At 48.3% G+C, this 126,400-nt stretch overlaps 30 protein-coding genes and 2 long non-coding RNA genes across 42 annotated transcripts in view; 18 read left to right on the top strand and 14 right to left on the bottom strand.

The window, feature by feature from the left end:
• The first annotated feature begins 4,184 nt into the window (after nt 1-4,184).
• Nucleotides 4,185-4,958, top strand: LOC9629556 (cytochrome c). The gene is made up of 3 exons (XM_002989872.2): nt 4,185-4,318; nt 4,398-4,531; nt 4,598-4,958. Exons 1-3 carry the CDS (start codon nt 4,198-4,200, stop codon nt 4,685-4,687), a joined length of 345 nt encoding a protein of 114 aa, XP_002989918.1. The 5' UTR covers nt 4,185-4,197; the 3' UTR covers nt 4,688-4,958.
• Nucleotides 4,959-6,647: 1,689 nt separating this feature from the next.
• On the bottom strand, nt 6,648-8,721 carry LOC9629558 (purple acid phosphatase 23). Its single transcript, XM_024663732.1, has 7 exons — nt 8,469-8,721; nt 8,202-8,393; nt 7,830-8,151; nt 7,568-7,776; nt 7,325-7,515; nt 6,968-7,249; nt 6,648-6,912 (listed from the first exon to the last, which is right to left on the bottom strand). Exons 1-7 carry the CDS (start codon nt 8,719-8,721, stop codon nt 6,709-6,711), a joined length of 1,653 nt encoding a protein of 550 aa, XP_024519500.1. The 3' UTR covers nt 6,648-6,708.
• Nucleotides 8,722-8,886: 165 nt separating this feature from the next.
• Nucleotides 8,887-9,539, top strand: LOC112342245 (cinnamyl alcohol dehydrogenase 8-like). The gene is made up of 3 exons (XM_024663783.1): nt 8,887-9,101; nt 9,172-9,255; nt 9,309-9,539. The coding sequence occupies exons 1-3, from the start codon at nt 8,950-8,952 to the stop codon at nt 9,424-9,426; spliced, it is 354 nt and encodes a 117-aa protein (XP_024519551.1). The 5' UTR covers nt 8,887-8,949; the 3' UTR covers nt 9,427-9,539.
• On the top strand, nt 9,532-10,607 carry LOC9629992 (probable mannitol dehydrogenase; the record flags this gene model as incomplete). The annotated part of the gene is made up of 4 exons (XM_024663733.1): nt 9,532-9,755; nt 9,815-10,100; nt 10,151-10,304; nt 10,361-10,607. Coding segments are annotated over 4 exons (861 nt in total), but the record flags the coding sequence as incomplete, so codon positions are not given.
• Nucleotides 10,593-12,425, top strand: LOC9629559 (uncharacterized CDP-alcohol phosphatidyltransferase class-I family protein C22A12.08c). 2 transcript variants are annotated; one of them, XM_002989875.2, is made up of 12 exons: nt 10,640-10,714; nt 10,787-10,906; nt 10,965-11,000; nt 11,054-11,127; nt 11,197-11,237; nt 11,325-11,396; nt 11,455-11,626; nt 11,679-11,774; nt 11,845-11,912; nt 11,962-12,127; nt 12,172-12,255; nt 12,306-12,425. In XM_002989875.2, the coding sequence occupies exons 2-12, from the start codon at nt 10,819-10,821 to the stop codon at nt 12,363-12,365; spliced, it is 957 nt and encodes a 318-aa protein (XP_002989921.1). In that variant the 5' UTR covers nt 10,640-10,714; nt 10,787-10,818; the 3' UTR covers nt 12,366-12,425. The 2 variants fall into 2 exon arrangements, with proteins under 2 accessions (XP_024519550.1, XP_002989921.1); XM_024663782.1 differs by having other exon boundaries at nt 10,593-10,714; nt 10,787-11,004.
• Nucleotides 12,426-12,609: 184 nt separating this feature from the next.
• LOC112342248 lies at nt 12,610-14,205 on the top strand. Of its 4 annotated transcripts, XM_024663800.1 has the most exons (3): nt 12,610-12,663; nt 12,843-12,920; nt 12,982-14,205. In XM_024663800.1, the coding sequence occupies exon 3, from the start codon at nt 13,358-13,360 to the stop codon at nt 13,976-13,978; it is 621 nt and encodes a 206-aa protein (XP_024519568.1). In that variant the 5' UTR covers nt 12,610-12,663; nt 12,843-12,920; nt 12,982-13,357; the 3' UTR covers nt 13,979-14,205. The 4 variants fall into 4 exon arrangements, with proteins under 4 accessions (XP_024519568.1, XP_024519567.1, XP_024519570.1 ...); XM_024663799.1 differs by lacking the exon at nt 12,610-12,663 and having other exon boundaries at nt 12,807-12,920; XM_024663802.1 differs by lacking the exon at nt 12,610-12,663 and having other exon boundaries at nt 12,807-12,920; nt 12,996-14,205.
• Nucleotides 14,206-14,296: 91 nt separating this feature from the next.
• LOC112342249 lies at nt 14,297-14,885 on the bottom strand. Its single transcript, XR_002990895.1, has 2 exons — nt 14,774-14,885; nt 14,297-14,590 (listed from the first exon to the last, which is right to left on the bottom strand). It is a non-coding gene; the product is annotated as an uncharacterized LOC112342249 (long non-coding RNA).
• A 1,959-nt stretch (nt 14,886-16,844) lies between these two features.
• On the bottom strand, nt 16,845-20,605 carry LOC9629993 (DNA-binding protein SMUBP-2). Of its 2 annotated transcripts, none has more exons than XM_002989947.2 (7): nt 19,909-20,605; nt 19,484-19,807; nt 19,088-19,368; nt 17,994-19,031; nt 17,718-17,886; nt 17,440-17,597; nt 16,845-17,322 (listed from the first exon to the last, which is right to left on the bottom strand). In XM_002989947.2, the coding sequence occupies exons 1-7, from the start codon at nt 20,585-20,587 to the stop codon at nt 17,104-17,106; spliced, it is 2,868 nt and encodes a 955-aa protein (XP_002989993.2). In that variant the 5' UTR covers nt 20,588-20,605; the 3' UTR covers nt 16,845-17,103. The 2 variants fall into 2 exon arrangements, with proteins under 2 accessions (XP_002989993.2, XP_024519480.1); XM_024663712.1 differs by having other exon boundaries at nt 19,484-19,802; nt 19,909-20,149.
• Nucleotides 20,546-22,562, bottom strand: LOC9629994 (pre-mRNA-splicing factor CWC22 homolog). Its single transcript, XM_002989948.2, has one exon. The coding sequence runs from the start codon at nt 22,533-22,535 to the stop codon at nt 20,733-20,735; it is 1,803 nt and encodes a 600-aa protein (XP_002989994.2). The 5' UTR covers nt 22,536-22,562; the 3' UTR covers nt 20,546-20,732.
• A 67-nt stretch (nt 22,563-22,629) lies between these two features.
• On the top strand, nt 22,630-25,907 carry LOC9630337 (putative elongation factor TypA-like SVR3, chloroplastic). Its single transcript, XM_002989877.2, has 14 exons — nt 22,630-23,013; nt 23,078-23,193; nt 23,253-23,456; nt 23,531-23,707; nt 23,758-23,910; nt 23,975-24,061; nt 24,123-24,257; nt 24,316-24,432; nt 24,499-24,650; nt 24,697-24,781; nt 24,846-24,940; nt 25,002-25,164; nt 25,285-25,480; nt 25,568-25,907. The coding sequence occupies exons 1-14, from the start codon at nt 22,776-22,778 to the stop codon at nt 25,702-25,704; spliced, it is 2,055 nt and encodes a 684-aa protein (XP_002989923.2). The 5' UTR covers nt 22,630-22,775; the 3' UTR covers nt 25,705-25,907.
• A 494-nt stretch (nt 25,908-26,401) lies between these two features.
• On the top strand, nt 26,402-27,558 carry LOC9629562 (auxin-responsive protein SAUR72). The gene has a single exon (XM_024663713.1). It carries the CDS (start codon nt 26,815-26,817, stop codon nt 27,214-27,216), a length of 402 nt encoding a protein of 133 aa, XP_024519481.1. The 5' UTR covers nt 26,402-26,814; the 3' UTR covers nt 27,217-27,558.
• Nucleotides 27,559-28,268: 710 nt separating this feature from the next.
• LOC9629563 (auxin-responsive protein SAUR50) lies at nt 28,269-29,432 on the bottom strand. The gene has a single exon (XM_024663796.1). The coding sequence runs from the start codon at nt 29,004-29,006 to the stop codon at nt 28,578-28,580; it is 429 nt and encodes a 142-aa protein (XP_024519564.1). The 5' UTR covers nt 29,007-29,432; the 3' UTR covers nt 28,269-28,577.
• A 441-nt stretch (nt 29,433-29,873) lies between these two features.
• On the bottom strand, nt 29,874-31,937 carry LOC9630338 (dihydrofolate synthetase). Its single transcript, XM_024663795.1, has 10 exons — nt 31,773-31,937; nt 31,625-31,722; nt 31,437-31,578; nt 31,289-31,351; nt 31,074-31,235; nt 30,841-31,023; nt 30,663-30,762; nt 30,482-30,613; nt 30,297-30,428; nt 29,874-30,246 (listed from the first exon to the last, which is right to left on the bottom strand). Exons 1-10 carry the CDS (start codon nt 31,929-31,931, stop codon nt 29,996-29,998), a joined length of 1,422 nt encoding a protein of 473 aa, XP_024519563.1. The 5' UTR covers nt 31,932-31,937; the 3' UTR covers nt 29,874-29,995.
• A 1,380-nt stretch (nt 31,938-33,317) lies between these two features.
• Nucleotides 33,318-34,778, top strand: LOC9630339 (auxin-responsive protein SAUR50). Its single transcript, XM_024663811.1, has one exon. The coding sequence runs from the start codon at nt 33,928-33,930 to the stop codon at nt 34,396-34,398; it is 471 nt and encodes a 156-aa protein (XP_024519579.1). The 5' UTR covers nt 33,318-33,927; the 3' UTR covers nt 34,399-34,778.
• A 968-nt stretch (nt 34,779-35,746) lies between these two features.
• On the top strand, nt 35,747-36,398 carry LOC112342243. The gene has a single exon (XM_024663769.1). The coding sequence runs from the start codon at nt 35,787-35,789 to the stop codon at nt 36,261-36,263; it is 477 nt and encodes a 158-aa protein (XP_024519537.1). The 5' UTR covers nt 35,747-35,786; the 3' UTR covers nt 36,264-36,398.
• Nucleotides 36,399-37,593: 1,195 nt separating this feature from the next.
• On the top strand, nt 37,594-38,815 carry LOC9629564. Its single transcript, XM_024663798.1, has one exon. The coding sequence runs from the start codon at nt 38,000-38,002 to the stop codon at nt 38,516-38,518; it is 519 nt and encodes a 172-aa protein (XP_024519566.1). The 5' UTR covers nt 37,594-37,999; the 3' UTR covers nt 38,519-38,815.
• Nucleotides 38,816-39,214: 399 nt separating this feature from the next.
• LOC9629565 (auxin-responsive protein SAUR50) lies at nt 39,215-40,490 on the bottom strand. The gene is made up of 3 exons (XM_024663797.1): nt 40,380-40,490; nt 40,135-40,329; nt 39,215-40,005 (listed from the first exon to the last, which is right to left on the bottom strand). The coding sequence occupies exon 3, from the start codon at nt 39,848-39,850 to the stop codon at nt 39,428-39,430; it is 423 nt and encodes a 140-aa protein (XP_024519565.1). The 5' UTR covers nt 39,851-40,005; nt 40,135-40,329; nt 40,380-40,490; the 3' UTR covers nt 39,215-39,427.
• A 5-nt stretch (nt 40,491-40,495) lies between these two features.
• LOC9630340 (sm-like protein LSM5) lies at nt 40,496-41,233 on the bottom strand. The gene is made up of 4 exons (XM_002989952.2): nt 41,141-41,233; nt 40,948-41,071; nt 40,763-40,835; nt 40,496-40,681 (listed from the first exon to the last, which is right to left on the bottom strand). The coding sequence occupies exons 1-4, from the start codon at nt 41,172-41,174 to the stop codon at nt 40,655-40,657; spliced, it is 258 nt and encodes an 85-aa protein (XP_002989998.1). The 5' UTR covers nt 41,175-41,233; the 3' UTR covers nt 40,496-40,654.
• An 826-nt stretch (nt 41,234-42,059) lies between these two features.
• On the top strand, nt 42,060-50,138 carry LOC9630341 (pentatricopeptide repeat-containing protein At3g57430, chloroplastic). The gene is made up of 11 exons (XM_024663734.1): nt 42,060-42,147; nt 42,223-42,309; nt 42,384-42,511; nt 42,575-42,620; nt 42,684-42,781; nt 42,839-42,886; nt 42,946-46,365; nt 46,765-46,955; nt 47,210-47,374; nt 47,474-47,553; nt 48,710-50,138. Exons 7-11 carry the CDS (start codon nt 43,268-43,270, stop codon nt 49,904-49,906), a joined length of 4,731 nt encoding a protein of 1,576 aa, XP_024519502.1. The 5' UTR covers nt 42,060-42,147; nt 42,223-42,309; nt 42,384-42,511; nt 42,575-42,620; nt 42,684-42,781; nt 42,839-42,886; nt 42,946-43,267; the 3' UTR covers nt 49,907-50,138.
• A 91-nt stretch (nt 50,139-50,229) lies between these two features.
• On the bottom strand, nt 50,230-51,231 carry LOC9629568 (cyclin-dependent kinase 1-B). Its single transcript, XM_002989954.1, has one exon. The coding sequence runs from the start codon at nt 51,229-51,231 to the stop codon at nt 50,230-50,232; it is 1,002 nt and encodes a 333-aa protein (XP_002990000.1).
• A 7,159-nt stretch (nt 51,232-58,390) lies between these two features.
• Nucleotides 58,391-60,776, top strand: LOC9630344. Its single transcript, XM_002989884.2, has 5 exons — nt 58,391-59,386; nt 59,543-59,600; nt 59,744-59,827; nt 59,981-60,122; nt 60,215-60,776. The coding sequence occupies exons 1-5, from the start codon at nt 58,774-58,776 to the stop codon at nt 60,578-60,580; spliced, it is 1,263 nt and encodes a 420-aa protein (XP_002989930.2). The 5' UTR covers nt 58,391-58,773; the 3' UTR covers nt 60,581-60,776.
• A 9-nt stretch (nt 60,777-60,785) lies between these two features.
• Nucleotides 60,786-64,577, bottom strand: LOC9629856. 2 transcript variants are annotated; one of them, XM_024663743.1, is made up of 10 exons: nt 64,175-64,577; nt 63,908-64,008; nt 63,743-63,835; nt 63,558-63,668; nt 62,459-63,484; nt 61,967-62,401; nt 61,777-61,881; nt 61,330-61,671; nt 61,134-61,265; nt 60,786-61,069 (listed from the first exon to the last, which is right to left on the bottom strand). In XM_024663743.1, the coding sequence occupies exons 1-10, from the start codon at nt 64,326-64,328 to the stop codon at nt 60,920-60,922; spliced, it is 2,649 nt and encodes an 882-aa protein (XP_024519511.1). In that variant the 5' UTR covers nt 64,329-64,577; the 3' UTR covers nt 60,786-60,919. The 2 variants fall into 2 exon arrangements, with proteins under 2 accessions (XP_024519511.1, XP_002990002.2); XM_002989956.2 differs by having other exon boundaries at nt 61,330-61,674.
• A 113-nt stretch (nt 64,578-64,690) lies between these two features.
• LOC112342237 (phosphoglycolate phosphatase-like) lies at nt 64,691-65,930 on the bottom strand. Its single transcript, XM_024663756.1, has 6 exons — nt 65,740-65,930; nt 65,616-65,681; nt 65,400-65,552; nt 65,241-65,326; nt 65,066-65,174; nt 64,691-64,976 (listed from the first exon to the last, which is right to left on the bottom strand). Exons 1-6 carry the CDS (start codon nt 65,914-65,916, stop codon nt 64,812-64,814), a joined length of 756 nt encoding a protein of 251 aa, XP_024519524.1. The 5' UTR covers nt 65,917-65,930; the 3' UTR covers nt 64,691-64,811.
• A 3,605-nt stretch (nt 65,931-69,535) lies between these two features.
• LOC9630345 lies at nt 69,536-70,483 on the top strand. Its single transcript, XM_024663735.1, has 3 exons — nt 69,536-69,679; nt 69,769-69,998; nt 70,099-70,483. The coding sequence occupies exons 1-3, from the start codon at nt 69,536-69,538 to the stop codon at nt 70,481-70,483; spliced, it is 759 nt and encodes a 252-aa protein (XP_024519503.1).
• A 29,522-nt stretch (nt 70,484-100,005) lies between these two features.
• Nucleotides 100,006-104,370, top strand: LOC9629858 (ATPase family AAA domain-containing protein At1g05910). The gene is made up of 10 exons (XM_002989887.2): nt 100,006-100,353; nt 100,413-100,517; nt 100,590-102,419; nt 102,478-102,666; nt 102,719-102,858; nt 102,918-103,163; nt 103,217-103,403; nt 103,458-103,532; nt 103,599-103,839; nt 103,902-104,370. Exons 1-10 carry the CDS (start codon nt 100,012-100,014, stop codon nt 104,327-104,329), a joined length of 3,783 nt encoding a protein of 1,260 aa, XP_002989933.1. The 5' UTR covers nt 100,006-100,011; the 3' UTR covers nt 104,330-104,370.
• Nucleotides 104,371-104,393: 23 nt separating this feature from the next.
• LOC9629859 (protein TIME FOR COFFEE) lies at nt 104,394-111,305 on the bottom strand. 2 transcript variants are annotated; one of them, XM_024663702.1, is made up of 16 exons: nt 110,448-111,305; nt 109,938-110,197; nt 109,821-109,872; nt 109,620-109,756; nt 109,496-109,537; nt 109,199-109,430; nt 108,814-109,135; nt 108,709-108,760; nt 108,579-108,653; nt 108,284-108,530; nt 108,136-108,229; nt 107,984-108,083; nt 107,599-107,925; nt 107,278-107,544; nt 105,226-107,227; nt 104,394-105,179 (listed from the first exon to the last, which is right to left on the bottom strand). In XM_024663702.1, exons 1-16 carry the CDS (start codon nt 110,542-110,544, stop codon nt 104,638-104,640), a joined length of 4,848 nt encoding a protein of 1,615 aa, XP_024519470.1. In that variant the 5' UTR covers nt 110,545-111,305; the 3' UTR covers nt 104,394-104,637. The 2 variants fall into 2 exon arrangements, with proteins under 2 accessions (XP_024519470.1, XP_024519469.1); XM_024663701.1 differs by having other exon boundaries at nt 108,814-109,150.
• Nucleotides 111,306-112,954: 1,649 nt separating this feature from the next.
• LOC9630346 (heterogeneous nuclear ribonucleoprotein 1) lies at nt 112,955-115,201 on the bottom strand. The gene is made up of 6 exons (XM_002989958.2): nt 114,694-115,201; nt 114,485-114,534; nt 114,247-114,410; nt 114,084-114,186; nt 113,852-114,021; nt 112,955-113,647 (listed from the first exon to the last, which is right to left on the bottom strand). Exons 1-6 carry the CDS (start codon nt 114,906-114,908, stop codon nt 113,153-113,155), a joined length of 1,197 nt encoding a protein of 398 aa, XP_002990004.2. The 5' UTR covers nt 114,909-115,201; the 3' UTR covers nt 112,955-113,152.
• A 71-nt stretch (nt 115,202-115,272) lies between these two features.
• On the top strand, nt 115,273-116,830 carry LOC112342220 (GPI mannosyltransferase 1-like). Its single transcript, XM_024663676.1, has 4 exons — nt 115,273-115,543; nt 115,623-115,805; nt 115,965-116,449; nt 116,526-116,830. The coding sequence occupies exons 1-4, from the start codon at nt 115,279-115,281 to the stop codon at nt 116,811-116,813; spliced, it is 1,221 nt and encodes a 406-aa protein (XP_024519444.1). The 5' UTR covers nt 115,273-115,278; the 3' UTR covers nt 116,814-116,830.
• Nucleotides 116,831-116,861: 31 nt separating this feature from the next.
• On the top strand, nt 116,862-120,098 carry LOC112342219 (GBF-interacting protein 1-like). The gene is made up of 9 exons (XM_024663675.1): nt 116,862-117,142; nt 117,210-117,253; nt 117,318-117,408; nt 117,462-117,585; nt 117,646-118,049; nt 118,105-118,411; nt 118,464-118,899; nt 118,951-119,433; nt 119,518-120,098. Exons 1-9 carry the CDS (start codon nt 116,914-116,916, stop codon nt 119,773-119,775), a joined length of 2,376 nt encoding a protein of 791 aa, XP_024519443.1. The 5' UTR covers nt 116,862-116,913; the 3' UTR covers nt 119,776-120,098.
• A 16-nt stretch (nt 120,099-120,114) lies between these two features.
• Nucleotides 120,115-122,112, bottom strand: LOC9630347 (homeobox-leucine zipper protein HOX22). 2 transcript variants are annotated; one of them, XM_002989959.2, is made up of 3 exons: nt 121,785-122,112; nt 121,109-121,557; nt 120,115-120,934 (listed from the first exon to the last, which is right to left on the bottom strand). In XM_002989959.2, the coding sequence occupies exons 1-3, from the start codon at nt 121,906-121,908 to the stop codon at nt 120,350-120,352; spliced, it is 1,158 nt and encodes a 385-aa protein (XP_002990005.2). In that variant the 5' UTR covers nt 121,909-122,112; the 3' UTR covers nt 120,115-120,349. The 2 variants fall into 2 exon arrangements, with proteins under 2 accessions (XP_002990005.2, XP_024519445.1); XM_024663677.1 differs by having other exon boundaries at nt 121,109-121,560.
• A 687-nt stretch (nt 122,113-122,799) lies between these two features.
• LOC112342221 lies at nt 122,800-125,688 on the top strand. 2 transcript variants are annotated; one of them, XR_002990877.1, is made up of 8 exons: nt 122,800-122,896; nt 123,243-123,595; nt 123,647-124,290; nt 124,441-124,584; nt 124,660-124,801; nt 124,860-124,917; nt 125,075-125,222; nt 125,291-125,688. It is a non-coding gene; the product is annotated as an uncharacterized LOC112342221 (long non-coding RNA). The 2 variants fall into 2 exon arrangements; XR_002990878.1 differs by having other exon boundaries at nt 122,801-122,896; nt 125,091-125,222.
• Nucleotides 125,689-125,873: 185 nt separating this feature from the next.
• The window catches only part of LOC9630348 (uncharacterized protein slr1919), a 3,817-nt gene continuing 3,290 nt past the window's right edge, over nt 125,874-126,400 (top strand). The window contains exons 1-3 of one of the 2 annotated variants that reach the window (XM_024663791.1): nt 125,874-126,071; nt 126,129-126,253; nt 126,331-126,400. The exon at nt 126,331-126,400 is cut by the window's right edge and continues 296 nt beyond it. In XM_024663791.1, coding sequence (XP_024519559.1) covers nt 125,896-126,071; nt 126,129-126,253; nt 126,331-126,400 — 371 coding nt within the window. In that variant the 5' untranslated portion in view covers nt 125,874-125,895. The remainder of the gene's footprint in view (nt 126,072-126,128; nt 126,254-126,330) is intronic. The other variant, XM_024663792.1, reaches the window with a different exon arrangement.

Here is a 126,400-nt window from a genome sequence, read left to right on the forward strand (position 1 = left end):
TTTTCCATTAGAATCAACCACTTGAGGACCTTGCATACACCCCAACTATGAATCTCTCCAAAAGTAAGCACTAGAGTTGGCATTCCTCTGAGGCAGGGAAAGGGAAGATAAGTCTATACAAAGCTTGTCTATCATATTTGATATGCGCTATAAGGCAATCTTCAAAAGTGCTAGCATTCGAGGAAGGAAAATATGTGAGAACAAGGCCTTCCTCTGAGATGTTATATGATAGGATGAAGAGAAAATTAACTCCACCTGCCTGAACAATAGCAATTGCAGTTAAGGTAGTGGTCTGTGGCACAGCTATGAAATACACTCCCTAGGCTTCTATTGGTGATATGAAGACTATCTACTCAAAATGTCACTTTTCCTTTATTGGTGAAGATGTTGCCACAGACTTTGGTGTAAAAATCTCTCACAGGCCTGATGTTGAGTACCATTCTACTCTAAGACACCACTTTTGGACCGAGCCATTTCAAGTGATATCATAACAAGTTGAAATTACTTACCGTAGCATAGAGCTGAAACAATGGTCAATCCAACACGTGCAAGCAAAATCGAATATAAGGTGTGTGGGGATGCTTTTAAAGAGCAATTGTTAGGTTTGGATTTGTGGTGACAAATTAGCTTCTATTCCAACCCCATGTTTCTATGGGGAATAAAAGCAAGCAGGATTTTCAAGATGATACTGGTTATATTGTTGCAACACTGATGCCAACCATATGAAATAGCTTGAAGACATTATAGTGACTAAATCTGATGTAGTACCTAAAGAATGGCCAGTTGCTAATGGGGTCGTGTTCACCTCGGATGAGATTGAAAACTTTAAGAAATCTAGTTTCAATCTTAAAAGGAGAGTTGGAGACATGAGTGACAAAACCAAAACTATTCCTAGAGATGCATAGGAGGCCACCAAGAAGAGGTAAAGCAGTTAAATTTATTGGTACCATCTCCAAGCAAAAGTAAGGTAAAATAAATTTGGCTCAAACACTTAAGTGTGAGATTCTATCCATGAAGTACATCATTGCACTTGCAAAGGAATACATAGTCAAAATAGAAGATGGAAAGTACACAATTGCCATTCAAGACTTTCCTTTTTGCATATGTCTAAACTTTACGAAGCGCGAAGAATATAAGAAGGTATATGCTCCTTGCAAGCATATGTATTACATCTTCATCAACATCTTGCATCGGGATCCTAAAGTGGATATTCATATACACCAAGCAAGCCTTATTATTGCTGAGTTACAAAAAACTTTTGAAGCTAACTAGATTTCTCCAACACTATTGATGTTTATTCTCTATCAATAATATAAACTTATTATACTTTATATAATTAATAAAAAAGTGTTTTTTCATTTCACTTTTCATTTTATATACTTTCGAGTATTCTTTTCACAATACTATCCATAGTACTCATGTGTCTCCATTTCTGTCTTTACCATCTCAAAAAAGATTTAATAATAGTCTTTCGGGTGCATGATGTTGTAGTGTGTCACGAAAACATATATATCTCATCATTATTGTTTCTCCCAGCCACTAAAAACATATAGAGTATTTCTTGAAAGTGGCAGAATTGTAATTTCCTAAAATAAGTAAAAGAGCATTCTTTTTCACTTAATTTGTTGCGCCCTTTGTCATTGCATCTATCTCTAACTCATGATTATTATCTTCTCTTTCATTCTCTTGTGTGGTTTGGTTATGCTATGCAATGAGATAATTATTACATCTTCTAGCCCTTGAACCTTGGGAAGAAAAATTGTGAAAGTTAAAATTACTAACATTAAAACCCACAGATATTTATGTGTATTTCCCTCTTTTTGAATAATAGAGTGAATAAAAATCCATAAATTCTAAATAGTATGCTATGACAAACCCCTTAAGAATGTATTCTAAAAAAGATCTAAGTCTTTATTTTATATGTAATAAGCTTACATCAACAGTTTTTTTTTTTTCCTTTCAAACACTTATATGGCTTTACATAGAATCTTATTTCAAATTTAATAATTTTTTAATTTTGACAAACCTGATATTTAGTAGCCAGAAAGCACACAATACAGATTTAAGGAAGTGACAAGAATATTTTTTCTGCAAACATAACAAACATCCTTATTATGGCATGTAGTAAATATTTAAATTGTTAGAATAAGAAGTGTTCTTTAGAACATTTTTATCTATATAATATGTAGAGGGTTATGAAATTATTAAGTTCACCATAACCTTAATATTTTAAAGTTTTTAATGTTTGTATTAAACTACAATTGAAACTTCAACTCAACTCACGAGCTCAACTTTTCAACTCGTGAGCTCTAAGTATGGTCCATGCTCATAGCTAATAAAGTTCTATCCTCTTGATATTGGGCTTGGACCTTAAGTGTATAGTAAGAGAGGTTTTACTTGTGCAAGGATGGACAACAGGAGATCACTCAACTTGGTGAGTGCTTTCACATTTGCCTATTCCTTTCCTAATTGTTTAATCCATAGCACATGTTCAAGGAGCTACAAATCAGTGGAGAATCCTTGTCATTGATTGTATCCAATGGATGGCAGCATATGAGGCATCCATATGAGTGTTTTTAAGTATTTATGGAATGCATTCTGATCTCTTCTTTTTCTTAGTGGCCTATGATATAGTGATTGATAGGCTGGAGTATTTCAATCTAGAAGCGCTTAGTTGTTTAACAAATATATATGTACATTCCCCATGTCCCAATGGGACTAATACAAAAATTAGGCATGCCACCCTCTCAATGAGCTACTCTATATGATCCTCTTGTGTCGCAACTAGACCTAGTCCCGGAGTAAAAGTGAACATAGTCGTCTCTTTCGGATCATGTTGATATCCAAGTCTCCCCTCGAATCAGACATAGAACAACATTTGGGGGGCACCACTGCTAGCAAATCTCGCCACCTACTATTCTGCCGAAACATGGGAGCCACTTGATCCTCCACTCCTCTAGCTGTCTTGGTTTCACCCGTTCTTTCAGGATGGCATAATGAAGACACACCACTATAAGAGTGAGTCTCCACCATGATGCCATTACCATAGATATCCTTGCTTGTTGCCCATCGATGTGACAATGATTCCATGCTTCCCAAAGTGTTTGCACTCATGTCACTCTCCAAATGAACTAGCACTCATGGCTCATTGCCTGCATTTAGCTATTCCAGCACAGCCTTTGGTGATGGTATCCAAAACTCTTCAACAGGTACTATTGAGAGGTTGTACCAATCATCAAAGTAACTTACAATGTCGAGAGTTTGACAAGGGCAAGGATTCCCCAGATTAAATCAGTATAGCACATTTATCTCAAGGACTGCATCCCAGGAAAGGAGATCAAGAGCATCAATACAATCAAGGTAAGAAACGTTTGTTCTTGGCACTAGGCTTTGAAGTTAACTAATCACTCACAGGAAGATGAGTGGCTGGCAAAGTTCCACTTGAATGTAATTGTCATGAGGAAGAACGTTATCTTCATTGGTGCCTTCAATGTTGCCTTAGTTGGACCCCAGCAAGCAATGGTAACTTTTTTTTCCTTTATGTGTGAAACACATCACCTTGTCAACTTTTACAGTGGCTGACTCCAAAGGGTCCTCGAGTAACCGTGTTGAACCAGTCAATGCGTCCAAATGAGATTTTGGTTGACCTCCTTCGATGAAAGATATTTCAGTCATCACAAGAAGTGCCGCCCGGAACTACTACAACGTGGTAGGAATTTGTGAGGAACTCTCCAACTTGGATCCAGCAGAGGAGAGTGTAGTTGCTGTGAAGATCTATGACGGAGAATCGCTCACGTGCATTGACGATCTCGATCAGCTCGGTGGTGGCATGGGGGCCAAGGTGAGGTGCGACAGAGTTATAGAGAAAGTGGTCAGGCAACATCGATTAAGAAGATCCACGGATATTCCTTGTTGTGTAAGGGTCGTCTCGAAAGTGCGAGAGGAAATCACTCAAACGTGCCTCTACAAATGAGGCGGACGGTTTGGACGGTGGCGATGCGAGCAATAGCTATAAACTTGCTTGCTTACCGGAGACAACTCTTCCCTTTTCTAGGGTATTAGGGTTTATTATATAGTGAGCCGGGGCGAATATACTTTTGTGCAGAATTGGGTTTTCTCCTCTTTTTTTATTGCATCTTATGCTGACATGCAAATACTCTTTGCAACAAGATTCAAGAATTATCCCCAGGGATTATCATGGCGACAAGCTTCCAGGACGCGCCAGTCATTGTCCGCAATGCCGCCAATGGGCGCAAGATTTTCATGGCCAAATGCTCAGACTGTCACGCAGTGGAGAGCGATGGCGGCCACAAGCTTGGTAAGGCCCAGCTGATCGATCGATTTTTGTCCTTGTAGTTTCGGAATTTACTGTGGCCCTTGATCTCGATCGGTTCCAGGCCCCAATCTCCACGGCTTGTTTGGAAGGCAAGCAGGGACCGCGCCAGGCTACGCATTCTCGCCGGCGAACAAGAACACGAAAGTAATCTGGGACGAGAGAGCGCTTTTCGACTACATTTTTGATCCGAACAAGGTACCACAGCCATTTTCTCTTGACGATAGCGCAATACTGGTCTGTTTCTCCTCCACTCCATCACAGTTCTTTCCAGGAACGAAAAAGCCCTATGATGGCCTCGCTTCCCCGCAGGAGAGAGTCGACCTGATCGCGTTTTTGAAAAGAGCGTGCTGACCGGCCGTAAATTTTCTGACTGCCTGTAGCCAGTTGCTGGAAGTTCTGAGAAGGGCTTGGCAATTCTGGCGGAATTTTCTTGACGATCCTCGTGTCCAAACGGGACATACCTATTTTGAGAGCGCTTTATCTCTTGAGGAACTTCATCGGTTTGCTTTTCGATTTTACTACTTCTTTTGTAGACTTTTACGACCTTTCGCACACACTGGATAATCTTATCTATGGTTTCGATTCCATTTATAATTAAAATGAAACACGCAAACTACTATAAATGTCACCATGTATGATCAACATATAGCTGGCTGGAACGTTGAAAAATCATAAACTGAGCTAAATTTCAATATTTACGTGTATAGTAATGTAGTCGACGTAGAAATTTTGCATTCTAGCCGCAATGTGGAGTCATGTACTAGCTGAGTCGTCAAGATAAGCGTAGGACTATATAAACAACGCCTTTCCAGAGCTCAACTCATCTCTAGTTAAAGTTGTTTACTCATTTTCTTCTTGGTCATTTCTTGTTCTATCTCATTATGGCATTTCGCGGGGTTTTCTTCCTGTGTATGCTGGTCTCGGCCCTTTCCATCATCCTGGTAAGAAAATATCATTCGATTGTCCGGCAAGAAGCTCACAATTTGGATATCTTACTATTACACAGGCTTGCCAGTTTTCTCGATCCTGCACTGATATCACCTTCGACAGGAATTCGACCGTGATGAGAGCCATTTGCAGCAGATCCAATTTGGAAACGAGGAACGCCTCCATCGATGTGAACAACTGCGTGGGCAGCAGCAATGGCATCCTCGATTGCTCATCCAACTTTGCCTCGCGATGCATCGACATCAGCTTCAATGGGCTCACCGTGGCTGCCCGTTGCAACCGCGGGGATGGCGTTCTCGTCTTCTCCAATCGCGACCTCAATGATTGCATCCAGAACGTCGAGGGAGTTCTCCAGTGCTGCTAGATCCTTTTGGATGATCAAACTATATCCATATGATGAAAGATGAATAACTGAGTGGTCTCCCATATGATCTCTCTCCTTGTGATGTTAATAAAAAATGTTTGGCACGTATGAACAGCGCCCAATGTCGCTGTTCTGATCAAATAAAATTTACTCACGGAAGTTGTGGGGCTTTAAGACAGACTGGAAAATTTTACTTGTACAACTTTTTCTCAATTTGTATAATTAGAATACGACAAAGACAAATCGATTTATATTAAATAAAGGTATATTATTTCTAATAAATGAGAATTTCTTTCACTTTAAAGTCTACGATCACTCCTTATTAATGTCCCGTTTCATCAAGGTTTAAAATCATAAATGTAGTCGACATGGGCTTGCTGTTCCTGATCACCAGAGATAGTTGACTGACAACACACGATCATGCATGTCAAGAATATTGTCTCAAATACAGGATTATTTTACCTCCGGTTCGGCAATTTTTCCGGTGGAATTGGAATCCAGCTGATTAGCAATCGTAGCCATCACTGTAAAAAGACAAAAAGATTCAATCACGTAAGAACCAGGTTACACGCTTGCATGCAAGCGAATGCAGGCATGGACCATGATGTTTCAAAAGAAACACAGAGATCATCAAATCCAATCGAGTTAGAGATCGGCATATTCAATCGAGATTGGAGAACAGGGATTGTAAGAAACGGTACATACCTGTTTCATTCTTCACTGGCCGAGAGGTCACAGCAGCAGCCACCAAGAGGACGAAGAAGAAAAAACTTAGTGCGCGAGACATGATCTAGAGTTTCTCTTGCAAAGAAAATCTATCAAAGAGAGACAAAGAGCCAATCAATGATATGATCAGCGTTTGTGTTGATATCGTATATATGCTACCGAGAAAAGGTCAACCACTGCAGAACGGCCACGTCGACATGCAAAGTGGCAGTTTTGACTGGATGGCTGGAAACCAGACTTCCAGTTAGCTTTCCCTCTCCGAAATTACTGGAATTCACTCGCGAGAATTCTTTTCATCCTGCTCATTTTTATTAACTTTTGCACATTGAAATTTCTAGAGTAAAAGCAAAATGGCTAGAGCTCCCAAGATCCTGGAGGGACTTCCACTGTTTCCACCCGATCTTTCGTCAGCTTGGAAAGCGGGATAGTTCTGGCACTGCGGTGATTTCACAATGTAGATCTGGTCTCCAAGGTGACTATCACCATACACGTCTTGGTTGCGGTACCACGTCCACAGGGCATGGGTATTGTTCTTCACCTAAAGAGAAAAAGAGCAAACTTCGATCGATCAAGAGGCTCAACTCTCGGGTTACCTCCAAGACGCCGTGACCAAAGCTTCCATCTCGCAGCGCGCTCCAATCCGGCTGCCTGCCCCAGCAGAATTGATTCGCCGCTGGTCCAGTGCTGAAGTTTTGAGCACAAACTCCACCGAATTGGGGGACGTTGTCCTCAGGCTTGGGGCACCTCCCCGGATCGTCGGCGTGCTCCGTGTCCACTCTCTCTACATTCCCGCCATCGCCCACCACGATGTAGAGCGGAGCGCACGGGTCCAGCTCGTAATTGTAAACTCTGTTCGTCCTCTCATAGGCATGGACCTGGAAGAACACCCAAAGGAAGTGGAACTCAAATGTGAGGATTCCTGTCGAGATCGAGAAGAGAGAGGGATTTACATGGCCATTGATGACAATGTCGACGCCGGCATTGTAGAGAAGCTCCTCCATTTCGAGACGCATGCACTCGACCTCGCGGTAGTGGGAGCTGTAGCTATTGTACCACGGCGGATGCCACGCCGCCACGATCCAGGGCGTGAGGAGCCTGTTGACGCGCTGCAAATCATCCTTGAGCCACGCGAACTGAGCCCCTAGTGCCAAGAACCCTAAAAACAGAGCCCAAGAACCCTAAAAGGTGGGTACCTGTTCTGTTGTAGTCAATGTATCCTCCCAGCATCAGGAAGTGGATGCCGCCGACATCGAACGAGTAATAAAGGCTGGAATTCGATCCAGGAGGCACCGAGAATCTGGCCTTGTATGATTCGAATGTTTTGCCCAATGCCTGGGGCTCGATCTCGTGGTTGCCCTCGATCACCATCATGGGCACCTTGGCCGTGAGCGGTTCCATGAATCTGGGAGCAAGGAAATCAGGGATTGGGTCGCGAATCTATAGTCTTGCTCTCACCTCCCCCAGTGATCCCAGTGAGGCTGATAAGTCTCCCGGATTGGCGCGTCTGGAAATGCGCAGCTAAAGCAGGGCGATCCAGTGCCATTGGTGATGTATTGATCCGAGTATGTGAGATCGCCCACCATGAGGAGAAGCGAGGGATCGTTCCGGATGACATGATCGACCGTGGCGCTCGAGTTGTAAGTGAGTCCCAGATCGCCCACGACGGCGATCCTCGCGGGATAGCCGCGATCGTCCAGCGTCGTGAATGAGAGCTCCTCGCTCAATCGCTCCAGCGAGCTGCCGCATCGGTAGTAGTACGTCGTCGACGCCTTCAATCCTGCGCAGAGACTTCCCGAAAATTCCACGAATTTGCGCTCTAGATCTTACCATCGAGGAGGACGTGGTGATTGAATCCCGAGGTGTAATTGAGAAGGCCCACGAATGGATAGAGCTGGCTGTAGACCACCACCGATCCCTCCGCCAGGAAATTGTAGTTGTGAGTGGAAGTCCCATACAGGACAAAGCTCTTAGTGGTGGAAGGATCGAGGGGGACGACGTTGTCCCCGATTTGATAGTCCCCTGTTACATCAAATAGCACACAAATCTCACGATCGATCGATCAATTCACACCCCCAATCTCATGGATTTGATTACCGGAGACCCACGACACCCACATCGATCCATGATGCGAGAGCGCGAGCTTGATCTGCTCGGGAAATCCGTGGGGCCTCGTCCGCTGGAGCCGCGGATCATCGGTGGGCAAATCCTGGCTTCCTCGCCGCAGGGAGCTGTCGAATGGGATCGTGACTGGCTTGAACGGGCCCTCCAGCGTCGTCGGGATCGATCGCGAAAGCCCCGCGAGAAGAAAAATCTCCACCAAAAGGAAGGTCCTCCTTCTCCAATCCATTTATTCGCGGGAGAGAAAACACCGCAAAGCTCCAAGGACAATAAATACGTTTGGCGCCCCACCGTACGGACTGGAGAGCGTACTGTTTCACGCGCCATACGTTGCTGATGTGGCAAGCCCTAGCATTTCAAATTTTAGGGCTAGAGCTCTTCGTCTTCTCGGGGCTCTGCGAGGCGAGGCGATGGCGTGCAGCAGGTGCATAGGGTCGGGATTTGAGTCTCAGTGTAGATGGCAGTAGCGGCGCGGCTCCCGAGTGGATTTTTATGGGACAGGCGCGCGTTTCTTGCTGGGGATCGTTCTAGGGTTTCGTCGGTCCAGCGCGTCGATCTGCGAGTGCAATGCTTTCATTCGCGTCATCATCCCTCGGTGAAGAGAGATTCGTGAGTCTTCCTTTCTGCTTGCAGACGGATTGACATTGCTCGATGTTTTTGTTTTGTTTCGGCCGAGCAGCAACACGGGGAAGGAATCGGAGTGCCTTGGCTGGGCCGCCAAGGATTCCTCGGGTGTCTTAGCTCCATGGAAATTTCCCAGAAGGTATGAATCGTTCTCATTCCATCTCCATCACTACATTCTTTTTGGAATGGCAGACCCTTGCGTTCTACCGATGTGAAATTCAAGATCTCCTATTGTGGAATTTGCCACACAGACTTACACTTGATCCACAACGAGTGGGGTTCGTCCAAATACCCCATGGTTCCTGGGTAAGAAAGGCAGTCCGTCTGTCTGGGTTATAAACTGGAAGATCCAAAACAAGAACACTGGAAGGAAACATCCGGGTGACTAAACGTTTGGGTGAGATGATCGACCAGGCATGAAGTTGTGGGAGTGGTCACCGAGGTTGGTCCCGGTGCCAAGAAGTTTAAGGTTGGCGATCACGTTGGTGTGGGATGCATGGTGTTTTCCTGCCTAAAGTGCGACCACTGCAAGCACGGAGACGAGCAGTACTGCGATCAACTTATCTGGACGTATAACAGTCTGGAAGACGGGAAGATCACTTTCGGAGGCTACTCGGGATTCATGGTGACAGACGAGAAGTAAGTGAGGATCTTTAGCAGCTCGTTTCTGAGACAAGTCTAACTCTTTTCTTCTCCAGATTTGTGTGCCGTGTTCCAAACAATCTTCCTTTGGACGCTTCGGCACCCTTGCTGTGTGCTGGGATCACCGTCTACAGTCCCATGAAGCACTTTGGCATGACGCAGCCTGGGAAGAACTTTGGCGTCGTCGGCCTCGGTGGTCTGGGTCATATGGCCGTCAAGTTTGGCAAGGCCTTTGGGATGAAAGTCACAGTTATCAGCACCTCTCCAAACAAGGAGAAGGAAGCCCGGGAAGTTCTGGGTGCTCATAACTTCATTGTCAGCCGGGACGCAGCTCAAATGAAGGTAACGAGCAATCCTTCCTGGGGACTAACTTCTTAAGTTTTTGATTCCAGAAAGCTGCGGAGACAATGGACTACATCCTCGATACGGTGTCTGCGCCGCATCCCCTGGATGCCTTGCTCGAGCTTCTAAAGATCGATGGAAAGCTCGTCATGGTGGGATTACCAGACAAGCCCCTTGATCTTCCGGCAGGAGTCATTATCTTTGGTACGCGAACTCTTTTGATCTCCTCGAGTTCTAAAAGGTTTCCATGGATCAACCAGGTCGTCGAACGCTTGCCGGTAGCTTCATCGGATCAATCAAAGAGACGCAGGACATGCTGGATTTCTGCGGCAAGAACAATGTCACGTCCATGATCGAGCTCGTCCCCATGGACTACGTCAACAAAGCTATGGAACGCCTCCGCAAATCGGATGTGAAGTATCGTTTCGTGTTGGACGTGGAAAAGACTTTGAAATAGAGAGAGAGGGAAAGAAGAAATTCCATTCAGTATAAACAAACATATGCCAAGAATTTTGATTAGGGTTTATCGAAGAGCAAGGGCGGGAGGGAGTGATGGCGCTCGCTCGTCGCGTCTCTAGAAAGGCTTGTGCCACGCTCCTCCTGTCGATTCGAAGGTATGGAAAAATGTGGATCGCGATTGAAGGAGTGAGCTGAGATGCTTGTGTCACTTTGCGTGCCCCATCCAGGCATAGTACTTTCGGCATTGCCTTTGACATTGATGGCGTCCTTGTTCGCGCAAACAAGCCGCTGTGTGGGTCATCGCAGGCCCTTGCTCGTCTCTATCAAGAGCCCTCTTCAAAAAGCACGTATGTTGCTCTTTCTTCTTCTCTTATTGATTTTTTTTCCCTTTGCTGTGCCTTGCAGCCACGCTTCGTGTCCCTTTTATACTTTTCACAAACGGTCGGTAAGATGGTCTTTCTTCCTCTCGTACTGATCGTTTCGCATTTTTCTAGGTGGCGGGTACACGGAAGAGAAGAAATCCTTGGAGCTGAGCGAATTGCTGAAGATCAAGTTGTCAAGTGATCAGGCAAGCGGGATTGTACTTCATGTTTGTTTTTCTTCACCATTTTCTCTAAGCTCCTGCGCGTTTGTACAGGTGTTCTTGAGCCACACTTCCTTCAAGGAACTTGCAAGCTGGTCAGTGGTTTAAACTGCGACTTTCACGTATGTTTGTGCGTGTGCCCGGATAGACAAGTGGACGTAAACGCTGATTGCGTGATGCAGCTACCGGGACAAGAGGACGCTGGCTGTTGGCAAGGGCGAGCCGGCTCAAGTGCTGCGGCACTACGGGTTCATGTAAGCGTGTTTCTTCGCTAGAGCTTCGACGCTGACAAGCATTATTGTACTGCACCAGGAACGTGGTTGCGATGGACGATTACGTTTGTGAGTTTGAAAGCATTGATCCATTGGAACAGTACAAGCCGTGGTCGAGAGCTGGCTCGGCAACATTGGCAGGGAGGGAATCGCAGGACGTTCAAGCTGTTTTTATCGTAAGCGACCCTGTTGATTGGGGCCGTGATATACAGGTCGTGTTTCTGGATTTTCATTGCGGTGACAATATGGAGTGCTGGCTTGCAGGTGGTTTCTGATGTTCTAAATGGTGGAGGCAATCCTTTAAAAGTTGGTGGAAAGGCTCCGCCTTTATATTTTGCGGCGGATGATCTTATCTATCAGGTGAAGAATCCACCTGGCATTCCTCGAGCTTTTGGAAGAACAAAAAAATTCATCTTTGTTTCATGTGCAGTCAGCATTTCCCGTCGTGAGATATGGGATGGGAGCATTTCGAATCGCGCTGGAAAGCGTTTATACCAGGTAAAACGTGATGAAGCTTCTGCATTCTTTACACATTCCTTGTGTTCAGATTAACCGGCATGCCAATGGTGTACACGTCTTTCGGGAAACCAAAACCAGCGACGTACAAACTCGTTAGAAAAGAATTGGAGAAACTTGCTGGCTCTGTGGATCCATTGCAAACGATCTACATGGTTGGTGACAACCCGGCGACTGACATCCGCGGTGCAAAGGAGGTGGTGTGATTGTGCATAATTCAACACCTTAACGTTGTCTTTAGGCAGGAAAGCCATGGTTTTCAATCCTCGTGAGGACTGGATGCTTCAGGGGAATCAACAACGACGAAGAGTTTCCAGCCGATGAGGTAGAATTTGTGAGTGATTTCTTTGCTTAACTCCGATATTTGTTCCTCAGGTCGTCGATAACATCGTCGAGGCAGTAGATTTTATATTGAAAAGAGAGGGACTAGATTGAGACATCAACGTCGGTGTAGCTTGTAAGGACGTCTGGAATTTTTAATCTTTTTTTCCTTCTCATCGCTGGTTACCATCGGCGTTGAAAATTCGTCGTACGGAGGCAAGAGATCTTTCTTTTGCCCTACTAACATTGCTTGATGGAACGAAAACACGAGTTTTTCCATGCAGATCAAGCGGGCCTGTTCATAGTAAGCCAAATGTATCAATCGCGGATCGACAGAGGCATTTACAAGCCCTGTGGCGCTGGTGGTTGGTTGCAAGGGACAAAAGGATGCACGGAACAAGGCCACGGAGAGGTACGGTTTGGTGGATAGGGTGTCTCAATTGGAGTGAATGCTGCAAAAAAAGAAAAAAGAAAAAAAACCGCAACAGTATCCCCGTGTGGAATGCTTGTTGCCTTGCGCCCCTCTCCTTGTTGCTCTCTTCTCTTTTTTTTCTCTCTCTTTTCTCACACTTTTTCTTTTCGTTTTTCCAGTTCTGCGAGGATTCCAGCAGTAGGAGCCAGTTCTCTGGTTTTGATGGAGCTGGACGTTAGCGGCCTGCGAGCAACCAGGTAAGTTAAGTCGCCAGTTCCATTCATTGTTGGAACGACTTCTTCCAGCGCTGCAGTGCAGTGCTTCTCTCACAGTGGCGTCGGTTATCTTTGCAGGAGGGGGAGCTCTCCATCGCCTCGGTGTAGCGCGATGCGACGAGAGCTTTGGTTCATCTCTTCCCGATCCAAAAGGTCGTAGCAGCATTTGTTGGAGATTCGGTGGGGCTTCCCTGTCTTTTGTCCGCTCGCTTGTTATTGGGACTAGCGAACCAAGCTTCCCGAGAAGACGAAGACGAAGGTGAGAAAGAAGAGCTCGCCGAGAATTTGTCTACGCATGTATGATCGTTATCCTCATTTGCTTTTCTCTTTTGCTGAGAGGCCATCTTTTCTCTCTTCCTTGTTGTCTCGCAACCGCTAGCTAGGCGAGAAAAGAGACGAAGTTTTGACCGACGGGTAGGATGGGGTTCCGCGAAAATCGCGACACGTGGACGGTCACGATGCTCGGCTCTCCGCGTTGCTTATATTCCCTTCTCTCCTCTTTAAAGGCGGGTTATATATTTTATTTTTCACTCGCGGGGTTTGAGCGTTTTCGCGGGGCAATGAGCAAGAAAATGTGTGGCATTGCATCGCTCTTCCAGCAGAGAAATTCCTCCTCGTCGTCGCCCCGGAGCCGGAGCTCCTATTCCTGCGGCTCCAATTCGGCTCTGGGATCCGACTGGCTGCAGCGCGTCTCCAGCTCCTCGTGGGACGATCTCAGCAGCCGCTCCTCCTCTGCCATCTCCTCGCCCAATTGCGGGGAGGCGGCGCCGCCGGATGTGCCCGAGGGATCGCTGGCGCTCTACGTGGGGCGGAGCGAGCAGCAGCGCCGGCGATTCGTGGTGGGCACTGCCCATCTCAACAATCCCCTGTTTCGCCCGCTGCTCGACAAGGCCGCCGAGGAGTATGGCTACCACTACGAATCCGGGGCGCTCACCATTCCCTGCGACGCGCACCTCTTCCAGCACGTAGTCTGGCTGCTCGACCACAGCGATGATCCGGCCGCCCAAATCGGCCAGCTCCTCAGCTGCGGCTCGTCGTGAATTTGGGCCTCGATCGCCCAGGTGATCGATCCTCTTGCCCCTCTTATCTGCGAGGATTTCTCTTCCAGAGCGCGACGACGTACGACCCAATGAATCTTCCCGCAGGGAAACAAAAAGCCTCTCGGGGTGAATTTTCGTTCGCGATCTCATACTCTCGCGCGCTGCTCGAGAAGAGATTTGTAACATCATCTCCTAGATAAATCAATCGATCGATCATGGCATAGAAACCACATTCGAGCAGCAGTGATGTACAGCGCTCCTCCTCTTGATGCTGAAAGAGAGAAGAACAAATAGACTTATCGGGCGAGTATCGTCATGGAGATAGCAACACGCCAAAGTTTGTGTATAGGATCAATCGATCAATTCCATGTATCCAATCAATCACACGTTCACTCACTGGATGGAGCAGTACGATCGATCCCGCCGATGATCGCTGTTCGTCTTACTCATCCCGTGAGCGCGAATGCTCTGGAGTGGAGGAATGGACTGGAGCCGACTGTGGAGCTGTGACACGCAAACGCAACGTGCTTGGGCGACCTCATCACACAGCCACATTGATCTTCCATTTGTCGGCCAGGAATCCGACCACTCTCCCAGCTCGTTCGAGCTCACCTGGAGAAACAGAGGAGGGAAAGAAAAGAGGAGGAATTTTTTAGAGGAAAAGGTGATCCTCATTTAAAGATCTGGCTGGAGATTCTAGCTAATGCAATCACGCAGGAACCATGCTTCTGCTTTGGCACCAAGAATAAATAAAAGAGAGCGAGGTCCAAAAGCAAAACCGGAGAGAGGTCTTACAGCTTGGAAGCGTCGGCCTCTCGTTCCTGAAGTTCAAACGATGGACTTGTGCATTGATTGCACCGCAATAGAACTCGCGGGAACTTCTGCATGGAAAGAGCGAGGAACTTATCAAAACCATCTTTTGCGATGAATAGTCGATCCAGTGCAATCGATCCATCCGAAAACAAAAGGAGTAGAGAGAGAGCGACGCCAACCTGCGTCCAGGATGAGAACTTTGACATGCAATGTCGGCTTCCAAAACGATCCAGTTCCCAAGTGGTCCATGCACTCCTCGCATCCCATTGCCAGGCTTTCAAACGCTTGTCTTGTATCCAGCAACAGTATGGCTCTATGTTTTTTTTTTTCTTTGTCTCTATGGCTTAGATCTCGATTTCCTACACTTCGACAACACTTTTAATTGCTTGCTTGTGTACAGAGGATTTTATCTCTCAGATTCTTTGAATATATGGTGTTGGTGAAAAAAACCTGCTCGACTGCATTGCGCTTATCACCGTCTTATATGTTGACGCTCCATGAGCGAAGTTGCGAACACGCAAGCTGCAAACAATTCCTCCAGCACGACGCCTCCATTGCCTCCCCCGCCTCGTCCACCACCGCTAGCTGTTTTGTGAAAACCCGCTCAATTTAACACTCGTCTTGAGCCGCCGCACTTACGTCTTGATGTTACCATCCTACCGCACGACTTTGGTGATGAAAAAAGGCCAGGCTACAAAGGCGCATGCGACCGCTTGCATGCAACCGCTCGCTTATAATTAGGACTCTTGCAATGGAACCAAAAATTCAGAGTGTCTTTTCGACAAGTCCCAGAGTTCGGGGTGGAAAGGATGCCGTGATCAAGCAAAAGAAAAAAGAAGCCCCCAAAGCAAGTAAAGAAAACGTCACGCAACATAACCATCCTTAAAAGAAGATCCAAGAGACAAGAGAAAATTAGAAATTGCTTTAGGTGGAATTCTAAATATCATTTTTCTTGTGCATGACTGTCATCTTCAAGAGGTAATTCTAGACTCCGTCGTCGAGGGTTCACTTCCTCGGGTTTGAGGTCTGTGAACCTGTTGAGGACCTGCCTGGACGTGACGCCGGGTGTGCTGTTGTGCTCCTCAATCTCCTTGTACGCCTGCTTGAACAACCCAAAGCGATACGCCTCCTCCTCTGCACTGGAGTAACTCTTGTGCCACTTCTCTTTCCACTCTTCAAACAAGCGCAACAACGCCGGATCCTCCTCCTCCTCCTCTATTGGTCTTCCCATACCCCTAGTAATGACCCGCTGCCTTTATTCTCATCTAGAAACATCATCCAGACCGTCGATATCAATGACATTCCTTTGACGATAAATGACCAGGATCATAGCAAACAAAGAAGAGAGAACCGTCGTATCCCATTGCCACGCTGCTGCTCACCGCAACCTCTTTTGAGTTGCTTCACAGGTTCGCTGGGAAGAAACAAGAAAAGCTGAGCGTTGGAAGCATAATCCTTTGATGAAACAAACAGACCTCGTAAGTTGTTGCCTTGGCGGGATCAAAGATCTTGTTTTGCTAGGTTCGATCGAAAAGACACCGCTGCAGTGCCTACCAAGCCTGGGAAGAAGAGACCATGACAAAGTTAGAAACCATGAAACAAAGAATGCGATTGACACTAAGGAGAAAATGATGAGAACTGATAGCAACCAGATCCCCGCTCTTCATGCATTCGAGGAACTTTTTTCGTCCTCATGCTTTTCACCGCAGCGGGAGCTAAGATTTTTCTTGCCTAGGCCAGCATCGATCTACGAAAGCGTCTATGTTGCTGGATCCCCGCCACCATCTGCACGCTCAATCCCTTGAAACTTTTTTTTGCCATCTAGAATAAGAACGCTCACCGGCGCTTCTGACACTTAATTTATTGATCATATAACAAAAGGAGAGTGATCTCGATTTTCTTTAACAAAACTCTTCATTTCGCCCATTTGATCGTTCCAAAGTATCAAAATCGTCTAGTGTACTTGGAAAAAACTACATTTTCCTCCTCTTTCTACTTCATCCAGCACATTCCAGCTTAGACGACGTCCAATATTGAATGACCAACAGTGAAGTAAGCAAAGGTTCGTCTTGTTCTCAAGCACTGAAGCATAGTTTTCCTACAGTGGAAACTGTAACTGTGAAAGAGATGAGGAATCTACTTGCTTTAACTCTTTCTCTGCCGAGGGGTTCACTTCCTCAGGTTTGAGGTCTGTGAACCTGTTGAGGAAGCCTGGACGTGACGCCGGGTGTGCTGTTGTGCTCCTGTACGCCTGCATCAACAAGCTAAAGCGATACGATTCTCTTATATTGAATCAATCACTCGATCAATCACTAGGTGGAGGAGGAGTACGATCGCTGTTCCTCCTGCTCGCGTACCACGACGATCCCGTAAGCGCGAATGTGCTGGAGGAGACGGCGGAGGAATGAATTGGAGCCAACCGTGGAGCTGTCACACACAATCGCGACGTGCTTGCGCGACCTCGTCACCGCCACATTGATCCTCCGCTTGTCGGCCAGGAATCCGACCACTCCCAGCTCGTTCGATCTCACCTGGACAAACAGAGGAGTTGATCCTGAGATATAGACTATCTGGCTGGAATGCAATCACGCAAGATCAAAAAGAAAGATTTTTACAAGATCCAAAAGCAAAAAAGAGGGAGATTTTACCATGGAAATCACGACAGCATCGGCCTCTCGTCCCTGAAAGCTGTCGATGCTCTCGGTCTGTACGATATTTCCCAGGCTTTCCTCGTCGAGCCTGGCTCTCAAGAGATGGACTTGTGCCAGGTACGGCGATTGTACGGCAATAGAACTTGCGGGAACTCCTGCATGTCAAAAGCGAAGAACTCAGCAATGAAAAAACCATCTTTTGCCGATCCATTAAGCAGCTAGAACGATACGATTGATCAATAAAATCGTAGTAAAAAGAGGAGAACGAAGGCAACCTGAGTGGATGAGAGCTTTGACATGCTCCACAACAATGTCGGCTTCCCCATCGTTGTAAAACGATCCCGTTCCCAAGTAGTCCATGCACTCCTCGCATCCCATCGCCAGGCTTCCAAACGCTTTTCTTGTATCCAGCAACAGCATGGCTGCTCGTGTCCTCCACGTCTCCTATGAAAGCACGCAATCAAAGTGTAAGAAATCGAAAAACAAAATCTCTCTTTTTCCTGCCATGGAAGAAGAAGAAGAAAGTCGAAGAAGAAAGAAAGTCCAAGTACCTTGACTTGTGGTGAATCCGATAGAACTTGCTTGGCCACCAATGGAGCGGTCTTCACCAATCCTCCATACATCTCGCTCGACGCCCAGCTCGCGATGGCTTCGTTCATCCGGTACTGGACCTGGAGCATCGTGGTCATCACCGCGGAGTGGCCCAGCGACGTTGACGCTCGCTCCATCAGCGAAGTTGCGAGGCCTCCATCCACGGCTTCAGCTGAAAATACCGTTGGTGCCAGCTGACAGGCATCCCCGGCCAAAACCACGCGCGAGCTGCGAAGAATTCCAATCCAGCACGACGGTTCCATCGCCTGCCCGGCCTCGTCCACCACCGCCAGGTCGAATAACCCGGTTTTGCGAAGCGAAGGATCGCCAGCTCCAATGCTCGTGCACAGGACAACTTGGGCTGCCGCCAGGACCGCGGCTGGGATCTCCTCTTCCTTTTTTCTCATGGATTTGTCTAGCCTCCGCAAGTTCTTGTCTACCTCCGCCTTGATCTTGCCATCCTGGGACCGCATCGAAGTTCTCCTCAAGGCGGCTTTGTCGCTGGCAATGCTCCGCTTGAAGTCGACGAGCTCGGAGCTGACGATGTGAGTGAGCGATTTGGAGACGACCGAGGGCGACATTCTCACAGGATTCCCGACGCGAACAACCCGCAAGCTCGTGTCGCTGAGCCGGTCGACGAGATTATCCACCGCTGCGTTCGTAGGGGCTGTCGCAAGAACTTTGTCACCGCGAGCCACGGCCTGGATGATGATCTCCGTCACTACGTTCGTTTTTCCTGTCCCCGGAGGCCCCTGGATCACGGCCACTGGCCTCGACTTGTCCAGCCCGAGCTGGATCGCTCGCCTCTGGGACTCGTCAAAGGATGCTCCAGACAAAGTTGACGCAAGCAGCGAGTGAGTATCTTCAAGTTGGTCTTTGCCGCGAGCAAGTTTTTCGATCTCTTCTCCTTGTCCAAAGAGAACCGCGACGATGGCAGCTGCTGGATTGTCCTTGCTCACCGCAACTTTCTTGAGTTGCTTGAGTGCTTCACAGTTTCGCTGGGAAGAAACAAGCAAAGTTGAGCGTCCGAAATCCTTGACTGAAAGAAACACACCTCGTAAGTTGTTGCGTTGGCGAGATCAAAGATCTTGTCGATCCGTATTGAGCGACCCGATAGCTTCATCAGCGCCCGGCCTCCACCGGGAAGAGCTACTTCGATAAACTGGCCATCTTCACAAAGCTTGTAAACGGAGCCTCGCAGACACTCAGTCGCAGGGATTCCTTGCCTGTTCGAAACTCTCACACAGACCATATCCCCGGGAGAGAGGCTTGTCGGAGGAAGCCGGTTTTGCGAGTTTTTGGATCGAAAGGACACCACTTCAGTGCCTCCCAAGCCTGAGAAGAAGAGACAGTCACAAAGTTAGAAGAAACCATGAAAGGAAGGAATGCGATCGACATATGCTCTCAAGCATCGATCATGCTCAACCTCACAGGGAGAAAATGATGAGACCTTTGAAGGAACTGACAGCAACCAGGTCGCACAATGCACCACACTCTTCATGCAAGATGGAAGAACTCGAAGAGCTCGAGGAACTCTTTTCCTCCTCCTCGTGATCCTCTTCGTCACCGCAGCCGGAGCTCAGCTTTTTCTTGCTGCTTCCATCGAGTGCTTGCTGTGTGGCAGCCAACTCGGCCTGTCTCTCTACGCTCAAGAGCTCGAGGTATCGATCTACGAAAGCGTCTACCTTGCTCTGGATCCCCGCCACCACCTCCTCGCTCAACCCGTTAAAACTCTTCTTCGCCACCTTGATCCTCGCGGAGCTTCGATGCTGGCCTAGATTTCAATCCAAATCACGTTAGCTCCACCGAGAATGATCGGTCGGTATGATCGATCCCTGATCAAAGAGAATGACAAGGAAGAAGAAGAACGCTCACCGGATTTTGATCTCTTCTTGAACAACTTCCACGAATCCGTCTCCTGCCACTCCTCGACACTCCCTTGCTCCTGGAGATCCACCAGAGAGTTCTTGAGCTCTCGCTGGAAGTGATCATAGAGAGTGGGATAGTGATTCCTGGCTCGCTGGCACTCATCTTCCAGGCCCTCTGGAAGCTCCACCCTGTCGAGAAATGGCTGGACGAGCCTCACGAGCTCCTCCCCGACTCCCACTCTCTCCTCCACTCCAGCCAAATCACGCGCCCTCTCCGCCTCGGCGATCTCGGCCGCCATAGCCTGGATTCCTCGCCCCACCCAGCTCACCACCTTCTTCCCCAGCTCCCTGTGGCCCAATGGATTGCAGTCCTCGCGGCTCAAGGCCGCCACGATCGCGTTGCCGCTGTGAGCAAGATCCGAGCTAGGATTCATTCTCACCTTGATCCTCCTGCCCAGGAAGCCATGCATCAAGAGCTCGGGATTGCAAACCGCGGCCATAGTGGTCAATCTCGAGCTCTTGGGGACGTGGGCTACAGCATCGCGAGCTCTCGTCGCCCACGAGCTCCAAACACGACCGCGCCACAAGAATTCGAGAGAACTTCCATGGCCCAGATCAAAGCGAAGTAATATCCAAGCGATTGGTTTTTGAGAAAAAAGAAGATTTTTACTCCATCCTTCTAGCATTCTTGCGAGATTGCGCGATAGTCACAAGGTTGTGAGGTTTCTCATGGAAAATCGAGATCGCTCTCCTTTGCCAACCAAGTGTTACATGGTTGATGATCGCTCTAGAGTTTCAAGTATCAAAATCGTCGAGTCTACCTGGAAAACTCTACGTTTTCCTCCTCTTTCTACTTACCTCATCCTCATCAGACTCGGATTCGCTAGAAGAAGAAGACGATGATTCCGACGAGCAATGGCTCTCCAAGCTCTTGAGGAACTCCCGCAAGCCATCCGTGAGACCACCTAGGCCGATGGAGGTTAAAAAGTTGATGGCGAAGCGTGTGCTCTTCGGGTTATCTCGCGGGAAGATGCCGGCCACACTTCCTCGCATCTGCTCGTCGTCTAGGCGCGCCTTCAGCTTGAGCAATCCCAGGTGATCCGCGAGCTCCTGGAAGAGGATCTTGATGAAGATGCGAGACGACGACGTCGTCGCCTCCTCGCTCAAGCTGATGTACCCGAGACTCGTCCACGGGAGAGCGTCCGTTGCTAGCAAATGCGCGAAGAACCTCGCCACGTTCCTGAGCTTGTTGGTCTCGAGCCTGTGGATTGCTGCGTACTGGCCGAGGAAGCACTCGCCAAATTGCTGCTGGAACGTCTGGTTGATCATGCAAAGCCTCTGTCCCAAAAGCCCGTAGTATCTCTGGTACGTCCGCTCTTGGCAGCAGCATTCCAGAAGCATGATACATACCTCTTTCTCCTGGCCTGGTTCCATCTCCATCTTTAACAGCTTGTGCCCAGCCTCTTCAAACCCGACGCTGGACATGATCGTCAGATAGATGGTCCGCCTGAGATTCACCAGATCTGTTTCAGTGACGTCTTGAATGCCCTGCGAAGGATCTTCTTCCTCTTCTTCGTCTTCGCCATCGTCGGGATCATTCGGCTCCGAGCCATTCTTTTCCTGCTTTCCAAGAATGCTACTTTTGATGGCCTCGTATTTCTTTTCGTTCTCCAAGTAATCCGGATCCTCAGAAAATATGTCAAGGCCGCTCTCTGGATCCAGGTCCTTGTCCAGGAGCGAGATCTGGTGCGTCTCCTGGTCACCTTCCACGACAAGATCCACCTCTCGCATGATCGCTGGATGCCCCTGGAAGTTGGACTTGCGCAGAGCAAAGACGTCCTCGATCATAAACTGGACACGCTTGTCGATCTCTCCCTCGTGAAGCACAGCTCGGAGCCGATCGAAGACCATCTGGAAGCACTTGGGCGATATCCCCAGCAGATACGCTCCACATTCCTTAAGGAATCCCACAGCCACCTCCACACTATCATCCGTTGGAGTCTCCAGCAGCAGCATGAGCAGCTCCAACGCAATCACCTCGTGCGCGACGCGTTGATTCACCAGGTGCGCCAGGAGCTTCGTCAAAGAGAGCAAAACAGGCTTGTCATTCCTCTTGAAGACCCTGCGGAACTGGAGGATGATTCTCGTCAGCAGTAGCCCTCCGAGAGCTGGAAACCTGGAGTTGATCACCGCGACTAGCCCGGCAAAGACGTGCGTCAAGGCCGGAGATGCCATCTGCGACTTCATGCACGACCTCGCGAACAATCCCCTGCCCCGGACCAAGTTCTCAGCGATCAGCTCCCTGGCGATGTCTTCCACGTTGGAAGCGCTCACCTTGTTCATGAGACCATTGATGCTCTTGCGCAGAGCCTCCCAGGCCATCCTCTGGTACGCAACGCTCGCCTTGTCTTTCACGTCGCCCATCATCTGGGCGAGCTTGGAGGGAGGAATGTAAGTCCCTCCACACCGTCCCAAATCCTTGTCTTCTGTATAGTCGCCTTGCCTAGCCTCATTCTCTCGGGCTCTGGAAGCTCTACCTGTGCGGCCCTCATCTGCGGCGATGGCGCCGTAGCTTAAATGGCTGCCATACCTGTATGCTGGAGACGATGGCGGCATCGCCACCGCCGCGGCCATAGCCCTTAATCCTTCTCGTGTAAACCCTAAAACCCCCTAAACCCTAAAACCCTTTCTACAAAGGAGAATATTTTAGGGCTGACGGTAATGGCGATAGCAAGCGTGTGGTATGAAGCAGAGAATCGTCGCCCAAGGGTTTAAGCGACTGGTGGACAAAAACCCTCCTTCCTTTCTACCGCGGAAAAGAGAGGGCATTTTTCTCCTCCTTGTTCCTCCCATTCTTTGCTCCGGTGCTCCACGATGGCGATGGAGATTGCCGCCACCGCCTCAAGAGGGCTACTCCAGTCCACCACCACAAGCAGCACCGGCAGCATTAGCGGTAGCAGTAGAGTTTTGGCTAGATTCTCCGAGGAGAAGCGGCTGATTGTCGACAAGCTCGAGCTTGGAGCGCTCCGGAAGCGATCGCTGCAGCTCAATTTGCGTAGGATTGCTCCGGCGCCGCGATGCCGAGTTGCCACAACCGAGGAATCAGTCCAAGGTGAGGAAGAACTTCTATTCTCTAGAGGATTTTCATCTCATAGTCTTTTCTTGTTTCCATCTAGTCAAGGACGCTCCAAAGAAGCTGGACTTGAGGACTGATATAAGGAACCTCGCCATCATCGCTCATGTCGATCACGGCAAGACCACGCTGGTGGATGGAATGCTTCGACAATCCAAGGTAGAGCAGTTCGTTTTCTTTTCTTTCTTTTGCATATGGTTCTCCTTGCACGAGTGAAGGTTTTCCGGGACAACCAAACAGTCCAAGAGCGAATCATGGATTCCAATGATTTGGAAAGAGAGCGAGGGATTACAATTCTCAGCAAGAACACGGCCATCACGTACAAGGGGACGAAGATCAATATCATCGACACACCGGGTCACTCGGACTTTGGAGGAGAAGTGGAGCGTGTTCTTAACATGGTTGACGGTGTTCTTCTCCTCGTAAGAACTCTCTCTTCCATGCCAACTTGGAAGCAATCTAGAAACTTTGTCTCAAAGTTCTTTGTTTCTTTTAGGTGGACGCTGTGGAAGGTCCCATGCCACAAACGAGATTTGTTCTCAAGAAAGCTCTGGCGCTCGGCCATAGAGTTATTGTTGTTGTCAACAAGGTGGACAGGCCAGCAGCTCGGCCGGACTACGTTATCAACATGACTTTCGAGCTGTTCTTGGAGCTCGAGGCTTCTGACGAGCAAGTAAGCTCTCGGAGTGCAATGCTGTTTCCAATGGTTTCTTTGCTTTACAGTGTGACTTTCAAGTAATCTATGCGAGTGGCCTCAAAGGACAAGCTGGCCTGGAACCAGATGCTCTTGGGAACGACCTGGAGCCTCTTTTCGAGGCCGTTCTTCGTTGCATTCCTGAGCCCCGCGTGCAAATAGACGCCCCTCTCCAAATGCTTGTAAGTTCCTTGCCAAATGTTCTGTCGATATGGTTTGATTGTTTGATCGTTTCATGCTCCTCAGATAACCAACTTGGATTATGATGAGCACAAGGGACGCATTGGCATTGGAAGAGTGAACGCTGGCACATTAACCAAGGGCGAAGTCAAGGTATGTGATAGCTTTGGTGCTGTGCTTCTCTTTTGGAAGAAATCCCTCACTTCTTTCTCAGATTTGTAAGCCGGATGAAGCTGACAGGGTTGGCAAAGTGAGCGAGATCTTTGTTTTTGAGAACTTTGCGAAAGTTCCAGCCGTTAAAGTCGTGGCTGGTGATATATGCGCTTTTGCTGGGATCAACGATGTTATGGCAAGTAGCTTCACCGACTTAGAGTGCGAGAGATTCACGTTTCTTTCTTACTCCACAGATTGGAGAAACGGTGGCAGACAAGGCAAATGGCGTACCACTTCCTTCCATTAAAGTAGAGGAGCCCACGGTGAAGATGTCTTTTTCTGTGAACACTTCACCATTTTCCGGGCAAGAGGTTGTAAACTACTTTCACTTGCTTTCGTGTTTGTGAGGTGATTTATTTTTCTTGTCTTGGTTGCAGGGAAAGTTCGTTACCAGTAGGAATTTACGTGATCGGCTCTATCGCGAGCTTGAGAGAAACCTTGCGATGAAAGTAGAAGACGGCGAGACTGCTGAGACATTCATTGTCAGTGGAAGAGGCACACTTCACATAACAATTTTGATCGAAAACATGTAAGTTCTTGCTTTGTTTTTCATATTTCTCATTCTTGTCGTGCAGGAGGAGAGAGGGGTACGAGTTCATGGTTGGTCCTCCCAGAGTAATCCATAAAGTGCTGAACGGAAAGAAACTCGAGCCTTACGAGGTACTTTGTTCTTCGCAAAAAATTCTTTCTGCTACTTACGAGCAAAGCACAAAAACTTGGATAGGATGCTATTGTTGAAGTTCCCGAGCAGTACGTTGGAGCCGCAGTTGATCTTCTCGGCAAACGCCGTGGACAAATGCTCGACATGCAAGCCTCGGAGTAAGTGAAGTAGTTTAAAGCTTAAGTTTAAAGCTTACTAGTTCTCTGGTTGGTTCTCCAGACTTGGAAACACCATCTTAAAGTATAGGCTCCCGACCAGAGGCCTCTTGGGGATCCGAAACTCCCTCCTCTCCGCGAGCCGAGGCACGGCCATCCTCAACACTGTTTTCCACGGCTACGAAGAATTCGTTGGTGATATTAGCACCAGGGAACAAGGATCGCTGGTAAGCACCAGAATGCATGTTCCAAAGAAAAGTAGGAGGAACAATTCAACATCTTTTGCTAGCTAGTTCTTCCAGGCTTTTGTCAGCGAAGTCACCTCACTCTCACTGTGTTTCTTGCAGGTGGCCTTTGAGACTGGGCAAACAACATCCTACGCTCTTTGCAGCTGTCAAGAGCGAGGACAACTCTTTCTGGATCCTGGTGTGGAAGTCTACAAAGGACAGATTGTTGGCATCCACCAGAGGCCAGGCGACCTTTCCATCAATGTCTGCAAGAAGAAAGCAGCCACCAATATCCGGTCCAACAAGGAGCAAACTGGTATTGTCCGATGTCCTCTTTGTATCCCTTTGTACTTCATCATCTTTTTGACTCGTTCTTCTTTCCCAACTTTTTTCTTTCTCGCAGTTGTGCTGGATGCACCACAAGACTTTAGCCTGGACGACTGCGTCGAGTACATTGAAGAGGACGAGCTGGTTGAAGTAACTCCAGTGAGCGTGAGGATGTGCAAAAATCCCCGGATGGCCAGGCGAGGTGGCCGATGATTTCCAGATAGGATTGATCGATTGCTAGAGTTGCGAGGGAGGTACGACTCGTGCTAAGTTTCAAGTGTATAGCATTCATTCCAGGCCCAGGGTAGGACCTCCGGAAAGAACACTTGTAAGCTATATCTGTAAAGACGAGAAAGATCGATCGTAAAGATTCATGACGAGAAATTTAATGGGCTTATCGAGCGAGTGTTGGATCAGGTCTGTCTTTCATAGAAAAACGAGCTCTTTTTTTTTTTCTCTGCGAATCAAATTGACAGGCAAGAGTTTTCAGTCTTGATTGATGGTGTTTCCCTTTAAATTTTCTTCTTTCTCTCCTTGCCAGTCCTGGTTTGTTTCTTGCCTGCCAGTGGATGATGGATTGAATTTATGGTAGTCATGAATTATCCATGGTTTTTGGCTATGGTTTCTTCTCCTCGCAGCTTTCATCCAATCTTCGCAACTTGCATGGCTTGCTCCCCAGCGACGCTGCCACCTCCAGTTCTCTCACAAGTTCGCATTTAAAGTCTCCCATATGTGGAGCGGCCTGGGAAAAGCAGCGATCCAAAGGACCAATTCCATCGTTTCACTCGCAATCACAGCCTCGGGGAGGGAGAGCCGCAAATTCGATGGCGACTTCTTGTTAGTCACTCCATCCATGGTCTCCATTAATCAAAGCGCTCTCGCGAGGATTCATGAACTGGCGACCCGTGAAAACCATGGGAAGTCCATCGCCATTCTTTCTCACGCCACACACTTGGAGGGATAGATATATTATCAATCGACTGGAGAGGGGAATTGCGAGATCTCGGCGATCACGGGGTCGCGATTTTGGGTGTGTGGTCGCTGCCGCCAGCGATCGCTTTTACTAGTGTGGAGGCGGAGAGTGACTCCCACGTGATGGTGGTGGCCCGGCGCTCTTCCTCTCTGGGCGGGCATTCCCTTTCCCTTCACTATAAAAACCCAGCTGGGCACTGCCAATTCCACTCCATCATTTGCTACGGCCACAATCTCTTCGCATTCCATCCGTAGAGTCGATCAATCGATCCATTCCATCGATAGCAGCAGATTTAGGGTTCTTCCAAGATTTTAAATTTCGCGGGATCTTGGCAGAGAGCGAAGAGAGAAATGCCGATTTTGGGAGCCAAGATGCAGCGTCTCGTCTCCAAGATCAAGCCCCACAACCTGGATTTCACCGCCCATCACCATGATCTCGATCTGGACGACGATGGCGACCTGGATCAGCCGCCGCGGGACGTTCCAAAGGGATGCTTGGCTGTCTACGTGGGCTCGAGCGCCAGCGGCGGCGACAGGCAGCGCTTCGTTGTATCCACTCAGCTCCTCAGCAATCGATTGTTCCGGGCGCTGCTGGATCGCGCGGCCGAGGAGTATGGATTCGAATCGCCGGGGGCTCTCACCATCCCTTGCGAGGCCGTGCTCTTTGAGCACTTCATCTGGTTGCTGGGAAGGAACGATCCCGCCGCTGCCAGGATCGAGGTGGACGAGCTTCTCAATTTCTACAGCTCGTGATAGATCATCAAGGAATTCGTTCTCATCGTTTTGGCGGTCGCGAGGCGAGGATAGAATGCTTTCGAAGGAATTCAAGAGCTCTTGTGAGGCGTGCTTCCATGGTCGCCCTCTTTGTCACTTGACCGTTATCTATCATCTCCAAAAATCGCCTATTTTCCAGGCTTGTCTTTCAAGAACAAGATCAAGAATCGGTTTGTCACACTAGTGTTTGATTCAATCGCAAATAACAATCACTGTACTTTCATGTTCACAAAAATTTGGGAAGAATGATAATGATCAATCACCCTCTCATGATCGATCGCTTGCAACTTTAAGAAATTCGAAGATCTTTTGTTTGGAGCTGAGATTGGTGTTGGATCAGCTCTTTTCTATTCCGTTGTGCACATGATCACGATCTTGCCAGAGATCCATCCCATTTTCTCCCAAGAATTTTCTATCGTAGTGTCAGCTTCTCATGCCAACTTCACGCGCAATCTAGCTTGGCTAGTAGCTAGCTCCACGTTTCGATCCAAAAAAAATAAACAACGATCCAAAGAACTAGAAACTATCGTTATTCCCCGAGAGAATGGATCCAAAAATTCAACACGCCGCTATAACTAGATCACACGCTGCCAACTGCGAAGAACACATTGAAATCCCAAAACCGGGATCTAAACAATTCAATGAAGTTGGCACACGCCAACGCAAGTTGGATTGGATCTTTTCCCTCCGCCGCAAGATAGAAAAATCCCCAAATTTTCTAATGGAAGAACATCACTGTTCTCGACATAGTTTTCAGTTTTCTATGGTTTTCTATGGTTTTCTGCAAGCTCCAGAGCATGGCAGTTAGGTTGGTGCCAAAGGTTGACGCTGGAAAGCAAAGTTTCCACATGGGAAGCGTACGAATCCATGTCGTTTGCTCGTAATTTATAAGCCTGGTTTGGAAGTTCCTTCTTTTTCTGGTGGTGCCATTGCTCATGGATGGTGGATCGTTCGTTTGCGCATTAAATTCGCTACTGCCATGGAAGAAAAAGCTTGCTAACTTCCACACAGCCAAAGCGATTCCACCAGTATGCTTTAAATGCCTTTGCTTGATTGAGAAATTTTATATACATTTGCTTTAGATCCAGGCTCTTGTTTGTGATCAAAATGATCAAAACTAGAGAGGAAATTGGTCGATCGAGATCCAGCCACGCATGATGGGTGGCTTTTCGTTTTCCCCTCTTCCAGCACTTGGGGCGCCGCAATTTCTTCGACCGGCTCAATCACCCCAGTGGAGGATCGATCGCCCTTGGAGCCCCCAAGAGAAAAGATGAAAATTTGAGGAACCTCGAGCTAGATCTTGGATCCACTGTTATAAACCACCTCTTCCGTGGATCCCTTCACGAGTAGAAGGCCATGAGATCGTTCACCTCGAGCATCGCAGCGGCGGGATCGTCGTTGCTGAGAAGCCATAGAAAGTGCTCAAACAGGACTGGATCGCATGGGATCTCGAGAGCTCCGGAGTTCCTGTATCCATACTCCTCCGCCGCCCTCTGGAGAAGAACTCCAAACACTGGATTCGTGAGGAGGTGCGTGCCAACCACGAATCTCCTCCTCTTCTTCTCGGAGCTCCCGACAATCACCGCCATACACCCCTTTGGAACATCGGCCGGGATGGAGAAATCGGCATCTTCGTCGCTGTCGTAGCAGCATGACCCATGGCTGCTCATGCTGCTCGCGCTGCTGCTAGACGAGCTAGATCTCTCGAGACTGAGCCCCTTCTTGGAGGCCGATCGAAAGAAGCTGCCAATCTTCGCAAGAACCGCCATTCTATACGATTGAATTGCAGAGAATTTGGAGAGAGCGACTTATAGATGAGAAGCTCTTGGCTTAAAGTGAGCTCTGGAGACGATGGAAAAGATGGATGGTGTTTTGGGGCAGCGAGGAGGCGGCCCTATATACTCCCGCGACTATTACCACAGTTAAACCCAATCCAGATAAAGAAAGAAAGAAGAGACTATCTTATAATTTCCTCTCTGTCTATCTATCCCACGCGATGGATCACTCAAGAACACACCGAAATGCCAATCAATCAATCACAGCGCGACCAGCGAATTGTAACAGTGGTTGGGGCGCAGCTCCAAAGCACAAGGACTGGCGCTGCCTCGAATGCTTGAGTGCTCCTGCCCGGGGCCTGGAGCTTATGTATGCCAGCGGCGGAACAGAGCACAGTGGGAGCTTTCAATTTTGCTAGTGGGCGATCGGGATTTCTTGGTGGGCAGGCGCGTTTGACCCCCGCAAAGCGACCCATTTCGGCCGATTGCGCAATTCCGGTTCGCGCCGGTGTGTCTTTCAGGTTCTTCCCACCCAAGAGACAATGTGGAAAGAGACGCAGCGTACGGTGAGAAGTTCCACATGACGTGAAAGAATTGTTTATAGGAATGCCCCGCGGTGGAAAACAGCTTCTCGGGAAGAAGGAAAGGAAGCCAAATTTCCAGCTATGCAAAGTTTATGATCATCACATGAGCTTTTGTCAACTCCTCTCACATTCACAGGGAAGTTTTACCAGCGCGGTCGTTCTTGGCACACCCAAATCTAGCACCTTTGCGGGGCCTTTTTGATCTTGGCACACCCAAATGTCACGCTTTTGCGGGGCCTTTTTGATCTGCGAGAATATTTTGTTATTAGGACCAGTGTCACCTTCAAACAAAGACTTATGTTATATCGAATCAAACAAGACTTTGGAGAGAACATATGATATCTAATCCGGATGATATACTTATCCTTTCACAGCTCCAACCTTTCCGAGGAGCGAATGTCACGCACTGACCAAGTTGAGCACGGCCGAAACCAGATGCAGTGAGCCAGTGACGCAGACAACGCTTCCAGGATCCAAATCCGCAGCTTTCCTGGCAGTCGCTAGAGCATCTACGACTGACTTGGAGATTTCCACGGCGATCTCAGGCTTGACTTTACTCCATGCTTCCGCAAGAGCTTCTGTAGTGGCAGACCTCACACTGCTTCCAGCCACGTCCGCAGTAGTGACGACTACCAGGGTTGGTCTTGCATCTGGACAAAAGTCTTAGATAAAGAAGAGAATAACTAGAAACTTGGCTGACCATCGGAGAACGCAGACGCGAATTTCAAGTGATCTTTGTCCAAAGCCATTGCGGTCACCAGTATGAGAGGTCGCGAGGGAAATGCAGTTTTCAAGGTGGTTCCTAGTGCTGCTGCTGATCCGGGAGTATGTGCTGCATGGAAGAAATACCATCTCAAGTTCGGATTTGCGAGGAGTTTTTCTTACCTCCATCTAATATGACCCTCGTTGAAGTAAACCCGAGGCTCTTTACTTGTTCATGGGTGAGAATCTGGAACCTCCCCAATATATTTGTTTGCTCCAGGCCCGTTTGAAACGCCGCGTCTGGGATACGCCAGCCTACACATTCAACAAGTAAGCAAATGAAAATGTCGTGAATAAACACCACCTTCCACTCGAAGGGACAGTGCAGCACAGATTGCTGTTAACGCGTTGTCCACTTGATGAGAACCAAACATACGCATTCTACAATTGTCTAAGAATAAATCCTGCAGATGCCAGAGTTAAAGCTGCTGAGGACACTCGAACAAAAATAAAAGAAGAAAGAAAGCATGAAAGAGGTTTACCTCGCCTGCACATCGTATACGCATATTGCAAACTTGAAAGCAATCACTTTCATCCGTTCGAATGCTTTTGATAAATCCATGTACGTCCTTCCCAAAGGCACTAAAGACGGGAGCATTCCTTGCCGATGCCTGTGTCCTTATGATACTCTCGGCAACAGGGCTCACCTGACGACTAAGAACAACCTGATAGCAAAATCTTAGCGTTTAAGATACGTGCAAAAAAAAAAACATACCGGACGTCTTTCCTTGATAATACCGGCTTTCGCTAAAGCGACGGTTTCTAGACTTCCGCCCAACGCTTCCAGATGTTCTTCGCCAATTGAAACAATGACGGACGCTGCAAGGCCTTCCGAATCAATCACATTCGTAGCGTCCCTTGCGCCACCAAGACCTGCCTAAGAACTTAAGAAAGAACAGCTTAAGAAAAAAAAAAGAAACTGTGACTAACCTCAACAACGGCAATGTCTACACTCTCTTGTGCAAAGTACTTGAATGCCAAGGCGGTAAAAACCTGCAAATGGACGATGGAACCAACAGTGAATCACTTGAGAAAAAAAGAGAGAAAAAGCCATGCCTCACCTTAGCACGCATCTCACCTCGAAATGAGTAAGCGTATGGTTTTCAGCTTCAATTACTTTCAGCAATGATTCACGAACACCCCAAAACAAATCATCCAATCCATTTGTCGAGATTGGTTTTCCCACGCAGATTCTCTCGTGAATGCTCCTCAAATGCGGGCTGCGAAAATCGCATGAGCTTGATCGTTTTACATCGAAAAACTTACCTCGTATAAGTTCCCACGGAGAACCCAGCAGCACGCAAAATGCTGCTGAGAAACGCAACAGTCGATCCCTTTCCTTTGGTGCCAGCGACGTGCACTACCTGAAACATGCCCCGTATTGGATCGAGAGACGCCAATCCATCGCACTTACTGGAAATTTCGAGAGAGGATTCCCGAGGCTAGAAACCAGGCGGCGCATTCTCCCAAGATCAAACCCCTTGCTCGTGTCTGTGCCTGCGTCCTTCGGCACGCCCAGCCGCTCGAGATCCCTCAGCTGCTGGAGGAATCGCAGCGCCCCTCCCTCCGCCATCGCTGGAGCGCTCTAAAACCCTAAAAGATATTCCGGGATTGTTTTCAAAAAGCTAGGGCTGACAAGGACGCTGACTCCGCATTAAAGCTTACGTGGGCGAATGGAATTTGAGCTCTCGGGTTTGAATGCGGCGAACAGGGGTGTTGGGAGGCAGGCTCTGGAGGCCGGCCTGGATCATTTGGGCGATGATTGGGTACTCGCATAGTACGGTTCCGTCGATTTAATGCGAAAGCTCTTGATTGATTCATTCATCGCTGTCGCTGGCGCTGGGCAACTGCGGTGCTCGTGATATCGGTTGAAAATTTTCAATGAGGACCAAAACGACAAGCGCTGGACTGGACGATCCAATCGCGTGCCGCTGCCACTGACGGGATCAATCAATTCGGCTGCTGCGAGCGAGCTACAACGATCAAAGGATTCATTGCGATCCAGAGCAGGCCTCACAAGACAAATGTGCGCAGAGAAAAGGGATTGATTGATTGAATACAACGATCATCAATCAATCGGCTAGAGGGCTTCGCAGTGACCACTTGGTGGGAGAGAGACAAGGAGAGGTTTTTATGATCTTCACATGGCAATCGAAGCGCTGGTTGTCTAGTGGACCAGGATGAAACGACACAAACTTACAACTCACACACAACGAACAACTGGAAAATTTTCTAGAAAAGGAAGAAAAGGTTGGAGCGGGAGAAAACCGATTAAACCGTCACAAACAAAGTTACCTTCCTCGATTCATCGCAATCGATCGTGACAAACTGATCATCACTGCTGCTTGGGAATTGGATCGATTCTGGTGAAACTTTGCTGTTTCGCAACGGCGAGGAATGCGAAGCTTTGGATTCCGTTTTCTTTCTTTATCTCTCTTTTCTCTCGCATCCATCACTGCCATGTTTGCTCGTCAGTGATCTCACAGCTCACTTGCTAAAGATCAAGTGTCATGTGTGTGTGTGTGTTGGTGGCGGTCTCAAGTTTGCGTAGTGGACACTATACTGTATAGACTTGTGTGTGTGCTGTTCGAGGACTTTGTCCGTGGAAGACAAAGCACAGCACAAACCAACATGTAAATTTGCCCAGGCCTGGCATTCGCAAGAACCGAGATTGCCCATAAGTCGTCACGTTGGTGATGACACCACCATATACCGTAGAAACAGTGCCCGAAACACTAAACAATGGCCTAGGAAACGAGTTCCCGAGTAGAAAACTCTAGTTTCTTTGGCACCTTGCTCATTAAAATCGACTTCTCAAGTAGAGAAACCATATTCTATCAAGCAAATGTTGGCTTGACTGGTATCCAACAAGCCCGATTCAATGCCCGGCAGTGGCAGGGCCAAAGATTAGGCCACTCCAAATGCGGCGAGACAAAGCTCTTTCACTCCATCCATCCATTTGAGCTGGGCCAGAGTGTAGTGTACTGCGCCAGTCCGTCCGAGCTGGAGGAAGAACACACAGCGATCACGCCGCCCAGTTGGGTGGTGTGATGGATCCATCGCATCAATCCATCCATCAAAAGGATCTCCCCCAACCTCTTGCAAGGATTATAAAAAAGTAGAGCGCGCGAAAAAAAAAAGCATGGAGAGGCCTTTCGTTGGATTTTTGGGGGAGAGCGATGGATCGAACAGGTGAGTTCGATTAGAAAACTAGGGCGGAGGTCTGACCGGTACGAAACGACCACGGCCTGGCGCCCGGAAGCATGTGGGCGCCCATGTGAGGCCCGGCTTGTCCGATTCCACTGCTCGCAACTGCTGGTCTTTAATTTTTTCCCTGACACTGCCACTCCAATTTGGATCCATCGTATATAAAATCCCCAGCCCTCCCCCGGAATCCCCAAATCCAAGCAAAGCGAGCAAGCAAGGCAAGGAGAAGCAAGCAGCATTGTGTTCTATAGATCTATCTATCTCTCTATCTTCCTCTCTCAATCGAGAGCGAAGATATATCAATCACACTAGCAAAGCCCAACAGCAAGAAGAACTCTCCATCCATCTCTAGCTCTACATCCATGGCTTTTCTGGCAAGGATTGGAAGTCTGCTCAAGTCCGCCTCGATCAAGAAGAGATCTGGGCGCAGCCTGGATCGCTCCTCCAGCAACAGCAGCTGCTCCTCGCTCGGCTCCTCCACTTCCGCGGCCTGGGACTGCTGCTACGACAGCGATCTCGACGTGGACCAGGCCCCCGATTCGTGCTCCTGCTCCATCCCCGCCGACGTTCCAAAGGGATGCATGGCGGTCATTGTCGGGAGCTGCGAGAAGAAGAGGAGGAGGTTCGTGGTTGGCACGCATCTCCTCTCGAATCCGGTGTTTGGGGTCCTGCTCCAGCGCGCGGCCGAGGAGTACGGGTACGAGAACTCGGGCGCTCTCGCGATTCCGTGTGATCCCGTCCTGTTTGAGCACTTTCTATGGCTGCTCAACAACAACGATCCCGCTGCCGCGATGCTTGAGGTGAACGAGCTCCTGGCTTTCTACGCGTCATGACCGAGCATCTTCATCCAAGAGAGCACTACTGGGATTCATCACGATCGATCCATCCAGATCCAGAGCAAAGAGTGCCCAGCTCGGCTCGGCAAGGAAGAAGAGACTGAAAGAGGAGCACGAGCACGGGCTTCATTTGAAGAGTCTACAGCTTGTTCGAGAGCACATTTTGGGCTCTAGATCTGGTGCTGCTCCACCGAAATTGCGCATTGCAATTCGTGACGGCGGCGTGACTGTGATCGATCGTATCAATTGTTTTCTAGCTCACACACACACAAGAATACTACTAGTATTACAATACATTTCCTTGTCATTCAGTCAAAGATTTACTGAGGTCCATGTTGAAGAGCTAAAATGACATTTGAACATGCTCACTGTTGTTTTGAAGTGGTAGATTTTAGAGGAGTTTGAAGTGCCCAAGATTTCAGTGCCTCAAAGCTGGGGTCCGGGCAGTTGGGCTCACTGACCACCCAAAAAATCCGCCCCTGAAATGTGCGCTCCTCCCTCCACAAGTTCATCTTGTGGTTCACCTTCTGATTTCAGTTTCTGCCTTCTGCCGCTGCATGCAACAGCAGCTGCTGCCTTATCAACCAGCATCTCCCATCAATTCTCGTCCCAGGCCTGGCTTCAATTCCCACTTTCTGTGTGTACTCGTACTTGGGATATAGAATGGAATAGATCGAAAATCCATATAGCGAAATATGACCCGCTGTTCTTCCTCCAGCCCCATGTTGCCTTATTCTCCAAGGACGACGGGACGGACGGAGTAAGGTACTCTGGACTTCTTCTTTTCTCTCTGGTGGCTACGTCTCCACAGATATAATGCGCTCCACTCCACCTCGAGCTAGCTCGATCTATGCCACAGAAACAGAAGCGATGAAATTGCAGCCACGAAAAATTACTGCACACGGATCAAACCTGTCGCCGCCAACAGTAACCGAACCAAACCGCTGCACAAGCCAACAAAAGGTACGACGGAAAAAGTTGGCCTAGATGGAAACACTTTGTAGACATTGCATGGCCAACCCCACATATATTAGCTGGCCACACTCCTTGTTATTAAATTTCTCCTTTACTTTGCCTTTTTCTGGCTATTTGTCTTTGGTTCTTTCGGTTGTGCCGGCTTCGAGCAATGTGGCGTGAGATCATCATTCCAATTCCGTGCTGAGATCACCTCCATTTTGATCTATGATTCTGCTTTGGCCCGGGCAACTTTTTTGTTAATATGGTGTCATCAAAAAGCGAGAAAAAGAGAATCCATCCAGGTGTGCTTCACATCGCGGTCACTGATTTTCACTCCAGTCGAGCAGTATATCGGGTCCTTGGTATCCATCCCTAGGACACACGCATTTCTTGTATAGAGATCGTAGAAGATCAGTCAGTCGCTAGCAATGACGATCCTTTCCACCAAGTTGAGAAGATTGCTACTCAGCGCCGCCGGCAAAGCCCGCGCTCTCTCCCCCTCCTCGATTCGCATCGCCTCCTTCTTCAGCTCCTCCAGATCAGACTCCTCCCGATCAAACAGCTCCAGGTGCGACGAATCCGATGGCTTCTCCGATCGAGACGACGGCGACGGCGACGCGGAGATCCAAGAGAAGTATCTCGCGGATGTCCCGCAGGGCTGCTTTGCTGTATACGTGGGCCGCGACCGGCAGCGCTTCGTGGTCGGGACGTGCTTGCTGCGCGATCCCCTGTTTAGGGTTCTTCTGGACAAGGCCGCGGACGAGTATGGCTTGGATCGCCAGGGCGCGCTGCTCATCCCCTGCGAGGCTGTGCTCTTCGATCACATTTGCTGGCTGCTGGGCAACAATGATCCGGCGGCGGCGAGCCTGGAGATGGAGGAGCTCCTCGATTTCTACTCCAGCTGATTTGGATCAAAGCTTCCTTTCGTCCTTTGATTTGCTGACACTAGCTCTCCCCATTCTTTTGTATCAACTGGTATATAATCTAAGATTGTGAGCGTGGTTGACGCACCACCAGATGGATCATGGATTCCACCACACGTCGCGATCCAGCGCGAAGCAGTGCGAGCTTGTGGAAGATTCTGGGACGAAATCCACCGTTTCAAACAAGACATTTCCAGGGAACCTTTTAGATTCTTCCCTTGCAGAGTGATTGATTGCGCCAGCACAAAACAAAACTTGTGCTTCTATCACGATCAATCAATCAATCAGTCGTCGTGAGATGGAGGAGAGCCGCCTTAAACAACGTTGTATTCTACAATTTCCCCTTGTGGGGCATTTTTTCTATGGTTAACCGCTCCTATATATCGTTGAAAAATGGCACCGAAACCCATAGTGCCCCGCACATGATCAAGTTTGACATTTATTTTGTCATGCGTTGTTTTTCCAGAGAGCCAAGCAAACCTAGCGTGCAAAACTTCTTAGATCCCGCAAAGCGGCATTTGCACTCGGCTTGTTTCATCCCCGATTTGGTCATTCAAAGTAAAAACATCCACGAAACACTGAACCCTCTGGTCTGGCTCACTTGTCCCCCTGTGATATCTCCCATCAACTTTAGTTATTTCTACATTGTCTTGTTCTTCTCTCCTTTACGTTGCGTTTTGCCCCAAAAAGATTCCCCACGGCGCGGCCACGCGGCGGATCGAACCCCCGACCCCTTGACCCCGGTCAAAGCCCCGGTCAATCATTCAATCCCTTTTTATTTGTCCAACAAAACCGTGCACACGGCAGGTACCCCCGGCGTACCGTACGGCGGGTGGGCAGTTTCAGTTTCCCAGAGACAGCCACACGTGGCAGCACCAGATTTGCATCAGTAAATGCGGTGCCGTACCCGGCCGTAGCACGGAATCACGGGGAAACGCTTAGCGTCGCCCCGTACAAACGGCCGGCTCTGAGGCCGTCGCGGCCCGGCAAAGCAATCGTGATCGTCCGATGGCATTCATTGGTCCGGTTAACGAACGGCCCAACCGACTGACCGTCCGTACGCACCGCGGCAGCGTACGGTCGAGCGCGCAGTTTGGTTTACCTACCTTTGCGTGAAAACAGTCAAGTGGTGTCTGGAAGTAAAAAAAAAAAAACCATGGCAGCGAAAGTCACAAGTGGAAGTAGTCACATGATGAAAGGATATTCGCTGCATTAGAAACTAGAGAGAGGAGGATCTTCTCTGTGCTTGGAACTAGTTAAAGTGTAAGTGATGTTTTTGCTTAGATGTTGTTAGGTTTTTATATAACTGCTGAGTAGTTGGGGAAGAGTTCCTTCATCCCCTTGGTGTGGTGCCACTAGGTAGGGCAGAAAGAAAAAGGAAAAAAAATTGGGCATTGTTTTTGGGTTGTAGACTGGATCACTACTCCACATTGTGAGAGGAGAGAGTCTCAGCTCCAAAACTCCATTCTAATCGCGAGCTAGTTTAAATACCCGCGGCGGCTTTCTTCTTTCCCTAACCGCCAACGCGTTCCTTGTGTTTGAGAAGATCATCAATCGAGTGTCTGTGTGTTCTCCTTTTTTTTCTCTCTTTTCTGGCTGTGTGGTCGATCGAAGTGAATGTGAGGAAATGGGCTGGATCTAGGCCGCATTGGGTCTCTTGGGTTCCAATCCGATCCTCCTGGGTCGCGCTCCATCGCCAGATCTCCTCGCGCGCGGCAATGCACGTCCATGGCTGCAGTGGCGGTGCCACTCGCGGCAGCATCGCGCGCGGCCTCAAGAGGCTCAAGCTCCTCCAGCGCTTGAGATCCTCGCGGGTGTCGAGGGATCACTATTCCTCCAGCTCCGGGAGCAGTAGCCTCGGCTCGGATTGGCTCCAGCGCACGTCCAGCTCCTCCTGGGAGCTCTTCAGCGAGGAGGAGGGCAGCCACAACGATGGCTACGATCACCATAGCGACGACGAGGAGCTCTATCTCCCAAAGGACGTCCCCGAGGGGTTCCTCGCCGTCTACGTTGGCGAGGAGAGGAAGCGCTTCGTGGTGGATGCCCGGCATTTGAATCACCCCTGGTTTAAGATCTTGCTGGAGCGATCGGCGGAGGAGTTTGGCTTCGATCACAAGGGCGGCCTCACGCTCCCTTGCCGAGTCGTGGTGTTTGAGAGCCTCCTTGGTGTTCTTGAGCGTGGCGATACTCCCAGCTTGAAGCAGCTCGCCCAGATCGAAGAGCTCCTCGCGGTATAGGAGGGTGAGGTTCGTGCAAACCACCATTGATTGATCTCCTTCTCTTATTTCCTTTCTAGAATCTAGTGAGAAAGAAAAAAGAAAAAGCTGAGGAAGTGGTGCCATTGTCACTAAGAATGCGTGCGCGCCCTCCTCGCTCTCTCTCTTTCGCACAAAGTGTATGTAAAAGGGAGCAGAGTTTGAAGCTGGAATTTTCTTTCGTTCTTTTTGTTCCCTTCCAGTGATCAATTCGATCACCTCAATTCAATCAAGCTTAGATCATGGGTCGCTTGTCACTTTCGATTCCATAGATGATCACCTCATGGTTTCTAGACGAGGACGAGTATATTCGGCTAATTTGAGCGATTGTTGTGGGCCTAGGAGATTCCCCCGGAATTTGTTTTTGTTTCGTATGCTTGCGGCTCGAATCCTGGCCGGCTCCTGTCGTACACAGACAATTTGGTACGTAAATTAATTTATCCAGATGGAAATAAAATGCTATCACCGAAACTTAACTGTAATGATAAGCTATATACATTTTATTATTTAAAAATAAAAACACACTTCTCTTTTTCCTCTGATGTCATTGTTTTGAAAACTACTTCGATTACTCGACTTCCATTTTGTGTCAAACTCTTAAAAATGTGATATTGTGATATCTTTAAAACGAGGGAATTGATACGATACGTGCAAAGACGTTATCTCACATATAGTTTTACGCAATAGTGAAACACCTCGTCGTATTGGAGCGATGGCATCTTAATTTTTACAAGCAATCCACTCACACTCAACAGCTTCTGGTGTTACAAACACCTCTCTTGATTTTGATTCTTCTCCCTGCAAAAACTCGGTATCAAAAATGCCTCTGTTTGAGCCGAATTCCAGAGAAGTTGCCGGGAGATTTGATTGCTTCGCATCGATCTTCTTCCTCTAGCCGCTTTGGACGCTGAGGAGTGTCAAGCTGTGAGGCGGTGAAGGAGGACGAGGACCAGGAGGAGCAGCTGTTTCGCCGCTTGCAACTCTCCACAAGAGATCCTCAAACACCTCGACTTCGCAGTGGATAGTGAGCCCCCCATTGTGATGGTGTCCAAACTCCTCCTCCGCCTTCTCTAGCAGCTCACGGAAGAGTCGGTGATTCAAGTACTGCGTCTTGAGGAGGAACCGGAGGCGCTCCGGGCCAACGTAGACAGCCAGGTAGCCTTGCTGAACGTCCCTGGAGCGGCAATCCTCGGAGTCGGAGTCGTCATAAATTCTGGAGCTCGGAAAGCAGCGGCCGGGAAAGGAATGCGCCCTCTCCAGGGAGGCTAGCTTCTGGTATCTCTTGAAGCTGCTCCACACCTTTTGCACCTTCATCTTGGCGAGAAAAAGCGAGCTAAAAACCAGACCTTCGGAGGAGAAAAGGAGAGAACCGACACAGCTCGATCGAAGAGGAACCGTTCGTTTGATCCACTCTTTTCTCTCCTCTCCTCTCTTCTCCCAGAGAGCCGAGACGCGAGGAACAAACAGGCCTGATAAGCACGAAACGGCAGTGAGAAGAATAAAAAATATATATAGCGGAGACGAGCGTGGTGGGATCACCCAGCGTGGTGCCGGCTGCCTACACCACGCGAGCAGCTCCAAGAAAATATACACGCTACCTTATCTCGCGCAAAGTCAATGGCTCCTGCTCCAGAGAAAGCCGGCTCTTTTCAGCACTGTGTAGAGGCATTTCACCTCCGCAGAATCACCAGCGGTGTCATCCGAGAGCTCCGGACTCTTGCCTCAACGCAGATGGATAACGCTCACTTGTCCTCTTGCAGAGCTTTGATTCATTCTCTCCACCGCCCTTGCCGCTGTAGAGAGTAAGTCAGCCGCGAATAATATCCAAAAGAGCGGAGGTCACCGTAAATACGTTGTTCATTGTGACTTGTCCAGATGAGCTCGGATATTTCTGATATTTGTTTCCCCCCGTCGGGCGCCGGAACGAAAGCGAACGGGGATTACTCTGCGACGAGCGGGTGGCGAAATGGAAATTCTCTTGCATTGACAGGCCGGTCACTGAGTCCAACTATAGCTGAAAGAACCAAAACGAAGAAGAAAAGTGGACAAAGAAAACTATTAAGTCTTGGCTTGTGTCTGTTTTATGCAGTGACTTTAGCGGGGTGGGAATCTCCGGGTCTATTCAGGTGCTCCACCTGGTACTAGCTGCGCAAGAATTTGCCAATGTGAGAAAGAATATAAAAGAGAAAACCTCTCTATAATGAGGAAAGACAAACTAAAGCTTACGATTGCAATGTTGTTCCCGTTGAGAAGAATTTGGTCCAGCTTGGTGATTCGTTTGCCATCGGGCGTGATCTCACTGCAAGAAGCCTGTTTAGATGAATGGAAACAATCCAAAGAAAAACAACTTTGAGTCACAAATCTTGCCCAAGCAAAGCCGGCAAAAGAACTAAAAAAGAAGAGAAACTTACTACTCGGTCACGTCTTCTAGAACCATATTGACGTAAACATCAAAGCCACGCAGCGTTCCAACGAGCTCCTTGTCGCCCTTCATGATTACCCAGATTTTGGAGCCAATGCATCGATCGATGAGCTCTACGGCAAGCGATGCGTCAAGCAATCGCGTCACTGGAATCTAAAGAGAATGCGAATGCGAGCGCTTACCCGATGGAAGGAGCTGCGATGGATTGTGCGCCATTGTGCCACGCGAAGAGGAAGCCCTAAACCTCGCGATGCCGAGGAATATCCGTGTTTGAGATAACCTAGATCGGGCGGGAAAACTCGAGGACAAGTGGCGGATCCAACGGCTACCCTAGAAAAGCTTCAAAGAGGGCATCGCGTCCTTTCTCAAGCTCGTCGACTCGCCAGGGACAAGAAGAGGAAAACCATTCGATCGATCGATTGTCCCATTCCAGCACCGATGCGGCCAATCCCTCCTCCACCGCGCAGCTCCAGCGCGAGATCGAGATGGACTTGCGCAAGAACATAGACAGGATCTCGTCGTCGCAACACAGGGTCAAGATCCTCACGCTCCTGGCGGTGTCCGGGACCGTGGCATTGATCATCATCGTGAGGAGGAACAACCAGGGGTCGCGGGGGCGCGTCAATAGCCCCGGATTTGGGAGCTCGTCGCCGAGCAGGAACAACCAGGTCTATTCCTCACCGGATCCGCCCAGGAAGCAAAACATCTCGGCGCCGCGAGGGCACTCGGATCAATCATGGAGCTTGCAATCGCTCTACCAGCGCAGCCGGCCAAGCCGCGGGCAACGCGCAAAGGATTTCGCGCGCCGGGTCCGGCATCGATGCTACGTCCATCGCCTGGATTTCCTCTTCCTGGCGGCATTGATCGGTTTGGGCATTTACGCTTATGGATTTTCGGAGAGGAGGTACCAATCCCAATACAGTAGCTACAATCCACTCTACTACTACCAGCAGGACCCGGATGGCTGGTTTTCCTAGCGAGGCCGAAGAGGTTTTTAGGGCTCCTCCTCTGGACTAATGTACACAATAAGCTAATTAAAATTATGAATTTAATTAAGGGAAAACGTAGAATATTCCTTATCCCCCTAGGGGTTTTGGCAATAGCGTTTTTCTTCTTTCTGGGAGAAAGGGCAATGGCCGCGGCACTTCCCGTCTTCGAAGGGCTTCGATGCGCCACGACGAGCAGCTCGGTGAGTTTTCAATCGGTCGATCGGCGTGCTTGCGGCTGAAAATCTCATTGTCTGGCGCTCTATTTGGCCGAGTAGGCAAGGCTTGATGGCGTTTCGCTGGGAATTTCGCAGCCCCGGAGGCTGCGAGTGATGGCGAACAAGAGATCTGTAAAGACTAGGCAGGTAATGCGACTCGCATCCGAAAATGTGGCTCGATTGTGGACATTTTTCTATCTTTTTTTTTTTTGCTTTCACAGATTATTTTGTCTGAGGATGTCGAGTTTCTCGGCAAGACGGGCGATCTCGTGAGCGTCAGGGCTGGGTATTTCCGGAATTTCTTGTTTCCGAAGGGCAAAGCAAAGATGGCAACACCGGAATATCTAAAGTGAGTCCGTGTGCTTCTTTCTCACGGTGTATCGACTACTTTGGTGAATTCTTGTGTGTATAGGGAGCTCAAGCTTGAGGCCGAAAGAAAAGAGAACGAGAAGAGGAAAGTAAGTTGTAGTTTTCTGCCTCCCTCTTTGTGTTGAATATGAATCTGATGGTGCTATCTGCAGTTGAGAGAGGATGCTGAAGCTCTGGCACGGGAACTGCAAAGACTAGGACCTCTCAGCGTGAAGCGTAAGCGTGGAATGGCCAGGCTGATTTTCGGAACGTAAGTTTCTCGATTTGTTGGGACTTCATAATACCGAAGTTGTCTTGCTCCATGCAGTGTGACTACCCAGGATTTGGCCGACATTATTGAATACCGGACGAAGAAGTAAGCACATCTGTGATTGTCTTCTAATTCTCTATAGCACTCATTTCTTCTCATTGCAGGAAAATCGACAAAAGGAACATGACCGTCCCCGAAATCCGAGAGATTGGAACGTACACAGCCGAGGTCAAGTTGCATCCCGAAGTAACAACTCAAGTAAAGATCACCGTGGTGGGAAGCTGAGGCAAAGTTGTGAACTTCTACATGTAAGTAGAAGCGACTTTGCAAGCGTTCTGACTGTGAGCCTGCAGCAAGGCAAAAGTGGGAGGCTCGAGCTGCGAGACACAGCTCGCCTGTTTCTTCGTTTATCTTGACGAAAAAGTCGGCTTTTCCTTACGACCCGACTTATAGGGCTGTGAAATTCCGAGTTGTGATGAACCAGCTATGGTGCTTCATCCGGGTTTGAATTGTTCGTGCTTTCCTACTACTTCATCGTCTTTCAGTGACTCAACTCAAGCTCCTGGCAGGTTCTCGCCGGCTCCGTCTTGTGTGTACGTGAATTCTCGTCCAGCAGTGAAGCAAGACAACCATAGCTCGAGTAGCTCGAGATTGGAAGCTGGCTTGGAGAGATATCCTCCTCTTCTGAGGCAATGCGGAGCAGCAAGAGATCTCTCGCAAGCCAGGCGGCTGCACGTAGAGATCATAGAGAACGGGCTAGACAGGGAGAGGTTTCTGGGAAATCTCTTGGTACAGGCTTATGGAAAGTGTGGAAGTCTCCAAGACGCTCGGACAGTCTTCGATGGCATGGTGGACAGGAATCTCTACTCGTGGACACTGCTGATAGGAGCCTATGCCCAGAATGGGTTTCACAGGGAAGCACTGGACTTGTTCTGGGCGATGGACAGGCAGCCAGACAACGTTACGTTCTTGACAGTACTGTGCTCTTGCTCGAGCTGCGGAGATGTTGCAGAAGGCCGAGCTCTTCACGAGAGGATACGATGCAGCAGATTTGAGCGAGACACGATGGTGGGAAACGCACTCATCAGCATGTATGGCAAGTGCGACAGCTTGGTCGACGCCAGAAGCGTTTTCGAGTCGATGGACTGGCGGCAGAGAAATGTGGTGTCGTGGAATGCAATGATCGCAGCGTATGCCCAGAACGGGCATAGCACTGAAGCTCTGGTTTTGTACTGGAGGATGAACTTACAGGGGCTGGGGACGGACCACGTTACGTTCGTCAGCGTTCTGGGTGCATGTTCTTCCTTGGCACAGGGCCGAGAGATTCACAACAGGGTGTTCTACTCTGGGCTGGATTCGTTTCAGTCGCTGGCCAATGCACTGGTGACGATGTACGCGAGGTTTGGGAGCGTTGGTGACGCGAAGAGGATGTTCCAGAGCTTACAGACGCGGGACGAGACATCGTGGAACGCAGTGATTCTAGCTCACTCTCAAAGCGGGGACTGGAGTGGTGCTCTTCGTATCTTCAAAGAGATGAAGTGTGACATGAAGCCAAACTCCACCACTTACATCAACGTGATCTCTGGGTTCTCTACTCCAGAAGTGCTACCGGAAGGCAGGAAGATTCATGCTGAGATCGTCGCAAATGGTTTCGACTCGGACTTGGTGGTGGCCACGGCACTTATCAACATGTATGGGAAGTGTGGAAGTTCGCATGAGGCGAGGGAAGTGTTTGACAAGATGAAGAAGCGAGACATGGTCTCGTGGAACGTGATGATCGGGTGTTACGTCCAGAACGGGGACTTTCATGAGGCACTGGAACTTTATCAGAAGCTGGACATGGAAGGATTCAAGCGGACCAAAGCAACGTTCGTGAGCATTCTCGGCGCGTGCTCTAGCGTGAAAGCTCTAGCTCAAGGCAGGCTCGTTCATTCCCACATACTGGAGAGAGGCTTGGATTCGGAGGTTGCTGTGGCTACTGCTCTGGTAAACATGTACGCGAAGTGTGGGAGTCTGGAGGAGGCGCGGAAAGTTTTCAACGCCATGAAGAACAGGGACGCGGTTGCCTGGAGCACGCTGATAGGGGCATATGCAAGCAATGGATATGGGAAGGATGCACGCAGTCTCTACGAGGGAATGGTCAGGGAGGAACTCAAGCCGGACAATGTCACCTTTATGAGCTTGCTTGGAGCTTGCTCGAGCTTCGAGGAGTGCTCCTGGGTGGACTCGGAGATTGTGAAGAACGGGTTTGGGAAAGACGCGGTGGTTGGAACTACGATGCTCAACACTTACGGGAAGCACGGGAGAGTCGAAGAGGCGAGGAAAGTATTCGACAGGCTGGGATCGCGCGACACCATCTGCTGGAACGCCATGATCACGACTTACGTCCAAAACGGCTGTGCGGTGGCGGCCATGAAGATCTTCAGGGAGATGACCGGCGCCGCTGGCTTGAAGCCCGACGCCGTGACTTTCATCGCCGTGTTAGAGGCCTGCGCGAGCCTGGGCCGCCTCTCGGAAGTCAAGGCCCTCCACGCGCAGATATCCGAGAGCGAGCTGGAATCCAACGTGGTGGTGACGAACACGCTGATCAACATGTACGCGCGCTGCGGGAGCCTGGAGGAGGCCGAGCGGCTGTTCGCGGCGGCCAAGGAGAAGACGGTGGTGTCCTGGACGGCGATGGTGGCGGCCTTCTCCCAGTATGGCCGCTACGCGGAGGCGCTGGACCTCTTCCAGGAGATGGACCTCGAGGGAGTGAAGCCGGACGACGTGACTTACACGAGCATCCTGTTTGTGTGCACGCACGGCGGCAGCCTGGAGCAGGGGTGGCGCTACTTCACGGACATGGCGGAGCTCCACGGCCTGGCTCCAACGGCGGACCACTTCGCGGCGATGGTGGACCTGCTGGGACGATCCGGGCGGCTCTTCGACGCAAAGGAGCTGCTGGAGAGCATGCCGTTTGAGCCGGACCCGGTGGCGTGGATGACGTTCCTGACGGCGTGCCGGATCCACGGGAAGCTGGAGCTGGGCGAAGCCGCGGCAGAGAGAGTCTACGAGCTGGATCCGTCGAGCACTGCTCCTTACATCGCCATGTCCAACATCTACGCGGCTCACGGGATGTGGGAAAAGGTGGCGAGCGTGAGGAAGAAGATGGAGGAGAGGGGGCTCAAGAAGCTGCCGGGGCTGAGCTTCATCGAGGTGGACGGGAAGCTCCACGAGTTTAGCTCCGGCGGGAAGTACCATCCCAGGACGGACGAGATCTGCGAGGAGCTCACGCGGCTCCACGGGCTGATGCGCGCGGCGGGCTACGTCCCGGACACCAAGGCGGTGCTTCACGACGTGAGCGAGGGGGAGAAGGAGACGATGCTGTTGTATCACAGCGAGAAGATGGCCATCGCGTTTGGGCTGGTGAGCTCGCGGGGGAGCGGCGAGCCCATCCGGGTGGTGAAGAACTTGCGGGTGTGCTCCGACTGCCACACCGCCACCAAGTTTATCGCCAGGATCGCTGGTCGGGATATCATCCTCCGGGATTGCAATCGATTCCACCGGTTTAGCAGCGATGGGAAGTGCTCGTGTGGGGATTACTGGTAGAGAGAGAGAGAGTTCCAGCAGCAGCGGCGCCGCCCGCCCCGCCGCCATGGTGTGGAAGATATAGTACTTAATGCTGGTCGTGCTCGTGTTGTGAATCTCCCGTGGTGGCGATCGTTACCACCACCACCACCACCACCACCAACAGTAACACAAATTCATTTACAAAGAATTTTCTCTTTTTTTCTTGAATATTCTTTTAGCCAAGAAAAAGGAATACAAAAACTTTGAATGAATTTAGCATGATTGAGTTTTTACTTCGAGAAAAAGATAAAATGTCTTGCAAAAACTTTGAATGTCTCCACAAGCATTATTTACATTGTCGCTATTGATGGGGCTGCGTTGTTGATTTTAATCCAAGCTGGCCTCAAATTTCCACTCGCAGTCGTCATTGTCAGGAGCACTCGCCTGGCTGTGTCCTCAGCCTTCTCTTGGAAATATGGCATCTTCAAGGCGTCTTGCGCCGAGATCCTCCTCGCCGGATCAATCGCTAGCATCCTCTTGAGCAGCTCCACCGCATCGGGGTCTTTAATTCCGCTCCTCGCGTCCTCGGCTTTCCACCGCGCCATCTTCTCCAAGATCCTCTTGCGTGCTCGCTCTCGGCGCCTGTCTTGATAGCCCATGCCACAGCCATCGATGTCCAGCTTCTTGGCGAAATCAGCCACAAAGTAGTCGAGCGAGTCCCAGTCCTCCTCGTCGGTCACGTCAAAGGGATTGCTACCCAGGAGCATCTCCGCGAATATACACCCGGCGCCCCACACGTCGATTGCGGTGCCAAAGCTGGTGGCACCCTTGAGAAGCTCCGGAGCGTTGAACGTTAGGGTGCCGACCTTGTTCGACCAGGGGCGTGTCCGCAGCCTCCTCGCGGCAGCGAAGTCCGCCAGCTTCACCACAAGCTTATTCTTCTCTCCATCCCTTTTGACGAGAACGTTGCTCGTCTTGACGTCTTGGTGAACGATTCTGTGCGCGTGAATCCACGCCAGGCCCTCGAGGATCTGGCGCATCACGGCCCTGATGTCGTGCTCCCCAAGCTTGCGTGACAAGATCACATCGCTCAAACTCCCGTCCATGAGCTCCATCACCATGAATGTCCCCTGGTTGTTGCAGGTCAACCCAAGAAGATTGACAACGTTGTCGTGCGCTACCTCTTCCAGGATCTCCGACTCGTTGATGATGGCATCGTAAAGGTACTCGTGCTCGTACATCTTCTTCATGGCTACTTTGTCTCCAGTCTCTCGGTGGAACCCAACCCTCACCTCTCCGTCGCCTCCAGCGCCTAGCAACCTCGCGTCACTCGCCCACACATAGTCTGCCATCGCTCGAAAAAATGAATGGTTAGGAAAACCTAAAGGATTTGTTTTGCAGAAAAAGGCACCTAGCTTCAAGAAAAAGATGAGAAAAGGGAGTTTATTTTAATTACAAATGTAAAAAGAAAGGAAAAAAACTCTTTAAATCTTGCTGCGGGCAGCATATTCTCCTTGAGCTTCCTTGATCATGTCCAGCCCTACGTTGGGTGCGGTTGCAGAGGACCTGTCTGGGATCGTCAAGAGAGCACCATAACTACACACACACACACAAAAAAGTAAAGAAAAAAAGGATCAGAAAGCATATAAAAAGAAAATGTGCCAAGCTTTTTTGTTTCGGTTTTGGCTATTGAGGGCCGAGATGTAAAACGCCAACGTTTATCTCAAAGAACCATGAGATCGCCCGGGTGCAAAAGGTTGAGGCGTGGTACTCCTGCAAAATCACAGCATATCTCTCACTTACACACACACACACACACAAAGGAGAGATTTTAAGCTTGGTGATAAAAAGTGGTAGAAAAAAATGACCAAACAACTTAAAAGGTGCAAAGAGAAGAAAATGGCCAAAAGGTTTTTAGAATCTGACCATTTTTTTCTCTCATACTTTTACCCATCTTACCTTTTTCTATAATATAAAAAAGGTGGTGACAGAGATTTTTAAAAAAACATTGGAGTTCTTGATGAGTGTGAGAGTATTGAAGCTAAAAAAAGGTGGTGAAAATCGTGCAATGAGAAAAAAATCTGACTGGGGTAAAACTAATGTGGATTAAAAAAAGCTGGGTGTTTGGTTTTTTAGGGCTCTTGACGATGACGTGAGAGAGAGCGAGAGAACGGGCGATCGACGATCGGCGCGGCGGCTGCGCGCGCGCGAGGAGAATCCATCCATGTCATCAGAGCAGCAGCAGCAGCGGCTGGAGCGGGAGCGGCGACAAGGCAAGTAAGAAGAAGATGAGCAGCGGTGGCGCCATGGCGGCGGAAATGGGGATCCCCAGCGGCGCCCTGGAGCGCATCTTCGTCCGCCTGGACCGCGACGACGTAGCGCGCTCGTGCGCGGTGTGCCGTGAAGATCTTCAGGGAGATGACCGGCGCCGCTGGCTTGAAGCCCGACGCCGTGACTTTCATCGCCGTGTTGGAGGCCTGCGCGAGCCTGGGCCGCCTCTTGGAAGTCAAGGCCCTCCACGCGCAGATATCCGAGAGCGAGCTGGAATCCAACGTGGTGGTGACGAACACGCTGATCAACATGTACGCGCGCTGCGGGAGCCTGGAGGAGGCCGAGCGGCTGTTCGCGGCGGCCAAGGAGAAGACGGTGGTGTCCTGGACGGCGATGGTGGCGGCCTTCTCCCAGTATGGCCGCTACGCGGAGGCGCTGGACCTCTTCCAGGAGATGGACCTCGAGGGAGTGAAGCCGGACGACGTGACTTACACGAGCATCCTGTTTGTGTGCACGCACGGCGGCAGCCTGGAGCAGGGGTGGCGCTACTTCACGGACATGGCGGAGCTCCACGGCCTGGCTCCAACGGCGGACCACTTCGCGGCGATGGTGGACCTGCTGGGACGATCCGGGCGGCTCTTCGACGCAAAGGAGCTGCTGGAGAGCATGCCGTTTGAGCCGGACCCGGTGGCGTGGATGACGTTCCTGACGGCGTGCCGGATCCACGGGAAGCTGGAGCTGGGCGAAGCCGCGGCAGAGAGAGTCTACGAGCTGGATCCGTCGAGCACTGCTTCTTACATCGCCATGTCCAACATCTACGCGGCTCACGGGATGTGGGAAAAGGTGGCGAGCGTGAGGAAGAAGATGGAGGAGAGGGGGCTCAAGAAGCTGCCGGGGCTGAGCTTCATCGAGGTGGACGGGAAGCTCCACGAGTTTAGCTCCGGCGGGAAGTACCATCCCAGGACCGACGAGATCTGCGAGGAGCTCACGCGGCTCCACGGGCTGATGCGCGCGGCGGGCTACGTCCCGGACACCAAGGCGGTGCTTCACGACGTGAGCGAGGGGGAGAAGGAGACGATGCTGTTGTATCACAGCGAGAAGATGGCCATCGCGTTTGGGCTGGTGAGCTCGCGGGGGAGCGGCGAGCCCATCCGGGTGGTGAAGAACTTGCGGGTGTGCTCCGACTGCCACACCGCCACCAAGTTTATCGCCAGGATCGCTGGTCGGGATATCATCGTGCGGGATTGCAATCGATTCCACCTGTTTAGCAGCGATGGGAAGTGCTCGTGTGGGGATTACTGGTAGAGAGAGAGAGAGAGAAAGAGAGAGAGAGAGAGTTCCAGCAGCAGCGGCGCCGCCCGCCCCGCCGCCATGGTTTGGAAGATATAGTACTTAATGTTGGTCGTGCTCGTGTTGTGAATCTCCCGTGGTGGCGATCGTTACCACCACCACCACCACAGTAACACAAGTGGTTCATCGTTTACAGAGGATTTTCTCTTTTTTCTTGGGAATACAAAAACTTTAAATGAATTTAGCATGATTGAGCTTTTATATGATTTACTTAGAGAAAGATAAAATGTTTTGCAAAAACTTTGAATGTATACACTCACAGTCTCCACAAACATTGTTTACATTGTCGCTATTGATGGGGCTGCGTTGTTGATCTTAATCCAAGCTGGCCTCAAATTTCCACTCGCAGTCATCATTGTCGGGAGCACTCGCCTGGCTGTGTCCTCAGCCTTCTCTTGGAAATATGGCATCTTCAAGGCGTCTTGCGCCGAGATCCTCCTCGCTGGATCAATCGCCAGCATCCTCTTGAGCAGCTCCACCGCATCGGGGTCTTTAATTCTGCTTCTCACGTCCTCGGCTTTCCACCGCGCCATCTTCTCCAAGATCCTCTCGCGTGCTCGCTCTCGGCACCAGTCTTGATAGCCCATGCCACAGCCATCGATGCCCAGCTTCTTGGCGAAATCAGCCACAAAACAGTCGAACGAGTCCCAGTCCTCCTCGTCGGTCACGTCAAAGGGATTGCTACCCAGGAGCATCTCCGCGAATATACACCCGGCGCCCCACACGTCGATTGCGGTGCCAAAGCTGGTGGCACCCTTGAGAAGCTCCGGAGCGTTGAACGTTAGGGTGCCGACCTTGTTCGACCAGGGGCGTGTCCGCAGCCTCCTCGCGGCAGCGAAGTCCGCCAGCTTCACCACAAACTTATTCTTCTCTCCATCCCTTTTGACGAGAACGTTGCTCGTCTTGACGTCTTGGTGAACGACTCTGTGCGCGTGAATCCACGCCAGGCCCTCGAGGATCTGGCGCATCACGGCCCTGATGTCGTGCTCCCCAAGCTTGCGTGACGAGATCACATCGCCCAAACTCCCGTCCATGAGCTCCATCACCATGAACGTCCCCTGGTTGTTGCAGGTCAACCCAAGGAGATTGACGACGTTGTCGTGCGCTACCTCTTCCAGGATCTCCGACTCGTTGATGATGGCATCGTAAAGGTACTCGTGCTCGTACATCTTCTTCATGGCTACTTTGTCTCCAGTCTCTCGGTGGAACCCAACCCTCACCTCTCCGTCGCCTCCAGCGCCTAGCAACCTCGCGTCACTCGCCCACACATAGTCTGCCATCGCTCGAAAAAATGAGTAGTTAGGAAAACCTAAAGGATTTGTTTTGCAGAAAAAGGCACCTAGCTTCAAGAAAAAGATGGAGAAAAGGGCATTTATTTTAATTACAAATGTAAAAATAAAGGAAAAAAACTCTTTAAATCTTGCCTCCTTGAGCTTCCTTGATCATGTCCAGCCCTACGTTGGGTGCGGTTGCAGAGGACCTGTCTGGGATCGTCAAGAGAGCACCACCACTACACACACACACAAAAGAAAAGAAAAAGGATCAGAAAGCATAGAAAAAAAAACGTACCAAGCTTTTTTGTTTACCAGAATTCTTGGGTTTTGGCTATTGAGAGCCGAGATCAAAGAACCGTGAGATCGCCCGGGTGCAAAAGGTTGATGTGTGGTACTCCTGGAAAATCACAGCATATCCCTCACTCACTCACACACACACACACACACACACGGAGAGATTTTAAGCTTGGTGATAAAAAGTGGTAGAAAAAAATGGCCAAACAGCTTAAAAGGTGCAAAGAGAAGAAAATGGCCAAAAGGTTTTTAGAATTTGATCACATCTTTTGTATACTTTTGTATACCATCTTACCTTTTTCTTTAATATAAAAAAGGTGGTGACAGAGATTAAAAAAAAAACATTGGAGTTCTTGATGAGTGAGAGAGAGAGGTGTGTGTGAAGCTAAAAAAAGGTGGTGAAAATCGTGCAATGAGAAAAAAAATCTGACTGGGGTAAAATTAATGTGGATTAAAAAACGCTGGGTGTTTGGAGAGGGAGGGTTTTTTAGGGTTCTTGACGATGACGTGAGAGAGAGCGAGCGAACGGGCGATCGGCGATCGGCGCGGCGGCTGCGCGCGCGCGAGGCGAATCCATCCATGTCATCAGGGGCGGAATCCAGCGAGCAGCATCACCTCAGCAGCAGCAGCAGCGGCGGGAGCGGGAGCGGCGACAAGGCAAGTAAGAAGAAGATGAGCAGCGGTGGCGCCATGGCGGCGGAAATGGGGATCCCCAGCGGCGCCCTGGAGCGCATCCTCGTCCGCCTGGACCGCGACGACGTAGCGCGCTCGTGCGCGGTGTGCCGCCGCTGGAACCGCGTCATCTGCTCGGAGGCGTTCCAGCGGGTCTACCGCAAGCAGCACGGCAAGCAGCCCATGACGTGGGAGTGGCTGGCGTCGATCAAGTCCGCCCAGCGCAAGAAAACTCCCGGAGGAGACGAAGAGCATGTTAATGCGGAGGAAGAAGATCATTGCCAGCAGCAGCAGCAGCAGCCTCAAGACGATCGAAACGAGGTGGTGGTGGTGGCGGAAGAGGCGGACAAGGAGGAGGACGAGCGGCGGCGCTTCCAGCTGGTGGCGTGGAACCTCCAGTTGCGGCGGAGCTTCACGCTGCTGGACATCGCGTGCTGCCCGGCGGCGCCCCGCAGCCACCCGGACCTCTGCTGGCTCGAGTTCGCGGCTACCTCCGGCGGCGGTGCTGGTGGTAGCGAGCTCCTTGCCTGGGCCTGCCGCCACACCCCGACCTCCATCCGGGTGGCCGCCGACCCCCTCCACCCGAGCTCCGTCCGGATCATCCCCGCCCCGCCAGCTTTCCCGGACCCCGTCGTCTACGAGTTTCGCCTCGGCCTCGCCCGCGACAACCACCATCTTGTTCCAGGCCAACCAAGCTCGCAGCATGCCCGGCTTCTTCCCAGCTCGCTAAGCTCGGAGAGTCGTGGAGGAGGAGGATTCAAGCTGGCGCTTCTCCGGCTCGGCTTCCCCCATGCCGACTCTGCCACCGCTCACGCCTGGGCCGTGGCCAACGTCTACCACTCCGCCACCCGCCAGTGGAGCTCCTTCAAAATCAAGCTCGACGGCGATCTCAAGCGCTGGGGCGCCTCGGTGGTGTGCAAAGGCCACCTCTACGTGCTCCTCCGCCCGCCCGGCCGGCACGGCCCCGGCGTCGGGCTCATCAGCCTCAACATGTCCGCCGCCGTGGATCCCTTCGGCTACCACGACGTCGTCCTCCCCGGCTTTGCTTACGAGTGGCACGACGTGATGGACCTGGTGGACCGCTCCGGCACGCTGCTGCTCGTCGTCTTTAGCTTTGCGAAGTCTTCCCTGTCCATCTTCCAGGCCGAGGACGCCGCCCCAAGTCGGATGTCCAGGACCGCCACATCGCGCTGGCTGCCGCTCAGCACCATGCCGGGTGGCGCGTGCGCGCAGTTTTGCAAGGAGCTGGAGACGCAGTGGAGCTACCGGTGCCGCGGCTCGAGCGAGTGCATCTTCTTCGCCAACACCCGCGGGGGCCCGGGATTCGTGTTCTGGATCACGCGCAAGTCGTGGCACAGGATGCACTTCCCGGACGTCGACAGCCGGTACCTCTTTGCTCTTTCGGTCTAACGATTCGTCGTGGTTTTTTTTCCTTGGTTCTCTTTTGTTTCGGTCGTCTCGTTTTCCGGTTCTGCTTTCGTACCTTCCCAGTTTATATGGTTCTTGTGAATACTGTTCTCTTTTTTGTTGGTCTAGCTCCTCAAAGTGGTGACCTCGAAAAGTTGTTTACATCTTTTCTCCCCCGATTTTTGAGAGCTATGAACTGTAAGCAGCAGCAGGAACTTAGTTTTTACTCTTGCGAAAAGAAGGAAGAGAGGCACCTGCTAAGAATGCTAGCCAGCTTGAGCAGAATCCTCCTGTGATTCACAAAGCCGGGTTAATGCACAAAACGCTTCAACTAAATGAGAGAGTTATACCTGACTTGCCTCGATTGTGGAAAGAAAAATCCGCCTCACTGCTCGTACTGCTCGCGTGGTTTCACGTTCGTTGCGACGTGATTGCTCTTCCCTGAGCGTTAACGCTTCTCCCCCTCGCCGAAGTCCTCGTCTTGGACGGGAGTTTCTTGAGCATCTCCTCCTGGGTGATCTTCATGTAGAAACCAGTCGTCATCCCGTGCTGCTTCACTACGTTCGAGAGGCAGTCGTGCTGGAGCTCATCCTTGTGCTTGTCTTTGAGCTGGATCTTCCCGTCTTTAAGGCTGAGGAACAAGGAAACTCTCTCCTTCTCCTTCTCGGACTTTGACGGAGCAATAGCAGTAGAAGCAGCCTGCTCTTGACATGCGATCGTCTCTTCCAAGCTACAGTTCCATGCCTGCCTGATAAGCTGTGCCTCCTCGCTCAAAGACGTCAGGAGCTCCTGGAGAAGGTCCTTGTTTCGATCTTCAAACAGAGCGCGGTATGGACTGAGAGACTTCGCCGAGTGCTTCACCTCCTCCCGGATGGTCTTCTGAGTTTCAGCAATGCTGCTAGCCGCGGGTCGCTCTTCTGCCAACGACTCCGGAGGAGGTTCTTCTCCTTCTTTCGAATCCTGCTCGTCACTCGAGGCTGAGTACTCCGACTGGCTGCAGCACGCTGCTTGATCCAATGAAGACATCCGACGTAGGAGTTCTCTGAAGAGGAGATACTTTGTAACTTCGGCTGTCAGATCGGAGGATGGGCTCCGCGTTCTCCTTCTCCTTCTTGGGAGAGTCCCAGCGAGATCTAACGTACTGGAACTGGATACGTTCGTGGGATCGTCTTGATTGTGCTGGGAGCTCCACGTCGATGTCTCGAGAACAACACTTCCACTGCTACTGGCGCATGCACTTTCTTCCACCACCAACGGAGCTTTTGAGAGATCCACCGGATCCGTGGTACTGCTACCACCTTGTACTCCGACGTCAACGTAGATAGCACTAGCGTTGTCAAACTCTGTGCTGTCTTCCTGGAGCTTAGAATCCACACCGGTGCTGACAAAAACAAAATCGTCGTGTTGGAGTTGTGACTTTGAATCGCTGCTGCTGTGATCGGCAGCCACCATGAGGAGCCCGCAAGAGCAATCCGTGAGCACGTCATGGTCCTGGAAGAACTTGGAAGATTGAGCCACGGGTTGCTCGCGAATTTCCGCGGCATGGTCAGAGATTTGGTTGTTCCGCCTGAAAGGCAACTGCAAGCTCTTGCTGATCTTCCACCTCCTCCACACCTGGACGCATTCGGCTGGAAGTAGCTTCGTCTTGAAATCCACAGTAGAAATCCCAGCCTTGAAAGAGATGAAGCTGTAAGCCAGTGGAAGCTTTTTTCTTCCCTCAGAAGCCATCACTGCATCGTCTCCTCCTCCTCCTCCTCCTCCTGGGAAGTGCTGACGACCGCAAGTGGAAGGATGGTGGCGTCCCAGGAAATTCTTCGCAACGAGCTTGTCTTTGATCCTGGCAGGATTGCCGCAGTGCTTCTCCCACTGCCTCTGGATCCACTTCGTGTGCCTGTTGTCGATGAGCTTCTTCTTGAGAAGGCTCTTGCAATCGCAGAGGCTAATCTTCCTCTGCGATCGAATGCTGTGGCTCTTTCTGACGGTCTCCTCCTGCTGCTTGCCTCCACCGTCCTTGGCACCTTTCTTGCTGCTAGCACCCCAATCGCAGCACAGATCGTCCGTGTCCAGCGCCACGTCGAACGACACCTTCTTCACGGCACCATCGTCGGCGAGGATCTGGTGGTAATCGATGAAGCTGTGCTGCTCATCGCTTGCCGCGGAGAAGAAGCAATCCAGTTCTTGCGCCGTCACAGGCCACATTGATTCAATCACTTGCTGCCGCCGCCAAATCTCGGTCGCCCTGCCGCCGATTGCTGGCGAGAATCACACATACCTTCTCGCGCAAACCATCGCGCTTGCTGGAGGGGCGGAAGAATGCCGCGCTTCTTAAATCGCGCCCCTACGCCCACTCCCGATTAACGGTCCTTTGACCTATCTCGCCATCCAACGGCCCATCTCCCTAATTTTAAAACTTAAGTGGGCGGGAGCTCTAAGATGGCGGCGTCGCTTTCGCGCGCGTGGGTGACGCGCGGCCTACCGCCGGCAACGAGAACTGTTTTTCTGGTGCTCACGAGAACACTGTGGACGGCAAGTAGCCAACACTGTGCTTGCGAGCGATCGCGCGGTCAGTGAGTGTGAGGTTTTCTCTGAGCACTGCGCTGCAAATTGGTGTATCGATCTCGAATTCCAGTCTCTCTTGGCGCGTAATGGCAGCAACCAGCAGCAGCGATGGAATCGACCAGTGCGTGAGCATCTCCACAAGCATGAATTCTTGCAAGTGGGAGAGCAAGAGCAATTTATAGATCGATCGAGGCTTGTCTAGCTAGACATCGAAATGGACTGAAGAACCACATAAGAAAAGGAGAAAAAACACTCTCCTGGCACTCCCCTGTCCTGTCCCTCCCTTGTCGACTATTACAATACTCTTTAATCGAGCTGGGCTGTGCCCTGTACTCGAATCCGCGACTTCTCCCTCTGTTCTTAAAGTTTTCCCCCGGAGTGAATTCTCTTGACGTGGGTGGCGCCCAAAACGCTCTACGTCGACTTGGGTCGTCACGATTTGGCATCACCAATGGTGGGTCGAGCTCGAATTTATCATCTCAATCCGCGCTTGATCGCAATTTGGGCATCCTGGTCGCTTTTTCTCGTGCTTTCTTCGTGGACCCGGGCCCAAGAACTTTAACCCGTGTCAGGGAGGGCGAGTGTGTGTGAGTGAAGTGATTGCGATCTGCCCTTTGTTCGCTCGCGCGCCTGGCATTGCACATGGAGGAGCATCACAGCCGGTATAGATAGACAGCGGCGCAGCGCACCACTTCCAGCCAACAAGAGCAGCCAAATTTGTTGGGATCAAGCGCTCCCAAGCTTGATTGATTGCTGGAATGATCATCGATCGAATCCAGAGATTATTCCAACCCCTCCAATATTCTATTTCCTCTGTTAAAAGATAGCTTTGCAATGCCTTTTGCCGCTGGATAGCACTCCAATCTATGCGTTGCAAGCCAGTCCAAGCCAGGCCAGCAGCACTTGCGCTCATGATTTTGCCTTCTTTTCTTTCGCTCGCCACCTTTTTCTCGTAGCCCGTACTAAAAGAATCGATCAAAGGTATATGGATATGTATGCGTTGATTTTTCCGTGGGAGTTAGTTTAGCCTAATGGAGGATCAAGGGTCATGGCCACGATCATCTCCAAAATCTCGATCGTGGGATATCTGACCAGATCTTACGTTCCTTTCATTCCGTTTGATATGACCATCACCAAACACGGAGCAATTACAGGAATCTCCTGAAATTGATCGATGGATTTGCGCGTGTGACGCGAGCGGGACGAGATCAATCGGAAAATACCTTAAATTTTCGCTTTCACGATAGACGACCGTTCATTGCCGACAGTGCGAGAGCGCGTAAGTGCCCAGTGTTAAAATTTGCGAGTAGAATGTGTCTTTCATCCAGATTTTGACGAAAACCACACCCATGGGTCCCTTGTTGAGAAATTGCTTGACGAGCTTGACGATGACACGAATCCAAAAGGTGGCGGTGGTGTGGATCCAAGCAAGATTAACGATTCCAATGTTATAAACCTCTGGGAATCTAGAGATGTGCCCTCCTCGATCGCAGCGATGGATTCATCGATCTGGCTGGCTGGACCAGCAAGCACAGGGAGAGCTAACGCAACACGCGCCCACATTCCCTGGATATGATATCTATACACCCACAGACAATTGTCTCTGGGTTTGATCCATAGTTTTCCACCCAGACTTTCAACTGTGGTAAGAACCCTAACTTAGTTCCCGCCATCCAAGCTTCCATCAAAGCTAAGATTCCCACATGGAAAGCCTCGTTGGAATTTAGGTCTGGAGGACCATGGAGTTCTTAAGTTGGGACCCACACAACATTATAACGCTTGTGGTCTTGGGTCTACTCCCACGCTACTATTTGATCGATCCTTCCATCCTCTCTCCCATAACGATAAAATAATATCGCATTGGAATCAATCGCTCGATCGATCAGCCAGTGGCCATGGTCGTCGGGTCGCGACGTGGTCCCAAAATTCAAATCAATAGCTCTCTCTTATTTCATTCCTTACGATCAGTGTAGAACTCTACACTTGACAAGAGAGAAGCTTCTAAGAGCCCTAAAATTTAAATCGGTTTTATTAGTACTTTAAATTTGAAAATGGGCGCGATAATCCAAACCCAAACCGGGTCAAGAAGGCGTGCCGTCGGTACACAGGCAGTGGCGGCCCAGCAGCCAACCGCGTCGTGCCATCTCTGCCGCTGGGCAATGATAGTGGGCCACGTGGGGCCGCCCCATTAGTTCCAGCTTACGCCCTTCATGTGGCTCCAAAAACCCCTCCCCTCCGGAGTTTCCATCTTGAGAGAAGCGATAGAGCGCCGCAACAGAGTAACAGAAGCGGCAGAGGGATTGTTGGCCACGCAAGGGATTCTTGTTTGATCAGGGCGCGTGAGCGAGCTAGGGTATAGCGATTCGTGCCGCCGTCATCGATTTCTTGGTTCCGGAGCAGCACAGTTGCATCGGATTCGCCTTTTCTTGCTTGGCCTGATCAAGCGCTTCCTTTTCCTCTTATCTTTCTTGGATTCCTGGATCTCCGTGAGCTCAGGAGCACGGATTTCCTTGGATTCTACTGCGTTCCTGGCTGGCATGCGCGATATTTTGGCTCTGTAGTGAAATTCTAGCGGTTCTGTGGGAGATTTTGTGGAGCATCGGTCGATCGAGAGCTATGGCCGCTGCTGATTCGTCGTCTCGGCCTGTGCTCCGGCGAACGCAGCCAAAGGTGTTGCCAAAGACTCCTCCGGCGGCCCCCAAGCCGCTCAAGAGTGCTCCATCAATTGCCAAGAAACCATCCCCTCCTCCGGTGCCAGCGGCCGAGAAGATCAGCACTCCAAAGCTCCGTAGCGTCCAGATTCCAGTGCCGGGTCCAGCGGTTCTCAAGCCCGTGGCCGCGGATTTGAGCCCGGCGTCTGTTCTTCACGATCAGCCTAGCATTGTCGACGAGGAGGACGATTCTTCCAGCATTGCCAGTAGCAGCTGCCACAGCAGCCCGTGCTTCAAGAAAGATCCCTCTTCCTCGCTTCTAAAGGGTGGGAAGAGCGTGGCAAAGAAGGCGCCGCCGAGAAAAATTCCAGAGGCTCCCTCCACTCCCGTGATAGCGAAGAGGACGACGACCACGATGTTTCCTTCTCCTCAAGAAGTTCTCGCCCAGAGGAAGCTCAAGATTTCTCACTACGGCCGCAAGCAAGGCTCGCCCAAGGCTGTGAAAGTCGTTCTTCCGGAGGAATCGCTCAACTCTCCTGCCACCCAGAAGCGATGCGCTTGGATTTCGCCTCAATGTGGTGAGTTTTTTTCTCCAGTGTTTTTTTTTCTTTCTTCAATGTTTGCTTCGTTTGTGGTGGGTTGTCAATCCGTCTGGTGAGCTGCTCGAATCTTTGCGTGATTGTTCTTTGTTTTGTTTCGCTTTGATTCTTCATCTAAAGCCTTTTTCAATGCAGATCCCGCGTACATCGCCTATCATGACGAAGAATGGGGAGTTCCTGTGCACGATGACAAGTAAGAGCTGGATCCTGTTGAGCTTTATTTTAGTATTGCTTGCTCGTTGCTGTTCCTATGAGTTGTTGCTTTCACTGTTCCTATAAGTTGTTGCTGATCCATCTGGTTTATTTTTTCCTTTCCACTTGGTGGTGTTGATGCAGCTTGCTTTTCGAGCTCCTGGTGCTAGCCGGTGCGCAGTCGGAGATGGGGTGGTCCTTAATTCTCAGCAAGCGAGATTGTTACAGGTTGGTAGCCACTGCTTCCACTTCTTGCTCGTTTCTTTGCCTTCTCTTTTACTTTGATTCTACGTTGAATTTCTTGCACCTCGAGGGAATTGTGAACAGCGGGCATTAACGTGTGGATGTTTTCCTTTCTGTTTTCCCTTCTACTTCATCCAGGCGTGCCTTCCAAGGCTTCGATCCAGCAGCAGTGGCAGCCTTTGACAAGAAGAAAGTTGCTGCGTTGAAGAGCGACGTGGACATATATCAGCAGGAGGGAAAGCTCCAGGCAGTAATTGAGAATGCGGGACGTGTTCTACAGGTAACAGTTCATTCTTTCACGTCCCGATATTTTCTCCTTTTTTGCTTCCCTTTTTCCGTGCCTCACTCACTGTTCGACTGTTCGATGGCCAGATTGTCCAAGAATGTGGATCACTAAGCAATTACTTGTGGGGCTTCTTGAATCACAAGCCCGTGACGCCCAACTTCCGGATGCCGGCCCAGGTCCCCATCAAAACGTCCAAGTCGGAGTTCATCAGCAGGGACCTTGTCCGGAGAGGCTTCTCGTGCGTCGGGCCGACCACCGTCTACTCGCTCATGCAAGCCGCGGGGATGACCAACGATCACACCACGCAGTGCTTCAGGCACAAGGAGTGCGCTGCCGCTGCCGAGGCGACGACGATCAAGACTGGAGCTCCATCGCCGAGCTTCGCAATCGCTAGCGCTGACAACCGAGATAACCTGACGAGCAGCAGGAACAGCAGCGTTTTTGTTCACTGATTTCCAGGGACGGAGTGGGGGCGATGATCGATCAAAAGGCAAGCAAAAATCGCCCATCGCCACAGCAAGAAGAGAAAGCTTTCGTCTCTCTCTCTCTTTTCTTTCCTCCCATTTACTTATTTTGTTGTACACTACAGAGCTTTTGTATTATACGTGTTGTGTTTGCTCTAAAAGTCAAAGAAGTCAACTTATAAAAGTCTTCACGTGAAAGAAATTCTAAAAAAGTTAACAGTCAAAGAAAGTCAAAAACCATTGTAGAACATTTTCCTGTAACCATTTTTTTCTCTCTCTCTTTTGTTTGTTTTTTTGCTTTTCCTTTTCATGGATGTTTTAGAATAATCAAACCACCTGGAAAAGTTGGTCAAGGTGAGGCAAGGGAGAATTACGCCTTCTATCTTGTTGGTGGAGTTTGTGGTTTTCTTGCTGCTGATCTTGGTGTTGATCCTGTTGAGGCTTGGCCAAGACGAACAGCATGTCCCGCATAGCAGCCTGGTTTGGATTTGAGATCTTACTTAGGCCGAAGAAACGTTTATATAAAACGCTAGAACTTTACCTGGACGCTGCTCATCGCAAAAGATCCAGCCCCGACATTCATGCCGGGCTTCAATGGATCGTCAATCCACAAAGACGTTGGCTGGAAGCTCGGCTCCAGCGCAAACATCCCTCCAGAGCTACCATTCGAGCCCTGGTTGGAAGACAAATCCAAAACGCAAATGAGAAGAGGAAGAAGAGAGTAAAGTGTGGAGTACCTTGAGTACGATCTTTGCTCTTGAGAAATCGAATTCCTGTCCAAAAATGTGAAGGAACCCAATCAAGAGCGTGCCAAGATTTGGTGCACCTGGAGCTTGGAGTGACACTAGCAAGTCATCCACAATCCTCCAAGCCCGGGAAATAAGCTCCTCCTCTTGACACGGAGGCCTCGCGGCGGACACACAACCGTCCTCGGACGCCGTGGTAGACGCGGACGAGTCCGTGAGATTTGTCTCGTCGTCCTCCGAGTCGGATACCTCGGACGATGCCACCGAATGATGATTCGCATTCGCAGGTGCTGAAACACCGTTTTTATTGCCACTCCACGACACAGGCACTTGCTGCTAAAACGAACGCGAAGAAAAAAAAAAACAGAAAGCGATGAAAGACATGGAGAGAAAAGCTGGTTCTCTCTTGCGAAACTGGAAAAGACGATTGCTTCTTACCTCGAGGTAGAAGACGAGCAAGAGCGTGAGCGAGAAGGAGCCCAGGCCACCAGTGTAGACGTTGTTCAATCCCTTGCAATGCAGGAAGGACTTCATGAGGAGCACCTGCAGCGTAACAGTGATACTTCACCACAGAAGTCGAGCGGGGATATCAACCTTCATACGAAAAGCGAGAAAGCTAGGCGCGTACCAGAGGAGCCAGCGCCGGGAGCTGGCGGAGTTTGTCGAGGACGTACTCTCTCGCGGCGGCTCCATTGTGGACAATCGCCGGAGAGATGGCTCCCGGCCTCTTCTTGCTGCTGCTGCTGCTAGTCCTGGAGCCTCCCCGCGACTTGCCACCGAGAGTTACGTCGATGGCCACCGGGGGAGCGTCGTCCGAAGCTACGTCCGGGAAAGGGTCGCAGCACAGCTTGATCACCGGCATGGAGGCCGTCTCGATCGTCATCAGCGACTTACACCACCTGTGGTGCTCCTTGAACTCGGCCGCGAGGCTGCGGATGAGCGGGAGGAAACCTCTCGCACCGTAGCCCCCGTCTGCGAGAACCGGAGGCGCTGGCGTGTCCAAAACGACGACGTCCACGTCGCTATGTGGAAGGCACAGGCCTGTTGCGAACGAGCCAAACACCTGCAAGAACAAAGCTCAAGTTCCAGTCTTGTAAGAAAGAAACGAAAAAAAAAAGACCTCAACATCAGCTCCAGGCCAGAGCTGCTTCACTCCCCGTCGGACGCAATCCACCGCGGCCTCGGCCCGTGCTCGAGCCGCGGGTGACGGCCTCGCAGTGCGAGCAAACTCCAAGATCTCGGCGTGGAGCACTCCAAAGTTGGAGTCCACGTTTGCCGCCACCGCCGGCGAAGGCAGCGAGAAAGCCGCCGGAGGGACGAGCATAACCGGGACGCTCCATGCAGCTCCAGGGATGTAAGTTTGATCCCTCTGGACGGGGCGATACCAAAAGCCATCCATCTCGCTCATCGGCGGCGGCGGCGGCGGCGGCGGCGGCGAGTGGAAACGTATCGGTGTCAGGAGCGGAACGTGTGGCAAAGTCGTGAACGAGTGGAGCTGTATGAGTGGCAGCTTCTTCCTGTTGTTGGTGTTGTTGGTGTTGCTACTGGCATCGTCCCTTTGCTTCCACGGCTTTGGAGCCTTTCCCTCCGGAGCTTCCGACTTCGCGTCTGTGAAACCATTGCCAGTGATCTCGCTGTTGACGGCGGGATCCGGATCGTGTAGCCGGCCCATGATCGCTGCTGGAGAAGCAGCAGCAGCAGCATCCAGCTTCACTGCAGGAACCTTGGAGCTCCCGTTGCTTTTAACTGCAGCACTCTCCCTTTCTCCAGGTTGCATCCCAGACTTGAGAGCTGCTACGTACGAACCCCGGGAGGTGGAGCATTCCACTCCATCTTCTCCTCTATCACTTTCGCTCGCCAACACCCCCACCATTTTGTTGGTGCATGCAGCAACTTCGTCCCTTATCGCGTCACCACCTACATTATCCACTGCCAAATGCTCCCCGTTCGACGAAGATCTCCAGGCCCGGGAGAGATCTGCTCTACTCAAGCTCGTGCCCGTTGTGAAGCCATTCCGTTTTCGCGGAGAGCTCGCAGGGCCTGGCTTGGGCCAGTTTATCCGAGGCTTGCCGCGCACTGTCTCCCACTCGCTGCCATCGGATGATTCAAGCCTCTGGTTGCTGAAAAGCTTGAGCAACGCTGCTGTCTGCAAAGTTTCCAGGGAATTAAAAAAAGAAAGAAAAAATTTAATAAACGAATTAGTACAAAGTTGCGAGTACCTCGGACATGGACAGCTCTAGCCTGAATTTCTTTGCTTCATAATGGAAGAGTACCGGCCGAAAGGCATCCTCTTCAAGCGGTGCCCGATTTTCTCGAATCCGCACGCGAACCTGGATGGATTCTCCCGGGTGTAAGTTGATGATCTACCACCCTTTGCAGTTAGATAGAACTACACGCAACTTACCTGCGCCGGATATCTGGAAACATCAACTCCGGACCTCGCATCCTTGTTGATCCAAGCATCCGGCTCGATATTCAAGCCACCATCACTAGATGCCTACAAGTAGACGCAAAGTATTAAACCAAAACAAAAGAAGAACTTGGAATAAGATGGTTTTCTCGGGCTCACCTCAAATACTCCGTGCAAGCATCTGTTACTGTAGTTGTAGAGAAATAGTGGCAACCCTTTGCGTATGCCTTTGACGGAATCAATGAAACTCCTTGGCAGCCCTGCAGAGAGAGAGAGAGAGAGAGAAAGAGAAGAGGAGAACAGCACGATCGATTCAACACGGATCTAAACAGAGCAATTTGAAACAGTCACTCCATCCAATTAAGAACAACCAAAAAAGAAGCGAAGAGAAAATGGGAGAAAACGAAAAAAGACAAAAGATTTTACCGAAGAGGCACCGCTCAAAGTCTTCGGGCATGGTCTCATCGTTGCAAAAGAAGATGAATCCGCCCAGCGGCTGCTCGTGCGGGGACAATCGCGGTACCTCCTGCGGCACGCGCCGCTCCAAGAGAAGCCTGTGATGGTGCGCATTCACAACCATGTCTGTGTCGCGGCCAAAACCATCCAAAGAAGGGAGAAATCTCTGAAATCTCAACAAAATCCTTGCCACGGAGAGAAGACACCGATTCCAAGCGCTAGAAATCTCACTCCGCCCGCCCCGGCGGGCCTGATTAGCTCCGTCACCGGGGCGAAAGCTTCCAGAACAGCAAATTCGTGGAGAATCTCAGAGAATTCGGCTGCTGCGGGGGAGAGAGAATGAAAAGCCCTAATCTCTTCCACACAAACCCTAAAAAATTTAATGTCCCGTGTCAAACTATATCGCTGAAAGCCTTTTTTTTTTTCTAAAAGACCACTATCTCTTCCGGGTTCCCTGGTCCAGTTGCCAAAGCGAAAGGAGAAAAATTCAACCAAAGAGTGTCCTCCTCTGTACGAAGCACTCCAAATTTTTTTTCCAAAATTCCTTTTTTTTTTCCACGGCGAATGAATGATATATATATTTTTGTCTCGAGAGCAGTCGCGTCCTCTAAAAACCTCCAAAAATCGCGAGGAATGCCTCCGCGTTGGTCAGGTCGTTGAGAATCACGGCATTCGTGCCGCTGGCTTGACGCAATTCACTGCCGGTGAAAATCCCGGTGCACACGGCGACGGGAAGAGCGCCTCCGAGCTCGGCCGCAGCGACGTCGTTGGGCTGTAGAAAAAAGTTTTTTTTTTTCTTGTGAGCAAAGATGGAAAGAACAAGAAAAAACGTGTTTTTTTTTTTTTTTTCTCTTTGCTTACCGTGTCGCCAACGTGAGCGTGCAGACGGATGGTCTTGTCGAAGAGCTGGAGAGCTTTTTGGCGAGAGAGCTTGACGAGCTCGCCGCGGTCTTCATGGTCACTGCCAAATCTTCGCAAGACAAGAGAGTTTTCTCTTCGTCTTGATGGGAAAGAACGACCGAATCGAAGAACTTACCCTCCGAAATGGGGGACGCTGAAGAACTCCTCGATCCCCAAGCTGACCATCTTCATCCAAGCAATGCCCTCGAGGTTTCCAGTCACCTAGTTGCCAAAAAAGTGATTCAAGGTCTGAGCACGACCGGAAAGAGAGGAAGAAGACAATGGGATTTCTTACCAGGCCAATTAAGAAGCTTTCATCCTTGGAGAGCGTCTGGAGGAGATGATAAACTCCTGGAAGAAGTTCCAATCCATCTCCAATCTCCGACGCGTGATCGTGTGCGTAGCCAACCATGCTGGCTTTCAGCTCTGGAAGCTTGGCCGTGGCCTCCTGTAACAAGTGAGATTGCCAAATCACAGTATTTTTTTGTTCTTTCAATCGATCCATACAAACCTGTCTTGGAACCCCGTAATGCTCCAGAGTGCTCACGAGAATGATCGGATCGGTGCTCCCATGGTGCTACATCGGGTATAGAGATCATAGAAACTTCATTCGTACACCCAGATCTAACACTTACCTTGACAACATCAATGGTAGCATCGCGCACGCCAAATATTTCCTCCATGGCGTGCGAGAAGGCGCGCTTGTGGAGGCGATTCGCGAGCGGCCCGACACTGCGCATCAGAGTGCCATCCACATCGAATGTGACGAGGATCTTGCCGCCATCGCCATCGCCATCGCCATTGCCCGCCATGGAAAGAAATGCGAATCTTCTCAGATGCCATAGCTTTGCCCTAATTCGTACAAGTATCTTTCGTACAGGCACACTAAGAAAAGTGGTATTTTTTCTACTTCAACTCATAGTATCTGTTGGTTTTGGGATCATAGTAACAATCCAGCGTTGGATCATAGAGCAAATCGAGGTCGTCTTCGGATGTTCCTTCGAGATCTGGAGGAGCGAAAGAAGCAAAGTTTGTCACCAAGAACTTGAATGAATCATATCAAATACCATCAGCCGCGGCTGGACGTCCGCAAAGCTCCTCTAACTGTGCCGATCTTGACTTCCTGCGAGAGGAGCTCGGGCCGGGAGAGATCTTCCGAGCGCTCTTTGGGCCGGTGGCGCTTCTCCTGCTGGAGTCAAAAAGAAAAAGTTCGCAAGTGCAAAAGAGAAAAAAGAGAACTTGGTTAGTGACAAAAGGTGATAGTTACCTGTCTAGCTTGAGGACCGGCTTTGCGACCATATGGGGCTCAAACACCGGCTCCTCGCCAGAATCCTCAAACTCTTCCTCGTCATGCTCATCGTATGCATCGTGCGAATCGTGCTCGTTTAGATTACTGTGGTCCTGTAAAAGCAAAAGAATCTCACAAGTGGAGCTGGGGAAAACAAAAAGAAGAAGAAAAAAAAAACACATTACCTGTTCGTGAACAACAAACAAATCATCGGCGCTATCAAACGGAGTGATAGCCACAGTGGTTTCTTCTGGCAAGAAGAAAGAACAAAGAGTTAAAAACCAAACATTCAAGTTTTTAAAGGTGGACCTTCCAAGTTCTAGAGGTGGAACTCCCAAGTTCTAGAGGGAACTTCCAAGTTATAGAGAAGAACTTCCAGTTCTAGAGGTGGAACTTACGTACCCTTGGCGATGGCATCGCTGCTGGGAGCCTTTCCCCCGCTCAACCGCGTCTTCTTGACGAGGTCCTCGAGATCATTCAGCGCGCTGGGGCTGCCCCGGCCCGAGCTCCCCGAGCACCAGCTCTCATCGTCCGACGCCGACGCCGAGTTGTTCCCTTCCCGGAGCATGAAGTCCTTCTCCAGCTCAAACTGGTAGAACTTGAGCCCCTCGGCGTCCCTGCCCGCGATCGTCTTGGACGGCTTTTGCTCGGCTTGCGACGAGGACGAGTTCGCCGGCTGTGGAGCCTGTGCCAGGTCCGGAGCAGCGGTATCCTCCGAGGCCTCCTTCTCCTTGTCCTCGCCATCCTCGGACATGGACGAGAAGATCTCCGTGTCGTCCTGTGCGTAGTCTCCCAGCTTCTCAAACAAGGTGTGCACCTTGAAGTTCATGTCGTCGGAGCCGCGAGCGCTGGCGGATCTCTCCCATCCGCACGGGGTGATGGGGGGAGAGTCCTCGTACCTGGCCTGCTGCCTGAAATCCTTGGCTCTCACCAGCTCGGCCTCCTTCCGCCCGTGCTTGCCGTTTGCGATGTATGGTATCTCGGCTCGCTTCCACGCCTGTTCTTCCTTCTTCTTTCCCGGCTTTGCGCCACCACCACCTTTCATAAGCTCGACAGCATTCTCGGCCTTCTTCTCGACTCTGGCGGCTTCGTTGCTGGCTACTAGCATTGCTGCAATGTTGTTGGTGTTGTTCTCGCCTTTCTTGGTCGTGGTTGTGCTGGGAGTTTGGATGTCTGGAGTGGAGGACCTCGCAAGCATGGGAGACCTCCGGTCGAGCTTCTCCGGGGCCGTCCTGTTGGTCGTCGTGTCCATGGAGGTGTCCGGCGGGAGCGGGAGCTTTGGCTGCTTCTCCCTGACGTGCCTTTCTTCGATGGTGGCCTGAGTATTTTGCTGCGTGGTGGAGGAGACGAGAGGCATCCTGGAGCCAAACGCGACGTGCACCTGTCTCGGATACTCCATCCTGTTCAATGTCAACTTTCTGGCGCTCAGGACAGACTCCGGACCACCTCGAGCTGCATCGATCGTGAAGTCAGTTTCAAGCAAGAGAGAACTAGAACAAGCAAACAAAGGCAAGAAGAAGAAGAAGAAGAAGAAGAAGAAGGAGTCTCAAACTTACCATCAATGGAAGGAATCTCAATGCCAAGAGCAGACTGTAACTTCGCAATATCAATCACTTGCGAACAGTTCTCCACCCCCGACGCAAACATATGTTCTTGAGGGAGCGGTTCCTCGATGCCAAGCGCATTCTCGCCTCCAGTCTCTGCTAGCCGGGTCCTCAGCGTGAATATCTTCCGGAGCTTACAGACGGGTCCTAGGACAATAACTTCAACGGACCTGTGGATCAAGAAACCAAAACCAAAATGAAACGAGTGTTAAAAACATCTCCAGGACCTTTAGACTATTGCACGGAGGCCACTATTCTCACCGAAAACTTATTACCCGGAAACAATTGTAGAAAAGGTCTGGGACATGCAGTGCCAAGCTGAGCCAAATGTTCCGCATTATCTGTCGATCACAGCCTTGATCCTTTGATTATGCTTGGGAGATTTCCAGAGCATCTAGCTTACCATTGAGATTGGAATCTGGCAGTGAAGAGGCGTGATCTTGAGCTCGCTGAAAGAGGTGGAAAAGTACATCTTTCGCCGAGTATTCGTAGTGTCACTCACCCTGCATCTCTACTGATTGTTACTACTGCAACGAGAAAAGCACTAAAAGAAGAATGAAATCGCAAAGGATAGATCATATACCTTAGCTCGAAGTTGAAATGCTGTCCGGAGGGAATAAAGAGCTGTAGCACCAGATATGGATGAATCAACTGGAGGCCTGACTCAATCACAATGAGAAAAAAAGGAGGTAAGCTCAACTCATAAGCTTTGCAAAACAAAAACAACAAAAACAAAAGAGTATCACACCTGTTTTGGTCTCGTCCTTCGGTAGCTGGATCTTGGACGAATGCGCTCCAGTACAGGAATACACATAGCCTTTCACCGATTTGTCATAAACCTGCGAAGAAGAAAAAGAAGAAAAAAGAGATAAAAATCCCATCTTTCGTGCTGGAAAATCAATGGGAGTGTACCTTTTGGATACCTTTCCCGCAGAGCTTGCAATTCACCAAGGGATTGCTTCCCTGCAACCAGAAAACACACACACACACACACACGCCCACACAAGATGGAATGAGAAAACCAATATCTTGGAGCGAGCAATACCTGAGCACTAAACACTGTAAACGTCGATCCTCCTTGGTACTGTGAAGACCTCCCAGCCATGACCGCGCCCCCGCCTTTGGTCCCGATAGCTGCCGGAATGCTCACGGTGGCGATGCCCGTCATACTCGCGCTGCTCATCTTGTTTGCCGCCCCGGCACTCCGGCCTTCGATACCCAGAGTTGCCATACTGTAATGCATCTGTGTACCATCGATCGGCTTCCCAGCTCCTCTTCCACGAAAGCTCTCGCTTCTTGCTTGCTAGGGCTGTAAACGCAATGAAAAGTTAGTTACAGGGGTTCCCGGTCCCGTGAAACTTTGGCCTTCTTTCCTTTTTAACCTTTTAATTGTTTTTTTTTTCGTGTTTGTTTTCCACTTGGCGGTTGCTCTGATTCAGGTGAAGAACCGGCCGGTACTTTGGAGAAGCCTCTCTTCCTTTTTTTCGTTTCTTCGCTTCGTCTGGTTGCTCGAACTCTTGGTTTTGTATAAATGTGGTGATGGCGATCACCCGCGCCGACTTGGAGATCAGAAAGGGTCTCTTCTCCGGCAAGGTGAGCAACAGCTTGATCATCGTGGGGACGCTGCTGCTGGGTTTTATCGCGTTTGCGTTTTGCTTGATTGCCGAGACTGCACGAACACAGGTACATCTCGTCAAAGCTCTTCTCGAGTAAGGAAAAGAAAAGCTAGAAAAGAAGACGACCTTAACTGTGGGTGCCAATGGCTGCTACAGGTGCTATGGACGTCCATGTCCGTCCCCAGCCTCTTGGACACCGATGCCTACACGGACATGAAGTGCAGCTACTCCAAAGCCGGGAGCGCGGCGCTCGCCTGCGCTCTTGGAGCTTTGATCGCGATGGTGATCTCGCTCGCTCTGGCTTTGTCGAGGAAGAACTCGGAAGAGATCATCCAGCCCCTCAGCATCTGGAACACGAGCACCACCGTCACGTCGGCTCTTCGATGGCAAGCCGCGATATTTCTCGTCACGTCCTGGTAACATAAAAAAAATCAAGCAAAGTTCTCAAGAGTGATCCAAAGTGTTTTGTTTTAATTTACATACCAGGACCTCCTTCGCGGTTGCAGCAGCATTGTTGCTGATTGGAATTATCCTAGAGGCAGGCATTGTGTTTGAGTCCTCGAGGAGAACCGAGCCAAGAGATCAATGCCTGGTGGTTAGCCAGGGACTGTTCACCGGAGCCGGGATCTTCGCTCTCGTGTCAACTTCCGCGATGTCCGCCTTCTACATCGCAGCTCTTCATGCGGTGAAGCTCGAGCAGCGAACCCAAGCCGCGAACCAGGAGCTCTCCACGACCGTGGGTGGCGAATCCAACACGAGAGCCGCAGAAACCAGCACCATTGTCAACGACGAAGACGCTCCTCCTCCATCGCCACCACTTTCCTCCATCGCTACGGCTACGGCTTCCTCTGCAAATCCCAAAGGGGTTTAAGATCATCGAAATGGAAACTTGACAAGCCTACTATATCTCGACGGGACCCCTCGAGGACGCTGATCAAAGCGTTGACAATTTACGCCGCTAAGTTGTTTCAGCGTCTGGACTTTAACACACTGGAGAAGACAAGCATAGCCTTGCAGATTTAAGTCTCAAACTTGACAGCTCTTGCACTGAGAAGGAAACTTTGACGCTGCTCTTCTATTCTTCTACGCTCTTATCACTTCTACAAACGGTATAAGCTCCTCGCTCATTCCCACCAACAACAAAAGCAGCAGATTGTAATGATCTAAAGACACTAGAGCAAAGGAAGAGTCCAAAACGATTAGAGATGAATCAGCACCCATTTTGCTTATTTAGACTTGCATGCCACTTCATTGTTTACATAGACCTCATTATTAAGGATGATGTATGTAATTATTTTTAAGTATTTAAAAGTAAAACATAAAATATACTTTTTATTCTACTATAACAGCATTATCCTTATTGTATAGCATAATATGAATACATATTATTAATTGGAACATTTATATATAATGATTGTTGGGTTGATTATGGTTCAAAGTGGTTGAATCAATTGAACTCCACTCATTATACAGTCAACCACTCTTAAAATTCTGTTTATTTAATTACTAAAGTTCATATAAATTATATTGAATTGATATAAAATATAGTGAAAAGATCCCTTCCTCACTATAGTACAATAAAAGGAGTATACAACTCTTACTTTCAAGAATATATTTGATGAAAAATATATATTAAATTATAGTCACATACCCATTAACAACATAAAGTTTAATATACTAATTTAGAGGTAGTCATTAAAAATTTACTGGGAGCAAGGAGTGAGCATGGCAACGGGGTAACTATGTAAAAAACAAGATGCATTTCTCCCCAACAATGTTTGCTGAAGGCTTTACTCCTTCTTTCAGGTCATGCACACTTGCTGGTGGCTGGTTGATGATGGACATGGAGCTGTGCTTACATGATGATGGCTGGGTATAATTTCAATTCCAACAGTTGGGTCCATCAAAGGAGGTATGGGAAGTTTGCAAAGAGAAGGTGGTGGAGGCGTATAAAACTTTGCAGCTCAAGTTTCCTGGGGATTTGCAAAAGGCATCATGTATAATCTTTCGAGCAAGCAATTAGCTTTTCTGGACTTTGATTCGGCCAGGCTCGAAGGACAAGACCAAGTACCCATTGCTAATTAACCCTCATGGTGTGGGTCCTTGCAAACCTATAAAAGTCAAACATGACCAATAGTTGTTTGCTACTGAGTTGGTTCTAGCCTTTGCTGATTAAATAAGAAAATGCTGCAAAGCTGCCATTAAACTGAACTACTACCACATTACTCTAAACTTGGTCACACTTGGGAGAATAAACCAGCTACAAGACCTCCCACTTAGATTTTGCAACCTATTGGTCTTCTATATAAGGGTGACTAGAAATCCAGAAGATAATCATTCCCTTCTATATGGTGGCTTGTGGTCTTATTGAAACTATGTCACAATGCAAAACAACATGAAACCCATGTTAAGGATATAGTATGAGCGTCCAACAAATAATGCTCTTCTAAACTATTGATTTATAGCATTGTTTGAGTCTTCTGATAGAGGATGGTCCAAAGTTGAGTTGAGCTTAACTCAACTTAAGTAAATGAAAGTCAATGAAAGTCAATTTAGTCAATTAAAAGTCTTATAAAGGAAATCTAAATTGAAGAAATGAAGGCTCTAACAAACTTTAAAATATTGAAACATGTAAGTAATTGGGTTAAAAGTTTCTACTAGAATGAATTATTTAAAAAAGATAAAATGAATAAGAATTTATCTTTTCTAAAGTTATATTATTTTACTGATTACTATTATAGTTATCATCTATATAAATTTTTGACTAATTTTAAGCTGTTATATATTTATATACTATTCCTTTATTAGAAAGTTTTTATTATTAAGAAGATGGGAAGCAAGGAAAATAAAGGTGAATAAGAGTTGTGGTGCAAAGGAATGTGAAAATATTAATTTTGTTTCACTACCACAATTTCCATATTACACTCTTGGTCTTTATTACCCATTTGAAAATGTGGAGGGCACTTTCATTATTGATGAAAATACTTATGTTACTTCCAAAATAACAATTTAGAACAAGAGAAATGAATAGCAAAGGAGAAAGCACAAAATAAAACTTTTCATGACATTTGTAATTTATATATTAATTCATATCAAAAACTCTATTGCCTATCTATATCACAATCCCTCCATATAAAAAGACCAAGATCTATTTTTATGGTGAATCTCTAACAAGAGTGTTCAGGAGTTATTTGTGAATAATAATAAAAGAAAATTGAAATCTTTTGAAAGACTTAAAAGTAATATCACATCAAAGAATCAACTTTATCTATATTTCCAAGACTAAAAGGTAATTTTATATGAGAGAATAACAACATGCCAATATACCACTATAATGCAATTTATATTTCCCTACAGTCTATCTCCCTAGAAAATTGGTATATGTAGAAAATAATATGTACATAGTGAAGTAGGTTATTATCAGAATGATAGAGCATATGTATATATGATAATTTAGAATTCTAAAAGCTCTTATGTTTACAAGCAAGCTATGATTATGAAACCCTATTTCCAAGACTAACATTTCAAAAATCTGAGTATTGTCAATGTCATAATAAATAAACTTCATTCCCAAGACTAAAACTTAATATATAAACTACCAAGAAAAGTTATAGTCATTATAGTTTTTTTATTTTTCTTAAGATCTTTGGAAGTTTATATAAAAATAGCATGAAAGAAAGTCATTGCTACTTGTATTTAACATCCTAGCATTTTATACCAATCTCCACTTCTATCCTTAAGTTCTACCAACATTCCACTTTTACCTCGACATAATAATATTCTTTTTGCTGAGGGCTCTAGTGAAGTTAAACTAAAGCTCCCTATATATAAAATTCCAGATCTTGCTACTACCTCTAGTGCTTCAAGAGTAATACCATATGTTTTTGCAAGATTTTTCTCCTGATATGGTGGGACTTCTTAAAAGTACAAAACGCTATTATATTTGATGTTTAATATGCTATTTTTTTTGGATAAGACAAATGGTTTTATGGCTTTACAATTTTTTCTTGAGAACTGTAACAATTGCATAATAGTAGGTCTAGAAAATATGCACGTAAATGTACAATAAATTCAAGAACAAGTTACAAACACATACCCATAACAACATCCCCTTGGGAAACACTACATTAGCTAATGCAAAATATAAGGTTTTTAAGCCACTCTATAGTGGAATGTAAGATTTAAAATTACTTTACTACTACTATAGTATTGTCTCTTTTAAAAGAAAAAAAAATTAATGAAATTATATTAATTGTAGGCAACATACTTTGTTCTAAATAGTGCTATCATATCATATACAATTGTTTACAAGATGTTTAAGGAGGAGATGCAACACACAAGCACTACAAAGTGATGGTAACAAAGGAGAATAACAATTTACAATTATGATATTTGACACTAACACTAATATTGACACTATCACTGACATCTAACACTTTAACAGATATTTAATATATAATAAGCTTTTTATTTTATGTAAGAATGCAATTAACTTTCTTTTACTTCATCATCAACATATTGATTCCTTTTATGCCTCCTCCTATATTGGTATTATGAGGAAGATTTACCTTGCATTTGTTGAGCTATGGCTTCTGCATAGTTGGGGAAACTTCCAAAGCCTCCAATTTTAGAAACTCTAAATGGTTGTGATCTATAAAATAGAACTAAACATGTATTGAAATCTTAATAAATATAATTTACCTCTTTGAGGTTGAAAGCAACTTATGAAATCCTTTGAGCTAGTGTTTGAAGAAATGATGTTCTTCAATAGCAAATATTAACCTACCAAAGTTATATACTGCTTTCACCATATAATTGTTATTTATTGTGCAATCAATCACAACACTATTTAGTAGGCAATAGAGCTGAAGTAAAACTTGTATCATTAATAGAGTTTAAAATCGATACCTAGCAAATGTGTTGTGAATTTGCTCATCCACAAGGTTGGGTATGATATTAGTGGAATTGTTGTAGCCAAGCAAAACATGTATTGCATGCTCACTATCACGAAACCCATCATATATGTTTTTGCAGAAAATATGATAGGTCCATATCATAATTTAGAAAATAAAAATTTTAGAAATTAAATAAAAATATGAAATACATAATCACCTTTTCAAGCTTCCCTTGGACACCCCTAGTATTAATGCCAATAAAATCCATAATGCACCCGGAAGAGAATGACTTGAAATGAACTTCTGTTGCACACATCATAAACTCATACATCCAGTTGGGATTGTTTAGTAAGATGAAGACAATATAACCAACTTCGAGCATAAGTGCTTTGGTTTGTAAAATTCACTTTTGCTTACCTTAAGGTTGACATAATATTTTATAAACCACTTGATCATTGTCATTTGCTACTGGAACCTAATCTAGATTTTAGATGTCTGATGGTGGAATTGGAGTTTAATCTTAGCCATTTGGTAGTGGAATGTGAGCTTGATCTAGAACTTCCTTATCTTCCTCTCTATCGTCACTTATATCACCATTGTTGTTAATATTGATAACTTCCTTTTGATCTATCTTCTTCCTTAAAAGCTCTAACTTGCAAAGGCATTCTATCTTCTGTGCCTTTGGAACTCTCGTAAACATTGTTGGGTACATTCTTCCATCCTTTACACGTTTTGTAACAAGTCGAGTGTAAACTAGTGCCTCAAATGGCATACTTTTATATTGAAGATACATGTAAATAATATATATTTAAAAAAGATTTTATAAATCATGTTATACCAATAAATTATATATTGCATGAAATAAGGCTGACCATATTGGCAATTATAAGTTATTGTGCTTGTATACTTCTCTTGTAACCACCCCTCTTTGATCCTTTCTAATGATGTATTGATGTAAATGTCAAAGGACATGAATGTGTCATTTAGATTATCACTAATATGTAGTGCTAAGAATTTCTCACATTCATCTATAGTTTATGTGATGTAAACAACCCTTCTTATCATGTTCTCAAATACTTTTGGCAATTCTTTCTCTTTATTCATTAAGTAGATATTAAAGAACTTTAAAGTCTTTATCTATTTTTTGAGGAAGTTTTGATTTTGCAATATTGTAAATCATGTTATTTGAATTTTTATTCATTACAAAAGTAACATATGCATAATTGAGAAAAATGAAGCGTGATAAAAAACTTACATTTATAAGAAGAAATTTTAATTATAGGGTATAGTACGATTGTCTGCAATGCATACTAGTTTCTTCAATTTTGAAGACTTTGTATATTGAATTTTGTGCTTAATTTGTACGAATTTAGCCAAGAGCTCTTTTTGACTCTTCTCTAGATGTGTAAGTTTATATGCAAGGTTATACAATTTTCTTGACCTTTATCAAAGGCTAGAAACCAAAACAATAAAATAAAGCCATTATAAAATGAAAGGGAAAAACATATCTTACATCATATAGCAAATATAAAATTGATTAGGTTATTGAACCATATTGTACTAGTGTGAGTGCCAAACAAGTGTTACAAGATCATCACCATAATATTGGCAATTGTCATCCTCACTCAAATTTAGTAAAAAATGGAATTGCTCAATATCATGGATAGCATTCTACTTTTGGACAGCAAACTGCCCAAGCTTGCATTTAAACATGATAAAACAAGTTAAAGTGGAGTTGAAGGTGAAATTATAAAAGTTACACATTGATCTTTTGGTAAGCCAAAATAAGTCTGCTGACATTTAAAGGTCCCCTTGTGTAAATGTGGCTAACTAAAACATTAATATATTAGATAGGATCATTGCAAAAATAATCATCAATACACTTTATCCAAGCCACCAATAGTTACCGTCAATAATATGGAACATTATCCTTGCAAATTGTCGATTTTCAAGATGGTTAATAAACATGTTATTGAATTTAAAAGACTTCCTCCAACAGCTTTGAACTGGAGAAAATGCTGTAAAGCTTCAAATCGATAAATGTGAGAAAATATTGATAACCTCTTCGTCCAAGCATCTGCATGGGACCACAGATATTGGTGTGGGCTAGCTCCATTTTCTCGTGAGCACGAAGCACGACCAGCAGGAAACGGTTTGCATGGCATTTTTCCAAACTGACAGCCATTGCAAAATGGTAACTCCACAGAAGTAGCGTCCAGAGTTAACCCATCTACAAGGCCTTGTCGAGCTAAACTGTGAAGCTGCTGAACACTTGCGTGTCCAAAATGACTATGCCAAAGCTCCAGCTTGCATTGATCATGGAGGCCATGAGCATGAAAGCTCGCAACATCTCCACGTGGGATCACCTGCAACACATGCTCTCATTCCTGGTCCAATGTCGAGCTTGTAGAGTCCTCAACGACCTGAGCGATGAGCAGCCAATGCCTCTCCAGTAGGAGAAGTGAGCAGAAATTTGTGTGCTGTGAGCTCAAAAGCATAACTGTCATCTGCCAACTGGCCGACCGAAATCAAAGTCCAGAGCACATCCCGGATGCGAGCCACTCTCCCCTCGGGCATGTGGATGATGAGTGTGCCTGTTCCATGAACTGGGATGCTAACCGAATTCTCCACGAGGACCCGATGAGCAAATTTGGCCCAGCACTTGGCGGATATCAGGAATCTCCTGGACAATCTAGCAAACATAGAGGAAGAGGAAGAGTGCAAAATTCTCCTCGTTTCTCTTCCCCCGTCTTACGATCCTCTCATCTGCATAATTTGTGCGGGTACTTTAACGCTTGCGCATGTGGTCAGGACGACGACCTAAGGTGTCGAGCGAGTGGGCTTTATACAACAGTGAGGAGTTCCAATTCTTCTCCTCCCAAGAAGAATTGTTCCCACTGTGGCAGTGCTGGATCAAGTACCCTACCCAGGTACAAGCGACACTTGCGCAGGTAGATACGATTCGCTGCTGTGTTCGTCTGATAGGTCACCTTCAAAGCCTCGTTCAGACGTCTTGGATCTGGGAATTCCCGGCCATCCGAGGCAGCGTGAAAGTTCCCTAATGACGATCCTTCTTCTTCCAAGCAGCTTTCTCGTCATCTATGGTGGCGTCCATGTACAATTCGAACTTGTCACCAGCCACTGCCACCACATCTACTGAATTAGAAGCCGACGCAGCCATTAGTGGGCTAGTTACCTAGCCCCGCCAATCCGCCCAATCGTCCCAAACGCTATCCAGTCTCGAAGGATTGCTCAGATCGCTCTCCCATTTGCTCTGATATGAGCGAAGAGCTCCGTATACATCATAGTGAATGAGGGTGGAATGCCACGTGGCGCTAACATGGAGAGAGCGAGGATTCAACACTTACCTCACAAATCGATGCCTAGCGCACTCCATCAACGCTATAGAGTTGGCATGGATTGGGTCCTGTTGGCAGCTCTTATAGCCACAAAGTTTTCTACCTCCCTGAGCAGGAGAAGAAAAGCTTTTTGACTCTAGGAGATCCTCTTTTAATGCAGCTGGGCTGCAGCAGCTGTCCTAGTGCTTTTCTGCTCGCGTTCATCCGTCCAGGGTATGATCGATTCGTGGTGGCTGCCACCGCTTGCACGTTTGTCCTAAAGGATGGGAATTCTTGGAATGGGGAGCTGGATCGGGACTTTGCTTCAGTGGTGGTCTTCACTGTCCAGAGTTTTTACAAGAAGGACAAAGGGCGTCTGTGAGAATTCCTGAAATCCTTACCACCCTACCTTTGTGCTAAACTCCGTTCTCTTTCATTTCCACTTGCAGCAGCATGTAGTTTGTCAGAAAGGAAAAATGCTCGCACTATCATCAAACTTGGTGCTGGATGAGATATAAATACTGTCTCTTTTGTTTTCTCTCCCTCCCTCAGGCTTATAACAATTCGTTGTGTAGGCAGTTTGTATAAGGAACGCTCAAAGTTGGAACTTCAAGAGAAACTATTACATGGCCCTAAAAGCTACAGAGTGAAGCTCCAAAACTATATGTGAAAGACAACAAATGTGAAGATGGATCTGGGGCAGCCAATAATAAAGAACTTTTATAGAGCTCCTCGCAAATTTCTTTCTCAGTCTAGATATCAGGCCTGGGATGTCAGGAAAGAAAATTGTGAACATCTGGACATAATAAAAATGTGAGTGTCAAGCTCTCTGTTTTGAAGTGTTTAAAGAATGTACATTATCATTGTTCCCAAATAACTTTTGTTGTCTAGCTTGAGAGCCTCTTTCCATTGGAACAGTTACTGTTATGAACCTAGAGAAATGATAAATTAAAAATTAAATTAATTTAAAGAAAAATTAATCTCTGATAATAACTTTTTCTGGAATATGCATTTGATTAATAATTTGATAAAATTTATTGTCAAAAATATTTTCAAGTCTTAAACCCACCATATATATAAGTTTTCATAGTGACATAAGTTTTTGCACAATCCAGCACATTTTCTGGGCAATACTAGTATATACTGAAGTCATATAAAATATATCATTAAACTTCAAGAGAAGAAATTTAATAAAGAAGTCATTTTGAAGAAATATTTCTGAAGATTGAAGAAGTCTTTTGATTCATATAGATAGATAGATCATGGGTATACTATGATTTCCTAATCTAAGTATTTTTTTTGTGCCTCTTGTTTGATAATGAGGAGTTTCTATGGTCTTGATGGCATCTCAAGCTCAATTTTTGTAAATTCTAGCTTTATCTCTAAATTCCACATTATTTATGGATCATTACTATCTTCTTCATAGGATATTCCTACATGAACATTTGACCCAAATAGCTAACCATAAATGTAATTCAGTCACTTGCTAGAAATGTCTGAACCCTGGATCACAAGTGGGCATAGTAGGGTGGCAATAATTGAGTGCATCGGCTGCTACTTGAAACTGGGAGGAAGGTTCTAATAAGATCCAAGTGTAAACATGAGATCTTGAAGTATCCTCAATACTCTTGTTTATTTCAAGAGCCTGGTAAATCCTCACTCTTTATTGCATGGCTCACTCATCTTCTTTAATTTAGAGCTTTTTCATTGAGATCTTTGGTGGGCTGCTTCTTGCATAACTAGTTTTTTCATTGAAGATTTCCACATTTTGTTAGCTATTTGCTCACTCTAGGCAAGATCCTTGAGGTTGAAGCATGTCACAGTAGCAAGATTTACACTTTAAAGTTCCCTTACTTGGCATTTGGAGCATCATGGTGAACCTTAGCATGGATCTTACTGTTGGATTGTCTTGATTTACATGGTAAAGGAAGCAATAGGTGGTATTCTCTTTAAGGTTTTTGGCATATTTAATCTTAGCTTTCTATCCAATAGATGTGACTTCTACATCAATGCTGATACCCAGTCTTGGTTCGTCAACTTTGAGGAATGCAAGTATCCACAACCAAATAAAAGTACTATGGTTCTTCTTGCCTTCACGGCTTATGTTCCACAAATGATGGATGGTGCCCCTCTTGAGTAGCTATTTGCAACTCCCACTTTGGATGTTATCCCCAGAAACTCATATTTGAGCAAAATACTTGCCTAGGGAGATTTTGGAATCAACCTATTATTTTCGGCCACTTCCAGAAGCTTCTTTTACCAGCTCTATGGCCATAATGGTGTTCTTGTGAGGTAGACCAAGAAAATAAAAAGAACATAAGTAAGGTGGCTTTCAACATATGGTGGCATCTTGGTTTAGTGGTGTTCTAAGGAGCATGAAAAATATTCTCTATAATGCTATTTGTCCTCTTGAGACACCACTCCATCAATTGAGGCTTGGTTTCGCTACCATCTTTTTTCATAGTGTCTTTTTTCCATTCTTTTCTTTCCTTTTCCTTCATTAATTTTAGTTTTTATTCTTATTCTACCACGATAAAGTCACTTCTGGCTTGGGTCATAATTTCTTTAAGTGGCATTCATTTCAACTATATAGAAATTTAAGTTTGCCTAGGTTTTACTATGGCCATCCCTCTTTATATTTCAATCACTTTAACCATATTTTCCCTCTTATCTTTCTCCACTTTTCACAATTATTATTTGCATTTCTATTCATTCTGTAATATTGCCCACTCTTTCAACAATTACCTTTTCTATCTTTCCACTTGGCATCATGGTTTAGCTCAAGTTCTTTTAAAGATACATGGCACAAAGTATTCACAAATATGGCTTCCATAATTTAGCAAAGTCTAGGAGAGATGTAATCATCTCCACCTTATAGTAGTGACTTTGAATATTGCAATTTTAACACAAAAAACTTTTAGTGGTTGATAGGGCCTTGAGTGTAAATATAAAAATTTGTTCTATAGTTAATTTATTTCACTTTTGGGAACTTCTTCCAATGAAGACTTTTGGTTTACTGTATTTTTTAGTGCATTTCTAGTGAGAGTTCTAGGTTTGGCATGATTCACCTAGTAGTTTGTTTAAGACACAAATCCCTAAATCCCAAAGTGGAGCCAAAAGTGTGCCACATACTAAAGTGAAATTTCAAGAAGCACAACACATTTGGACTATAAGTTTTGACTAAGAAAGTGAAGAGCAAGAGTTAAACTCCCCAAAAAGTGCATGATAAACAAACATGAGATGATCAATAAGTGAGTTTTCAAAAAGGTGTATGCCACAAATTTTCTTTATTAATTTGCTAACTTACTTTGTCTATCCAACCATATTTATTTTGGTTTTAGTGAACCATATTTTGGGGATATGATGCTTCAAAATATTATCCTAAAATCTTGAATTATAGAAAGGAAAAAGAATGATCCTTTTGCTTAGTAACCAAAGATATAGTTACATGATGAGGAAGTCTTAAAGGTTGGTGAAATTTAGTATATAGGCCTTTAAGCCATAGATCAATGGTGGTATTAGTAAACATTGCCATGGATAAAAAAGGACTTAATAAGGATCGAAAAGAGGAAGGTATTCTTTATATTTTGAAGCATCCTAAAAATGTTTAGATGTGGTCATAGGATGACCATTTATGGTTAGATAACTTAGTTTTAGAGAGATAATACTATGGTGTGGGTGGTTCAGACAAGTACAAATAGGTATGGCTTTAGCATGACGGGCTAAGATATTAGTAATACCTTTAAGTGTCTAAAGTGAAATTGGATATATAAAGCACTTGGATTAAATGTGAAGTTGGTGTGGTTTTGAGATTATATTTGGGGGCTAGCAAGAACTTCAAATCAGGATGAGGACTTATAGAGGTTGTGAATAGCACTCTTCCAAGTAATTAAAGGCTGTCAGGAATCCCCCAATTGTCAGGAATCCCCCAATTCTTGCCACATTCCTGACTCTCGCCGGATTCCTGACCTGCAGACCACATTCCTGACTCTCGAGACACTTCCCGATTCCTGAGTCTCGAGCCACATTCCTGATGATGATGTGGCGCCTCCTCGACCTCAGCTATATTTAGGCCGTCCTCGATCCAAGAGTGGTGGAGCTTCATCAACCTATAGTATATATAGGTTAGCCTTGTTCCATTTCTCCACAATCTGAATCAACGCCAGTCTAAGGCCTCTTCTTTGTTTCCACTAGCTTTTCTCTTTGTCTTTTTGCATTTTTCAGTCTTGATCTTGTCAGGGGTCTTGACAGTTTGATTCAGATTGTGTTTTTTCGTTTTTTGATTTAGCTCATTTTGATTGTTTGATTACCTTTGCCTTTTTTTCCCCCTTTTTTCTTTCTTCTTGCCAATGGAGTCTCCAAGCCATCCTGATTTCTTTGCTGAAGTCCTTGCAAAAATCCAGTCTGAGAATACCGAGCTGAAGGCGACCCTTCTTCGCATGCAGCAGGAGCTTGTTTCACTTTCGGCTCAAGGATTCAGCAAAGTTCCTGAACCGAAGGTGAGCTTCCCGGTGAAATTTTCAGGCAAGCGTTCGGAGCTTCGCGGATTCCTGAACCAGATGGAGTTGATCTTCGCACTTCAACATCGGCAGTACCCTACTCCCGAGTCTCAAATCGGCGCGATTGGGACGTTGCTCGAAGGTGCAGCTTTGTCATGGTTTTCTCCTCTTCTGGAGAAGAGCATGAAAGGGGTCGTGGTTCCAGAGCTGATGGATCTTCAATTGTTCAAAGAGAAGCTCGAAGCATGTTTTGGCGAGACGGATCGGGTTCGGGCTGCTACCACAAAGATGAGACGTTTCTCTCAAGGGTCTTGTCCTGCCTCGATCTACGCTGCAGAGTTCCAACTCCTTGCTTTGGACACTCAGTGGGATGAGCGGGCCCTAATTGACTAATTTCGTTTCGGCCTCAACAACGGTGTCAAGGATTTGTTGCTCACCATGGAGGATCCCAAGGACCTGTCGGATGCCATCAACAAAGCTATTCGATGTGACAATCGTCTTTTTGAACGTCGTCAGGAAAGTCGCCGCGCCGCTGTTTTTCAGTCCCAGACTCAGGAATCCCAGCTTGAGTCTTCGGGGCATACTCCTGAACCTACTGCTCCGGTTCCGATGGATATTTCTGGTACTCCCCGACTCATTAGAGGGAAGTTGAGTCCTGCTGAGAAGCAACGTCGAATATCTCATAATCTTTGCCTCTATTGTGCTGATCCTAATCACAAAGCAGCTGTATGTCCCAAGAAGCCTCCTCGACTGCTCGAGTTCACTTTGCCTCAAAGTCCACCTCTATTGCAGTCGGGAAACGACCCTGTCCAAATAGAGTAGGAGCTGTCTGTTTGGACTCCCCGAATAAAAATCACTTTTCTTCTTTATCAAGCTCCTCACCACCTTTCATCAAAGCCACCACCAATTCCCGCAACTTCCGCGTCCCATGTCTCCTTTCTTTCACCGGACAATCAGGACTCAAGGCTCTGGCGTTATTAGACTTGGGTGCAACTTCCTACTTCATGGACACGGACTTTGCTGCCCGACATCACATTCCTCTTTCTCCTACCATACGGGATTTGAGGGTTGAAGGCATCGGCGGGCATTTTGTGTCTCCATCTTCTGGACTTAGGGAAACGTTGCCCGTTTGAGTACACATCGGGTCCACCGTCACCGATATCGCCTTCAACATCATCAACAGCAAGTCCTCCTCTGTGGTGCTCGGTCTTCCTTGGTTCCAACTACATCAGCCTCAGATCTGTTGGAAGGAATTACAGCTCATCTCTCCCACGGCTTCCCCTGCTATTCATCGAGTCCGAATCAGGAAAAGTTCCCTAAACTCAAATCGGGGTTCTGTTCCTGACTCTATAAAGTTTTCACCCTCTTCTTTTTCCTCTCTTCCATCTTCCACTGAACCGTATCCTCGTCTTATCATTCCATTTAGTCGTACGCCTCCTCCTATCTCCACAATCACTATGAAAGAACTCCTTCATGAAGAACCTCTTTTTCTTTTTGCTTTGCATGTTTCTCCTGTCAGTCTTCCTGAGAAGTATCATGATTTTGGGGATGTGTTTGACAAGAAAAAAGCTAGTGTACTGCCTGTTCATCGGCCTTATGATTGTCCCATTGATTTACAGGAAGGAGCGTCACCTCCGTGGGGGCCTATCTACGGGTTATCTCCGTCCGAGCTTAAGGCCCTCAAAGAGTACGTGGATGAGAACCTTGCCTCGGGCTACATTCAGCATTCGCAGTCCCCGGCTGGAGCGCCTGTCTTCTTTGTCAAGAAGAAGGATGGGAGCTTGCGGCTAGTCATCGACTACCGAGGTTTGAACAAGGTGACTGTTTGGAACCGTTATCCGCTGCCCCTGATCTCGGACCTGTTGGAACGCCTCGGCAGTGCCCGCTTCTTCACCAAGATTGACCTTCGTGGAGCATACAACCTGATCCGGATCCGGCCTGGTGATGAATGGAAGACTGCGTTCCGAACCTGCTATGGCCACTTCGAGTACACTGTCATGCCATTTGGCTTGACAAATGCTCCAGCAGTTTTCCAACACATGGCGAACGACGTCTTTCGGGAGTTTCTTGATCAGATGGTGATCGTCTACCTCGATGACATCCTCATCTACTCAAAAACTCAGGAGGAGCATGACGAACATGTTCGCAAGGTGCTAGTGAAGCTGCGAGAACACGGCCTATACGCGAAGCTTGAGAAATGTTCCTTTGATCAGTAGTCTGTGGAGTTCCTTGGGTACATTGTCACTCCTGAGGGTATCACGATGGATCCTGCCAAAGTCAAGACTATTCTCGAATGGGAGCCTCCACAATCAATGTCGGACGTTCAGGTTTTCCTTGGCTTCGCCAACTTCTACCGCAAATTCATTGATCACTACTCTGACATTGTCCTTCCTTTCACACATCTCACTCACAAGGATGTTCCCTTCTCTTGGTCTGCTGCTGCCCAGCAGGCCTTCGACACACTCAAGGCGGCCTTCAGTTCTGCTCCTGTCTTGATCCATGCTGATTCCTCACAACCTTTCTTCATCGAGGCTGACGCCTCCGACTTTGCCATTGGTGCTGTGCTGTCTCAACTCGGAGCGGATCACGAACTTCATCCGGTCGCTTTCCATTCTCGGAAATTCCAGCCTGCAGAGATCAATTACGAAATCCACGACAAGGAGCTCCTTGCCATCGTGGATTCCTTTGGAGAGTGGCGCCGTTTCTTGGAGGGGGCGAGCCATCAAACAACAGTCTGGACGGATCACAAAAATCTTGAGTACTTTGCCACTTTTCGAGTTTTAAGCCGTCGTCAAGCAAGGTGGGCACAATTCCTGAGTCAGTTTGACTTTGTTATCAAGTACAGACCTGGAAAGTTTCAAGGCCTTCCTGATGCTCTTTCAAGGCACTCCTATCTCAGTCTCAGGCATGGTAATCCTGCCTTTGATCAACAGGATCAAGTTATCCTCGGTCCTAATCGGCTTCAAGTTATGGCAATTTCCCTGGCCCCTCAGGACTCCTCCTTGATGGATGCAATCAGAAACGATCTTCAATCCGATGATCTCGCTAGCGACATTTTCCCCCATCTTCAGGCTGGACACCCAGTGACTCCCGACTGCCGGCGATTTGACGAGTTCGAGTTCTTAGATGGCTTATTGTACCGTGGGGAGCAGCTTTACATTCTTGAAGGTGATGCTCGAAGGTTGGTCCTGATGGCGTGCCACGATAGCCCGACTGCTGGTCACTTCGGCATTGCAAAAACCTATGAGCTAGTTGCACGGGACTTTTGGTGGCCTCACATGGACGACTACATCAAAGCTTTTGTTACCTCCTATGACACTTGTGCCCAGAATAAAGTACCTCGCCACCTTCCTTCAGGTTTGCTTCGTTCCCTTCCAGTCCCTTCAGGTCCTTGGGAATCCATCTCCATGGATTTCTTGAGTGATCTTCCGAGTTCTGGAGGCTTCAACAGCATTTTAGTCGTGGTGGATCGCTTCATAAAGATGGCGCACTTCTTGCCATGTACCAAGGAGTTTTCGGGCGAGGACATGGCAAAACTGGTATTCAGGGAAATTTTCCGACTTCATGGGATTCCTACAGATGTGGTTTCGGATCGGGGGCCTCAGTTCATCTCTCATTTCTGGCAACGGTTTTTGCAGCTGCTTGGAGTGAAGGCCAACCTCTCTTCGGCATATCATCCTCAAACTGATGGGCAGTCCGAGCGAACGATTTAGACGTTGGAACAATTCTTGAGGTGCTTCATCAACTATCATCAGGATAACTGGTTCGATATCCTTCCCCTTGCTGAGTTCTCCTATAACAACTCTGTTCACTCCTCTCTTCGAGTTTCCCCCTTCTTTGCGAACTCTGGCCGAAATCCCCGATTCAATCTCTCACTTCCTTCTCCATCTGAATCCTCTCGTTCAAATCCCCGCTCTGAGGCATTTATCTCCAACCTCCAGGAAATCCACAACTCCATCTCCTTCCACCTCCATCATGCTCAGGAATCTCATAAAACATTTGCCAATGTCCATCGTCAGGATTGTCCCCCTTACAATATCGGGGATAAAGTCTGGCTCCTCAGGCGAAATATCTCCACCACTAGGCCTTGTCCAAAACTCGATTTCAAACGCCTTGGTCCTTTCCCTATCACTGCCATCATTAATCCTGTCACTTATCGCCTTGCACTTCCCTCCTCATATCAAATTCACCCCGTTTTTCACTCCTCTCTCCTTGAGCCTTATATTCCCAGTCCTATTCCAAATCGGGTCATTCCTCCACCTCCACCAGTGCAGCTCGAGGATGGGTCTGAGTACGAGGTTCAGGACATCCTTGATTCCAAGATTTCACGGTCTAAACTCTACTATCTGGTGGACTGGAAGGGTTACGGACCTGAGGAACGCACTTGGGAACCTGCGGACAACCTGATTCATTCTCCTGACCTTGTTCAGGACTTCCACTGCCGCTATCCTTCTCGTCCCAGTCCTCATTTTTTTTCTCCATCTCCCATCCCTCGCCGCTCATCTCATCCTCCTCTTCGTTCTCGTTCACATCCTCGTTCCACTCGTTCTTGAGGAGGGGGTGCTGTCAGGAATCCCCCAATTGTCAGGAATCCCCCAATTCTTGCCACATTCCTGACTCTCGCCGGATTCCTGACCTGCAGACCACATTCCTGACTCTCGAGACACTTCCCGATTCCTGAGTCTCGAGCCACATTCCTGATGATGATGTGGCGCCTCCTCGACCTCAGCTATATTTAGGCCGTCCTCGATCCAAGAGTGGTGGAGCTTCATCAACCTATAGTATATATAGGTTAGCCTTGTTCCATTTCTCCACAATCTGAATCAACGCCAGTCTAAGGCCTCTTCTTTGTTTCCACTAGCTTTTCTCTTTGTCTTTTTGCATTTTTCAGTCTTGATCTTGTCAGGGGTCTTGACAGTGGCATGGTTAAATGACTAAAGTAAAATGGAAAATTTAGTCACTTACATTTTTGTAAATTCTTTGTTATATATTGTGGTTAACATTCTTCTAAACTAAGCATTGACACCTCTATGTTTTGAGGCACCTATGTTTTTACCCATTTCCCTTTATTATCACAATTTTTTGCACTTTCTACCATTGGGTAATATATTTTAATTCTATGGTAAAGTATTGGGTAAATTCAAAGTACTTCTTAGACGTTTAAAAATTTCAAAAACTATGATTCAAGTTTTTAATCTCTTCCCTAGGTTTTGATTTTCTCTTTTTCTTTTGTTTCCTTTCTTTTCTTTATATTTCTCGCTTTGTTTTACTTTCTTTGTTATTTATCTTTTCTGTAGTTACCTTTTATAGGTATTTATTTTCAATTTAGCCATAAACTTTTACAATTATAAATCATATGTTCTTATCACACTAGGGGGTTGTTCAATCCATTTGTTGAATACATTAAAACCAAGAGACATCATTACATTGACGATTGTAAACTCTTCACTTCGAGAGTTTGTCCTTTTCGTATCTGGAGAAGTTGTATGGCATGGGTATGCTGTTTGATGCCAATAACTACGTAGTAATACGAGACACTGATTTACCTATGAGCAACTACACCTACACTTGCTCAATCCACTTGTTAGATACATTAGAGGATATTCTAAATGGGGGTCCTTCTCTACAAGTTTAGGGTATGAACATTTGTAAGCTTTAACTATAAAGCATATTTTGCCTTAAGCATTTATTAGAGCAAAAAATGTAATATTTCCAGCTCAAACTAAAAACTCTTATTTTAAGGTAAATAAAATATCATTATTTTTAGCAAACAAGTAAGAAATTATCTATTTTTTTCTTAATGAATGAATGACAATAGAAAATGTTAAAAATTAATAAAAATATATTTCATTAATTTTTATTTTTCTTTAGTCTAGTAATAATGTATTGGGATCACACATCAAGCACCATCTAACCTCAAGTTTTTTAATTAAATTATTTGAGAGTGGAGGAAAGGTGAAAAAATAAGAATTAATTAAAAATGGAGTAACTTTAGAACATCTATAAATTAAACTATAATTAAATATTCATCATGTAAATATAGAAATTTATAATGTTGAGACTCTTTAAAAACATAAAGGACTTAATAAATATTATATGTAAAACAGAATTAAATAACTAATATGAAAGAATAATTCAATAAATAGGCTATTCAGATAATATTATAGGTTATAAAGTTAATTCATCATCTAATAGTTTAAAAAACTTTCACTTAAATATTTTAATTGCAAAAATTTAAAATTAAAAGACTCTGAACTTTGTATCTTGTAGTGGCTAGTCATACTAATTAAACTCTATAATAAGTTTCTTAACTCTATCAAAACATCTCTACTATAAAATTACTAACAAAATAAATATAAAGTATTTTATTAAAGAATGTAGTATTTGTAAAATAAGCCAAGTTAGAATAGTAAACTTTGTTAGTACTCTAATAAAATTTACATAGCCACATAATAGCATTATATTAATTCACTATGAGGTTAACAACTAAAAAATATTATGTATGTATTATATGATAATTTACAAAATTAAATAGTGAAGTGTATATATATGTATATATATATGTATATATATATATATATATATATATATATATATATATATATATATATATATATATATATATATATATATATATGTATGTATGTATGTATGTATTATCATATGGCTATATTAGTTCATTTCATTATTATTTATGTAATTTATTTATAAAATTTTTAGCTATGAAAATTTTGTTGTGAAAGCTTTAAATTGAGAAAATTGAATAAAACTACTAAATCTCACAACATAAAGTATATTAATAGAAATTAAGGGCATATATATTTGATTAAAATTATGATAAATAAGTGTATAGTAAGCAATACCAAGTATAATAAAGAGAATTTTTGCTATAGTTATAAATATAGAGCTTCCTAAAGTTTTTTAATCTAATTAGAAAAACTTAAGCACTTAAATAATATAAAATTCTCAAATCGAGAGAGAGAGAGAGAGAGAGAGAAAGAAAGAGAGAGAGAGCGAGAGAGCACACTACATTTTCTTGATTGATCTCCTTTGAGTCAAGGTACATGCCTCATTTTGTTTGTTTCATTACTTTTTTCTTCTTTTCATTTCGAGGTTCTTTGTCATTTACAAAGTGTTGGCTCCAAATGTCAGAAGACATCATTACATTGATGATTGTAAACTCTTTACTTCAAGAGCTTGTCCCTTTCGTATCTAGAAATGCTATATAGCATGGGTATGCTATTTGATGCCAATGGCTACGTGGTAATATGAGACACCGATCTACTTGTGAGCAACTACACCTACAGGCTCGGTAAGGCCCCATATTACGTCTGGTGCTCATGGCACTGTGTGTGGAGCAGAAAAGAAGCGAAAAGTCAGCAACTTTATCATCCTCCCAATGTAATGTGCAACACACGAAACCTCAAGAACATCCAAGCTCAGACTGAGAGTGGGACTTGTTGATCGAATAGAGAGCCAATACACCTTAACTGTCGATTCCTTCTAGGTGATCTAAGGATCCTATTCTATTTTTGACAGATTTATGGACATCATGCACAATATTACAACAAAGAGGACAACTTTCAGAATGTTGTCTACCATTTGATTTGCTGAAGGACTACCTGCACGTTCCTATTTGCAACAAATTTTCCTTCGGCAACTGGGAATCTGACTTTGCAATGCCTGTAACTGTAAGTATAACATGCATTTTTCTTTGATCCTTTGCTCATCAAGTTTTACAGGCTCGATGTGCGACTGGTTTTGGGGAGCTAAAACTACTTCTTCTCACTGCGTATTGTCAAGGATCCAAGACTATTCCTTCTATTGGGAACACACCGGAGATACTGCTCGGTATGCGGATACATGCTATCCTGGACTATTGGTGGAGATTTCAGGCTGCACCCGCCAAGCTGGACAAAGTCGTGTGTCAACCTTTGACGCACTACGTGAACTTACTTCCTATCCACAACCTTGATCCTGACATGGTGATTGGGGCCGCACTGGTCCTCCGGGCTCTGAAGATCTGCCTGCGTCTGCTCTACGACTACTATCGCAAGGTTCCACAGCCGACAGGACTTGTGAGGCAGCTTTTCTTACAACGCAGCATACCATACCCCCTTCATGCGGAGAAAGGCAGGCCGAAACAGACGGGTGACAAGCTGGTCTAGGGAGAAAGACGTGCTTATAGACTTCGACTGGGCGGGTATTCACCTCGAGACAAAATACCCATTTTTTATGAACCATGCAATTGTTACCTGGCCGGCTGGCGCAGCTGACAACCGTGTCATGACGTAGGAGCAGGACTTGGCGTTGCTAGAAACGCCATTCGAGCAGCAAACTGGACTTTATGAATGATAGCTCATCAAGTTTGAAGTTTGATATTAATAAACGATCAATCGATTCTGAAATGCTGTGCGGCGTTTGCATAGATCACAATCCTGGAAACGGGAAGGTGGCAAGAGGTAGAGAGTAGTACAGCTATGATCGTTTTTGTCAACGAGAAGCTCCATGTGCAGTTAAGGCGCTTCTACACCGTCCGATCCTCCCATATCCTAGGCCTAGGTACCCTGGAACCGGTGACGAGGAAGGGCATATGGAAGAGCTTGTGAGAGTGCGGGTCCTAGGCGCGGGCGAGAGCTTCACATTCAAGGGCGTGACCGCCGCGCAGCTTGACAGGTTCTTCGGGAAGGGTTTACTATTTGACGAAGACGGGGATGTGGTGACCGAGCAAAGCGACCTCCCTTTCGGCAACTACACATATAAACTCGGTACGTCTCTCATATCATTTCTCGCTCGACCCAGAATTACACTTACTTTGTAGACTTCAAATTTGCCGATTCGTGCATTTCCAACAACGGGCCGAAGGATCTGGAGAACAGCAAGGTCCTGGCAAATCTGCAGGAGAGCAGCGAGCCCAAGTTTCTCAACTGCAGGCCATCCCATGCTACGCCTCCAATCCCTCTCCAACTCGTTCATCCAGTCTTTGGTCACTTCATCGACTTGACTCGCGACGAGCAAGCTCCTCGGCTGGAAGACATCGAGTTCGTGGTGGAGCTTGCGAACCTTTCCTCGCTTTACCACTCGGAGGACACCACGCTAAGACGCGCTGTTCACAGGCTCTTCTCCAGGTACCTGGACATTCCCTGCCGGGAGACGCTCACAATTAGCGGCAACTGGGAAGCTCATCTTGCCATGATGGTGAGCGTCTTCTTCTAGTCTCTTGTTCACTCACGCTAGCCTTTCTATCTCTCCAGAGTCGCTCTAAGAACAAGAGCCTGACTGCTATAGGTGAAGTGAGGCTCAAGAACAATCTTGCTTCGTATGCCCATGGCTTTCACTGCTATGCACTGTTCTGGGACATGGTGGGAGCCAAGGAGCGCTACATAGACACTTGTTATCCAGCGTTTCTCATGGAGCTTGTTGGCTGCAATCTAAGAATTAGCGCCATGGCGAAGCTCGACAAGGTGGTGTGCCAGCCTCTCACGCACTTTGTCAACCTGTTGCCAATCCAGGGCTTGGATCCAGACATGGTAAGCGACGCTGTGCGTGTTTTGGTCGCCTTCAAGCGCTGCCTCGGGCTGCTAGACGACTACTATTGGAACGCTCCGGCCGGGACGGGGGAGAGGCAGCTCTGGAACATGGACGTTCCATATCCGCTGCATGAAGCAGGGAAGGTGGTGAAGCAGTTTGGGAATAAGCTTGTCTATCTGGTGGAGCCTTTGGGCGTGGTGAAGCTGGCCAAGAGATACGGAGTGGAGGTCCATCGCGCGTGGGCTGCTGCTGGCTTTGCTCCGGCGCTCTACGAGGTTAGAGCGCTGGCTGGTGGATGGATGGAGGTGAAAATGGAGTATCTGGGACGGGAGAACGGGTGGGAGATGCTGGCCGAGTGTGAAGACGCGGACGAGATGAGGGATCAAGCTGTTGCCGCGCTGCGAAGCGCTCATGGCGTTCCAGTATCGTCTAATGGCGGGGTTGGAGTCCATGGAGATGCCAGGGACGTCAATGTGATGGTCAGGCGCCGAGATGGAGGAGTGGAAGTGAGATTTATCGATTTCGACTGGGCGAGCATACACGGAGAGGGGCGGTATCCTCCCTTCATGAACGTTGTGGAAGTCCAGTGGCCTCGAGGGGCCGAGTGTGGGCTTGTTATGGAGCAGAGCCATGATGTGGAGTTCCTTTCGACGCCATTAGAGCAGCAGACTGGTTTGTTTAGGTGAAAGTACTTGAATTTAAGACGCATTAGTTGGCAAACCGCAGTGTGAAACTATTCACGAGAGTCAACGGAGAAAGCAAAATGGAAAGAACTCCATTTCACTATAATTATTGTTGTTTTATAATTGGTTTAACTTGAATATGCTTGGATATTAGATATCACATTTAAATTAATCTTAAACATATCTATAATTCATAAACATTCTTAAACACCAAGTCAATTTGGATGAATGTTATTTAATTTAATTTTGGTGTTTTACCCACTAACAAATGGCACATAGCTCAGCCTCATAGTTGGTTTCTCAATGTGTTGGCTAGTCTAAGTTCTCTTTGCCTCTTCTTTGATACAATGTCCCATTGGTGTGTGCACAGCTTTGGGCTTGCATACTCTGTTGGAGGTTGAAGGCCTTGGCATTCTGGTTGAGCAAAGGGCATGAAAAAGATGAAATCACATGGAGTACTTGCTCTTTTACCATTTAGTACAGACTCTTTGGAATTTGTTATTTGCTTCATCCAAACACTTTTGTTTGACCGTAAATCGTGCATTTTCTGAAAAGTTACCTACTAAGGACATCCTTAAGCGTATTTTTCTTTCTTAATTCAATTAGATCAATTTCTTGCTCCAAATCTTTACAGCCTCGTCCAGAACAGCATGAAATGGCTATTTATTCTTAGTGATGTTGCTTAATACCCTGGGTTTTAATTGATGGAGATTGTTCTTGTCAAAGACAACTAAGCTTAGAGGTAAGGTACTTTTTTTTTATCCTTCTTCTCTTTCTACATTTTCCTTTGATCCATGTGCCGTTTAAAGGTTTGAAGAAATGTGGTGAGAGTTGCTAATCTTTTTCAAATGTTTTCTAGCTTGGTTAGATATTTACATTAACATATTCTAAAATTGAGACTGACAACTTTTTTTGCTGCTCCAAATAAATGGTGTCAAAGATTCTTGACAATGGTGTGAGATGGCTAGAAGGCACTTTGTTCATGGCACTGTTGTTTACACTAAAGAATAAAAGAATATAACTAAACTCCCAAGTGTATACTCAAGGAACAAAAGAACAAAAGCATAGAGTTACAGTATAATAATTTTAGAGCTTCTAACATCCCAATATGTAAAATGAGTCAAATGGAATTTAATGTTATTTTAGCATATTACTTCCTTAAGGTGAGGATGTGAATACTTCATTAGTTGGGTTTAAACCCAAATTAGATGTAAAATAAAGACAAACACAACAAATGATGTTTTAAGTTAGTTACCTATGCTTGAACTGCCCCCTATTATACATTTAAAACCCTCTATAACCTCCCAAAATCCTACCATGAATCCTATTGTAAGTTGGATAACATTATGTATTATATTAATGTATTGTTTTGTCTTTACTTGCATAAAGTTAGAATAACAGATTTGCATGGAAAAAATCATGTAATATGCACAATAGTAAAGCTCAAAGAAAAGATTCTAAAAAATAATATGATTGTTGAGACTAAGAATTGATTTCATTGTCCAAATGGATTTTGCAAATCCATTTTTCACATTTCCTCACATTTCCATATTTATTTACACAGAAAAATTTGATTTTTATATTCATTTAAATAGAAAAAAATTATAAAACAAAGCATTGATCTAATAATCTTACACCTCAACATTTTTTAAAAATATAGAGGAGTTTTAATTTTCTTTTGAAACTAAGGAGAAGTAATTATTGAATTTGTATTATGAAATCTATGGTAATAAATATGCACTATCCACAAATATAGTTTCTGTTACTTGATAAACATTCTTTTTAGAATCCATAATGAATATTTCAGTGTTGCCATATGGTGTCTCAAGATCCGTTAAATCTCTGTGGGGTTATTTAGAGTTTAGTTTTAGCTGTGGTTTTATGGAGTTATGTGACTTGGTTTTGCTACTGAATCACAGGGGAATTTTGTAAAATTTTATTGTGCAGAAGGTACATTATCAATATAAATGTACAGAGGTTGTGTGATTTGGGGTAAGATTTTGAAGATGCACACATATACATATATCATTTAAAAGCTTTGATTGTGTTATCTTTTGTGCTTTATTTAATTTTTTAAAACACAATTAAAATCCTAATTTACCAAAAACAATTTATATGCAAGAAAACAACACAATATTAAAATGTTGTTTGTTGTTGTTATTAACTATCTAAATACTCAATGTTTATCTGAATATGTGAGGGCCAAGTGTACGGTTACGATGCCGTATACTAATATTAGTGTAGTGGATTTTGGTAGCCGTCGGATTGGTTTCAATCCGGACCATTCGCTCTTGTATATAAGCTAAGGTTTTTGGGCTAATTGATATGCACATTTCTGTATTCCCTTTCCATATTCCATGCACTCACATTGGTGGAGATGAGGGGCACTTTTGATTGTCCCTGGGGAGTGCTTGGATTTGGGATTTCGGTTTAGATCTAGCTTTTGCATCGTCTAGATCTAGCTTTTTCCATTTCCTTTCTTTTGTTCTTTCCTTTCAGGATTTTGGTTTCGATCTAGCTTTTTGCATTGTATAGATCTACCATTTCTTTCCAGCTTTTTTGTCATTTCTCTTCTTTTGCTCTTTCTTTTTCGTTCATCTTCATGGCCGATCCGCAATCTCCTCCTTTGACTCTAGAGCAGTTGGTTCAATTGCTTGATGCTATGCGCTTGCAATTGAACAACCAAACTCAGTTGATGGCGGCGTTCACGGCACGTGGTACAACTCCTCCTGCTCTTGGTGCCAATCCTCGCGTTCGGCCGGAGTTCTTTCGCGGGAATCCTGGGGATGATGTGTACCATTGGTTCGATCACTTTACGGTGATTGCCACATATCATTCTTGGGATGATGCTTGACGGTTGCGTGAGTTTCCCACGTGTCTCCAAGGGACGGCATTGCAGTGGTACAATGGTTTGAGCGCAGCTACTCGTGGGGATTGGAGTGTTCTCCCGGACGTCTTCAAACGCGCCTTCGGACATGCCGATGATTGTGATGATGCTTTCCAACAATTGCATCGTCTTCGCCAAGGGCCATCGGAGTTGGTGATGCAATTTGGCGTTCGTTTCCGAAGTCTTTTGCTTCGTGCGGAGCCAAATATGTCGGAGCGGATCAAGCTAGGAATGTTGTGGCCAGCACTTCATCAAGATCTTGTCGGACTTGTGCATGCACTTGCTCCTGCCACCCTTGACGATGCTCTTCGCTTGGCACAACGTTATGAGACGTCGCCTCTTCCACTTCTCGCTGCACGTCCTTCCGCTCCACTTCCTATGGGTGATGGTCCTGTTCCAATGGAGGTTGATGCTGCTGCTGCTCGAGTCCAAGGACAAGCGCGAGGACGTGGTCGTGGCCGTGATGTTCGCTGCTGGGCGTGTGATGAAGTTGGTCATACTTATCGGTGTTGCCGTCGTTTTCCGGATTGGCGACCTCCATTTCCTGGGTGGAGACCTTGGCGTCAGCAACGTCCCCTGGGTGCTGCTGCAGTGGAAGGTCTGGACACCGAGATGCATTAGGGAAACGAGGAGTCGCGCGAGTAACGGAGGGACCTTGCGCGAATAAATCAGTGACCCCTCCATCTTTCTTTCAGGAGTATCATCAAGGGGTTCACTCGGCACCAGTTCATCCAGTGTTTACTTTCCAAGCTCGTTTTTATAACAAGAAGTCTCCTATTATTCTCTCTGTGTTGGTTGATATAGGTTCGAGTTTATCTTCTATTGCTCGACCTGTTGCCACATGTTGTCGTCTACACTTGCGTCGTGCGGCAGAACCAGTTTTCATTCTTTATGGCAACGGCCATACACATGCATGTGCACGGGATGAGGTGGACCTGGTTGTGCGTGTGGGCGATCTCGAGCTTGAGTTGCAGTCGTTTCAGGTGGTGCCAAGTCAAGCTTTTGACCTCATTCTTAGTATGGATTGGTTGCAGCGCAATCATGCCAAGTGTGACTTTGAGGCTTCTCCCCTTTGTCTCATACTTCCTTATGTTTCATTTATTCCTCTCACTTCCATACCTCTTCGTCCCTCTACTTCTACCTCTGCTTCCATTACTTTTGTTTCCCCACTCTTTCCTTCTATGTTTCCATCTTGTTCTACTTTTCCCTTTTCCGATCCTTCCGACGATCTTTGTGTTGCAGCAGTTGACCGGCTCATGAAAGAGTATTCTGATCTCTTTGAATTTGACCTATCGTCTGGGGCCAAGATTGCCACACGTCATCCAACTCCCACCGAGGATGCTCGTCCAATCAAGGTTCCTGTTCGTCGTCGATCACCTAAGGAGATCAAAATTTTACGAGCAAACGTCAAGGAAATGCTGGAAAAGGGTGTCGCGGAGTCCTTGGGCATATGAACCTCATCTTGTGACGAAGCCTGATGGGAGTATTCGTTTCTGCATCGACTATCGTCCGTTAAACAAAGTGACGATCCCAGATGTGTATCCTCTTCCTCACACTGCTGATCTCTTGGATTGTCTGGGGCGAAGTCGTTGGTTCACCAAGCTAGATCTTGCTTCTGGGTATTGGCAAGTACCAATGGCCGAAGAAGATATATCTAAGACTGCTTTTCGTACACCATTTGGTTTGTACGAGTTCTTGGTGATGCCGTTTGGTTTGAACAATGCTCCAGCAACTTTCCAGCAGATGATGGATGAGGTTCTTTGCGATATGCCGGAGGTGACTACTGACTTCATTGATGATGTCTTGATCCACTCGGAGGGGACGTGGGAGGAGCACGTTCGTGATGTTTGTAAAGTGTTGGATCGGCTACGCGACGTTGGTTTAAAGCTGAAGCGGTCGAAGTGCGTGTTTGGGTCCAAGGACACAACTTATCTTGGGTACCGTATTTCTCGTGAAGGTTTGCAAGTTGATCCTGACAAACTTGTGGCTGTTCTAAAGTTCCCTACTCCGAAGTGTGTGAATGATGTGCAGTGCTTTTTGGGTAAGGTGCAGTATCTTGGTCGTTTTGTGGATCATCTTTCCGATCACACTACACCATTGCGAGCGTTGCTGAAGTCATCAACATCATCTTTCATCTGGTCTCCGGATTGTGAGTGGGCGTTCGTGGATCTCAAAGAGCTATTGACAACTCCTCCGGTTTTGGCATATCCTGACTACACTCGACCTTTTATTTTGCGCGTGGATGCTTCTGACATTGGTCTTGGAGGTGTGCTGATGCAAGAGAGCTCGAGTGTGCCTGGTCAGCGCCATCCCATTGCATACATAAGCCGTACATTACAACCAGCGGAGATGAACTACTCCACGACGGAGAAGGAGTGTTTAGCAGCAGTCTGGGGTTTCGAGAAACTTCATGCATATCTACATGGTTCTCGGACGTTACTTGAAGGTGACCATGCTGTTGTTACTTCATTATTGAAGCGGAAGAACCTGGTTAGTCGTACGGCTCGATGAGCTTTGAAGCTTCAGATATATGATTTCGATGTTGTTCATCGCCCAGGGAGTTCTATGGCTAATGCTGATGCCCTTTCTCGAGCTCCTATTCCTTCTTCACTCACTTCTCATCATTCTGACGAACCTGTTGTTCCAGCATCTGTGGATTTTCTAGATGAGAATTCTGTGCCGTCGGCGGTTGCTGTCCTTGACATTCAGTGTCCACAGGGTGCAGAGCAAGATCTGCCTTCTCTTGAGGAGGTTCGCAAGGCTCAGAAGATTGAGCCGTGGATTCGAAGGCTTCGAGATGGGTTTGAGAATCCTGCATCACTTGCTGATGACTTGCCTTTCCGGCATTTATATTCTCAATATCGCCTTGAAGATGGCCTTCTTTATTTTATGGGGACGGATCCTGATGATCATTTACGATTGGTGGTACCTTCGGTGTTTATTCCGCGGTTTCTCCATGCCTACCATGATTCTCCTGTTCTAGGTGGGCATATGGGACACCGTCGTGTCACCGAGAAGCTGCGCAGGTCTTTCTATTGGCCGGAGATGCGACGTGATATTATCCGGTATGTGCGTAGCTGCGTTTGGTGCCAAGCTCGTAATACTCTCCCTTGTGCTGCGGAAGGACGGTTGGAGTCAATTGCAGTTTCCCGTCCGTTTGAGTTGGTGGCGTTTGATTTTATGGGACCTTTTCCACGATCGACTGCTAGCAATGAGTATGTTATTATTGCTTCTGACTATTTGACTCGTTGGGTAGAAGTTGGTGCTCTTGCTAGTGCCTTTGCAACTGCTGTTGGATACTTCCTCCTCAATCGAGTGGTGTTCCAACATTCTTGTCCAGAGCGGATTCTTTCGGATAATGGTCCTGCATTTATGGCTGAGGTATTTTATGTTTTGACATCTCGGTTGGGGATACGCCACACTTTTACGAGTGCTTATCATCCACAATCAAACGGTCTGGTGGAACGGCTCGTTCGGACATTCAAAGGGATGATTTCGAAGTATGTGAACTTTCAGCATTCGGATTGGGATGGTTATTTGCCGTCTCTTCGGTATGCCTATGTCACAGGGGTGCAGAGTTCTGTTGGTGCTTCACCATATAAACTTCTATATGGTCATGATCCAATATTACCAACAGAGTTGGGTTTACCTTCGCGATTGCCACGAGCTCCTGATGCTAGATCATGGGATTAGTATTTGACAAGCATTCTTCCACTTGTCCGAGTAGAGTCTGCCGAACACTTAGGCCGCGTACAAGTGGGACAACAACGGCGCTACAACTCCCATCATCGTCCACCTGCGGAGTACAAAGTGGATGATTTGGTGTTAGTCCGTTTTCCCTATCTTACGGTACGTGGTTTATCTAAGGGGCTCCTTGCGCAGTGGAAAGGACCGTATCGGGTGTTGCGGCAAGTTGGACTGCAAGTTTATAAGGTTCGGCATGATGTTCAGCAGGCCGATCCTCCGGAGATTGTGCATGTGCAGTGGTTAAAACGCTTCATACAAAGGGATCAGGAGCAGTTAATACCGTCTACAGATCCGCCAATGCCTCCTCCTGACGTTCCTCCAGATCCCGGCCCATCTACAAGAGAACCTTGACAGCCTTCCATTATTCCGAGAGGAGGGGATGATGTGAGGGCCAAGTGTACGGTTACGATGCCGTATACTAATATTAGCGTAGTGGATTTTGGTAGCCGTCGGATTGGTTTCAATCCGGACCACTCGCTCCTGTATATAAGCTAGGGTTTTTGGGCTAATTAATATGCACATTTCTGTATTCCCTTTCTATATTCCATGCACTCACAAATATATTTTATGTACTAGTCTGAAAATAACATAGTTAAACGAGCTAATTTAAAAGGTAAAATCCTTGTTCTGCAATGTGAATATTTCTTGTTAATATAACATATATATATTTTGTTATGCCACACATCAAACATTACACGTTTCAAAAATAAATAAAGACAGGTTTTATACTTTGAAAATAAAGTAGCAGAATATTCTTTGTGCTTATTTTAAGATTTTGTTTAAACCAGGGCTACCTATCCTAGGGGTTTTTATTCGTCGATGCCAATGGAAGGCAACGAGGCGGCGGCGGCCACGGGGGATGGAGGAATCAGCGCAAGGAGCTCCGGATCGTCCCATTCCAGCTCCGATTCAGCGACTCCCAATCGCCGTCGCAAGCGCGCCTTTCTAGGTTCGAAATCCGTGGCCAGCGACGCTGCTGTCTCAGATCTTCCCCTGGCGCTCACTCGCCCCGTGAGGAATGCCCGGCTGCGCAACTATTACCCCGACTACTCCATCTACAGTGGTATGCCGGCGCGTAGGGCAAAGGCCAGGGCCAAATCCAGCAAGAATCGCGGCTCCATGAAGCAGCGCCTCGCAAAGATGCTCAAGCCGCGCCACAGCGTAAGCGAAATCTTGTCTTTCGAGGTTTTTCTGAGAGATATCCTGGGATTTCTCGCCAGAATATCGACGGAGGAGGCCATCACTTGCGACGCTCAACGAGGAACCGGCGGATGTCTGTGCTCTACGATGATTACAGTGACGAGGAGGATGAAGAGGAGATTGTGGTGAGTCATTGAGAGAGTTTTTCTTTTAAGTAGCATCCACAACTCATTTTAAATTGTTGATTGGTAGCACAGCGCAGTTATCGTTCTAAGTCGGATGAGCATGCCAATTCCACCAAGAAATCCAGCGGCAGCATTGCGGCTCCTCGAAGAGAAGGCTTGAGGCCCCGGAATTCGTCACAGCGTTTTGAGAGGCAGAGGGTAGTGGAGTCGTCGCAGGAATCGGCGGATGACCACGAGACATCGGACGAAGACGCTGAGGAAGGAGAGGATGGAGAAGAGGACGACGATCTCGAGTCCGGGGAAGAGGAAGACGAAGGAGAAGACGGCGTTGCTGGAGAACAGGAAAAAGAAGTGGAGGCGGCCGGGGGTGACGAAGATGGCGAAGAAGAGGAGGAGGAGGAAGAGGAGGAACTAGAGGAAAGAGATGGAAAACGCAGGTACGAGCTACGCGCTCGCACAGAAACCCAGAGGTCTCCTCCGAAAGGAGACGTGACGACGCCACAGAAGGTTTTCCTCGCCGAGACGGAAAAGAAGCGGAGTCGCGAAGGTGGTCGCTCTGCGTCGAGGCCGCTCAAACGGCGGCGCAGGGAAGAAGACTCTGATGACTCGCTTCTGGTGGACGAGATGGAACAGGGTCCGGGGTTTTTTGGTGCCAGAGGTGGTGCTCGGGGACCTCATCCATTTCTTCCTCCTACTTTGGATATGCACGGTTCAACGAACTGGGGTCTAGGAGTAGCTGCTAGCGGGTGGGGACACCAGGGCGACTTCTTGGGACTAGGATTAGCTAATACAGGGACACAGACAGCCGGAGCTAGCTCTAAAGGTGGTGCGGACATACAACCAGTCCAGGTTGATGACACCGTCAGTTTTGATCAGGTTGGGGGCCTCTCACACTACATTGATTCGCTCAAGGAGATGGTTTTCTTCCCCTTGCTTTACCCAAAGTTCTTCGAGAGCTATCACATCACTCCTCCCAGAGGTGTGCTCCTCTGTGGGCCTCCAGGTACAGGCAAGACGCTGGTCGCCAGGGCATTGGCTAGTGCTGCGGCACGGGCTGGCCAAAAGGTGAACTTTTACATGCGCAAGGGTGCAGACGTGCTGAGCAAATGGGTCGGGGAAGCTGAACGGCAACTACGGATGCTCTTCGAAGAGGCTCAAAGGTGTCAGCCTTCGATTATATTTTTCGACGAGATTGACGGCTTGGCCCCCGTGCGGTCCAGCAAGAGCGAGCAAATACACAACTCTATCGTCTCGACCCTTTTAGCTCTGATGGACGGGCTTGATTCTCGGGGTCAGGTGGTGGTTATCGGCGCGACAAACCGGATAGATGCCATAGACGGAGCACTCAGACGTCCAGGACGCTTCGACCGTGAGTTCGTTTTCCCTCTACCGGACTCCGGTGCTCGAGCAGAGATTTTGGATATTCATACGAAAAGTTGGCACAGACGACCTTCTACAGAGCTTCGGGACGAGTTGGCTGCTGCCTGCGTGGGATACTGCGGTGCGGACTTGAAGGCTTTGTGTACTGAAGCAGCTATTCGGGCATTTCGGCAGCGTTATCCACAGGTTTATACCAGTGATGAGCAATTTGTCATCGACGCAGATTCCATCCGTGTCCAAAAGTCTCACTTCTACGAAGCCATGTCTGCCATCACGCCTGCAGCGCACAGGGGAACATTAGTACATTCGAGGCCCCTCCCTCCAATGCTCGTGCCTTGTTTAAACGGGCAGCTTCAGACGGTCGTAGCTGCATTGTCAGACATTTTCCCGCTGCTAAGCAATCCAGATGGCGATGAGAGCTCGGAGAATCTAACCAGGCTATTTGGCACGCACACTGGCATGATATTTCCTACGGTATACAAGCCAAGGTATCTGCTGTGTGGCACTGATAGCTCGGGACTTGTAAGTATGCTTCAGTGTGTTCGTTGCGATCTTTACTTACAAAGGCTTTTACATACAGGACCACTTAGGACCTGCATTGCTACACAAGCTGGAGAGATTTCCTGTACATTCTCTTGGACTTCCTTCCCTCTTATCCGATCCGAGTGCCAAAACCCCCGAGGAGGCACTAGTTCACATCTTCGGGGAAGCGAGAAGAAATACTCCGTCAATCCTATATTTACCTCATTTCGATTCGTGGTGGGAAACGGTAAGTGGTGATCATTTTCTTTAGTTGCATACAAGTGTTTATTCTTTTGTAGGCGCAAGAACAGCTACGCACGGTGTTGTTGATGCTTTTGGCCGATTTACCTTCCAATCTCCCGTTATTGTTACTTGGAACATCCTCAGCTCGAAAGAGCGAACTAGACGACGAAGCCTGTTCCGTGTTTGGTCGTCACATGTAAGCTTAGTCGCATATATGCAGCCAGTTTTTTAATTGCTGATTGATGTGTGGTGTAGCTACGAAGTACAAGTTCCAACCCGCGATGAAAGGGATGCGTTTTTTACGCAAGTAATAAAAAGCCTCTTTACACTCTCCAGCGAAGAAGAAACCACAAAACCTAAGAAGAATGCCGAGTTACCTGTGTTACCGAAGGTTCCCAAGGTCGACAAAGGTCCAAGCGAGGCTGAGCTAAAAGCGCAAGCCGAGGCTGAGGAGCATGCCATTCGTCGCTTGAGGATGTGCTTGAGAGACGTCTGTAACAGGTACTCTGCCATTATTTTCTCTTTTTTCTAAAGCCCTGTCCATGGTTTTACAGGCTTTTATATGAGAAGCGTTTCAACATATTCCACTTCCCCGTGGAAGCCGAGGAAGTGCCAGACTACCATACGATCGTAAAGACGCCGATGGACGTGGCTACGCTGCTCCTCCGCGTAGATAAAGGCCACTACAGGACGCGCGGCGCCTTCATGCAAGACGTGGAGCTGATACCAGCCAGTGCGAAAGTAATTCCACTCGTTCTTTCCTCCTTGCTTGCGAGCTAACGTTGTGTGCAACAGAAATATCACGGCGAGGACTACAGCAATCACACCGCTGCTCGGATTGTTAGCCGGGCGTGTGCTTTGCGTGATGCGGTACGTAATCTCCTCCATTTGCAATTTTCTATTCGTCTCGATTCTTATCCCTGCTATTTTTCACAGGTCCAAGGCATGCTGTCCCAGATGGACCCGGAGCTGGTGGCGTATTGCGATAGAATAGCCAGCCAAAGCCAAAGCGGTAGCGCGGCGGCGGCCGCGGCGCCGCCAGACGAAGCTTCCAAGCGACCTGACAACAATCCGGCAACGCCACCGGAGCCTCAGCGATCGAGCGCGAGGCTACGAGGCATCCAACCGGATTTGAACCTCCCGGCCAACGGGAACGGTGACGAAGCTGGACCAGGCGGTAAAAAAAATCTCGTTTCTCTCTTCGTAAAGATTGATCCAAGCTTGGATTGTGTTTGGCAGGAGGAGAGGAAGAAGCGTTACCATCAAACCATACCGAGGAGGCGGACGAGGAGGAGGAAAACGAAGAGAAGCCAACACCATCACCAATGGACGGTGGCGATCGCAAAGATGGCGAGCAAGACGACGAGCAACAGGGAGAGGGAGAGGGACAGTGGCAGTACGGGGTGGGCGAGGACAAGATCAAGGCAGTGAAGGCCAAGCTTTTACTCCACAGCGAGGCATTCACCGTGTCGGAGCTCGAGATGCTTTACGCCAGGCTCTGCGGAAGGATCCGGCAACAGCGACGCGGCCACCTCACGAGAAGTGCCATCCTCCAATCATTACAGGTGTTTGTGGAGGAGGAAATCGCCACCGCCGCCACCGCCACCGCCGCCGCCGCCGCATCGCCGCCACTTGTAGCCACTTTTAGAGATCATACACACTCGTAATGAAAACCATATACCAGCATATTCCAGGTATATTCATTGAATATCGTGGACCTTTTTCCGGGGGTTTGATAATGTACATGGATTGAGAGAAGCGAAGACATTTATCACAAAAAGGTTTGCTCTTTTTACCTGGGAGCTCTTTTTTCTCTTCTTCGCGCCTTCCTTTTCTCTCTCTTTGTTCGCTCGAGAGCTCTCTTCCCGCTCGCTCGCTCGCTCGCCGCCGGGTGGTTTCGAGTATACCAGCCAGCTATCAAACGAAGAACCAGAAGAACTAGTAGAACTTCCTCCATCCCGCCCTTTCTCTGTTTTTATGGCCTCAGGGCGCTTGCCGAAGATTGGCCGAGCAGACCCGGCGCTCCTCCGCTCGAGGCCACCGCCGCCGCCGCTGCTGCTGTGGACGCTACTGCCATTGGCGACGCGGCCACCAAAGGCATTGACGACGCCAACACTGCACCACCGTTCCCTCCTCCACCGCCACCTCCACCTCCTCCTCCCTGCTGCTGGATCATTCCGCTCGAATTTACAAAGTTGGCTGCTGCCACCGCCGCCGCCACTGGATTCGACGCCGCCAGAGCTTGAGCTTGCGACGACGCGGCACCGCCGTTATCGACTCCGGCTGCTGTACACGACGCTGCTGGTGTTGCCCGCATTGCTGCCACCATTCCGCCCTCCACATAGCTCCCTTTGCCACCACCACCGCCACCACCTCCTCCAGGGGTTCCAGGCGGATGCTGCTGCTGCTGCCTCCCAGGTGCCTGGCTCGAAAAGCTGGATACGGATGCTTTGTGTGGGGACGGCATCGATGACGTGGACGGGATCGCTGGCGACCTCTCCGCTAATGGATTGGCATCTGTAAAAGACGAATCAGCAATGCGCACCACTGGGATCTCGCGTACCATTCTTTGAATCCGGCGTCTTCAGCGAGGCGGGTCCTCCTCCCGGATAGAAAGCGGCCGCCTGCAGCTGCTGCTGGTGGCTCGCACTTGGAGAGCCGGCCTGGTGCTGCAACACAGGCACCACAGTGCCGTTTACACGCTGCGGAGTGCCCGGCATGGAAGGCACGGACGACGCTCTAGAGCCTGGGGAAGCGGCAGGCTTGGACATGGGGGCTTGGCCGAAACCGTTGTTGTCCATAACGCCACCACCGTTTTTGACAGGGGTCCCGTTGCTGCCTGATCCCAGGGACAGGCTTTGCGATCCCAGCGACAGCCCGTTTGTGGATGGAGAGCCCGCGCCCTGTAGCTGGAACTGCGGTGCCTGAGGAAGCTGTTGCTGCTGCTGCGCAAGTCCTTGCTGCTGCTGCTGTTGCAAGTACTGCTGATGGAGGAACATCTGGTTTTGACGTAGCTGGTGCTTCTGGTTCGCGTGCTGCTGCAGCTGGCTCACGTGAGGAGAATGCTGAGGTGACGACTGCAAAGGTTGCTGCGGCAATTGTTGTTGTTGTTGCTGCTGCTGCATGCCTTTCGATGATGGTTGATTTTGTGGCGCTGCATTAGGCATCGCTGGACCATTAGGTGACCGCTTCCCAGGTAACACTGCAGCTGGCTTGTGTGGAGGATACGTAGCTTTGCTGGCGTTCTTCTGGTTGACAGAGCCTTGTTGCTGCTGTTGCTGTTGCTGCTGCTGATGCTGCTGCTGCTGCTGCTGCTGCTTCGATGCTACCGATGGCGATCCTGGAGCTGGACTTCCAGGCGGAAGCCTCTGCGAGGGTGAAGAGCTTTGTGGACTTCGAGCAGGTTGTACTTGGTTCTTCGACATGGCAGCAGCTATTACCGACGCACCAGGTACGGCTGCTACCGACGGCCTCTGCGAAAGCTTCAGCTGTGGATGCTGCGACACCACCTGGTTTTGTTTCGAGGTCGCTTGCATGGCAGCCATTCCACCCTGGGCTGGAAACGGCATTCCATTGCCGGAGTTCCTATTCAACGAAGATCGATCATTGAAGGACGCTACCGGTGACCCCGAAGTAGCTGGCGGAGCTTTTGCTCTTGCAGCAGCAGCCGCCGCTTGTTTCATGTTCTGGTTGACGGGCTGTTGTTGCAAAGGAGCAGCACCAGACTGGGTTTGATGAAGACGTGATGACACCGACCCCGCCGGCAGGAGATTCATTGCGGCATTTGCCATTCGAGATGAAGAGCAGCCACTCGTCGGAGAAGCTTGCATGGGTAGCGCTTCAAGGTCCACTCTGGAGATTGGTGCCGACCGTTTAGCCGCAAGCTTTCTCTCGTCAACGCTGGTCTGATTGTTCCCTTCATATAGTTCATCGACCCTCAGAGAACGAGGCTGCCCGGCCTGCATTGCGTGCAAATGAGTCTGCGTCTGACCATGTGGATGCATCCTTCCTTGATCTGCCATACCTTGAAGTACTGTATGGCCTTGCGGGGCCATTACAGCAGCAACCGAAGCAAGTCCGAGTGGGCCTGGTCCAACTGACCCCCGGGAGGCAGCCGAAGATCCATGAACTTGCGACGCCTGCGACTCCATTCCTTTCAAACTCATATGCAAGGACGCATTTGCATGTTGTCCCGCCTGCGATGGAACTCCCGGATGTTGTTGAACTGAGCCCGGCTGCAGCTTTCCTACGTGTTTACCGCCCAACGAGGAGAAGTCCTGGCATCCATCTGGTCCGACCACAACCGGAGGCGTCGCAGTTCCATTACTTGACGTTTGCTGGGAGAACATAAGGCGTTGCAGCATTTTGTTGTCGCCAGCTTCCCTGCAATCTTTTTCACCCGGTAAAGCTCCTGCCAGGCTCGAACTATACGCTGACGATGAAAGTTGCTGCTGTTGAGAACCCCCCAGAGCGGAGAAAACACGGCCACCCTGTTGCGGTTTTTGAGACTGGCCCTGCTGCTGTTGCACAGAGGCATAGAATGGATTGTTCACAAATTGAGCTGCCTGCACATAAAAGAATATCAGTCGCAAAACCAACGAAAGAGATAATGGACCTGTTGGGTGAGACTTTGTGCTCCGTTGAAGTTATGGGAGCCGAAATGAGACGTCGGAAACGGGAAGGGGAAAGGATTATGCTGCATTACTGCCTGAAAAAACTGAGCTTGCGCAGCCATTGATGCCATACTGCTGCTTCCAGTTCCGGAAACACTCGAGCTTCCTGATCCGTTGCCATTGCTACCTGGCATCAAACCTGATGACCCCGCGGATCCTGATGCATTAGTTGGCAGACCCTGACTAACAGGAAATCCAAAGGCTGGACTCTGTGCATATACGAAAATGCTTATTAGGATGTTACTAAATCAAATGGCACATACTTGAACATGTTGCTGCTGTTGTTGCGCAGGATGCTTTCTATAAAGCGTGTCCATATATGGTCCTGCCTTGGATTGTTGCGTATTTCTCTCGAGTGCAAGCCCAGAAGAAACGCTAGAGCCCATTCCACTAGCTGAAGGAAGAATACCGCCATTTGCGAAGACAGCATCAGCAGGAATGTTGAGATTGTACGGCTTTCCTCCATAGCTTAAGGTTGCTGCCATTAAGGAGTGCCGAGCCACTTGCTGTTGAAGATCAATAAACCGGGCGATAAAAACGTGAATAGCGCAACGTTTCCACGTATGACGACCGCTTAGATATGGCATTATCTGATTAAAGACAGCACATTTGAAATCAAAACGCTTCAAAATGGTGGTTCTATCGTACCTGTGGATGCGAAGCATTGTTTTCTTCGGTAGAAGTACCGGTAAGTGCTGCTGCTTGAGCAGCTGCAGCCGCAACAGCCGAGGGAGGAGGGGCATAGTAACTGCAAATAACTCAGCAAGAGATGAGAATTTAGAGTTTCTGAAAAAACATACCCTGCAGGCCAATTCGCCCGAGCAGGCGCGGTGTGGCTAGTACCAGTAGTCGCATTTAGGAATGATGATGCAGCAGACACTACAGCCGCGGAAACTGAGAAGTAAAAAGATCACAAACGTAGATTGAAGAGAAGAATTACGAGCCTACCTGATCGATCCGCCTTCTGTGAGTTCTTTGCATCGACCTTGAGGCCTTTCATGGATCTGATACCCACCATTCCTTGCTTATTGAGGTCTAAAAATTCCCTCTCATCTTTTACTTGCGGTTCAGCCTCCTTCCTCGTATCGCTTTCATCTAATTTCTGATCCCGCTGCTCCTCTTTATCTTTTTCCTTCAACCTCTCTCGCTCTTCTAGCCAGTATAGTTCAGCCGTGCCGCCAGCTTGAACGTCCATCTGCATTTTAAACAAGGTCAGCGAGCAGTTTCGCCTGTTCCCACTTACATTTTCCTTGCGATCCGTATCAGAACTCTCCATATCATTTTGCCTATCATTTTGCAAAGATGTCGATGGAGGGGCCTTAAGAAAATGCTGTGTTAGAATGTAGGAAACAACACAACAAAGTAATTCTTACCATAAGATCAATTTCAAATTTCGCCGGCCTGTTTTCGCCAGATGAAAACTTCCTGCAGAATAACATAAGCAGATTAAAAAAACAATAGCGTGAGAAAACACATACCGCTTATTCAGATCCGCATTAGCGTTCGTTACTGTTTCGGCACTCTTTCGCTCGGCCAAGCTCGTCTTCACCTCAGGTGCGATGTCAGCCTTCTTCAATTCAGTATCACAAGGCTCAGCAGCTTGAGCCGACGCCGATACCGGGGTCCCTGCAAGACTTGGAGCAGAAGTGCCGGTTAACTTGGAAAAGTTATCGGTTTTCCTCTCGTTCCGAGCTCCTTGCTCATGTTCCCTGCCCAGTGAAACAACCCCCACGCGCCCTCCAGGTGCCGAGCCTCCTTCATCCGATCGTGGCCTTATGCGAGGCCGTTTTCTTCGAGGTGCTGAAACAGAGCATGCTGTACTTAAGTCCTCAGATTTTTGCACACGAGAAAATAACGACGTACCTTCAGCAGGGTGTGATGTTACATTATTGAGAGAGGGAGGGGATAAAGGAGTTCCAGGCTGAGCGGGGGAGGACGCGGCTTTAGCAGGAGAAGCGGAAACTTTATCCAACTTCGCTTCCGCCCGAGAATCCATCTTGTTCTCGCTCTTTTGGAAATTAGGCACCATTCTAGCCAAATCGAATAGAGCCTCGGCAACTTCGACCTCCTGCTCGGATATTGGAGCAGGCGAGGACTGTAGAAACAAAGATGACTGGGAATCAATCCAGAAGCCAAGCCGCTAGAGGAGCCATTTCTTACCTTCGGTGCTTTTGCTGGCCGTGGTTTTGACCCATTTGGTTTCTGCACAACACGTCTGACAGCGTTAGACCCCCTGACAGCCCAGAAAGTAGATCTTCACGGGAGAGTAAAATTTCGACCATACCATTCGACGGCCGGGCTTCCCAGCTCCGCCACTCGTATACGTAGAAGAAGGAATGTTAGGAGTTGCCGTGGGAGAGGAAGAGTGATGGGATGTGGCATTTGGCAGCTGTGGAGACTCGTGGTGTCGCTTCACGATTGCTGTGCAGAGCAAAACAAGAGAAGATCATCAGCCACTGCCCAGCAAACGGATCAAAGCTCCTACCAGAGCGAGCTTTACGAGGAACCGCTGGAAGATCTAATCCAATGCCCTCTTCCTGCCAAAAAAGGATCCGTCGTGAGCAAAGCAAAAGAGCGGCAGAGCGTCCACTTCTCTCCACACCTTGGAGCTCGGCCTTGGCTTCCCAGGCCACCGAGGAATAGTTGGAGGAGGGGGATCATCGTCCTCTTCGGTCGCTCCATCCGTGTCATCCGAGCTCTCCTCCGCCTCATCCACCGCGCTGGGCGCCGGCGCCTCTTGCCGCTTTCGCTTGTTCCGCAGCGTTGCTCCAGAGGAGACGACCGACACTAGGCTGTCCTTCTTGATCCTCTCGCGCAGCCTGGAATTGTGGACCTCGTCTATCATTTCGTCGTCGTCATGAACTGCGAGAAGATCGATTTCCCAGTTAGATGGAACCCAAATTGTACCGCATCGCGCAAGCAAGCCACAGATCTATCGATGGAGGCCATCGAACAGAGAAGCACGCTAAATGCTGCACGATCTCTCTAAACAAATTCAAGGCATCGAGTCAGTGCCAAAGAGGCAAGAAAGCAAACGAGAGAAGAAGAATGGCAAGAACACACAAAGGATTTGCAGCCAAAATTGCCCATTGCCAGGAATGGCTTTCCTGACCTGGAGAGTCTTTGAAGCCAGTCGTGCGAGGCCGCCGAGGGGCAGAAACTGGGCCACTACTGCCTGTTCTTCGCCCTTCTCTTGCTCTGTCCATCATAGCGCTTGAATCTAAGGAGGACGAAAAAGAAGAAGAAAAAAAACTAGCCCCCGTCAAAACTGAAGAACCGGTGGCCAAGAACACCGCAAGAAGAGATGCATCGGCGAACTCTCTCCCTTTTCTGGAATTCCTTCACCGCTGCCAGGACGCCCTCTGGACATGGAAGCCATGCCGATTTGCCGTCACAATCTCCCCATGAATTCGCTTCCAATCTTTTTCCTCCCTGAAAATTTCGAGGCCGACGAATGCTTTCGAGGCCCGGTGGAGGAAATCCGTCAAGAAACTGAATTAGCCCCTGCCAATGCTCCTCATCGCGGCAGAGAATCCCCTGGCTGGCCCCGAAAGAAAAGAATTCCACACCATGCGGCGACAAGAAGCAAGAAACTGGAGAGAATATCAACAAGAAGCTTCCGATGGAGGCGTGCCGCCGCTGCTGCCGCCGGATCCAAGCCTCGCCAATTCGGGGCCTTAGCAGCGAGCACTCTGCCGCTCGCTCCTCCCCGCTACAAATCTCGAATCGCTCGCTGGCGCTGCTGCTGATGCGCCGAGATTCACAGATCAAACCCTAGCGCGCCGATGCCTGCCAGAGATTGATGCTTCCCCAGGACGCTCTTGATCAAGAGATTCCTAACCTAGGAGGAGAATGAATGAATGGGGAGAGAAGGCGGAGGGAGAAGAGAAATGAGAGATGAGTGGGCTACACAACACAAAACCAAGCGCAGCCCAAGGCAAACAAAGAGCGGAGGAGAGAAAGACCCCCCACACACACACACACACACTGGTCTGCCATGCCAGGTCTGGCGGTGCTGGACGTGACCCGGTTCGGAACAGCCTCGTGACCAGCTCCGGTAACAAGGTTCGGCTCTACCCACACCTAAAAGGAGAACCTCCCTTGTACGGATAAACGCGTACGGTTATGCTGGGTAAATGTCCCTCGGGCCTCCAAAGATCACGCTTTTACCTGATGTTGGAGTAATAAGGCGCAAGGTTTTTGGTGTTACTCTGTAAATGCCCAAGGAGCAAAGGCCACGTGTACAAATAGGGAATTGATATGCAAGGAAGAAATTTTTTTGACAATGAGTGCTTGCCCAACAAAACAAGATTTCTACCTAATTGCAGTAGCTACCAGCTGAAATTTAAAAAACAAATCCATGTAGCAGACAATATTGACAAAATGCCCCATCCATCCATGCCAGGCCCCGGGGTTAAAGTGAAGGGAAAAAAAAAGAATCCTCGCGAGGAAACGACAGGTGGCCACATCCCATGCGCTCTTTTTATTTTGTAAAAACCGGTCAATAGAACTGTTTCAAAATTCCGGTAGATAAAAGTAGCATCCACCGTCCGCCTTCCGCCACGTAAGATCCACATCGGCCGCTAGGTCCGGCGCCGAGCCTCCACCCCTGGTAGTTAAAAACTAAGCACGGGTTTAGAAGCCACGTGCGAGGGCGCGCGCCTTGGGCCGTCCACTTGGCAGCAATCGAAACCGCTCAATCGGCCAATTCATAAAAGTAACTGTATCTTGTTCGACTCAAGAGGTGTGCCGTCAATGTCTTTCGTATTTTTGAAGCTTATAGGGAGAACTCCCCCCATCCGTACTTGCTAAATTCCTTCATCTCGAGGCGTACGACATTGTGTCATCCGTGATATGGTGGGCCACGAGCCTTGGCGTGAATGAGATCAATGGAAGGCCTGAGGGAACTCAAGTCAATTTCCACAAGGCAAGCGGATATACCTATAAAAGCTATAGCATATGAATACATGAATTACCATGAGGAAAAGAACAATGCTTGAGATCAAGATCGATACGGTGCCAGCTCTTGCACTTTTCCGGTGGAGATAGAGAGAGAGTGAAGGAATCTTAAGAGAATCTGGGGGATGCTTGTGGATGGATGGGTCGTCCATGAGATCCGAACTCGGAGTGGGAGAAAGCGTGGCTCACCTGGGACCCACCACATTTTCCTTTTCACTTAAAATCTAACGGTGACTCCCTGCCCAATTTGCTGCCGTCTGATGCCGCCCCCGTGGACGGCGCAGATGTGTCCATGTCAGCCAGCCACTTCTCAGATCGGCGGTTTTAATATTTCCACGCTACGTCCGTCAAAAGTGGCCACGAACCCGATTAGTAACCAGATGCAGGGCCTGGCAGCCGTCGGATCCGGGGCTTGGATGGCCCAGATGTCTCGCTCCGCGTGTAGATGAGGTCACAAGCCCGGGCCTCATTGTCCATGCGTCCGGACCTCGGAAAAGATCTCTGGGTCTCCAGCTAGGTCCGGAACCGGGGCTGCGTATGTAATCGACATCCCTGCGTGCTACATTGCGTCGAAATCGTTGCGGCTGATTTGGCTGTCTCTACGCCAATTGCACTGGTGAGTATATTTTTTCTCCTTTTGCTGTCTGGCAAGGTGTTCAAGACCAGGGAGAAAAAGAATCCCGTCATCCTTTAGTGCTTAAAAACCTTTACTCTTTTTTATAACCAAACAATGTGATATGGTCTCTGATTCCCTTGATCGCTTCAAAAGGTGGTGTTGGAGTCTTAAGGGAAACATAATGTACAAAGATAAGATTAGTGCCTGGTGTATATAAGAGCGTTGAGCTATTTACCCATCCCTCAATACCGGCTATAAGGGTGGTACCGGCCCGTGCTGCTGCTAGCATGGCTCCTGCTGTTACTGTGACCATAACCACCGCTGCTACCACCGTAGTTACCAGAGGCATAACCACTCCCGTAGCCACCGTAGCCGCTGTATCCCATGCCAGCGTACCCGTCATCATAAGCACCTCCATATCCACCAACGCCGTAGGATCCCATGTATCCCCCGCCCATCGATCCCCCGCCGTAGGATCCCACGCCAATACCACCGTAACTTCCACCGTAACTCCCACTGTAGCCACCGTAGTACAAGCCCGCTCCTCGGCTTCCATAGCCACCGCTGCCGGTCCGGTAGGAGGTGCCGTAGCTGCCGCCCAGGGCGTAGTCGCCGTACCCATAGTGGCCACCACCACCGGAGCTTCCGTACCCACCACCACGATTGATTGGGCCATAGCCGCCACCACCACCACTGTCCTGCATTGCCTTCTTTGGCTCTGCTTTCTTAATTTCCACCTGCGAGAACAAAGCGTAAAAACAATGATGTTAGACCATAAAACAAAGAATTTTGAGGAACATCGAGCATCGACGAGGCGCAGGAATATCTCCCGTGGGAGTTTTAAAAGAGAGAGGGGGGATGATATGCCTCCCTGCTGCTGCTGTGCTTGGATCGTTCCATCTAAAAAAACTGGCAAGTGAGAAATTTAATGCCTGGGTTACCTGTTTGCCTCCAAGCTCGTGCATCCTTCCGTGTGAGAGCACGTCTTCGACAGTTTGCTCGCTGTCGAATACTATGAATCCAAAGCCGCGAGATCTCCCGGTGTTGTGATCCTGCATGATTTGGTGCTCGATCACATTGCCAAAGCTGGAGAAGTAAGCCTTGAATTCCTCTGGAAAGAGCAGAAGCAGGCAATGTGAGAACTGAATGTCGCGTCTTGAAGATGGTACCGACCTTCTGTGATGGAGGGTGGAATCCCTCCTACAAAGATCTTCTTTGTCTTTGGACCCTTGACGACAAGCATGCTTTCGCGAGGTATAGATCTCTTGCATTCAACCTGGGAAGTAAAAACCACGCAGATTGGAAAAAAGAAGCTCGCGGTATACAAAGAACTTACAGTCCTGCCGTCCAAAACATGCTTGTCTCGCAACACTCGATCGCAAACATCCGAATCCGCAAACGTTACGAATCCGAAGCCGCGGGGATTCCCACTACTCCGGTCCCTCATGATCACTGCATCCGTGATCTCCCCATACTTTTTGAAGTGACTTTCGAGCTTCTCTGCAACCAACGCAGCTCTCAACCATAAATCCGGAAACCAACATGTGATAAAAAAGAAGAAAACGTCAACAAACCTGTGGTTGTATCCCATGATAGCCCGCCGATGAAAATCTTCCCGTTTCCTCTATCATAGGAAATGGGACGGTTATTAAGTTAGCTATGTCTCAAGACCACTCCTACGCTATATACAAGACACTCGCTAGAGGAAGAACTAAGATCAAACTAGAAGAACCATGAACCAAAGGAAAATCTAGAGCGAAGGAAGGCTGGACCAACAACTAACCCTGCACTGGACGTTCTCTCTGTGTGTCCGTTGGCTGAATCATCTCCATGGGTGTCTACCTGAGCATCTTCGTTGAGCAAATCCCTATGGTGATGGTGCCTGGAATCCCTGGAATCCCCGTCCTGAAACGACGCGAGATCGTCGCCCTGATCCAGTGGCGAATCGGGGCCATCCAGATCGTCGTGAACAGGCTGCTCCGAATCAGAGCCGGCCATGGAGAGAGGAGGAGAGCGAGGCAAGAGACGAGGAACCGGGAAATTCTTGCCTAAAATGTGCGTGAAATTTCCACTCGCTACGATCTGGATTCCTGTTCCAACTGATCTGACCTCGACGCACTACTCAATCCCCTCGTCCCTCCTCCTCCTACAAATCCAAGCAAAATGCCGGCCCGGGGAGCGAAGATCCAAGAGGCCCGCGCGCGCTTGGCGGATGCTTGCTCGCGCCCACGCAAAGAAGGCAAGAAAATGCGTCGCCCTATTCTTCGGATCCCTCACTTCTCGCCAGGCATTTTACCCTTATGACATGCTGGCACTAAAGTATATAAGGTGGCTGTCCACGTCACGCATTTTAGGGTTCTATAGGGGGATGGAGAGCTCTGTGAAGCTGTGGATCGCGAGCGCGCTTCTTCGTCTAGCTTTGATCGCTTACGGCGAGTGGCAAGATTCCCACCTGGAGGTTCCCTATTCCGATGTGGATTACACTGTCTTCTCCGATGCTGCGGCGTTCATGGCGCAAGGGCGATCGCCATTTCTCCGCGATACCTATCGCTACTCGCCGCTGCTGGCAATGCTGCTGCTTCCCAATGTGTGGATCCATCGCTGCTGGGGGAAGATCTTGTTCTCGGTCGCAGGTAGCGTAATCCTCTCCTCTCCTAGCTTGTTCTTGTGCTAATCGATCGACAACAGGCTGAAGCCCTTGGATCGTTGCAGATTTACTGACCGGGAGCTTGATCTATCGCTTGCTGCGGTTGCAAGGAATCGCTGAGGGTGTTGCTATCGCCTGTGCTGCGGTCTTTCTTCTCAATCCTTTCACATTCACGATTGGTACGAGAGGGAACTGCGAGGCGCTGCCATGCGCTGTGGTTCTCTGGACTCTGATCTTGCTTTTGCAAGGTGAGTAGTTTCTTTCTCTTGTAGTTCTTGGTTTTATTCCTCGCCTTTGTTCTTTGGTTGGAGTTCTTTACGTGTTCTTTGCTTGCTTGGAGGTTTTCTTCTTGTCTTGAAACTCTTTGTTCTTATTCCATTCTTTTTTTTTTTCCTTTGTTTTTCCAGGCCGCAACCTCCAAGCCGCATTTTGGTATGGATTGGTCGTCCACTTTCGGATCTATCCCATCATCTACGCGCTGCCTTTCGTCCTCTTCCTCAATGCTAGAGCATCCGAGACAACATCCAAGCAAGCTGCTAGCTCCAAGTCGATGATGATCCTCGCAAAGCTCGTAAGTCGCGACAGTCTCTCCTTCGGTCTAACTTCTGGGGCCGTGTTCCTGGCGCTCACGCTCGCGTCCTACGCGCTCTACGGCCCCAGCTTCCTCAACGAGGCACTGCTCTACCACCTCACTCGCACCGATCCAAGGCACAACTTTTCGATCTACTTTTACTCGATCTATCTCCGCCAGAGCTCGAGCATCACGCTGCTGGACCGCCTCGCCTCCTTCGCCCCGCAGATGCTCGTCCAGACCGTCTTCGCGGCCGCGTATCACGATGATCTCCCGCTGTGTCTCTTCGCCCAGACAGCCGCGTTTGTAGCATTCAACAAGGTAAGTTCCTTGTCACCATTTTTTTCTTCGTTGGTTCGTTGGTTTCTTGTTTCTGAGCTTTGGATTTCGTGTGTAGGTTGTCACAGCCCAATACTTTGTTTGGTTTTTCAGCCTCTTGCCGCTTGTCTTGCCATTCACGGGGCTAAAGTTCTTTTGGGGAGGCTCTTTGTGCATTGGAGTGTGGACATTGTCGCAGCTCCACTGGTTAGCGTGGGCGTATTTGCTGGAATTTAAAGGGAGGAACGTCTTCTTCCAGCTCTGGATCTCCAGCATCGTGTTCTTCGTCGCAAACGTCTTTGTTTTGTCCATGCTCTTGTATCATCACCATAACGCCACGAAGGAACAAAAGCTTAAAGCCATTTAATAGGTGGATGATCGCAAGGTTTTCCCTCTCTTTTTTCTTTTCCCTCTCTCCCTCCATTAGGGCTCCTCGAGTTTTAGGGTTGAGGCTGAGGCGCGAGAGGATGACTGTGGCGAGGGCGAGCAGCGGCGCTTCCGGGGCCAGCGGAGCAGCGGGAGGTATGGCGGCGCCTTCTACTGCTGCTGCGGCTTCCACAATTCCGTCCAGCGCGCGTAAGATGGTCCAGAGCATCAAGGAGATCGCCGTCGAGCGCAGCGACGATGAGATCTATGCGATGCTCAAGGAGTGCGGGATGGACCTCAATGAGGCCGTCCAGCGCCTCTTGAATCAAGGTATGGGACTCGGTTCGTGGGTGACTTTGTGCCAAAACTTGGTTTTTCCTTTTTTGTTTGTATGTAGACACTTTCCATGAAGTCAAGCGGAAGCGCGATAAGAAGAGAGAGGTATGTGGTTCCTTTTGCTTGTCTAAGGTGTCAGTGTGCTGACTCTCTTCTCTAAATGTTTTAGAACAAGGATGGCTCGTCCGATATCAAGCCTGCTAGAGCTCCTAGCTCGTCCGCCAGAGGGGGTCGCTATGGTCGTGGAGGTTCTAGATACGGTACAGGTTTTTCTTTCAGATTTCAGTGTTGTGAGCTCAACCTTTGTCTGTAGAGCCTAGCGGAGGTGGTCGTGGCCGGGGTGCTCCGAGAGAGAATGGATATTATCCTAAGTCTTCCGGCCCTCAAGAGGCTCCACCATCGGCAGTGCCGCCAAAATTGCCGAGTGGTCAAGCAAGGTAGTGCTTTTGCAGGTCTTTTTCAGATAGTTACAGATTTTTTTTTTCTTGTCTGTGCAGCAACCCAACTCCAGCACCGGCAGCGCACAACGAGCAAGCAGCTTACCATCGCCCATCTCTCAGCGGTGGTGCTCGTCCAACTATCGCGGAGATCTTGAAGTCGTCGACAATGCAGACCGTTGTCCAACCTCCTAGGCTTCCAATGAGCAGCGATCCTGTTGCACTTGAGCCTGGGATCACCAAGAGAGACGTTGGTGTGGTTGGAAATCAGCGGTCTTCGAACGAGGTTGACATGGAACCCCCTCTGCCGGGTGACTACGTTTCTGACGAGCAAGCACCACTTCCAGACGGGCATCCTGGAATATCGTCGACTTCTTCTGCAGCCGATTCTTCGCCGCCACCTCGTGCCACGTACTCCAGCAGCAGGCACCAGGCACACCAGGCACCTGTTGGTTCTCAAAAACGTAAGCTCTGATCTTTGCCATGGCTTTCTACTAATCAGTCCGACGTTCCTTTCAGCTGGTGTACTCCAGGAATGGAAAGTAAAGCCGAGTTCTACCGTGCCTTCTGTTGTCGCCGACACCTATACGTCTGATTTTCAGAGGGCTCCGGCTCCAGCTACGACGTCTAAGTTCGAGGACAAGGAGGACCAGTCCGTGATCATACATAACCAGTTTCTCGCTTCTGCAGACCTCAACTTAAATTTTGGGAGCTTAACCTTTGGGTCCGATGAGGATTCTCTAACACACAAGCCGTCTGCAGTGGAGGACGAGCCTGAGGGCATAGAAGAAGAAGAAGAAGAGCCTGATGATCAACCTTCTCCGAGGTTTGCAATCACTTTCCGTTTAATGGATTTACTAATAGAAGTCTGGTGACAGTACTGCTTCAAATCCTGCAGCTCAAAACTACGACCTTCCGCAGACATCTGCGATGGCTGATAGTCTTCCTTCGAACAGCGAAGTGACTGCAGTCAGCATTGCGGTCCCAGCAGTGTCTCATTCGGAGCTCTCGAAACCCGACTCTTCCGTGCAAAGCTCTCATTATCCATACTTGCCAACGGCCTATTCTGGATTCGGATTGATGGCTCAACCTGGAACGCAGTACCCGTACGAGTCATCCGATTCTCAACTTTCGGATGGATCTCGTTTTTCAAGCTTGCATCAGCATTATTCGGATCCAACTGCAAGCTACTACACTCCTGCGTATAGGCCCAACGTCGAGACTGATATGCGGTACCCGCTTATGACATCTAAGGCGGCTGCAGCTAAATACAGCACTAGTATGACATCCGTAGCGTCGTTAGCGTCCTCAGAGGTACAGGGTTTACCTTTTTTTTGTCACTCGCTTCTAACGTTCCATTCACAGAGTGGGAATTCTGGTAGTTCTCTTGCGCAAACATCTCAGCCAACTAGCGGCCAGTCGGTTCCGAGTTTGCCGCACCAGCCTCTGCCACTTCATGCTTATTCGGCGCAGCCAAGTTTGCACCTGGGATACAACATGTTTAACTACCCGTATCTCCATCAAAGTGTTCCCTACATGCACGCGCCGTACCAGCACAGCTTTGCGGGGAATAGTGCGTACCCTCAACCTCCGGCTGGAAGCAACTATCCGCCTACAAACAACTATCCTACTGCCGCTGCCAAGTATCCAATGGCTCAGTACAAGCCCGTCACGGCGACAGCGAGTACAATCCACTCTGCTTCGGCAGCCGGGTACGCCGGGTATACATCCTCTCCGGCCGGCTACGCGACCAACCCGATGGTAACACTCGGCCCAGCCTCTCTAAGTTATGACGAAGCCGCGCTATCGCAGTACAAGGACAGCAATGTTTACATCCAAAGTCAACAGGTGAGTTTGTGGTTGCTTTCGTCGTAGAGATGGAGAGATGGAGTCAGCATTAATTGGTTTGCTAACGTTGGTCTTGCCTTTCAGGGCGAAGGCTTTTCCCGGGAATCTTTCTACAACATTCCGAGTCAAAGCCAATACACTGCGTATGCCCAGCAGCACCACGGACATCCGACGACTGCTTATGGTAGCCTGTACCATCCGACGCAGTCCGTCCCGGCTCCAAACTCTCACCAGATGCTTCAGCAGCCGCAGACTTTGGCCACGGCCGGATCCCAGGGTGCTGCTGCCGCTGCCGCGGCTTATGGCCAGCAGCCTCAACGTGGGTGGAACAATAGCTACTGAGCAACAGGGGGGAGGAGGAGCGCGTTTTCTATGTTCTCCATAACAACAGGTACTCTCTTGGTGTCTCCTGTTGCTGAGGTTTGTATAAGATCACATATAGCGGAAACTGAGTGAAGAGTTGTGGCTCGAAGGGGAAAGTGTATATAACAACAACAGGGCTTTTGCCGGGCTTTTTTTATTGGGGGCTCTTTGGATCAGATCAGATCAGACTTTGAGTAGCGGGTTTTTTTATACTTCTATAGTCTTTCCGGCTAGACGGATGGACACTGGTAAAAATGTTATCCTTTGTACCAGAGTTCCGAGAAGAAAAGCAGTTCTTTCTCTATTTTCTCCGCGAGAGACAACGTCGTTCTGTTTATTACCAAGAGCCAACCAGTATACACAGTTGAGCAGAGGCTCCGAAATTACAACAACCAAAAAAGAGGGGTACTAAGACTTGGGACGAAGAAACACAGTGCTGGAAGATCTTTGATCCATCAACACCGGGAGGCTCGATACTTTTTCTTCTACTAGTACTCGACAACTGGGAGAGAGGTACTTGGTTTTTTTGGATTGGAGAGAGCTGCTGCTGCTACTAAGCCCAATCCCACCAGGAAGCCCAGTTGCCTTGCTCCTCCTCGGCAGCCGTTCCAAACAAGCAGTTGTACGAAGCGTCATCCTCGAGGCCCCGGAGAGCATCGTCGTCGTCGAGCTTGTACGGGAAAGCCACCGGTTCCTCCTTTACCGGAGGAGCTTGTTCTTCGTCCTCCGCTGGATGCTGCGGAGCTAGCGGTGATAATTTGTGAGCTCTGGCCGGTGGTGGCGGCGGCGCTGGCGGTGCTGGATGCGGACTAAACGCGTCCAAGACATCAGAGTTATAGCCGTCGGAGGATGACAGCGGCGACTCCTTGAATTTGGAGGAGACAACCGTGGGAGAGTCTGGAGTGGTACACACCTGATCGTCGACATCCTCCACTACTCCGCTGCTCTTGTTGTTCTTGGCCATGGTGGCGACGAGCAGCAGCGGCTTGGGTGGCTTGTCCGTGGTAGTAGTAGCAGCCGCCGCCGCCGATCCCGAGTCCTCGTCCATATCTTCCTCGTTGCGATCTTCATCATTGTCGTCATCATCTTCATCCGGCTTCTTCTCGTGATTGCCATCCACGAGCTTCTTGTCGCTCAGCTGCGATCACAGCACAGTTCCAAAGTTTTGAGACAACGAACAAAGGAAGGACATCGGTGGTGGTGGTGGTGATGAATCATCAGGAAAACAGACAAGAAAGAACAGTGATGGTGATGAATCATCAGGAAAACAAAGCATCGGTGGTGGTGGTGGTGATGAAGATCATCGACTTACTTGAGCTTTGAGCCGCTTGTTCTCCTCCGCCAGGGACTCGTACGCCGCCTTGAGAACGTCGTAGTCCTTCTCCAATTGCTTCGTCTTCCAGCGGGCTCGCCGGTTCTGGAACCACACCGCGACTTGCCGGGGCTGCAGCCCGAGCTCCTGCGCCAGCTGCATCTTCCGCACGGGCTCCAGCCGGTTCTCGGTCTCAAAGCTCAGCTCCAGGGACCGGACTTGCTCCACGCTCAGCCGCCGCTTCTTCTCCGGGAATCCTCCGCCGCCGCTCGACCCGCCGCCGCCGCCGGTGCTGCCATCATCCGCGACCTCCCCGTCGCCGGTCTCGTCCAGCGAATCCAACATTGTAGGGTAGAGGGGCCGCTTGGAAGTCAGTGGCGGTGCTGGTGGAGGCGGTGGCGGTGGTGGCGAAGCCGAGCTATGGTGGTGGTGGTGGTGCAGGCCTCCCACTGCTGGAGAAGAAAAGAACTTTTGGTTAGAGAGAGATAAGAACCATCGCCGGCATCGACAGCAAGAAGACCACCACCAACAAACATTTGGTGGCAATCAATTGCGATCGACGAGCAATCCGGAAGGGGGCGACGAACGAGATCTCCAGGGACAGCGTAAAAACGAAGAGATCTCTTTCAACAGGAGGGAGAGCAAGAGAGAGACTTCTAGCGATGGGAACTTTTACCTCCTCGAAGCCCGAGCATCGCCACCAAGCTGGAGCTTTCGCCGCTGCCATGCTGCTGCTCAATTGCTCCGCTTTTCAGCATCGCCGCTGCGGCGGTGGAGGAGTGATCGCTCCAAGCTGCCATTTTGATCCGGCCGGGTGCTGGGGGAGCGGGAGTTTAGCTTTCTGAGAGGAGACGGGGACGCGAGATTTTCAGGGAGACCGACACGAGGGCGACGACGATCTGTGGAGCCAGAAGCTAGAATCACCACCAACAACAAGAGCAAATTGTCAACCAAGGGAACGATCGAAGGACAGCGAAGAAAAAAAAAAGAGAGATTTTTGGAACGAAACGATCGGGGATCAAAGGCCAGAGTTTCTCATTCCCTCCCAACTAGCGACCAGAAGTGGAAGAACAGTGAAGAGAGAAGACGAAGAACAAGGAGAGGAAGAACAAAGAGGAGATTTCCAGATGGCGGGTGTTAGCTGGGAGGGAAGTAGCGGGCGAACCAGCAGAGCAATCGACCAATGTCTTGGACGAGCGAGCAGCCATAGACTGACGAATCTAGCAGCAGTGAGCGGCCAAAGTCATCGTGTCGGGGCAGCAGCATCATATACCAAAAAGGAGGATTTTTGGCAAAGGAGGAGACAACGAGAGAGCGCACAAGAAATCGATGGCTACTTCATCGGACTCGAGAGAATCAAAGACGTGGGAAGAAGGGCAATTCAAGGGCGAGCTTTTAAGTTAGCTACCCGGCGGCATCGTCATCGTCGCTGCTCTTGCTCGTCTTCATTCAGGAAATCCGTGATTGACGCCCAAAAATTCTCTGTGTCTCTCTCTCTCGCTTTGAATCGCTCCAGAGAAAATCGCTCGCTAGGCTTTTGGCTCTTGAAGAAGAAAGAATTCCAAGAATGTGGATGGCCATAGCATCGTCCATGCACATACATGGCATGGATGGCATGGCTTTCCTAAAATAGTACTGGCGCGTTGGACGGTCTCGAACCCCGGTCTCGAACCCCGGATAGGTAGGGTGGTTTTGGTTTCTAGTGATTATTTAGGGCTAGGTTTAAGCAAGGCGCGCGCGACGAGAGGGAGGAGGAGGCGACGAGCGATGGAGCGGCGCTTTTCTCAGGTCAGAGAGCGTCAAAATCTCGGCATTGTCTGGGATTCACACAAAGAGAGCGAGCGAGCTACATTTCCTGTTTGTAGTGTTCTTCCCTTTTTTTTTCGTTTTTTGGCGCTGGCGCCCTCCCGTTCGTCGTCGTCTGCTGATCCCACAGTTGAGTCTCCAGAGTTTGCGTGCTTTTGCAAGAAAAGGGATGCGTGGCCGTGTTGGCCGTGGGGAAAATTGAAGTCTATTCGCTCCACGAAGGGATGAGAGAAAAAAAAAACTATATTTGTTTTCGGTTGTTTTTTTCGGTTTTTGGACTTTTGGAATTCTTTTTTTCTCTGGCTCATCTGGTTCCTGGCTGCTACAGATTGATGACAGTCGATTCGGTTCGCTGCAATGTGGGTGAAAATTCAACCTGTTTGTATCTGTGGGGATTCGATCACAGTTTTTAGTGGAGTAGTAGCTAGCAGCAGCAGAGCAGGAAAAACAAAGAGATGGATTGGATTTATTAGCTGGCGAGCTTGGATTTGGGAGGAATTCGACACAAGAGCAGAAAGAGTAGAAATGGAAAAGTCCACCACCACTTTGAGCATCTCCTAAGCCCGTAGCTACTTCACGAAACTCCACCACCATGACCACCACGACCACCAGCAAAGCGAAGCGCGCAGAAACCAACAAAAGAGGCCACCAGCAGATAGTTAGTGCACTCAGGACCACACTGTAAGTGGCCTCTTTCTCTCTTTTCTTTTCTTACTTTTGTTTTTCTTTCAGCTTGTCAGCGGGTCTCTCGACTTCCCTTTCTTCCTCCTAAGTTACCAGCCGCGCCAGTGTAATCAAGAAGCGAGGGTGAGAGAGGGAAGCAGTGCAGCGATAGAGGCGAAATCGTGTGACCGCGACACTGCCTCTCCGTTTGGTGGCGCCCCCGAAAGTGAGAGTTTGTATGGCTGGTGCTGTGGCTAGCGCTGGCCGGTGGCTGGCTTTTGAAAGTTTGGAAGATCTGGAATCCTCGCTGCTGCTGCGACCGCCACTGCTTCGTATCTCGGATCGTCGACACAGGAAAGTGGGATCTTACGACCGAGGGAAAAGCGAAAGCACCGGAAGTTGATGAAGCCCGGGAAGGAGTTATGGCGGGATGGATACGTGGTTAAAACAAGTTAACCGGAAGAGTACAAAAGCCGAAACAGGGATTGAACAGGTCGGTCCCCAGTGAAAGCTGCCCGCGCGGCCTTTTGTCCGCTTGGACGTTTTGTCTTTGCTGTGGGGCCTTCCGAGCAATGGCTGCTGCCGCGCAGTTTGTGGTGGTGGTCACTGGTAGACACTCAATCGCTTGCGGTTTGTAGCGAGGACGATGATGATCAGCGCAAGGAGCCCATTTGACAAAACTGGCCAATCATTCCCGCGCACGCACACCTCTGGTAAGCTTTTTCTTTGTTTTCTTCTCCTTTTTTTTATGATTTTGTTCTTCCGTATTCTCATCTCAGTGTTTTGTTTTTTTTTTTCCCTCTGTTTTACACTTTTCTTGTTTGTTTTTGTCATTGGCATGCACACTTCCACCGGTTCTTTAGGCAGTGTGATAGAATTGGCGCCTGCAAATCTTGGGATCCTCGAAAAGGATGTTGAGTATCCGTTTCCTTATTTTATGAGCTTAACGCAACGCAGCACTGCAAAACGCAAAACGCAAACGCAGGAAAGAGAGCTCGACTCGTGAGGTGCGCATTTCTTACAGTTTTTTCCTCGGCGTTTAAGGATTAAAGAAAATGAGATCTTGACCTTCAAACCTGCAGGAAGGACACCCCGGAGTTTGTGTAACTTCTTCTACACATAATCTATTTTCAAAGTGATATCACATCACGTGGATCTAATAAACAACACAATATCAGGAGTACTCGAGTGTGCCAAGACCAACCCGGGCAAGCTACAAAACAGGTAGTCCTTTCGTCTCCATTGTTTTATTTTTTTACATCCGTGCTCGTTCACTCCGTAGAAACCCAACAGAAACCAATTTTGGAGAACAGATTCGCAAGTTGCAGCTGCGCGACAAGGTGAATTCAATACGCGTGCATCGCTCCTTCCTTTGTCTGGCCAGCTTTCCTTTTGTATATATCGCAATTGTCTCTGTTTTGGAATTGCTTGCTTGAAGAACCGAGTCCTTCTGACACACATTAAACTTTGGCAAATGTTTTCTCTTTTTTCTAACAGTCGGGGTGGCCTTCAGGACCATCTGTGTGGCGTCCACGGGCGATCGATGTCTGACAACGAAAGAAAAAGAGAAAAGAAATGGAGAAGCAGACAACATTGAAAAGTTGGACCATTGAGAAAAATTCCCTATGGCGAATGCACGCAAGCTGTAAGTAAATATTCGCTTTCCTACTTTTCCCCTTTGTTTTTCTAACAGATGCCTCGCCTTTACTGCAGATTCGGGTTGGTCTCCGTGAAAAAACGAAGTCCGTATGGATGCGAGAAGAGAACGATCGCCAGATTCACTGCTCCCTCGCTTCCTTGGAAACTCTCGCTTTGCATCACAAACTACGATAAATTCTGTGGAAACTCGAAGTAACTCGAGAGGTAAGAAGCTTTGCGATTGAAAACCTAGACTTTGGACTTTCACTTCGCTTCGAGAAGCCATACAAAAAAAGAAAGGAGGAAAAGCCAAGAACAAACTGCACGGCTTTGCGTGGGCCATTTTACATCTTACACCTTGTCAAAAAGCTGCAAAAGCAAATTCACAGTGGTGGGAGATATCTTTGCTTCTCCACACTCCTGGAGTAAAAAAGCGGAATTTTCCATGAAAATCCTATGTTTTCTCCCGTCAATGTACCTTTTCAGTGGAATCTGTGTGATGAAAAGAAAAGCTGCCTTCCACTCAATCTCTCTTAACTCCGCCAGTACGTTTAACAAAACCTAAAAAGTTCTGCCCTAAGTCAATGCATTGTCAACGGTCAGCTGCTTTTGTGTGATGCCAGGTGGCACTTTCAAATCCACAAGCTTTTAGGGTTTATGCGCGACGCGAGCGAGCGAGCATGGCAGCGGCGGCAGCAGGCGCGGCAGTCTCCGCAGAGCCAGGTCCGCTATGCTCCCAATTCTCCTACATTTCTAGCACAGCGAGCGCCGCAAGGTCGGTGCTGCCGCTGCTCGCGCCAAGAATTTCGATCGCGCCCGTTCAGGAACTCGAATGCAGGCCTAGCTCCTGCCTCCGGTAAGCTGGAATTGGTAGCCGTGGTGAAATTCTCGCGAATTGATTCTTCCCATGTAGCGCGAGTAGATGTCGTGTCGTCCCTAGAGCCAAATCCAGTGTGGACAGTGACGAGCAGCTCACTGTTGAGGTTCTTGGAGATGAGGGATACACGTTTGATCCATCCAGCGTTTCTTTCTCCACTGGTAAGCTATACCTTCCAAACTCTTTCTTTTCTTCCTGTTTACATCTTTTTAATCTCGTTGTGTTTTGGAAATTCAAGAGCGCTGGGAGGAGCTTGATACGGATGTTCTCGAGATTATAGATTCCTCCTCCACGAATACTCCTCCTGT

Source organism: Selaginella moellendorffii, unplaced genomic scaffold, assembly GCF_000143415.4.
Source record: "Selaginella moellendorffii unplaced genomic scaffold, v1.0 SELMOscaffold_102, whole genome shotgun sequence".
In the NCBI taxonomy this organism is placed as follows: Eukaryota; Viridiplantae; Streptophyta; class Lycopodiopsida; order Selaginellales; family Selaginellaceae; genus Selaginella; species Selaginella moellendorffii.

What these genes read in the sequence shown, in the direction of transcription:
- LOC112342237 (XM_024663756.1), bottom strand. Translation starts at nt 65,916, where the DNA reads ATGGCGGGCAATGGCGATGGCGATGGCGATGGCGGCAAGATCCTCGTC. An exon ending in AGCGTCCCCCATTTCGGAGG is followed by an intron (nt 65,175 to 65,240) that starts GTAAGTTCTTCG and finishes TGTCTTGCGAAG; the next exon opens with ATTTGGCAGTGACCATGAAG. An exon ending in ACGCTCACGTTGGCGACACG is followed by an intron (nt 64,977 to 65,065) that starts GTAAGCAAAGAG and finishes TTTTTTCTACAG; the next exon opens with CCCAACGACGTCGCTGCGGC.
- LOC9629558 (XM_024663732.1), bottom strand. Translation starts at nt 8,721, where the DNA reads ATGGATTGGAGAAGGAGGACCTTCCTTTTGGTGGAGATTTTTCTTCTC. An exon ending in ACATTGTCATCAATGGCCAT is followed by an intron (nt 7,250 to 7,324) that starts GTAAATCCCTCT and finishes GTGTTCTTCCAG; the next exon opens with GTCCATGCCTATGAGAGGAC. An exon ending in TTGGTCACGGCGTCTTGGAG is followed by an intron (nt 6,913 to 6,967) that starts GTAACCCGAGAG and finishes TTTTCTCTTTAG; the next exon opens with GTGAAGAACAATACCCATGC.
- LOC9629858 (XM_002989887.2), top strand. Translation starts at nt 100,012, where the DNA reads ATGCCAATGGAAGGCAACGAGGCGGCGGCGGCCACGGGGGATGGAGGA. An exon ending in AGGATGAAGAGGAGATTGTG is followed by an intron (nt 100,518 to 100,589) that starts GTGAGTCATTGA and finishes TTGGTAGCACAG; the next exon opens with CGCAGTTATCGTTCTAAGTC. An exon ending in TGACGAAGCTGGACCAGGCG is followed by an intron (nt 103,840 to 103,901) that starts GTAAAAAAAATC and finishes TGTGTTTGGCAG; the next exon opens with GAGGAGAGGAAGAAGCGTTA.
- LOC9629564 (XM_024663798.1), top strand. Translation starts at nt 38,000, where the DNA reads ATGCACGTCCATGGCTGCAGTGGCGGTGCCACTCGCGGCAGCATCGCG.
- LOC112342220 (XM_024663676.1), top strand. Translation starts at nt 115,279, where the DNA reads ATGGAGAGCTCTGTGAAGCTGTGGATCGCGAGCGCGCTTCTTCGTCTA. An exon ending in GATCTTGTTCTCGGTCGCAG is followed by an intron (nt 115,544 to 115,622) that starts GTAGCGTAATCC and finishes GGATCGTTGCAG; the next exon opens with ATTTACTGACCGGGAGCTTG. An exon ending in TCTGATCTTGCTTTTGCAAG is followed by an intron (nt 115,806 to 115,964) that starts GTGAGTAGTTTC and finishes TTGTTTTTCCAG; the next exon opens with GCCGCAACCTCCAAGCCGCA.
- LOC9629556 (XM_002989872.2), top strand. Translation starts at nt 4,198, where the DNA reads ATGGCGACAAGCTTCCAGGACGCGCCAGTCATTGTCCGCAATGCCGCC. An exon ending in CGATGGCGGCCACAAGCTTG is followed by an intron (nt 4,319 to 4,397) that starts GTAAGGCCCAGC and finishes GATCGGTTCCAG; the next exon opens with GCCCCAATCTCCACGGCTTG. An exon ending in ACATTTTTGATCCGAACAAG is followed by an intron (nt 4,532 to 4,597) that starts GTACCACAGCCA and finishes ACTCCATCACAG; the next exon opens with TTCTTTCCAGGAACGAAAAA.
- LOC9629565 (XM_024663797.1), bottom strand. Translation starts at nt 39,850, where the DNA reads ATGAAGGTGCAAAAGGTGTGGAGCAGCTTCAAGAGATACCAGAAGCTA.
- LOC9630344 (XM_002989884.2), top strand. Translation starts at nt 58,774, where the DNA reads ATGGCCGCTGCTGATTCGTCGTCTCGGCCTGTGCTCCGGCGAACGCAG. An exon ending in GTTCCTGTGCACGATGACAA is followed by an intron (nt 59,601 to 59,743) that starts GTAAGAGCTGGA and finishes GTGTTGATGCAG; the next exon opens with CTTGCTTTTCGAGCTCCTGG. An exon ending in ATGCGGGACGTGTTCTACAG is followed by an intron (nt 60,123 to 60,214) that starts GTAACAGTTCAT and finishes TTCGATGGCCAG; the next exon opens with ATTGTCCAAGAATGTGGATC.
- LOC9629993 (XM_002989947.2), bottom strand. Translation starts at nt 20,587, where the DNA reads ATGCTAGAAGGATGGAGTAAAAATCTTCTTTTTTCTCAAAAACCAATC. An exon ending in CAAGAAGAGATCAAAATCCG is followed by an intron (nt 19,808 to 19,908) that starts GTGAGCGTTCTT and finishes ATTGAAATCTAG; the next exon opens with GCCAGCATCGAAGCTCCGCG. An exon ending in TGCTGTCAGTTCCTTCAAAG is followed by an intron (nt 19,369 to 19,483) that starts GTCTCATCATTT and finishes TCTTCTTCTCAG; the next exon opens with GCTTGGGAGGCACTGAAGTG.
- LOC9629563 (XM_024663796.1), bottom strand. Translation starts at nt 29,006, where the DNA reads ATGGCGGTTCTTGCGAAGATTGGCAGCTTCTTTCGATCGGCCTCCAAG.
- LOC9630339 (XM_024663811.1), top strand. Translation starts at nt 33,928, where the DNA reads ATGGCTTTTCTGGCAAGGATTGGAAGTCTGCTCAAGTCCGCCTCGATC.
- LOC9630340 (XM_002989952.2), bottom strand. Translation starts at nt 41,174, where the DNA reads ATGGCGCACAATCCATCGCAGCTCCTTCCATCGG. An exon ending in ATCGCAGCTCCTTCCATCGG is followed by an intron (nt 41,072 to 41,140) that starts GTAAGCGCTCGC and finishes CGCTTGCCGTAG; the next exon opens with AGCTCATCGATCGATGCATT. An exon ending in ACGGGAACAACATTGCAATC is followed by an intron (nt 40,682 to 40,762) that starts GTAAGCTTTAGT and finishes ATTCTTGCGCAG; the next exon opens with CTAGTACCAGGTGGAGCACC.
- LOC9630346 (XM_002989958.2), bottom strand. Translation starts at nt 114,908, where the DNA reads ATGGCCGGCTCTGATTCGGAGCAGCCTGTTCACGACGATCTGGATGGC. An exon ending in ATGTTTTGGACGGCAGGACT is followed by an intron (nt 114,187 to 114,246) that starts GTAAGTTCTTTG and finishes TTTACTTCCCAG; the next exon opens with GTTGAATGCAAGAGATCTAT. An exon ending in ACGAGCTTGGAGGCAAACAG is followed by an intron (nt 113,648 to 113,851) that starts GTAACCCAGGCA and finishes TTGTTCTCGCAG; the next exon opens with GTGGAAATTAAGAAAGCAGA.
- LOC9629562 (XM_024663713.1), top strand. Translation starts at nt 26,815, where the DNA reads ATGCCGATTTTGGGAGCCAAGATGCAGCGTCTCGTCTCCAAGATCAAG.
- LOC9629994 (XM_002989948.2), bottom strand. Translation starts at nt 22,535, where the DNA reads ATGGCCGCGGCGGTGGCGATGCCGCCATCGTCTCCAGCATACAGGTAT.
- LOC9629856 (XM_002989956.2), bottom strand. Translation starts at nt 64,328, where the DNA reads ATGGTTGTGAATGCGCACCATCACAGGCTTCTCTTGGAGCGGCGCGTG. An exon ending in CTTTGAGCGGTGCCTCTTCG is followed by an intron (nt 64,009 to 64,174) that starts GTAAAATCTTTT and finishes CTCTCTCTGCAG; the next exon opens with GGCTGCCAAGGAGTTTCATT. An exon ending in TCCCGGCGCTGGCTCCTCTG is followed by an intron (nt 61,882 to 61,966) that starts GTACGCGCCTAG and finishes GTTACGCTGCAG; the next exon opens with GTGCTCCTCATGAAGTCCTT.
- LOC112342245 (XM_024663783.1), top strand. Translation starts at nt 8,950, where the DNA reads ATGGCAGTAGCGGCGCGGCTCCCGAGTGGATTTTTATGGGACAGGCGC. An exon ending in CCCTCGGTGAAGAGAGATTC is followed by an intron (nt 9,102 to 9,171) that starts GTGAGTCTTCCT and finishes TCGGCCGAGCAG; the next exon opens with CAACACGGGGAAGGAATCGG. An exon ending in CCATGGAAATTTCCCAGAAG is followed by an intron (nt 9,256 to 9,308) that starts GTATGAATCGTT and finishes TTGGAATGGCAG; the next exon opens with ACCCTTGCGTTCTACCGATG.
- LOC9630337 (XM_002989877.2), top strand. Translation starts at nt 22,776, where the DNA reads ATGGCGATGGAGATTGCCGCCACCGCCTCAAGAGGGCTACTCCAGTCC. An exon ending in AACCGAGGAATCAGTCCAAG is followed by an intron (nt 23,014 to 23,077) that starts GTGAGGAAGAAC and finishes GTTTCCATCTAG; the next exon opens with TCAAGGACGCTCCAAAGAAG. An exon ending in ACGCCCCTCTCCAAATGCTT is followed by an intron (nt 23,911 to 23,974) that starts GTAAGTTCCTTG and finishes CATGCTCCTCAG; the next exon opens with ATAACCAACTTGGATTATGA.
- LOC9630341 (XM_024663734.1), top strand. Translation starts at nt 43,268, where the DNA reads ATGGTGCTTCATCCGGGTTTGAATTGTTCGTGCTTTCCTACTACTTCA. An exon ending in CTTCTCCAAGATCCTCTTGC is followed by an intron (nt 46,956 to 47,209) that starts GTGCTCGCTCTC and finishes TTGTTCGACCAG; the next exon opens with GGGCGTGTCCGCAGCCTCCT. An exon ending in TTGATGATGGCATCGTAAAG is followed by an intron (nt 47,554 to 48,709) that starts GTACTCGTGCTC and finishes GCGACGACGTAG; the next exon opens with CGCGCTCGTGCGCGGTGTGC.
- LOC9630345 (XM_024663735.1), top strand. Translation starts at nt 69,536, where the DNA reads ATGGCGATCACCCGCGCCGACTTGGAGATCAGAAAGGGTCTCTTCTCC. An exon ending in CCGAGACTGCACGAACACAG is followed by an intron (nt 69,680 to 69,768) that starts GTACATCTCGTC and finishes TGGCTGCTACAG; the next exon opens with GTGCTATGGACGTCCATGTC. An exon ending in GTCACGTCGGCTCTTCGATG is followed by an intron (nt 69,999 to 70,098) that starts GCAAGCCGCGAT and finishes TTTACATACCAG; the next exon opens with GACCTCCTTCGCGGTTGCAG.
- LOC9629559 (XM_024663782.1), top strand. Translation starts at nt 10,653, where the DNA reads ATGGCGCTCGCTCGTCGCGTCTCTAGAAAGGCTTGTGCCACGCTCCTC. An exon ending in ATACTTTTCACAAACGGTCG is followed by an intron (nt 11,005 to 11,053) that starts GTAAGATGGTCT and finishes GCATTTTTCTAG; the next exon opens with GTGGCGGGTACACGGAAGAG. An exon ending in CTGCGGCACTACGGGTTCAT is followed by an intron (nt 11,397 to 11,454) that starts GTAAGCGTGTTT and finishes GTACTGCACCAG; the next exon opens with GAACGTGGTTGCGATGGACG.
- LOC9629568 (XM_002989954.1), bottom strand. Translation starts at nt 51,231, where the DNA reads ATGGCAGACTATGTGTGGGCGAGTGACGCGAGGTTGCTAGGCGCTGGA.
- LOC9630347 (XM_024663677.1), bottom strand. Translation starts at nt 121,908, where the DNA reads ATGGCAGCTTGGAGCGATCACTCCTCCACCGCCGCAGCGGCGATGCTG. An exon ending in GATGCTCGGGCTTCGAGGAG is followed by an intron (nt 121,561 to 121,784) that starts GTAAAAGTTCCC and finishes TTTCTTCTCCAG; the next exon opens with CAGTGGGAGGCCTGCACCAC. An exon ending in ACAAGCGGCTCAAAGCTCAA is followed by an intron (nt 120,935 to 121,108) that starts GTAAGTCGATGA and finishes CTGTGATCGCAG; the next exon opens with CTGAGCGACAAGAAGCTCGT.
- LOC112342219 (XM_024663675.1), top strand. Translation starts at nt 116,914, where the DNA reads ATGACTGTGGCGAGGGCGAGCAGCGGCGCTTCCGGGGCCAGCGGAGCA. An exon ending in TCGTGGAGGTTCTAGATACG is followed by an intron (nt 117,409 to 117,461) that starts GTACAGGTTTTT and finishes CTTTGTCTGTAG; the next exon opens with AGCCTAGCGGAGGTGGTCGT. An exon ending in CGTCGTTAGCGTCCTCAGAG is followed by an intron (nt 118,900 to 118,950) that starts GTACAGGGTTTA and finishes TTCCATTCACAG; the next exon opens with AGTGGGAATTCTGGTAGTTC.
- LOC9629859 (XM_024663701.1), bottom strand. Translation starts at nt 110,544, where the DNA reads ATGATGGACAGAGCAAGAGAAGGGCGAAGAACAGGCAGTAGTGGCCCA. An exon ending in AATGCGGATCTGAATAAGCG is followed by an intron (nt 108,761 to 108,813) that starts GTATGTGTTTTC and finishes GTTATTCTGCAG; the next exon opens with GAAGTTTTCATCTGGCGAAA. An exon ending in CGGGCGAATTGGCCTGCAGG is followed by an intron (nt 108,084 to 108,135) that starts GTATGTTTTTTC and finishes AGTTATTTGCAG; the next exon opens with TTACTATGCCCCTCCTCCCT.
- LOC9630338 (XM_024663795.1), bottom strand. Translation starts at nt 31,931, where the DNA reads ATGGCGGAGGGAGGGGCGCTGCGATTCCTCCAGCAGCTGAGGGATCTC. An exon ending in TAGACATTGCCGTTGTTGAG is followed by an intron (nt 31,236 to 31,288) that starts GTTAGTCACAGT and finishes TTAAGTTCTTAG; the next exon opens with GCAGGTCTTGGTGGCGCAAG. An exon ending in GTATACGATGTGCAGGCGAG is followed by an intron (nt 30,763 to 30,840) that starts GTAAACCTCTTT and finishes TGGCATCTGCAG; the next exon opens with GATTTATTCTTAGACAATTG.
- LOC112342248 (XM_024663800.1), top strand. Translation starts at nt 13,358, where the DNA reads ATGGGGTTCCGCGAAAATCGCGACACGTGGACGGTCACGATGCTCGGC.
- LOC112342243 (XM_024663769.1), top strand. Translation starts at nt 35,787, where the DNA reads ATGACGATCCTTTCCACCAAGTTGAGAAGATTGCTACTCAGCGCCGCC.